Source organism: Phalangium opilio, unplaced genomic scaffold (genome assembly GCF_054372755.1).
Source record: "Phalangium opilio isolate 3A_F unplaced genomic scaffold, DU_Popi_V2 ptg000090l_1, whole genome shotgun sequence".
NCBI lineage: Eukaryota > Metazoa > Arthropoda > Arachnida > Opiliones > Phalangiidae > Phalangium > Phalangium opilio.
This window is the reverse complement of record NW_028324195.1, coordinates 3,935,879-4,057,774: the sequence shown is the minus strand read 5'-3', so window position 1 is coordinate 4,057,774 and position 121,896 is coordinate 3,935,879. Positions and strand designations below refer to the sequence as shown.

Here is a 121,896-nt window from a genome sequence, read left to right as displayed (position 1 = left end):
TTTGGCACTCTTCGCTATCAGCGCAGTAGGAGGTGTGTCCTAGGAACGGAACTATCCTCACCACTATTTCGTCCCCATCTGGTGGTATAAACACGTTTGATTTTTTGCAAAAATCTTTTCTTAATTCGCAAAGGTCCAAATGAGACTCAAAAATTTTAGTCAAAGATTTTTCATTAGCATTGGCAACTGTGTTTACGAAAGCTAGTACTTTTGCAACGGCTCGAGTTCGAACATTACAAATATCACTGCATTCCCAATATACAGTTTTGTTTTGGGTTTCAATAAACCCCCCTTCATTGATCACAAAATTTGCTTTCGGATTCTTCTCTTCAGTTTCAACAATTTTGAAAAGATTCGTAACAATTCCCGACTCATTAACTTGTAAAACTCGTTCAACGTTACTAGTTGCGTTATTGTTTTTTATGTAAACGAAATTTCCCATTTCGTCAACAAACAATTCTTTAGTCGAACTGGTAGCACGGTCTCTCAGAACTTTTCGTACACGACCATCAGAATCCAATTGAAAAATTTTGCCGTAATGTGACTTCATCGTCATTTTTCAATATTTTACCATTATTTCCAATCAGATAATAGGAAGTTTCATGAAAATAGGCCTCTTTCTTGCTACTGTGAAGCCTTTTCCCACCCACAACTTCTGCCAAATTGCCAAGATCAATGGACCCAATTTTTTTGATTTTCTCAACAAAATCCTTAAATTCACTAACAACCCCCGTTAGTTGGGCGTGGTAAGCCGAATATAATTGCCTTTTTAAATGCAATATTCTACCAGCTAGCACTTGGCATTTTAGCTTGTGAGAGATAGACTTCGTGCCTCTATTTTTGGTCTCGGTGCCAAAAGAGTTTGACGCCCCAAATGGTTGAGTTAGACGTTTGACTAGAAACCTTTTATAGCTTGATATACTATAAGTGATTTGTTATCGATTCCTTAACTAAAAATAATACTTGTTTGCATATTAAAAAAATTATGAAATAGCTGTGAAACTTTTAAAAAATAAAAAAGACGCCGAATTTGGTCGATTTTCAAAAATTTTAAACAAGGACTGCCGACCAATCAGAGAGCGCCCTCTTTCGAACCGATTAAAAGGGCAAAATCGCGCGCTTTCGCGGCGCGCTTACCCATCCTTTTCTGAGGCGCAAATTGTAGAACGGAGGCGCTTTAGAGTTTAGACACCGAGCTTTCTTAATTATATCAGATAAAAACTCAAAATACATCGGAATAGTACTTCTTTCTAAGGTTATACGCCATATTTATTAAAAATTTCGGTTTAATTTTATAAGTGAGCGGAGAAAACTACTATAAACATCTGCTAAACGCCAAGGCTTAGTGGTGAGTGACAATTTCCTTTTTATAATGCAAAACTGCAAAAGTGCAAATGTACCAAATATATATATTATCCATATAAAAATGTTAATCTAACGATATTAGGTTAATTATGGAACCAAATGTAGAAGAATTAGGGATACACCCGTACAACTTTGAGCCATTGTTGTTGGACCACCCTGAATTCCTTGAAAATTCCAGTGAAAGCGATGAAAATGATAATGATAATGGCATAAATATTCCCAATGAACGTGTAGGCAACACAACATGGTTAGTCATTTTTAATTTGCTTCTGCTTAGTGGATTTGTAAAGGAATTTTGTTATATACTAGGTGTACCTGTAACCATTGCGTTCCCATGAACACAGTTCATGAAAGTTTGTGTTGCCGTGAAATGAAGAAGGTGGTTTCAAACACCCCGGATTTGGATTGTGTTGTGAACTGGAGGCGTTTCCAGCTAAATTGTCTCGATTTAGACGTTGTCGGTCCAGCGTACTACGCGTATGCTGATGATACTAATGACCGTCACGAGGACAACGTTAACATTCACGAGTTAGTTCTGGGTGTGAATCTGAACTTCATATGAAAGAGCATTTCTCTTTTGAGACAATTTCTGATGCTTATTTATTTTTAGGCGTTATAGATACGTAGCTTACCGGCAATTTATACGCATAATTTTTAAGCGTTTGGGCCATAAACGCCGCACCCCTATCCCAAGCTGTGCCATTGCTAAGATTCGGCAGACATGGCCATCAGAAGAGTATTGTGGGTTTAAATACCCAAGTTTTGGTGATTAATTAATCTCCAGCAGGTAGTTTTTGTGATTTTATAAATAAGAAATTTGTAAAATGTATATCATAAACTTGAATTTTGATGTGTCAGGGTCAAATAAAATAATACTTTCATTACCTGTTATTTATCAGAATAAAACATGTGGGTGGAATTTAAGATAAGACATTATCAAGTACCAATGAATAGTTATTACCAGTGTTGGCACGCTGGTATCCAGTCCGGTTTTATCCACCTGGATTAAACCGGTTTAAACCACGATGAAAAATCCAGTGGATTTTTCAAAACATATAATAAAAGAGTACAGCGCAGGCACCATAAAGTGAGATGGAAGGAAACGTTTGACCCACATGTCTTTACCTCTTTATTTCATCGAAATGGTCGATTCCCATATGTTGTGGGTTAGTTTGACGCGCCCTCCTCCCACTGCCCACCCGAAACTCGTAAGACTGAGTTGAATTTTTCGCAACGCTATATTGTTGGGTCGGACCCCGCATTTAGAAAAATCTTTATCAGACCCTGTCCTATTGAAGATCACAAAAAGCCTACCCGGGCCCGACCCTAGCGGCCCTATTGAAGATCACAAAAAACCCTACCCGGGCCCAACCCTGCCCTATTGAAGATAATAAAAATGTCGACCCGGGTAGACGGAATGATAACCCTACCCGACCCGACCAGCAAAATATTTTAAGTAATTTTCTCACCCAACCCGACCTAGGATTTTCTGACCCGATATGGGTCGGGTTGGATTGACAAAACCTGATTAAATCAGAGGCCCTACTCATCTCTAAGGAAATGTCTATAGTTTTATCAATAAAAATTATTCTCAATTAGACGGCCTAGCAGAAGACAACTTGCGCGCTAAATCTAAAAAGAAGTGCTAAAATTAAGCACTAGAGAGTAGTTTAAAAAAAAGCCAGATAAATCCAATAAAATCCGGTTTAAACCAGCAAAAAACCGTACCACTGGCTTTTTCAAGAAAAATCCGGATTTTTGCCAACCCTGGTTATTACAAGCTATGTTTGCTCTATTACCAATGTAAATTTGAGTTTAATAAATGCTAGAAAGGAATCTACAAGACTAGAATCTACAATCGAAAATAGGGATAGTTATATAGTAAATTAGTCCAGACCTTCTATACATTAATAAAAAATGTCTTCGTGGACAAAGACTTGAAAAAGTAAATGATAAGAAAACAAAATGGAATGACCGAAGTAACAGATATTAAACTTTTTCTTTAAAGACATGATTATAAAATATCAATTATTTTAAAAAAAATACTTATCTTCGTTTTTTTCACCAAAATTACATTTGCATTGTTTTCGAAAGACAGATTATTCATTCTATATATCCTTTTTGGTATTAACAGTTTTCGAATGAAAAGGATTAGAATAAATATCCGAGTATGGATATGGGTTATTTTTAAAGGTTTCTCTTTTCGAACTATAAGGCAAAACGTTGTTTAAAACGACTAAATGCAACCGAAGGAAGAAATTTTATCTTTCATCATGTTTGATATTTTAAACGTCGCTTTAGGGTGCTTTGGTTTTGGGTCGATGATTTAAAATTTTTTATAAATGAATCATTAAAATCTGGATAAAAGACATTATTAACAAAAAACCTTTGGAATATTAATGAGTGCGTGAGAACTGTTTTAAAAGTTGTGATTGAATTAGTTTGGTATGACTTCAACTCGCTATGAGGAACACATTGTAGAGCAACCGTATAACAAGAAACACGTAAATGGACACCAACAAATGGTGGGGTACGTATTTATTTCATTATTGGGCTTAGTTTCCAGTATTAAAACGTATTGTAGTTCAAATGAAAAGCTGCAATCCTTTTAAATATCACTAACGAGGAACTGTTTCTATCATGGTCTACAGTTGAAATCTAGCTGTAAATATAAACGATGTCGCATGTTTCTGTTATATAGTAAATCTTTGACACGAACCATTTTGAAAAGAATGGAAAATTTGATGATACAAAATTTTTGTGCAAATGTAATTTTGGTGAAAAAAACGAAGATAAGTATTTTTTTTCAAATAATTGATGTTTTATAATCATGTCTTTAAAGAAAAAGTTTAATATCTGTTACTTCGGTCATTCCATTTTGTTTTCTTATCATTTACTTTTTGAAGTCTTTGTCCACGAAGACATTTTTTATTAATATCTGTTCCTTCAGTCTTCATTTTAATTAAGATTGTTAAGAAACTGTGGCATTATTAAAATCTGCACTAAGCACAAACATAAATATAGGGGAGGGTAAGTACAAGGGACCTAATATTGCTAGTTAGTTACTAATGCTTTCAGGTACCACTTAATCAGTTATCACCAATGTGATTAATTTATCACTGAAAACATCAAATTTTCATAATAAAATTATTTTGGCCTTTCCTTATCCCCTGGCTTTGAGTATTAAAATATTTAAAATAACTCAGAGGATTATCTAGAATCATTTCTACTGATATTTCAAATTCCGAAGAATGAGAGTCATCGTTTTGAGTCTTTCAGATGACTGGCTTGGACTTATGTTGCTGGTATTTGGTTTTCGTTGTAGCAGTGTAACCAGGGATAAGGGAGTTGAGATGGATTGCAAATGATGATGGGCGACCTACGGCACCGTATCTCTCGCAATGCACCTCGCGCACGCCCCTACCCTTCGGTAGGCGATTGCTAAGTGCTGCCGCGTAGCGCCATTTTATTTGTATCAGAGCTAGCTTCTAATTTTAAGATAGAGGGGGCGCCCTTTACAATTTCATCGGTACGAGTGTACGACCCTACCTAACCGCTGAGGATGCTGGGAGGACTACGATGCCGTACGTGGGGGTACACAGGCAACGCTATAGGTATGGGGGTTTCCACTCTATTCCTCTCTCCGTCATGGTGTAACTGAGACAAAGTTTCTTCCTGCAAGCATAGCCCACTCGATCCGCGCTCATGGACGCAAGCTGCTCGCGCTATATAATAATATTTGACCACGTCGTCTGCTAAACTTGGGAATTGGACAATTAAACTTTTTGAGTTAATGTCTGGACTCTGGTTACCCTTGCATTTTCTTAGTGGTCCCGTGGTTTTATTTTTAAACTGGTCATTTGCCCTGTGCCATCGCCTTATTTCCCACACTGGACAAGGAAGCATTTCTCATGAAGGATAATGGCCATCATTATTGTGTAAGAGACAGCCTGGCAGCCCCGTATTTGTTTATCCTGCCCATAGCCCACTAGATCACGCGTAACACTACGCAAGATGCAGAGCAGCGTCCGTGAGCATGGATCGAGTGGGCTCTGCCCTGCCTGGCCAAGTCAGCTGACTTAGGTGAAATATTTATTACTTCTATGCGACTTAATTCTAGACAAGAGCCAAATTTGCTTATTAAATTTAAAAAAAATCAAATTTCAACCGTTTTTCCTCTCTTCAGAAATTTAGTAATGATGGTGTGTTACATATTTATCCAAATTTTATATTAATAATGAACTCACTGTACATCCCTTTAATATGTAATTTCGCGCTCGGAAGAGGCTGAATTAAAAATATTGATTTGATGACAGGAATTAGTGATAGTGTGATTGAATCTATCATTTATTTTGCCAGCAAAAAACGTATCTTCGTAGCGGTAACCCTTGTCTAGAAACCAGGGAATGAACCCTTCCGCGTAGTTTGAATTAATCTACTTTACACGTCAAAAATGTATCTAATTTAAACAAAAACGTTTATTCTAAATAGCGGTTATAAATAGTAATTAAAAACGTAACTGTTACCTAATAAAAATGATTGCAAGAGCCGGGATAAAAAACTGGTTTGTCAGCAGGGTTTAGTGATCGTGTGATTTAATCTATCAATTATTTTACCACTAATTTAAACAAACAAAAATGATCTACGCAGTGGTTACCGTTGACCGCTTTCACCAGATATAATCACTGTAGCGTTTATCGTTGGTAATCTGGCCATTGTTTATTGTTTTCTTAGGTAACGTTAGAATGAGCGCAAAATAATTAATAATTCAATTGTTACCAAGTACAAATGATTGGAAGGACCTGAATTAAAAATATTGGTTGATTTGGTGACAGGGTTTAGTGATAGTGTGATTGAATCTATCATTTATTTTACCAGTAAAAAACGTATATTCGTAGCGGTAACCGTTGCCTGACGGCACCAGTCGAGAAACCAGGGAACGAACCCTTGTGCGTAGTTTGCATTGATCTACTTTAAACAACAAAAATTGATTTAATTTAAACAAATTACCTAATTAGCGGCTATCGTTGGCCAATGGCACCAGGTGAAACACCTTAAAACGAACGCAACACGGCCAATTGGTCTCTAGTCTACAATAGTACAATCAGCCTGTCTTGAACTTTTGACCGAGGCTTAGTAAAATCAGTGAATTTAAAAATTATCGGCTAAATCTTAACTTTAAATTCTTTTGTATTAAATTATAATGAAGTTTAACTTACGAGAATAAAATAAAATTGGGACTAATTAACCCCTTCATTTAGATGAAAAGTGAAAAAATTAGCCTTAAGCTCGCCCATAAACAGAGCGGACGACGCATTTAGCAAACAAAAAACTTCGCTCTATTAGCGGTAAAACAGCGTAAGTCCAACAGTACGTTTCTCTATGATTTTAGCTAGGATTATACCACGTAAGTCCACCAGAATAAAAGGTCGTAAGTTTAAGTATGTGCTTAAAAGTACAAAAAGTAGTACTTAATATTAATTGTTTTCAATAAAACTTCGAAAGGCACCAGTTTAATGTTCTAACTTTCATTTAAAACCATTTTCAGACCTATCGAATAAATAGTCTTCAAAAAATGGTCGAGTGGGTTTGGCCATAACAGCAAACATTTCCCATGTTATTCCTATGGGAAAATTTCCATTTTTTTGCCAAAATGTCTTAATTTTTTTATGGAAATGAAAACCACCCTTAGCAACTTTATTTTCTATGAAAAAACTAATGGGTGCATCTTTTTGAAATTTTAACCACATATTGAGGACCCGAATTGTAGTTCGGTGGAATTTTTCGAAACAATTAATACAATACAAAAAAAACTGCATCCAAACAAAAAACCCTCCTTATACATTAAGAGCAGTATGAGGTCTTATCTATGAGAGCTACCGCTCTCCTAGAATTCACAGGTTTCAAGCTAGATCAGATGTTCCAGGGTGTTTATAGTTGATATAGTGTTGGAGGGAGAGAGACTTGAATGGTCCATACTCTATCCTTAATTTCGGACTATCCCCATTGAACGGATTTGTTATCGTTTCCAAGTCAACGCTGAACGTGAAAGTACGTACGAAATGAATGTGTTTAGCTGTGCTGGAGGAGGAAGTTCAGCGAAACAAAAAGAGGATTGTATGTCGGCAACGGAACGGTTCTTTCGTGCATTTATAACCTTCATTGAATAAACACTATAATTGCAATTATTGTTTTATGAATACACTAGCTGTTGCCCGCGGCGTCGTTCGAGTTCCATCAAATAAAGAAGGGTTTTTAAGTTTTTGGCCGCCATTTATAAAGATGGCAACAAATAGAACCCAAAAACCTTTCACCCCGTCTATAAGTGTACTAAATATTTGTGAAATCGGTTGAAACGCACGGACTTTGTTGCATAGAGAAGATCTTTTACATTTCTGGGCGCCATTTATTAAGATGGCGGCGGATTGGAAAAATCTTTCTTAGTACTCGTCTTCTACTTATGATTAACGTTCCGGCAAATTTTCAGCCTTCTAGGGCAAGCTATTTGGGCTGGGCGTTGATTATCAGTCAGTCAAGACTTTGATTTATATAGATATATAAGAAGATAATATGTAGGAATAGTGTTTAGGAAATTTTTTCTCCCTAATTCACTTAGAAATAGCCCTCCCTAAAACCAAGAGTAATATATGAGTCATGTCTCGAGATGTATTTTCTTTTTAAAATGTTATTGTTGATCTTTACATTCAAAAACTAATTGAATCTTGATCTGAATTTTGAAATTAATTCACTTTTACTAACATCCTTTGAATACAAAGATGATAGCGTGGCTGCTTTTGATGGTGAAGTGACTAAATCCGTAGCCACGGGGTGCAGAACGGCTTGTTCATAAGCCAGTTCCATTAGTTTTTCGACATATTCTGCAAGATAATTAGAAAGGAGATAATTATTTTAGGAAACTGTTGCCCGTTACCTCTATCTAAACACGCATTGAGATAACATGTATCAGTTTAAATATGCTGATAATTTGAGGCATATGAAATTTAATTTACCATATGTGCTTTCTTCTAACACTTTCTTTACTGTAGCAATGCCACCTTTAGCTTTAGGGTAATTTATGTAATATTCTTCTACTCCTTCAGCTGTTACAGCTTGTTTTTTTTACCATTTTCATTATAGTGAAGGGCAGCAAGGCATACCGTACGTTTCAAATTTACATTTGTGATTATCATACTTAGCAACTAAGAAACTACCGATTATTTTTGAATCCAACAAACCTCGAGTACATGGAATCTTTCGTAAAATGATACATTTTTGGACAAAATGAATTGAGAACGGAGTGAAACACTTCCACCGAGTAGGTTTGATATTTGGTTGAAAGCTGGCAAATAGCCGCAAGCGTATATGGGTTATTTATGACTTTGCTAACTTCCTCAAATAGTTTAGTTCCTAACAAAGGTAAAGAAACTTAGGTTGGACAATAGGCTGCTACCAAAAGAATTATTTACCTCTTTGAAGCCATACTCTCTCATCTTTCTTTTCAATTGGCCCATGCATACATCTTGGAAATTCCTTAGAATGTCCTTCGTGAACGTCAGTAATGTGATTTAGTAGTGAGACCCACTTAGCTATTCTTTCATCTTTGGTTGACGATGATGCCGCAATCCAGTATACGTGATTAGTTATCCCGGGTATCCACCAATTTACTGCATTGTTCTTTTTAATTTTACCAATTGCAACTAATTTAATCTTTATTTCTAAACATAAAACAGAATTAATTGGGTGCGTAAAATAGTCTATAGTTGTCAAACAACTCAAATCACATCCGACTCCTACTTTTGGCAACGTGCCAATTATCAAACTCGTGAGCAATATCAGCGTGTTTGTCCCTCAGATAAGCTATCACTCCTTGATTACGATCTGTGACAATTTTCCCAATAACAATCATCCTGTTTGAGAAAAATTTCAATCCTCTTTTCAAACCCTCTAGTTCCATTTGGTTAGAGGAAGTTACTTCAGTTGACTAAAATTAGGGGTAATTTTATTTTAAATATCCAATAAAAGTAGGCAAGTATTTTAGTACTTGAACAATTTCAATATGAACAATTTTGTTAGTTTCCGCCTCCATAAAAGTATATGTTCCATACTTTGCCGAAAAACCAGGGCTATCAGCTCGGCCATCACCACAAAGGGTGTATTTCTTCAAGGGATCTGAGAGTAGTAGTTTTTCTTGTTCGGCAACCCAGAACTACATGGTTTTTATTAGAAAAGAGCGAAAACATCCAACATCTATTCAAGAGCATACCTTTTCTATTAGGGGATGAAACATCCTTTGATAAATGAAATACATTCTTGTTGAAAAAACTTTAATATTCAAGTTTTTAAAAACTCTCAAAAACTTCGCAGGTATTTCTCCTGAGAAAAACATTGATGCTGCCAGTAGGTAATTCCCCCACGTAGTTAGTCCAAATCTAGGTTGGCTTTCCCAAATGTCCTCGTGACCCGCTAAACATTCAGTCGTCACTGTCAAACATGTTCCTGAAACCTTTCTACTCAAATGGATGATTGGGTTTTGGCAGTCTGGTTTTCGGCAAAATTTAAATAGGAGGAGCAATTGGGAGAGAAAACCCAAGTATTTATCCTCTAGGTGTGGTTTGGTTTCAGGAACAAACCCCTCTGAACATCTAGCTCAACATATTTGTAAAATTAGAAAACCTGAACATAAGTGTTAAACGTTGTATACTAACTCGTCTTCTGACTCTATTTCTTCACTTTCTTGAGTACCAGAAGGACTAGGCTCGTATGACGAACTTGAATCAATACCCAATGCAAGAGTAGATCCCGAAGAACCAATGGGTTCCGGCACTGGTTCCTCATGGAAAATATCCTCATCATCAGAAAAAACAGGGTCCTGAAAGCAATCTTCTTCAATAGAACTCTTTTGGCATTTTGTCCTTTTTTTCATCTGGCATTTCGCTTTGTTTTTCATCTAATAAGTCAAAGAATATTGCAGAGGTTAGAACAATACCTGAAGAAAACCATTTCTTTATTACTTGGAAATTTTTGGTTGAATCCATTCTTGATTCAGAGCCAGCAGATGTTCCAACATTTCCAAAAGTTTATTTGCTATCCATCTTGGTGCATTTTTGAACTTTGAGAGATGAAATGGGTCCCCAAACACTTGGTACAGCCGTTCTTTTCAAATATTTCCGAATTTCACTGGAACCATATGAACTTGGTGTGAAATGCCTTGAGCACACTCTCAACTTTTCTCGGGGAACCCAGTCATCACGTTTATCCAATGCCATGCACCATAATTTTCTATTCTCAGGAATTTTTGGAAAATGATGTAATTGGATATCTTCCGCTTTGGCGTTTTCCGCGGTAATAGGGCAACCTCGTACTGCGCAAATTGCGCTTGACATGATGATATTTGTCACTGGCTTTTGTTTATCACTTCAACTGCGAACACATTCGTTAGATTAACATTTTTATATGGATAATATATATATTTGGTACATTTGCAGTTTTGCATTATAAAAAGGAAATTGTCACTCACCACTAAGCCTTGGCGTTTAGCAGATGTTTATAGTAGTTTTCTCCGCTCACTTATAAAACTAAACCGAAATTTTTAATAAATATGGCGTAAAACCTTAGAAAGAAGTACTATTCCGATGTATTTTGAGTTTTTATCTGATATAATTAAGAAAGCTGGGTCTCTAAACTCTAAAGCGCCTCTGATCCACAATTTACGCCTCAGAAAAGTATGGGTAAGCGCGCCGCGAAAGCGCGCGATTTTGCCCTTTGAATAGGTTCGAAAGAGGGCGCTCTCTGATTGGTCGGCAGTCCTTGTTTAAAATTTTTGAAAATCGACCAAATTCGTCGTCTTTTTTTATTTTTTAAAAGTTTCACAGCTATTTCATAATTTTTTTAATATGCAAAGAAGTATTATTTTTAGTTAAGGAATCGATAAAAAATCACTTGATTTTCCTCTTCACCCTCCCTTTAAAGAGGTATACAAAGCATAGCGAGTATACTCTAAATCAGACGACATTTTACATCCAATAAGGATATACTTGTACACATTAAAATCATCCGATGGGGGGAAAACGGGAAATGAAGAGATAAAACTTTGCAGGGATATTACCTTTACGTGTTTGTAAAGGCCCAATTTTCTACTCCTCAACTGTATACCCTCTATGTTCAAAGCCAGATTCACAACAGGGTTGCCGTGTAAACACTAGCCTCTCGTTTCACCTTAACGATTTTCTTAGTTTGTTACACATGACTCTTAAGGTTTCATAACACCAAAGCTTATTTGTGGCTACACGCACTGAAAGGCACCATGAAAACACGAAGCTATAATCCGATTACGATCAGACCTTTCACTGATCTGGGCTGCGTTCAGCAGAGCTCACCAAAAAAGACAGCGGATTTTGGAAAACGTTAACCGGCGAGCTCTGTCGTCATAGCTTGGCTGAACGCTTTTCTCCGGTCATCGGTGTTTTAAAAATTACGCTAGCGCAATAATGAATACAGCGTGCAAGGTACCAAGGCTTAACAAAAATTGTATGATAACATATTTATAGAGATAGATAAGAACAACTTTTAAGGCCGGTTTACAAAGGCGCGAGAAAGCCCAAAATTGGAAGCCGAAAGTATATGCCTGACGCTTAATCGGATTTTTAGTTCTCACGAGATCGTTCACACGCGCGCGATAGCTGTACAGAAACGGGCTTTTAATGACGTATTAGGCTGAATTTGTGAACGAGCTCCCGATCTGCCACGGCAGATATTCTCGCGTGATGGGTGTCAGCGTTTAGCTCTAGCGAAATGTCACGTGCCTATGACAACCAATGGGAGGCAATGTTGTATTTCGTCTGCTTAAGCGTCGTATGAACGTGGGTTCAAAGGGAAAATAGAGGACTGAAAATGTCATTAAAAGAGAAAAAAGAGCAACACAAGGCATTAAAGGCCTCAATCAGGCAAAAAGATGCTGAAAGAAAGGAAACACTTATTAATGTCATCACAAATTACCCGGAAATCTGGGATAAAACAAATGTCAACTACCGAGACCAAAATGTACAAGGTGTAAAATGGCAAGAAGTATCAGCCATAATGAAGATGTCTGGTCAGTATTAGTAAACGTATTGTAATTCGTATAGTTCAAAAATGTAATTGGACACACCTTACATTGCTTCAATAGTCAAGGACGTTAAGAATATGTGGAAGTACTTGAAGGACCAATTCCGTACAAATTTCCATGCCATAAGTCAAAAAAGGTCCGGCCAACAATACGTGGAAGAGTCTGATATAAATTTAGTTAAATGGCCCTTTTTCAGACAGCTAATGTTTTTGAAGGATGTGGTTACTCGTCGAGAGTAAGTATTTGGTCGTTTAATATAATCGTTATGGACATAACTTAAACAATATAACAACCACGCCAATTGAACACATTAGCACCGTGTCAAACATTCAAGAATGTGGTAATGAGACCAATGATGAAAATGATGGTGAAGACGCGGACAAAGTAAGTACATAGCTTAAGCAAGTACCCCACCCATACGTGTAGCTACCGCACAGTGTTTTTACCCAAGGCACTAGGGACGGTCTAGTACCACTAGATGTGGTAGTTAGGTAAACTGAACTGCAAATCACTGCAGGTACTTAAGTCAATTGGATGTGAAACACTCTGGGATGAAGACATTGACAGCAGAGAAGAACCTCTCGTTGACATTGGCCTTGAATTTGATCGGCCTTCAACCTCCAAAACGAACACATCATGTCCTGAAATCCTCGATCCAGCTGGTGACACCATCTCAAGCTCAGGCCCCAAAACAACTCCAACGGTGCGTGAAACTGTAGTAGCATCTGACAACATGCCGACCCTAGATGGTGACAATGCCTCAGGTTCAGGACACAAGGGTATGACCAGGGCATCAACCATCCAACCACCAAAAAAAAAGGAAGCGCGTTTCAGATACTGACTGTGATAAAGATGTCGAGGTCACCAATGTTGAAAAGGAATTATCAAGGGTTGACCGGTGAGTATAGATAGACATAGTTCCAAACGACAACCAGCTAGCGGCGGTCGGTCTTCTATGACCCAGGCTCTAGGATTTTGTCCTACGGCACGCTACTGTATAATGACTACCAAAACAGCATGACCCTGCAAACTGGCGATGTCATTCTTTCACGCTTTCAAAGGTCCTAACCCAATCATTATAGACTTCTAGAAGCCTCAATTACGCCCGAATGCCAAAAACACGTCGACACACGTCCTCAACGCTTTTGCAAATATTTGGCTGATCTCCTCACTTTAGTGCCTGACAATTTGCAATTGGATTGTGAAACTGAACTAATGAGAGTTGTTCGAAAATATATGACACATGAAACCCCATGACGTTCCTTTCAACATTGAACGTTGTGTAAATAAGAGATGTATAACATTATTTTGTACACTTGACACATTAAAATGTAGACTAAACTCTTTATTTCATTGTATTACATTACTGTCGAATTACACCAGGCATATCCCATTGCCAGGGAACCGCTCCTTCTTCCGACCAAAAATAGTTTGTATAATGCACACGGCACCGCTTTGCCCTTTCCGTGGAATTCCTAGCGTTGGTACTCTGAAGATCATGAAGGGCGTTATCGGGTTCGTCATTCCACGCGCCATATCGATAATTTCCTAAGCTGTCAGTGAAATCCGAATATCCAGGAGGGGAGTACACCTTTTCAGATGATGGCATACGTGCTTCTTTGGTTATCAAGTAGTTGTGCAAAACTACCGTGGCTTTGATCACTTTGTCAACATTGTCAGGTGCTAGGGTCATTGACCGGTGAAATATTCTCCAGCGCGCACCCAATATTCCAAAAGCATTCTCGCTGCAACGCCTGTAAAAGACATATCCATGGTTAAACATTAAACTAGGTAGTTGCACGTCTTCATTATTGTTTACTAATAAGCGAGGCCTTTTTACCTGGCCCTACTGAGACGATAATTGAAAACGCGAGATTTCGGGTTCAATTCTTTTGAAGAATACGGTCGCAAGAAATGTTCTTGAAGTTGAAATGCTTCGTCCCCCACTAATACATATGGTGCAAACACGTTGGTTCATGGTAATTTTGATGGGGATGGTAAACCCAGTCGTTTGCTTTCAAGTGCTGAACCGATTGCGGAAGCCTTGAATATACCTCCGTCGGAACTAGACCCAAACCCTCCAATATCAACAGCCAAGAATCTATACGCAGCATCGACTACTGCCATTAGTACCACGGAATTTGTGCCCTGCCAACACGTATGTGGTTAATAGTCAATTCATTGGAACTGTCACTATTATTTACTTTATAAATTATAATACATAGATCCACTGTTTGGAGGTTGCTGGATGATGACGTGTTTGCCATCCACAGCACCGCAGCAGTTTGGAAACTAACATTGACGGCCAAATTCGTATGCGGCATCTTTCCAGGACTCCCGTGCCGGAGCCTGTTCAATATTGTTAGTTACGTGTTACGATAATCTCAATAATTACTCACTTTAAGATATATGGGTTGTAGAACTTCCCATAAGGCATCACAAGTGTCCTTTATCACACAATGGGCCGTAGATTTTCCAATTCGGAATCCGTAAGCGATACTCATAAAGCTATCTCCAGTGGTTAAGAATCTATTTGATTTAACAAAATCATGAAACTTTACCTGCGTTGTTACGGAACGTTTGTTGGTAGACTCATTTTACCGCAGCGTGATAGCCAATCTATGACCTGGGGAAATGGGTTCTCGAGATACTGGGTACTTTTTAATTCTTGGTTCCAATAACGAAACGAGTTCATCGAATAATTGAGGTGACATACGTGTAAAATTCTTAAAATACACGTGATCGTGCAATCGCATGTTTTGAAGCTTTAAAGATTTATCATTAATTCCATATACAAGTAAGCCTTTAAGCCTTGTCTATGTAGATAGCTTACCAGTGTGTGATAATATCCTTCATGGTTTCGCTCCAACCATATAGGGTGTACCCACCAACGTCGTCTTCTTCTCCTGCGTTCCTTTAATCTTAATTGAAATAGTCGTTTCTTTTTCATTAATAACAGTTTTTTCTTGAGTAGAAGAAGTGTTGTCAACAACGTCACGGCCATTTTAGATCACGTTTCTCCAAATTTACCGACACAAATAGCAGACGATATCTTTATAGGCGACCTATTGTATCGCTTGTATGTAAACGACAGGGAACGAACCGAAGCGGAAACAGGGAACTGTTGGAGGAGCGCGTCTTCAGGCGCGAGATTTAAAAACGCTTCTTCTTCAACGTCTGCCCAGTGTTGTATCGGCTTTACGCGCCTTTGTAAACCGGCCTTTATAATTAAAATTAAAAAGACTAACATGTCTCTTAAAATTCTCGCGTGATCAACTGGTTTCACGCCAATTAAATAGGTATAGTCCCATCAGAATCAGCAAGAGCTATTTGTAATAATACCTCCATGTTTTTACAGCCAAGCTGAGAACTACGAGTTTTACGTCACGTTATCCTAATACCCGACTATTTTCTTTGGTGACCGCGCTGAGCACCGTGACGTTAAAATTCAAAAACAAAATCCCCTTCTGTACGACACTGCTAACAGCGCTGAGCTCTGCTGAACGCGGCTTAGATTTTCACCATGATGGTTTATTCAATTATAAAATCTAAGCCTGATTATTTAAAAGTGTATTTAACTTTCGGCCCACTCTGAACCGTTAATGTCTCTGCATTACAGAAACGAGAACCAAACCCAAGCCTTTACTTTTGGGTTCACTAAGCCTATTGACAAATAAAAGTTCATTTGACCGACATAGTATCGTTCTTCTTCTTATCAAAAACGCAAGGATTATGCTATAAACAGATGTAGTATAGCTTAAGTAATATATAAACATCCATTTCAAATAATAATTATAAAAAATATTCTTGGGATATCAAAATGAAACAGAGCTTTAAAGCTACAAAACTACTAAAGGCATAGAAATTACGAAAAGTATTTCCATATATTAATTTTAAATTATGAGAAAACCAAATATTAAGGTTTTGTAGAATTTCTTTCCACATCAACACAAGGCGAACTGCTAACGCGAAGCACTAGTGTAACAACGGACAGACAAACACATAGACTGCTGTTTTACCCTTTCCGTATTAATTTTGTTTTGAGAGACAAGATTACCTTAAATGCTAAAATAAATATAATAAATATAATTATTATAATATATTTTCTTCGTTAGTTATTCACCTTATTCAGCGTTACATCCTTTTTAAAAAGAACCATTAAAAATTCTTGAGAGACTTGACTAATATTGGCGTTTGAAATGAAGCATACGCCGGTTGCTTCGCCTTACTCAAATAGGTAGTATATAAGGGTGTCGAACTACAGTTAAAAGCAAGAACAACCGCAAATGCGAAAACCTTTGGTAGACGATCCTACCCTAGGGAGCGGCTAGACGTTTCTCGTAACCCTAGCTGATCGCCGCGTATATCCTAAAACCAAACGATTTCGATGGAGTAGAAGCCAGGTGAACAGACTGGTGTCCATGTGGGATGGACAAAAACAAAGACCAGAAGATGGTGGTGTTAGAAGCCAGGTGTACAGACTGGTGTCCATGTGGGATAGACAAAGACCAGATGATGGTGGTGATTAGAAGCCAGTGTGTACAGACTGGTGTCCATGTGGGATGGACAATGACCAGAAGATGGTGGTCATTAGAAGCCAGTAAGTACAGACTGGTGTCCGTGTGGGATGAACAAAGACCAGAAGATGGTGGTCATTAGAAGCCAGTAAGTACAGACTGGTGTCCGTGTGGGATGAACAAAGACCAGAAGATGGTGGTGTGAGAATTCAAGTAGAGTAGCCATTTCCGTGACTGTGAAAGCAGTTCAGAAATGGCGAACACGTTTGCTCCGATACGCAAACTGCGAACGCGGTCACGTGGGTGTAACAACGGACAGACAGACACACAGACACACAGACAGACAGACACGGCCGCCGGCCGTTACAGAACCTCTCCTGGACTACGTCACTCGGAGAGGTAAAAAGTACTATTATTTAAATTAAACCGTACATTTATAGATGTCGCTGTAAGCCTAGTTATTTTCTCACGCTCAAGGGTCTAATCAGTGATGCAATGTGGAGAGGGAAGTGGCGGGAAGCAGCCTTCAATCGGGGGTGTAGACTCAGTCGTGTCTGTGTCGGCTTTGTGATTGAATCAAAGACGGTGGCGGCTCCCGCGCCCTTAGTAGTTTAAATTTTACGTGTGTAATATAAGCCTTTGTCAATTGGATACAGTGTGGTGTTTATTATTGTACGAGCCTCTCAACCTGTTAAAAGCAAATACTACCGGACTTTATGGTAAGCTCGTGAACTTAATAACCACATAGGCTTAGCTCTACGTTTGTCCCTGGTTGACGACTTGACCTTTAACTTAGTTATGACAAAGGCTTAGACCTACGCCTCTTCCCTGGAAGATGAGCGTAAATCGTGCTACAGGGGGCTTCGGAGGTGTTTCCTTGTTTTGGCCTATTTCTATGCAAACTTTCCCAACATAGACATAATAAATATCACTAAGGTTAAGATGGAAGTTGAAATTTTTTATGATAGACTATAAATCTTGTTAGAAATTTATCTTAAAGTGTATGTACATGGAAAAACACGCCTGTACAAGAGTATGTACATATCAAAATTTATATTTTTTTAACAGTTAAAACAAGTTCATTGGCCAACTAGAAACGTGCCCTAGGCACTGGCAACAATGAAATTTGAAAATTAACGTCATGTGGTATTGTCATGTCATTAAACTACGGTTAGAATAAGGTTAAATTAAAATAAGGTGGGTTTAAAGTTCAACTAAATAAATTCTACGGTAAGGAAACTTTTTATGGCCCCTTATTGTATATTTCACCCCCCAAAATTGCCCGGGGATTAGATTATAGGGTGGTTTAGCTATTCGAGGTCATTTCTATACCTTAGACGCGCAAACACGGTTCCAATGAATTTCTCTAATACCACAGTAGAAAAATTACTAAATTATACTAAAAAACCTATGCATAGCTAATCCACCTTGAGGGTTATAAAAAAGATATAAGCACTATGAGTCATCCTTCGAAGTGTTATCCGTTATCTTGGTCTAAAAAAGGTGTTACTCACTATGAACCCTCCATCGCGGTTACTTGTTGATAAGGGGACAAATAATTAACCAAAGCCTATAGTTCCACCAATTTTTCGTAAAATGGTTTAAGTTAGACGAGTATAGAAGTCATTTTAAACTTATAGTTAATTAATTACGTCCATGTCTTCGCTCGATTAGACCTTCAAAATAATTCATAATACCCGTACACATCCGTTTATTTCTGTTTATGACGTAAGAGTAAGGCTGATTTTATATATATTATTTCATTTCTATATATTCATATTTTTCGTCTTCTATTGAATTTTTCCCTAAATATTTAGTAATTCGTAATTATTAGTTATAGGCCTACAATAATAGTTAATTCAGAAATTCCCCACGGCATTATTTATTTAAATTAGTTAATTTCTCAAATATTTAATTACCATTTATAATTATTTGGGTTTGAAGTTGTATAACTGTATTATGCTAGCGTGAAGGTTAGTTATTTTGGATGGTGTTTTAGGAAGGCGTTGATATTCTCTGATATCCTGGTTTGAAATATGTACGGGTGTTTTTTCATTTTTTATGAATTTTATATGGTTCCCTGTGATTTTTATGTATAGCTAGCTTAAACGGGCGTCCGTTTTGCCTCTGTGTTTGTTTGTCCGTAATATATATTCCTAAAATTAATGGTTAAAGTATTTTAGTTTGATCAGGGTGATCTGGTTTCTATTATATTACGTAACTATTTAGTAGAGATTTACGTCATATTAGTTATTTAAAGCAGACTATATAAAATACAAGAAAACAGAAAAAATTCTGTTCTTTTTTTTCAAATCAATTTTTCAGACTGTTATCTTTGACCCCGTTTTATGTTCAACTCGACGAACGTCAACTTGGGCGGCCCGGCATATTTAATAATCTTGTTATTATGATTCAACACCTCGTTGTAATAAAAATATACAGTATAAAGTTCTGGTTATAATTATAAAACAATTTATAGCAATTTTATTAAAAGTAAGAAATTGATGAACATTTGAGGGAATGGTCTACAGAATGTCTACTTTCTGAGGATGTTTTTACATTTTTTTCTATCTACTGTAGATCTGAAGATATAAGCCTTTATAAAATATTTATTTATTTATTTATGCATATTTTTTTAAATAAGGTTCGAACCGAAAGTGTGACTTTGTTGCTGACAACAATGCCTTCTTAAACCTTAACCTAAATCAATCATTAAGTGAAAATCCCCACAGTGGTAAGCCTTTCTTTATATTTAATTTAAAACTAGTTAAAATCATTTAATATTAAATATCCACAGACGACTATAAATAATTTAAAACACTTGGGTCTATTAAAATTTTTCGTTAAAAGTGTATTACCCCTCGAATAAATCTTACCATGTGAAAATGGTTAAGGTTAAACTTTAAAACGAAGGTCGTTATGTCATATTTATTTGTATTTAAGACCACCCTTTTTTTACCCCAATAGCCTTGAGTCATGTTGAAAATGCGACATTACCAGCAGCCGCGTTACCAAATGAGTGAGTGTTTTATTATGTTTTATAAAAATTGATTAACCTTAGGTGGAAGTTGGAACCGATACAAGGCTTCTCGTTTAACAAATCCTCGGCGCTGGCTGGCTCCTTCTTTCGAAATTTATAATTATTTAACCTTTAATTCCGATTTTTCTTTTTAGGCCTAATTCCTTAAGTGTCCATCGAGAAACTCCTCCGCCGAAGTGTAATTCCGAAGTCGGCAACGACGTCATGAGTGATCAGACACTTAACATTTATGGAGTTGAATCGACGAGTTCAAATTCCACCACCGCTAATAATAATAGGTCAGTCTTCATTTTATTTTGTTTTTAATTATTATTTTTTTTCGTTTTATTTTATAATGTTTACTTATCGGATTCAAATTTAATTAAAATTATAATTGAATACTTATTCTAAAAGAAAACATTTCGTTCTACGTTCTATTTTTAATTTTGCCAGCAATTAAACACCTTCATTAGATCAAGATTAATAACCAAAATAATTTAAGTTTTCATTTATTTAAACTATTATTTATTTCTTTCGATTTTTGCGTTTTATTTTATAATGTTTACCTATTGGATTCAAATTTAATTTAATTTATAATTAAGTATGCGTTCTAAAAGTACACATATCGCTCTCTACTCAATTAAACACCTTAATTAGAGCAGGATTAATTACAAAAATAAATAGGGTTTCGGCCGGTGATATTTTTGAAAAATATTAATTTCATATTCAGATTTGTACCTCAGTATAATTTAAATACATATTTAGAAAGTAAAATTTTTGCTCTACAAGTGCACGTTGACGACAAATTGATACCTTAATTAGAACCGGAGTAATTAGCAAAGAGAAAGTAATTACGAAGTGTTTTAGATATTGTGATATATACGAAAAACTAATATTACGTTCAGATTTATACATCAATTCAATTTAAATATATATTTAGTAAATAGCTCAACAAATTAATTAAATCTTGATTAATTAGCTATAAAATTATTGTCCTCCCAGTTGATATGAAATGATAACCTTTATCCAAGTCCAGACTCGTGGCAGACGGCAATTGTTAAGATATTTCCTTCTTCTTCTTGGTCTTGTATAGATTTATTTCGAACAACAGTCCCGCGTCGATTTTAGGAAGTTCAAACCATTTGGTTTTGAACATGCCCCGTTCGGACAGCATGCCAAGTACCTTATCCTCGGTTAACCCTGACCGGGTAGCCAAGATCAAAGAGGAACGTCGTAAATTACACCAAGCTCGTTTCAACGAAGCCAAAATAAAGTTTGAACCCGAAACGAACGCCTTGAGTACCGAGCCCCAATTTTTCAGACATTCCTTGAGACAATCGAATAAAACAACGGCTTCGGATATCGATGGAGGTATCCAACAACAACAGGAACAACAATATCAAGATACTACAACCGCCGAAAGTGCCTTTTTATCGAGTCAACAACCGCCTTCTTCTAAACGTAGAATTATCAAAAGAGAGCCGAATGAAAGCTCCGATACTGGTACAATACCGCCGACCAACAATGCGTCTATCAACCCTGGATTAGTTAGGTCAACACGGGCGTCTAGGTGAGTCCAATTTGAATTTTTGCAAATATTTAGAATGGATGCCGGGTTAAATTGAATCAGTTCATGGGTGCGAGTTTAGGCTTTAGAGGCGGAGGGCTAAATTTTTTTTGTATTATATTTTACAAAGAAACAAATTGAGGTTAATTTGGTCTCGACCCCCTGCGCTGAAGCGTGCCTGTTTTTGTTAATTCCTGTTCTGTTATTATTTCATTTTCATTTTGAAATTATTTCAAAGAAAATGAATCAGTTGAATGGAAGAAATTTCTTTTTAATCAACTTTCTTTTAAGCAAATAATACTCTTTTTTCCATTTATTTTATTTTTATTATGAGTGGGTTAGTTATTCGAGACCACAAATACTGAACTTTTTAATTTTTATTTACCAAGAAGTGATATCTAGTTTATTAGGGCGAAGGTAGAGGATACTTAAGTATTCACGCGCGCGCCATAGTTCCAGTCCCTCGTTTCAAAATACAAAAAGGGGGGGGGGGTAAAAGGAGGCCGGGTTATTTCGCCCCACCTCAGTCGGATAATAGAAGTAATTTTTTTCATTCGCATCGCGCTGACTTGAGTTTTAAAGAACCAATGAGATGCTGGTTGTTATAATTTAGAGGCGGGGATTAACTCCGGACCTACGTGCGTTTGGACTGGAGATAAAGCTGGGTTATTAATGTGGCGCGAATTTATACCTTCTCCCTAATTAACTAGATATCGCTTCTTGATTTTACTTTATAATTTAAGAAGTTATGGGCGAGTTCAAGCCGCGTCCGCTTCTAGCAACAACGTACCAAAAATCGTAAAACATAATTGTAAGTATGAATATACGTTTTAATATATTATTCGTGAGTTACCTTTAACCTCTGTCCTAAATGAATTTTTTAAAGAGAAAAAAGAATTAACGCTTTCCTTACAAATTATGTCTTGAATATATTAAATTTCAATTTGAAAGCGGTTATTGCGAGACTGTTTGATTCTGCCTTTTCTCATTCAATCCGAGTTCATCTTACAGGGCTACTTTAGGCGGACCTTGAAAACTTAATTAGATGTGAAACATTAGCTTTTATAAATGTAAAAGTATACGCATTTCTAAGTTCCACTTACTAAAGTCCTTCATTGGATGAATGGAAATATTTTTCAACCAACTTTAATTGCTTATATCTTTTGATCTAATAAAGATTTAAAAATTTGAGATTACCGCTAAAAAATGACATTCGGCTAAATATTATCCTGTAGTTTTATTAAAATCATACCTGTAGTATATTCACCGCAATCCAATCAACTTTAGGACCTACGATAATGTTTTTTCTCGAAACTATTGTATTCTTTAAATGATTATATCATTTAATCTATATTACTTAGAGTAAAATTAAAAATAGCCGATTAAAGTAGACATTTCATAGTGTAATCTACCCAAATTTGATAAATTTGCTCTTTCAAATAAACTCAGTACAATCGAGTAGACATTAAGTAGACCTTCCCTATATTTTAATTCCTAATTAAAATCCAGAAAAAATTGAAAGCCAAGCAACACAAATAAGATAATTGGCCTCAAATTTTAACAGCCAGTTTCAAAATAAGCATGTGTAATTAATAATGACTTAATTGTTTTGTGTTTAAACAGCGGATAGCTTATCTCGTGGTACAGACATCAACGCGTGCTCTCGCGAGATAACAGCATCTGATAGCGATGTCCCTCGCGTTCCCTCATCATCAGCCAATCCTAAGTCAATTACAAACGACTTGAACGATAATCTAACGGCGTCCAAAAATGTAAGTTCTTACAGTATTTCATCCCGTTTCATATCATATGAACATGTCTCGTTGGTCTGCCTCAATATACTATCTTTATCTGTTAACGCGTAATTGCTTTGTTCTCCTCAGACATGTCTTCCTTATTTTAGTATGTCAAGGCCTATTGGTGGCTTATTCTATCCTCGGTTAGGATATTAGTTAGCGAGGCTCGTTTGAAATTAATGGTTATCTATTTTTAATCGTAATAAGATCGCCGGTAGTAGTTCTCTTCCAAAAATTGGTCAAGATGACGTACCCAGTGACGCTTCGGAAGTGTCCAGTTTGGGAAAAGCCAAGGATAAAAGTGGGAAACGAAAGTTAAACTTGAACCGTGCAAATGTACTGGACGAACCTCGACCTATTCCATCTGAAGCTCACGGTAAGAAATATTTCTTATAAATTTTAACTCGTCAGCTGTGCCTTGTTTGAGTTAAAGACGCGTGGGTGTCAAAAGTTGCCTAAACTTCAAGTTGCCAATGTAGAAGTTTGTTTAGAGCCTAGATGATGACACAAGCAACCGGTTGGGGTCCGCTATTATACTCTGTGTTGGCCCTGGTTCATATGAAATAGAAAGCTCTCGTAAGCCTTGCTAGTAGTGCAAAGTGTAATTCGCAACATAAGTTAATAATTTCTTCCAATAAGTTAAACGAGATCAGCTACAAGTTTCTCTCTTATTATCTGCTATTACGAACCTTTTTCAGACGTCACACCATTCTATCTCTTACCTCAGCTCTTGCCATGCAATTTAGAATACCAATATTGACGTCACGTCCCGTAGCTCCTCCCATCTTAATACCACTCTATTGTATTGTTGTTTTTTCAAAATTCAACCTCATTATGTTGTAAAATATAACAGCAGGTTTGATAGACAGTAAACATAAGGATTGACAACGCCAAATGAAATTACATTTAAGTGTTAAAGTTATTAAGATGTTATCATTAACTTATGGTGGTACCAGTTGGCTATTATCCAAGGAACAAAATTAGATTTGGCATCCTCAAAATATAAACTTTCTTTAGAAAAAAACAAAACTGGGAATATCTTTAACACTTCAGTTTAAAAATTGAGAAATTCGGTGGAGCTGCTAACAAGTACGGATGACTCGTCCTAAGTTTAGTTTCAAATACGCTAAGTAATTAACATTAATTATAAAGGTTTAAATGATATTCGAATTGAGGTAAATCTCGTTTCGTTTTATATTATATCATATTGGCAAATTAGCATTTGGAGAAAGTTTTGAAGTAGGGTTGGTACCGGTAATTGGGAACGATTCTAATTGTGAACACTTTTTCTTTAAAATTTTGTAACTAATTTTTGGGCGGCTCAAACTCCTTTTAAAAGAGCTCAATTTGTAGATTGAATATCGAGGATTACGATAAAAATGGTTAGAATATTGTAAGAATACGTGGATGAAAGATACGGACCAATATACGCACCAACTCGGACTGATCAACTTAAGTTGATGCCAATTTTAGGTGTTTCTTAATACAATACCATCGGGGAATAAGCTTTAGCGAGAGTTACAATAATCCCACGATAACAAACCTTTAACCATTAGATAGATCACGTTTTTAGCTATAAAATTGATATTAAAATCTGTGGTTTCGATTCTGAATTCGATTCAAATATAGAGTTGGAAAAAACCAAGTAAAAATTGCAAATGTGAACACTACGTTTCAAGGTTAATTAGAATCCTTTTTAAGCTATTTTACTAAAAGATTAAACGTAATAGTGGTGTAAACAAGCTACTTTCGGATACTATTAACTTTAAAATACATCATTGACCCAAAAAATACTCAAATTTCGCGCCTTTAGCAAAGTTATCAATTTAGCCGTAAGAGGGCCGTAGCTACCACTACTTATTGGGCGGGAAAACGGCAAACCGAGTCAGCTGTTACGCTAGGGACTGAATAAAATGTGACTTCTCAACAAATTATTGAGCATTTTGACTCAGGTATTGTTTTTAATTATATTATCCTATTATCACTTATCAAATCTGCGTAAACTTTAATCCAGGTGCATGAATTTAGGCCCTACGTATTGGTAGCTTTTTTTCCTAGGGCCTTTTTTATTCCTCCCATTTGATTAGCATTGGTGTTCACATTTGGGTCCCGCGTTCACTATTTAGAGTCAGGGTGTTTACATTTACCGGCGATTGTTCACATTTGGGTTCCTCTAAGGGGTTTAGGAAATAGGATATTGTGCAAAATTTAAAAGGGTTAAAAAGCTGAAAACATAGCGAATTGTGTCTAAAGAATCAAATTTCATGTTCTGAAAGTTTCAGGTGTCTAACGTTAGCGCCACGGAAGTTATTCAAAGATTTGTAAAAAGTGTTCCCAATTACCAGTACCAACCCTACTTAAGATATAATAAATCTTTATCGTTGGATCAACGTTTTTAGATTAGTTTTATCCTTTTAGCAGTTTTATCCTCTTATCAGTTAGTAAACTTCCTGATCTCGCTGATCTTAGCTAAGGTAACATTTTCCCTAAACCAGCCCGCAATTAATAATACATCAAATAGCTAAACCATGCACATTGTGTAAGTAATGTCGTTCTAGGCTATCCTTGAAAAATCGTATCCCATTTCACCAATCTTTAATAATATAGTAAACCTCGGGCCAAATTTTTGAAAATCACTTAAACATTGACCCAGATTAAAGTTGATTTTATTTTAGAAATTCGGCGTTCAAAATTTCGTTGCAAAGTTTCAACGCCTTTAAAATATCGTATTAGTAAACTGCAATATTATTAAGACCTCGGGGTGCAACCAAAACTGATTTATTTCAATACGGCTAAATTGTTTCGGTTCTTTCTCTCTACCTTATGCCGTTCCTAAGTTTGTCCGTCTTTCTGACCCCTCTTAAACTTAATATGAAATATTCTAATTACAAATTTTGATGATAGTATTCTTTTTAAAAAAAACAACAAAAAAAGGTTGTGTTTTTTCGTGGAACTCGAAATTTTAAACGCTGTAAATGTAGGCCAACAACTTCCAAGCTGTAGATGCCGCAGCTAGGTTTGCGGTTTATTTTTTTCAAAACCCGAAGAAGTTTGGTCGGATCTAAAATTAGCGGCGCCAAAAGGGGGACAATTTCCCCTGAAAGACTTAAGTTACTTAAGACTTGTAAGCTGACTTTGTAACTTAAATATGGATTATTAAAGCAGGAAACAAACGAAATTAATTAAAATTATCTTGTCTAAGAATTATGGGGACTTTAATTGTTACTTGATTCTTGTCGTGTGTCAATTTTTAATGGAGATATGGCAAGGGAAAGGTTATAGGGTGGGGTGACGTCGCATAGTTCAAACATAAGTAAATACCCGTTTCAAGTTAAGCAGACTTTAACAAAGGAAATATATAATTTGAAAATAAACACTCTAAATTTTCCTTTTTTCGAATGATGTTTTTAATAAAGTCTGGTACATCCCGTGACTTTGTTGACTTTAATAATAATAATAATTTAATTATTTCTATACTTGTACCTTAACTTCCGGTTTGAAAGATAATATATAATTTAATTTACAGATTGGGTTAGCTATTAACTTAAATTATATTATTGATAAAGTAGAATTCGTGTCCCACGTTAAGTTAATTATTTTAAATTAGTTAAGTATGAGTTCTTAAATTACTTTTCAGAAGCTGCTAGAGTACGCAGTCGCAAAATTCGACGGACAAGTGAATCTTTAAAAACTTCCGGTTCGGATAAGTTAGATAAGCGTGACAATCCATTCGCCAGGTCGGCTTCCTTGAGAGTAAATGACGTTACAAAAACAAACATCACCGAAAGTTTGTCCTTGTTGACAACGCGCGTCGCGTTACAACCAATAAATCGCAAAGGATCCTTCTCAGATTCACCAGTAAGTACTGTTATAATTATTTTCATTTGTATATTGTAGAGACCGACAAATCTTGGCACCAACACCATTTCTTATCTGGTATGTATTTCATTAAAATAGCGCGAAACTTGCGGGAGTTTAACCAAGAAACGAGAGTCCCCGGATAAAACCTTGGGTAGTTTATCGACGAGTAAGAAATCGGCGGACTTAAACAGTTCAAGACGCGTGAAACCGGGGGCCTTGAAGAAACCAGATATACCAGAAGTACTTAAAGTCCAACAACGTCACACTCCCGTTCCCTCACCGACCTCCTTTTTCTCATCGCTCAAAAAAGTGCCAAAGTCAACCCCAAACAAAATAATTGCCCCTAAAGAACCGAAACCCGTCCTAGTAGAATCAATCGTCAAACACGTCCACCAGGGTTCGACGACTTCAACTTCCGTTGAAAGCCAGGGTTCTTTGATAAACTCCACGGATGTACAAGTACTTGAAGATAAAAATAAAGCCATCGAACAAGCCAATTCCTCGAACGACGATATCTTCCCGACGCCACCGGATAGGAGTCGGGATAATACCGTCTCACCTACCCCAACTTCTGGAGTTTTACCAGAAGTCGACAGTTTTGTGCGCTTCACTTCAGTACTTAAAGGTATTTGTAATTAAAGACTTGGTGCTAGTTAGCTAGTAATTTTCTTGACTTCGTTCAATGTAGGAAGCTCGAAAGAGGCTTCGTGTTCGTCAAATTCCGTGGTCGAGAAGCTCTCTGAGAATGTTTTAAAGACCCCAATTCTAAAACGACGTAGCATCGATGACGAACCTCGTGATGTTATCTGCAGTAGCATTTTGCGTCCTTTGAGATCTCCACTGGAAGAATCTATACCGGTAGTTGCCCAATCGGAACTGGATAACAAACCCTCGATCATAAAGAGACGAGGAAGTTCCGAAGAGAAGGAATCATCTGACCAGGCCATCGTCCATCCAATATTGAAGAAACACTCGTTTGAAGAAACAGGAAATTCCGTTAATTCGATACTTGAAAGATACTTAGAAGATTTGGATGTCGTGTCGGGCGCCCAAGTTGACCAAGTACCGAAACCGATACTTGAAAAGAGATATAGCCAAGAGGAATTGGTCGACCTTCCAGGGTTAAGGAACGAACCCAAGAAACCCATTCTAAAGAAGAAAGGCGACGAGGACAATTGGGACGAAAAACCCAAATCAATTTTAAAACCGCGTCGCCGTTTGGACGAACCTTCAACCGCCTTAGATGTCTTAGGACTTAACCGTAAATACGAAAGTTGCCTTCAAGAATCGGCCATCCGCTCCATTTTCAAGAAGTCATTGGGATGTGAAGCCGAAGAGAGTGACGTGGACAACCAATCAAAACCATCCATCTTGAAAAGCAAGAGTTTACTTCCAAGTTCTTCCTCGTACCCAAATCAACGCAATTCCGAAGACGCCGTCGTATCGGATTCGTGTATGGTGACCTCGAATCGACCTTCCAATTTAGCCTTTCAAGGTCGAAGAGGTTCCGTCGATACTGATAATAGATATCAAAACCAGTTCCGAACAAATCACAACCAGTCTCCAGTTCAATTTCAACCATTGCCTACCATACTGAAGAGAAAAAACTCAGTCGAAGTTGAACTTGCCTCCAAGGTAGAACCTGATACTTCACTTGGACTGGAAAAGAATCAATCAGCTAAAGGGTAAGTATTCATTGTTGAAGGTGCACTATTACGTCATCTTACAGGATAAGGAATTGTAGGCTAATTTAAAGGCTTGGGTCTCTTTGCTCTCTTAGGGTCTTCCCTCGCCGCGGTGGTTTAAAAGTGACCGACGGTGTCGGACCAGTTCACGTACTTATAGAGCGCTTTAATCGTCGCAGTGCCCAACGCTATCGAACCCAACCCGTAACCCAAGTAGACGTCGAGGAAACTGACAGTTTAGAATCTGTCCAAGCCTTTAGGGCTTTGATTATGAAAAATTCCTCTTTGGACGTCTTCGAGCAAGGTCAAATCATACCCAAAATAACCCCAGTTGTTCCCACCAGACCCTTGGAACCGGAAGTACTCGGTCTCGTTAAACCCGAGTACCCTAAGCCTTACCGTTTTGAACGCAAGAAAAGGTTCGATAAACGTCAAGACAGACGAAATAACGCCAGGTACAGAACTCTACCAATCACGGTGGAGGAATTGGCGGAAGCTGAGAAGTGCGAGGAGGGAAGAACCAATCATTCCTCGGAGTCTTCCGATAACCATCAAGAAGGTCAATCTGAAGGGACACAAAGTTCAAGTAGCGACGAATTAAACAAATTGAGCGTAGCAGCCATGGCCTCCTTGTTTCAACAAAAAGCCGAGAAAGTCAAAGCGTCCGCCGAGCCACGAAGACTAAGCGGAAGTGATTCCTCCGTCAGAAATCGATTTCTGAAGAGGCGAAGCTTAACCAGGTCACAAACGCAACCCGTCACCGAAGATGAAGTTTACGAAGCTGCCAAAATCGGCAAGGTTGTGGCGAACATTGATGAAAAGGTAAGATCATTGATCCCCCATTTTACTTATTGCGAGATGCGTTCGGCTTTAGAACACTGTGACGATATTTTGGTTCATGATTTAGATTTTTGATTCCAAATATATAATTTTGACGCAGACTACTTCGAAGGGTGAATTAGCTTCCCCTACTGAAGAACCGTCCAAACTTAGTCTGGTCGAAAAAATGAAGTTATTCACTCAGAAATCGAAGGCGGAAATTGAAGCCGAGAAACCGGAACTAAATCGGGGTCCTTCGATCCGTCGATACAGGGGAAATTCCTCTCGATTCAGGACGCAACCCATAACGACTGAAGAAGTTCAGAAAGCCAGCTGTTTATCCAAAAGTGGTAGCAAAGGCGGTTTGGCCGCCTGCATTTTAAAATCTGCCAAGGAATTATTTTCCAAAAACGATTCGTCCATACCATCGACTCGCGATGTCCAACAAGACCTTAAAAGTAAGCGCCGACCACTTTCCCCCAAGTGAAGTAAGTATATCTGACGTAGTATCTTGTTTTTTTTATGGACTTATTAGGTTTGTTTTCAACGCCGACGTCGCAAAACGGGGCCAACGTTGTGGCTTTATCACCGCAGTCGGGCTCTTATCGTTCAAGCGTCGCGAACGAGAAAATTGGCGGGAACTCTCCTAAGACTGTCACCAAAGTAGTCGCGAAACAAGAGGCTAAGATGTCCACTAGCGAGTCTTCTTCCTGTTCGGAAGAGTCCGAAAGCGGCGATGAGAATGAATTGGACGAATCCAAGACGGTCTGGGCTGGAGGACAGAGTCATATCGTCATCAATCAGATGACCGGAAGTAATTCACCGGCCATGCCTAAGAAGATAACGAATTTGGCTGTCCAGAGGAAGTACAATTCTTCAATGCGTCAAAAGGAAGAAAGGTCTGAATTTTACCTTATTGGTTTTATTAAAATATATAAGTTGAAAATGACGTAGTGACGCGCGAAACCAGTACCCCCTTATAAATTTATATCGCGGCCTAGTTAAGTTCAGAGTGACTGCGTCACTTACCCTTAACAGTACTGTTAAGTATATGTATAACACGCGCGTTGTCATCCCCATAAAGCCGCGTATCTCCATGCAGCGTGAGATATCTCGTGACTCTGACTAGGTAGCCCTAGTAGTACAGCGCCGCGTCACTATATGTCAAGTATTGTTGGGGGGAAATTATTATCTCAACGTAGGCCTAGCTGTGTACTCGTTCATATGATATAATTTATCACTAAATTAACACCTGTATGAAAATATAAGTCCGCGATATCTTATCGTCTGCTTCACTACAAGAATAACTCTTCGATATTCAAATAAAACATCTAATATTGTTCTAAGGTGACAATATGGTTGGTTAAGCTAAGAAAACTCGTTTAAATATATTTCAATAAAGATGTGATTCTAAATGAAACATGATTTCGGGTGACCCAATCAAAACGAACCCGCCCGGAACTTATTTTTAAATACCCATTTCTTTTAAATTGATATCACAAACTTTCCTAAATAAATTAATTATTTCAGTGTCTTACTTATTGTTTAATATATCACTTATGTTTGGTAACTTTTTGGGGGACCAGTTATCCATTTATGGTGATGTAGCTCAAGGTTTCTGGATTTCAGTAGCGCTTTATTGTATATAGGCCTAGAGTCCCAGTTTTTTACACGATACATATATGGACCTATCTATAATAATATTAATAATAAATAATAATTAATAAATTTTATACATCGGGTCAGTAATACTTCAAGCGCGTCTAACACCGCACCGAATCGCCTCGCGACGAGTGTTGTTAGTGTTGCTTAACGCGTAACTTAATTTTAAATTTCACAAATTTGCGCAATTAAATCTGATCTAATCAAGGAAAATTGAGTAAGACTTTGGTTTTTATTTTTACCTTTATTTTAAGTAAGAATTTTAGGGTAAATTTTTTTGTAGGGAAAAATTGGCTTGTTTTTACGCATTTGAAAACGATTACAACTTTGGGAATTTTGAAATGTTCGTTCGATATAATCGGACTTGTTATTTACGCTTCAATGAATTTAATGACTGGGCATCTAGACGTTAGACGTTCTCGTTCCAACATAGTTGCAAAATATTATTATTACGAACTTGTATATTGAAATGGCTGGCGTAGGTGTCTCGTTTCTTTTTTATTTAAAACTAAGTGTGGAACCACCAAAAGGGGCAGTGTCTTTATAAACGGTGTAAAGCGGCCCACGTGCCGTTAATGCCACGTACTTGAAGGACAACCCTTTAGTTTAAATCGTAGACACGGTTGATTTTTTTACCATGCTGCATTCAACATCAGTTGTCTTTAAAAGCTTCAGGAAATCGCTGGAAAATCAAAATACGGAAAGAGAGGAAGTTGAGGTCACCAAAGGGAGGTCGTTTAGTTCCTCGGATACCCTTAAGTCCAAGTACAGTTCGAAGGATGAAAAGAAACAAGGACGCCAACGGAGTCTGACTCAACCCGTGCTGATGGCCGCTGACCTTGAAAAGGATGCCAAGAAAGGAATCATCGCGGATAGGTAGGAACACTGAAACCCCCCTTGAACCTGTTGACCTTTTCACCAACTTTTCGCCGAAACTTTCTTCTGTTATTTCGGCTTATCAATTTGTAATGTTCCATTGCGAATGTATCTTTTTTATTTAAAAAATTTCCCCTCTTTATTATTATTTGTTAAAAAAACAAAACCAAAACAAAGCCGTTTTCTATTGTTTTTTGCGGCAATGCTTTTTCCTTTTAACGTAAATGTGCTGTTGCCTAATTAATTTGCAACAATTCAGTCTTGAAGTATGGGTCACCGTTTTTTCGCGCCATTTCTTTACAGATTAGCGGCTTTGCAGCGCAGTGGAACCGAAGATTGGCAGAAACGAATTTGCGAGGTTAAACCCGAAACGCCAAAGGCCGTGGCGCCAATTCCTAATCCACTTCGAGATGAACAAACGCCAAGTACTCCAACTACGGTAAGTTTTATATATTTTTATATATACTCTGGCTTTCTTTTGTGTCCCGTGACAATTTCTACCGACATATCGTGACAGATTGAGAAGTCGGCTAGTATCTTAGCTTTGAAAAGTAAATTAGAGGAATCTGACACTCAATGGAAACAAAGGGTTGAAGAGAAAGACGCGGTCAAGTTCACAGTGGCCGGGAAAATGGGGCATCCTTTAGCTACCGTCCAAACGCCGGGTATCGAAGGTAGTACACCCGGAAGTCGAGTGCAAACTCCTCACACCACTACGGTGCTTGACCGCAAGAAAAAGATGCCAACGCCAATGGCCTTCTCTAGTTCCAAAGGTAAGGATTTCATATTAAAACCCACCAACAAAGTGGTTAGGTAAATACGCGTCCTTTACTTCCCCGGCTCGTCTCGCTTTAAATGGTGTTTTGAAATTTCGAATGGCCTTCACGTAGACTCGTCTCTCCCTCCCTCGTGAAATTTCGAATGACCTTGACGTAGGCTTCTCTCCCCCTCACGAAATTTCGAATGGCCTTGATTCGTGAATACCGTGGTTTTTATATCGACAAAGCGCTTTCTGTTTTCTCATCCCCAATAATGTTTACGAGATTCAGATTAGAGTCTGTCTTTCTTCTTAAATAATTTAGCGAAAAACACCAATGATTTCGATGGTATTAGCAGCTCTGTTAAAGGTCTTCCTCAGGGGATATCGCCTCTAGTTAAAAGCAAGTCCATGCCCGTTGCCTTAAAAGGTAATGTCAACCTCAAATGTGGTTTCCCAACCATTTCTTAATAATTATGTCATCTCAATTCTCGAATGTGGTTGACAGATTTATCATCGGACGACGATAGTTTCTCGGACGAAACTGATTCTCCTAGTTCGCGTGTCTTAGTGCCAAAAGCGGATAACGAGACGTTTAGCTCTTTTTTCGATTCCCGGCTGGTCCAGAGAATCCAAGTGGACAGGAGCGCGACCACGTCGCAAACACTCGTCATTAGCGAAGACGTCTTTAAAGAAGTCGCTTCGCAATCCCATCAAATGTAAGCGTACTTATTTAATTAGCGCATTTAGCGAGGAATGCCGACGCTCAGAACTACGAATGGCTTATATAGGCTGGTCCAGAAAAGGACGGTCCAAAAGCAACGCAGAAAACACGCGGCCACTACGCGTAATCCAATCAAAGCTTTGGCTTCCAGAGCCGATCTACAGCAAGAGTACACGGAAGTTAAAAGCGGAATTGCCGAGAAGGAAGTGAAAAGACTTCAAATTGAGCAACGTAAGTAATTATTAAAATGTTATTTCCGGTAATTGAACGAATACTAGGTCAATTTTAAAGTTAAAACGTGGCTAACTTTGAAGGTATATCAATTAAGATTTTTTCAAATTTAAGTCTTATTAAAACGCTACCAGGGACCGTTAACATTTTTAATCAAGTGTGATAAATGGTACTTATTAGTGGCCAAGTCTTCCAGCAAGTGCCTCTCGGCTTTAGCCGGTTTAGCCAGTACGGAAGACTTCAAGTCCATCTCCTTACGCAAAGGAACGATAGAAGCGAGCCCATTACTACCTCACAGCGACGTCATGTTGGTTCAAGTCAAAGGTCGACGTCACGTTCAAACGAGACTAGTGGAAGCCACGTCCGCTTCGGTCAATTCCGGCGATAGCTACGTTTTAATCACGCCCGAGAAAATCATCTGTTACGTCGGCGAATTCACGAACGTGATCGAACGTGCCAAAGTAACGGAAGTGGCCTCCGTTATTCAACAAAAGAAAGATCTGTGCTTCAAAGGAAACGCGGAAGTAATTTTAATTGATAACGAAAAAAATGCCGATCAAAAACAAGTCGCAGAATTTTTTGAATTACTCGGAACTGATTCCAAAATACCATCCAATGCTGGTCCACCTCACGAAGACGAGGTAAGACAAATAGGTTTTATCAAAGGATAGCTTATACAAATAACCGATTAAAATCCGGAAACGATAGATTTACGAAACGGAAGTAATCAGTACGAACAAGGTATACACTTTAAAAGACGACGCCTTAGTTCCTCTCGAAGGCGTTTGGGGTCGCTTGCCTAAAATTGAAATTCTGGACTCACAGGAGGTAAGAGCCAAAGGAAATTGAAGCATTTAGGCTTAATTACAATTAATTTTATTTTTATTATCAGATCGCGGTATTTGATTTTGGCAGCGAGTTCTACGTTTGGAATGGCAAACAAGCTCCATTTGACAAACGAAAGAGCGTGGGGCGATTGGCCAAAGAATTATTTGATCAAGGATACGATTATTCAGAGTGTGATATAAACCCTTTGTGCCCCAGAATACCAAGTGGTAAGCCCCCATTCATATTCTTGTTCAAATTAATAGTTAGAATATTTAAGCCTAACGCGGCACTAATTTTAACAGAGGATTTCACGCCAACGTTAGCCGATAAGTCGTCAAGTCGGCCATCTTGGGTTGTTTTCGCCAAAATTAACCAACACATGGAACCCGTTCTCTTCAGGGAAAAGTTCTCGGATTGGCCAGATTTGACCCGGATTATCAAGGTTAAAGGTCAAGACGAAGAATGTAACAAGGTAATTAACGAATGTAATCATGATAAGGTGGTGGTGGAGGTTAATTCCGAGAAAGGCTCTTCTGATGAAGATAATCTCGCGGTCAAGTTACGTAATAACAGAATACAATTAAGTCAATTACTTAAAAGTAATGATGAAATGGCCAGAATTAAAAGCGAAAAACTTGAGGCTCGGTTAGATGAAATTAAGAATAAACACGCTAAACCTAAATCGGAGGAGGTTAAGCCTAAAGATGAAGGGATTAGGGCAAAACTCGGGGATGTTCTCGCGAAAGATGAAGCTAAGCCTAAAATTCAGAAAGGCGTTAAGCCTAAGGTACATGACGCGGCGAAATATAAATGCGTTGAAACTTCTAAGCCTAATTCTTATGAAGAAATTAGGGCTTAATTAGAAGATGTTCTTACGAAAGATAAAGCTAAGCCTAATGATAGAATTAGGAGTAAATTAGAAGATGTTCTTAAAGATAAAGTTAAGCCTAGAGATAAAGGTATTAGGTCTAAATTAGATAATCTTCTTACGAAAGATAAAGCTAAGCATAATGATGAAGGAATTAGGTCTAAATTAGATAATCTTCTTACAAAAGATAGAGCTAAGCCTAAAGAACATGACGCGGCAAAATCTAAAAGCGATCATAATACTAAGCCTTAATATGAGGATGTTAAACCTAAAAATTAAGAAATTAAGGCTAAACTTGAGGATATTCTTACGAAAGATAAGGCTAAGCCTAAAGTGGATGACGCAACAAAATCTAAAGGTGATGAGAATACTAAGCCAAAATCTAAAATTGAAAAGGAAGTCAGTAAAAGTAGCGAAAGCGATAACTCTTCGGAAACTAGCGAATCTAGTGATAGTGAAGAAAGTAGTTCATAATTTTACAACCAAGGCTTAACGCTTAATTTATTCTTTCACCAAATATCATAGCGTTTTTACTGCTTTGTAAAAATACTTCAAAATAATTAAATTGGATAACCTCTTTGGTATATATTCCAAAATAAAACGTGATATTTATATTGCAGTAGTTTTAACCCAAAGTATTTGGCTATAAACCCCTCTAAAGTCCTTATACTTTTGCTTTATTATATACTTTTGGTATCTTTGTTTTCTATCTCTGTATGTCTATACTATTTCTGCTTTTTTCACTTTCTTTTAAGTTTTCTTAAACTTGAAATGTATTTCTTTCTTTCTATGAGAGGGGGGCGGGCAGAAAACACTTTTTGTTTTTAAAGTTATATAAATCTCAATTTGAAATACACGAGATTAAGGATGGACTTCATTTTAATTAGTCTATTTAAAAAATAAGGCACGCTGTAGTTCTAATTTAATTTAATTAACTTTATTTAATATACTAATTAATTAATGTCGCTTTTTGTATTTGTTATGTCTAAAGCCTTTCTTGTTTTTAAAGCTTACGTCTTCGCGGCCATGTTGTTTGCAAACGCAATTTTAGACTTTTTAAAAAGTAGGCTTAACAAAAATGAAATCAAGTAGCTAGCCAAGGCTTAACGAACGTATCTCTATTCTAACCATAAACTAGCTTTATTAACATTTTCATTAACCAAACCTTTTGGCCGCCCATAAAAGACGGAATCCATCGCGGACTTGAAAGCTTTTGACGCCCGCGAAATGTTCAATTGGCAACCGGAAGAACCGGACTTGTGTTTGGAAGCGAGTCATCTAGGCCGAGGCTTAGAGTATTACGACGAGGAGGAACGGAGAAACTTTGAAATTGTCACGAAATCTGTCGACGTTTGGCACATATTGGAATACGAACGCCAGCGACTGGTCCCCGAGAGCCACGGACAGTTCCATTGCGGTGACACTTACGTCGTACGATGGAATTACACCTTGATGCATATTGGTCGCGATTTTCACGGGAACGTTTCTAAACATTCTTTCACGGGTCGAAGTCGTTGTGCCTATTTCTTTTGGCAAGGAAAGAATTCTAGTATCACCGAGAAAGGCGCCTCTGCTCTCATGACCGTTGAGCTTGACGAAGAACGAGGTCCTCAAGTAAGTACTCGCGAGTTCCTACTCTATTCATTTTGCCACCGCGTGTATTCATCCGCGTTTTGTTTGCCTTTAACAAATAAGGTTCGAGTGGTCCAAGGGAAAGAATCGCCGTGTTTTTTAAACGTGTTTGAAGGTCGAATGGTGGTGTACTTGGGCGAACGGGAATGCGCCGAAACTAACACTCCAGGTAAATATCGGGTCATTGCGTGTTGAAGTTCGTTACGTAAGTATACGTATTGAGGGACGATCTATTTTGTTCAGGACCTTGGAAATTGTTTATGGTTCGTGGTGAATTTCCGTCCGAGGCTACGCTAGTCGAGGTCAACAATGGCTGTCAATCGCTGAGAAGTCGAGGCAGTTTCGTATTGGTCAATGTCCAAACTGGAATTATATTTCAATGGCACGGTTCCAAGTGTCACGGGAAAACCAAGACAGTTGCCGATAAGGCCGTGGAAAACATTTTGGAGAAGTAAGTTGATATTTTAATAATAAAAGTCATCTTCTTCCTCCGACCGATCTTATTCTCTTATCAGGCCACGTTGCTATATTATTTGTTAAATTGCGCGTAATTAAACAAGGGCTAATTAATTAATGTGTTCACGAAGCACTTATCTGACGTTAGTGTAAATTTTAAAAGATTTCACCGTGAGGGAGACGAGGTATACCTAATTTTGTATTTCCCCGTCATTAACTCGTTTTTGCAATCAAATGTCAAACCCTAAATACGCTCTAAATCTAAAATTTGGAGTGCCGACTTACAGGGGTAAAACTGATAATGTATTTCCTAAGGGCCCCTGTAGAACGTTTACCCGCAATACACCGGTGTACGATGTTTATAATTTGTTATAAAATCTTATTTTACGAACTTCTGTACTAATTGAATCGGTTTTAGGATTAAATTTGAAACCCTATTTACGCTTCAAGATAGGAAATGGAGGGTTTAGGAATTAGTGGAAATTATAACACACTAGCGAGTCGTTTAGTATAGATGAACGCATTTTACTAGACCGGAAGAAATGATGTTCTCGCAGCACTTGGAAAAGTTTGTCATCAAGGTGACAGAGGAGGGACAAGAAACGAAGGAATACTGGTCGGCCATTGGTGGAAAGAAAAGGAGGAACTATTTTTCACTGTCTAAAAGTAACTATACGTGCGCCTTAGCTTAGTCCTGTAGGTTAATGTCCACCCCAATTAGGCATTCTGTCTTACGACTACACTCCGCGACTCTTTCGAATGACGAGTATCAACGGAGTGTTCGAAGCCAGCGAGATATTTTGTTCTTACGGGACGACGAAGCACGCGTGCGCTTATCCCTTTTTACAGAGTGACATTTACGGAGTACCCCAGCCTGGTACGTAGCCGATTGAAGAAGCTCTCATGGGCCAGGGGCAAAATTGATTTTTTCGTTTTGTTTCAGCATTGTTCCTACTGGACAACAATTCCGAGATATTTTTATGGCAAGGTTGGTGGCCCGAGGGTGAAGAGACTATGAATGTCGCCACCGGATCAGCCAATCACAGGTTTAATATGGATAGAAGATGCGCCATGGAGACGACGCTCGAATATTGTCGAGGTAGCTAAAAAAATAATTTAAGACGACTTAACGAATGCGCGAGACTCTTAATGTTAATTTTTAATTGCAGTCGCGAATGAGTTGAAGCCGCCGAAAGCCTACGTCATTCACGCTGGTCGCGAACCGTTAGTTTTCACAAACTTATTTCCCGAATGGGAAACTGTCCAAGAAGTTGTTCGGGTCAGTTCCCAGAATGAAGCCCTTTCGAAGCAAAGGCATCCGTGTCTCGTTAAAGACGTTCTTGGGAAGCTGGATCGCAAATATTACAAGTTGGACGAACTGAGAGCGCAACCTTTACCGGAAGGCGTCAATCCATCCAACTTGGAAGTTTATTTGGACGATAATGACTTTTTCGTAATTAGGGTATTTTTTTATTTTTTGGAATAGGGTTAATTTCGAATTGGTGTTTTTCAGAATGTGTTTCAAATGTCAAAAGACGAGTTTAATAACTTGGCGTCCTGGAAACGAACCAACTTGAAGAAAGAGGCTCAATTGTTTTAAGTTGAACCAGCTACTTTTATAATAATAATAATAAAAATATAAATATAATAATAATATTACGCGTGGGTTTTTGTTAAAGTTCGCACGTGCTAGTCAAATTAATTTAAACATTAACTTTTAATATTTTTTACATTTTAGTGAAAAGAAATTTATGAGAAATCATTTCGATGTTGTTGCGTAATTATTCAAATACTTCTTAAGCCTAATTAATTAGCTAAACGAGTGAGAGAGTGGGTTAGCTAAACGAGTGACGAGGTGGGTGAGCTAAACGAGTTAGAGGTGAGAGAGTGGGTTAGCTAAACGAGTTAGAGGTGAGAGTGTGGGTTAGCTAAACGAGTTAGAGGTGGATAGTGGGTTAGCTAAATGAGTTAGAGGTGGAGAGTGGGTTAGCTAAACGAGTTAGAGGTGACAGAGTGGGTTAGCTAAACGAGTGGGAAGGTGAGTTAGCTAAACGAATGAGATAGTGGGTTAGCTAAACGAGTGACAACTTGACAAGGTGCGTTAGATAAACGAGTGAGAAGTTTGTTATCTAAACGAGTCAGAAAATGGGCTAGCTCAACTGGTAAAAGAGTAATTTATTGCGTTTAATGCTATTTTATTGTTTTTCATGCTGTTTTATTGTGTTTTGATGCTGATTTTTTGGGTTTAATGCTGCTTTGTCGTGATTTTATGCTATTTTATGGTGTTTCATGCTGTTTTATTGTGTTTTTATGCTGTTTTATTGCGTTCTATTTTGTTTTAATGTTATTTTATGGTTTTTCATACTGTTTTATAGTTTTCCGCAATTTTATTGTGTTTTTATGCTATTTTAGTGTGTTTAATGCAGTTTTATTGTGTTTAATGCTGTTCTGTCGTGTTTCATGCTGTTTTATTGTGTTTATATTGTGTTTTATGCTATTAAATTGTGTTTTATGCTGTTTTAAAGTGTTTCATGCTGTTTTATTGTGTTTTTTGTGATTAATGCTATTTTAATGTTTTTCATTGACAGAAATGGCGTGTTTTCTTCCATTTATTTATCTCTGAAGGGGCGGGAATGAGAGAGAGCCCTATTTATTTGTGGGGTCGGATACTTTTGGTCTTTATATTTCTTTTTTATTTCTGTGCTAATTATCGTAAAAAGTCAAAGTTTTTCCACAATACCTGACGATCATTTAAATTTTAAGCTTCCTTGGCGCAAAGTTTAGGGCGTTCGGCTGTTATCCGAAAGGTTGGAGGTTCAAGGCCACCCGGGAGCATTGGTGTGAAGTTTTATAAGTAACGTAAAAAATCAAGGTTTTTCCATGATACCTGACGATAATTTAATATCTAAGCTTTCGTGGCGCAAAGGTTAGCGTGTTAGGCTGTTAAAGGAAAGGTAGGTGGTTCGAGCTCACCCGTTAGCGTTGGTTTGATCTTTTATAAGTAACGTAAGAAGTCCAAGTTTTCCCAAGGTACCTGATGACCATTTATTATCGAAGCTTCCGTGTAGCAATGATTAGCGCATTCGGCTGTTACGCAAAAGTCTGGTGGATCGAGCCCACCCGGGAACTGTTGTGAAATCTCAGATGTAACGTAAAAAGTAAAAGTTTTTCCACAATACCTGACGATAATTTAATTTCTAAGCTTTCGTGGCGCTAAGTTTAGCGCGTTCGGCTGTTAACCGAAAGGCTGGCGGTTCAAGCCTACCCGTTAGAGTTGTAGTGAAGTCTTGAAAGTAACGTAAAAAGTGAGTTTTTCCACATTACCTGACGACCATGCAATTTCAAAGCTTCCGTGGCGCAATGGTTAGCGCTTTCGGCTGTTAACCAAAAGGTTGGTGGTTAGAGCCCACCTGAGAGCGGTGTTGTGACATCTCAGATGTAACGTAAAACTTCAAGTTTTTTTCACAATACCTGACGATCATTTAATTTCTAAGCTTCCGTGGAGCAAAGGTTTGCGCGTTCGGCTTTTAACCGAAAGGTTGAAGGTTGGATGCCACCCGGGAACGTTGTTGTGATGCCTCAGATTTAGCTTAAAAATTCAAAGGTTTTTCCACGATACCTGACGATAATTTAATTTCTAAGCTCTCGTGGAGCAAAGGTCAGCGTGTTAGGCTGTTAAAGGAAAAGTTGGTCGTTGGAGCTCACCCGTTAGCGTTGGTTTGATCTTTTATAAGTAACGTAAGAAGTCCAAGTTTTCCCAAGGTACCTGATGACCATTTATTTTCGAAGCTTCCTTGTAGCAATGATTAGCGCGTTCGGCTGTTACCCAAAAGTTTGGTGGATCGAGCTTGGAAGAGGGAAGTACTGGAATGGAAAATACGATACCTCTAACATAAGCCGTACGTACCCAGGCGCGGGACAGGAGGGGGGCGAATTTGGCTGAACGTCAGTCTGTAGCGGCACCTAGTGTTGAAATTTATTCTTATTTTGTGAAATTCGTCTGCTTTTTTCAGTTTCGACAAAAATAAAGTCAGTGACGGGCGGGCCGCGGGAGGCACGGTTTAGGCTAACTTTTCTCTTCCAATGTTTAGCAACGCGCAATTCGCAACGGTTTTTATTATTTTGACTCTGTTTAGTTATGGGGAAGTACTGCTGTTACATTAATTGTAAAAGTGACTTCCGATATAATAAAAATATAAATAAAGAGTACTTCCCTCGGGGTTTCTTTAGTAACTGGGGCAACTAGAAAATTATGCAGCTAAAATGGTTACGTAGATAATAGTATGGACTGTGTTCAGATCTATGCAACATTGTACTAACAATAGTATTTGGACAAAGTTAATTTTGTCTGTTTTCCATCGAATTAAATGAAAATGTGGGGAATATCTTTTTATAATTCGAGGCAGAGTGTAATTCTGTAGCCAGTAAAGACAATTTTAACTCAATATTACGATAATTTTGGTTAATTTTTGCATTCCAAAATGTGTTTTGATCCTAACTTAGCTAGACCAAAATGGATATATATATACTAAGCCAAATCATCTCCACGGCACCGAGCTCAGTATCCTAAGCTTGGAGCAGGTAAATCCTGTTGCCTCGAAATCGAGGCTTTAACGGTCTGGAGTGGACCGAATGTTAATTACAAACTTAAATTATGCCTACATTTAAGATTAATGGAATAGTCAGATTTCATTACATGACCTCTTTCATTTCAGGGTTATTAGGGTCATACACATTTTTAACACATTTAAAAATGTTTCGGAAAAGGTGGCAGCTAATTAATAGGAGAATATTTTGGAAAAGGTGGCAGCTAATTAAAAGGAGAATATTTTGGAAAAGGTGGCAGCTAATTAAAAGGAGAATATTTTGGAAAAGGTGGCAGCTAATTAATAGGAGAATATTTTAGAAAAGGTGGCAGCTAATTAATAGCAGAATATTTTGGAAAAGGTGGCAACGAATTATTGGAACCATTGTTTTGGAAAAGGTGGCAGCTAATTAATGGCAGAATATTTTGGAAAAGGTGGCAACGAATTATTGGAACCATAATTTTGGAAAAGGTGGCAACGAATTATTGGAACCATTGTTTTGGAAAAGGTGGCAACGAATTATTGGAACCATTGTTTTGGAAAAGGTGGCAACGAATTATTGGAACCATTGTTTTGGAAAAGGTGGCAGCTAACTATTAGGAGAATATTTTGGAAAAGGTGGCAGCTAACTATTAGGAGAATATTTAGGAAAAGGTGGCAACTAATTAATAGGAGAATATTTTGGAAAGGTGGCAGCTAACTATTAGGAGAATATTTTGGAAAAGGTGGCAGCTAACTATTAGGACAATAGATAAGATTATGGTGGAGGAATACCAAATTGAGGGTGTGGGTTAGGTGGTAGAGATAGACGAAACCAAAATTGGCAAAATGAAGTATCATTGAGACCGTAAAGTTGACGGACAATGGATGGGATGATAGACTGGAAGCGAACGCCGTGGAGGGAGGTTCCGCATCGAATTATGTCTGGATAATTGCCGCGATAGTACTACATTATTGACTATTAATTTATTTTGAAATGAAGTATTTGTCGAGGAGGTGTTCAAACCAAGGACTTGGACATGCACCCATGCGAGTATTTGTGGCGCCGTGAAGCTTTACGATGTGGAGATGTGGTGTTTTTTCACTTTGTTTAATGTGTTCAAAATGTGTATGACCCTAACAACCCTGTAAAAGAGGCCATGTAATGAAATCTGACTATCCCATTAATCTTAAATGTAGGCATTATCTGAGTGTGTAATTCACTTTCGGTCCACTCCAGACCGTTAAAGCCTCGATTTCGAGGCAGCAGGATTTACCTGCTCCAAGCTTAGGATACTGAGCTCGGTGCCGTGGAGATGATTTGGCTTAGTATATATATCCATTTTGGTCTAGCTAAGTTAGGATCAAATTCATTTTGAAATGCAATAATTAACCAAAATTATGGTAATATTGAGTTAAAATTGTCTTTACTAGCTACAGAACTACACTTTGCCTCGAAATATCAAAAACTATTCCCCACATTTTCATTTTGTTCGATGAAAAACAGACAAAATTAACTTTGTTAACGTTATGTCCAAATACTATTGTTAGTACAATGTTGCATAGATCTGAACACAGTCCATACTATTATCTACGTTAGTATATTGGCTTCATAATTTTCTAGTTGCCCCAGTTATTAAAGAACAGCCCTTCCCTCTTCCAAGCCTGAACGTTCGCCATAAAAATAAAAGTACTTTTACTTCAAAATTACTCTTAAAGGTGGCAGCACTATATGACGTTCAACCAATTGCGCAATTCCGTGTCCCGAGCTTGGGTACCGCAAGATTTCCTTTCCAGTTACTTCCCTCTTCCAAGGATCGAGCCCACCCGGGAACTGTTGTGAAGTCTAAGATGTAACGTAAAAAGTAAATGTTTTTCCACAATACCTGACGATCATTTAAATATTAAGCTTCCTTGGCGCAAAGTTTAGGGCGTTCGGCTGTTATCCGAAAGGTTGGAAGTTCAAGGCCACCCGGGAATCGAGCTTTGGAGTGAAGTTTTATAAGTAACGTAAAAAGTCAAAGTTTTTCCACAATACGTGACGATCAATCTTTTGCAAAGCTTCCGAGGAGCAATAGTTAGCGCTTTCGGCTGTTAAACGAAAGGCTGGTGGTTAGAGCCCACCCGAGAGCGGTGTTGTGACGTCTCACATGTAACGTAAAAAGTCAAAGTTTTACCGCAGTACCTGACAATCATGTAATTTCTAAGCTTCTTTGGCGTGATGATTAGCGCGTTCGGCTGTTAACTGAAAGGTTGGTGGTTCAAGCCCACCCGGGTGCAATGTTGTGAAGTTTTATAAGTAACGTAAAAAGTCCAAGTTTTCCCGCAGTACGTGATGACCATTTAATTTCAAAGCTTCTATGTAGCGCGTTCGGCTGTTACCCAAAAGTTTGGTGGTTCGAGCAAACCCAAGAACATTGTTGAGCAGTCTCAGATGTAACGTAAAAAGTCAAAGTTTTTACACAGTACCTGACGACCATGTAATTTCTAAGCTTCCTTCGCGTGATGATTAGCGCTTTCGGCTGTTATCCGAAAGGTTGGAGGTTCGAGCCCACCCGGGAGCTTTGGAGTGAAGTTTTACAAGTAACGTAAAAAGTCAATTTTTCCACAATATCTAACGATCATTTAATTTTTAAGCTTCCTTGGCGTAATGGTAAGCGCATTCGGCTGTTACTGAATGGTTGGCGGTTCGAGCCCACCCGGGAGCGTTGGTGTGAAGTTTTATAAGTAACGTAAAAATTTACAGTTTTTCTACAATAACTGACGATCATTTAATTTCTAAGCTTCCGTGGCACAAAGGTTAGCACGTTCGGCTTTTAACCGAAAGTTTGGTGGATCGAGCCCACCCGGGAACGTTGTAGGGAAGATTTATAAGAGACGTAAAAAGTCAAAGTTTTTCCACAGTACCTGACAATCATGTAATTTCTAAGCTTGGCGTGATGATTAGCTCGTTCGGCTGTTAACTGAAAGGTTGGTGGTTCAAGCCCACGCGGGAGCGTTGTTGTAAAGTTTTATAAGTAACGTAAAAAGTCCAAGTTTTCCCGCAGAACGTGATGACCTTTTAATTTCAAAGCTTCTGTGTAGCAATAATTAGCGCGTTCGGCTGTTACCCAAATGTTTGGTGGTTCGAGCCCACCCAAGAACGTTGTTGAGAAGTCTCATATGTAACGTAAAAAGTCAAAGTTTTTCCACAATACGTGAGGACAATTTAATTTCAAAGCTTCCGTGGCGCAATGGTTTGCGCCTTCGGCAGTTAACCGAAAGTTTGGTGGTTTCGAGCCCACCCGGGAACGTAGTTTTGAAGTCTCAGATGTAACGTAAAAAGTCAAAGTTTTTCCACAGTACCTGACGACCATGTAATGTCTAAGCTTCCTCACCGTGATGATTAGCGCGTTCGGATGTTACCCAAAAGTTTGGTGAAACGAGCCCACCCGGGAACTTTGTTGTGAAGTCTCAGATGTAACGTAAAAAGTAAAAGTTTTTCCACAATACCTGACGATAATTTAATTTCTAAGCTTTCGTGGCGCAAAGTTTAGCGCGTTCGGCTGTTAACCGAAAGGCTGGCGGTTGGATGCCACCCGGGATCATTGTTGTGATGTCTCAGATTTAACATAAAAAGTCAAAGTTTTTCCACAATACCTGACGATTATTTAATGTCTAAGCTTCCGTGGCGCAATGGTCAGCGGGTTTGGCTTGTAACCAAAAGGTTGGTGGTTCGAGGCCACCCGGGAGCGATATTGTGAAGTCTTGAAAGTAACGTAAAAAGTCACAATTTTTCGACAATACTTAACGACCATTTAATTTTTAAGCTTCCTTGGCTTAATGGTAAGCGCCTACGGCTGTTAACCGAAAGGCTGGCGGTTCGAGCCTACCCGTGAGAGTTGTTGTGAAGTCTTGAAAGTAACGTAAAAAATCACAATTTTTCGACAATTCCTGACGACCATTTAATTCTTAAGCTTCCTTGGCTTAATGGTAAGCGCGTTCGGCTGTTACCCGAAAGGTTGGCGGTTCGAGCCCACCCGGGAGCGTTGTAGAGAAGTTTTGTAAGTAAGGTAAAAAGTCAAAATTTTTCCACAATACCTGAGGACCATTTAATTTCAAAGCTTCCGTGGCGCAATGGTTAGCGCTTTCGGCTGGTAACCGAAAGGCTGGTGGTTAGAGCCCACCCGAGAGCGGTGTTTTGACGTCTCAGATGTAACGTAAAAAGTCAAAGTTTTTCCACAGTACCTGATGACCATGTAATTTCAAAGCTTCCGTGGCGCAATGGTTAGCGTCTTCGGCAGTTAACCGAAAGTTTGGTGGTTTGAGCCCACCAGTGGTCACATAATACAGTGAATTTTTCGACAGCTAGGAATATTGTTTTAGCCTCCTCTTTGTCAAATTGTAATAAAATACAATTCAAGATGGTCTTGGAACAGTTTGTAGGTCAAAAAGTACCTTCAAAAGCAATGAGTGGTTTTTATATTGATCAGAAGAGAATTAGTGTTTTTAACATATACTTTGGTGGTGATTGTAATATATCTTTCCGCAAAACCCAAAATGACTGTTTTCCTTGGACTTTTTTGAATTAAGTTGACTTCGGTGTCAGTCAGATTTAGTAGAACTTATTTTTTCTTTAGAAATGCCTTTCTGTAATTTCTAGATTTAAAGTTCGAATTAAAGCCTTTACTCATAGCATTTTTCGAATTCAAAACGTCAAACAATCAGTGGAAGTCCAAGAGAGGAAGGATATGTCGAAGGTATCGAGACATAAATAATAAAGGTAAAAAATTCTATCTACCTATCCATGAATGTTTTAAACTTCAATTTTGGGCCACTTTCTTGGAATACTGGATACAGCCTTCTCCATAAAAGTCCATACCCTTCGATACAGAGCTTATAATAGTTTGCGCTGCCAAGTTTACTTTCAATTTTTGGCTTTTAAAATATATGTGAAATTTTAAAAGCTTATTTTAAGCTTATTTACCATGGTTAAACCCTCGTAATCCTGTAGCTATGTAAGATGGAGACATATACCAAGCCAATACGCTAAATAAATACGCAATGTTTATTATATAAAGAAAAGAGTTGATTTTTTCTTCTTCGCCCGTGCGTTGGTTAGAAAAACACCATAGTGCTCCCATAAATTTCTCAAAAGTTTCTGCATGTGGCATGCGTCTAGAGCAATTTATACCTTCTCACTAGTATCTGCTGAATGGTGTAAAATAACTTAGAAACAGTGTACACATAGAGTAAAGGCTAAAGAAAAAAGACAAAATAATATAGTACCAGGGTTCGGGAAATGCTCTGTATGACATCTTTTGAGATTATTACTCCAAGTAATTGAACCGTTGTGAGGTTACTTTTCAGCCCATCACAACCAAGAGCGATACATTTAGCCCCAATTTAGTGTATATTGAAAACACACTCTGTTACCAGAGTTTTCAACATGGAGCTGGGGGTTCCATGAACCAGGAAATAGCCAACTGGCATTTTCCAATGTGCATTTATAGCAACAGCTATAAAAACTAGGACTGATGTTGCGATCTCGTCAGAGTCTTGAGCTCAATGGCCTAACCCAAAGTTAACATAGCCGGAAAATTCTTTTTCTGTCCATTCCGTATGTTTTTTAAAAGACATTTCATCCAAAGAGAGCGTTTTCAATATTGGATGTTTTGATTTTTCCACCTCAGATTTGATAAACCCGAAGCTTACAGTAGAGAGCCCGGGTTGGCCATCAATTTTATTTGTCCATTCACGCAAAGTTTTGGATGGGGCAAACAGAACGGTTTCCTTAAAAATGCATACACTTTAGGCGAATAGAAGTGGACAGTCATGGCAAAGCTTCGAATTTCTTGAGTATACTTTTGCTTGGTTTTTACCTCTCCGAGTGACGTATGTCACGGAGAGGTTTTAAATTCGACGTGTCTGTGTGTCTGTCTGAATGTTCTTACACCCACGTGACCGCGTTCGCAGTTTGCAAATCGGAGCAAAGGTGTTTTCAATTCCCGGACCGCATTTACAGCTCCCGGATATTGTGTTCCACTTACAGGGTATTACTTCATTGCCTATCTAACACCACAAGCCTCTGATCTTTGTCCATCCCACATCGACACCAGTCTGTAGACACTGGCTTCTAAACACAACCATCTTCCGGTCTTTTGTCCATCCCACATGAACACCAGTCTGTACACACTGGCTTCTAAACACCACCATCTTCTGGTCATTGTCCATCCCACATGGACACAATTCTGTACATACTGGCTTCTATCTCCATCATCATCGTTAAGGTTAAGACGTAGGCGGCGATCGGCTAGGGTTATGAGAAGCGTCTAGCCTTCCAATGCCGGGGTCTTCCTCCAAAGGTTCACGCAAGTGCAATGTTCTTATCTACAGCTGTGATTCGAATCCTTTATATACTACCTATTTGAGTAAGGCGAAGCAACAGGTGTATGCTTCATGTCAAACGTATATATTAGTCAAGTCTCTCAACAATGTTTAATTGTTCTTTTTTAAAACGATGTAACGCTCAATAAGCGAACAAATAACGAAGAAAATATTAAATATTAATTATATTTATTTTAATATTTAAGATAATCTTTTTTCTCAATGTAAAATTAATACGGAAAAGTTTCATTTGGAATACCAAATTAAACTTTATACAATCATTATGTATACTTTTAAGCCAGAATCATTAAATCTTAAGTAAAACAATAAAGGTATTGCGTCTTCCTTAAGTAATTTCCGTTTGTTACCGTCTTCACGTACGCCATAGTCACTTTCCCAAAAGTGATCACCGCAAACGAAATTAATTATTATTACCGGTGGCTAAGTCCGACCGTTTGATGGCTGCAAGCCATTTATGGCATAGCAATTTGTTTGAAAGTGGGAATCTTAATAACCGTAAAACAGCGAGTATTAATTATGAAATAAAACATAAAAAAATGAAAACATGCCTGTGTGAAATGATGTTTTCTTTGATGTTGAAATGCTTCAACATTCGGGAACCAAGCAAATTTTAACCATTTTTTAATTTGTAAACTACGTTTTAGATATGTGCCAAAATCCAGGTATTAATTTAATTAAAATGAACAAATAAATCCTAAATATCTAAAAAACAAAATTTTCTCGAAGAAAATACAGTAAATCGTCCATTTTTACCTCTCCGAGTGACGTATGTCACGTGAGAGGTATTACACCGGCCGTGTCTGTCTGTGTGTGTGTGTGTGTCTGTGTGTCTGTGTGTCTGTCTGTCAGACCCCACGTGACCGCGTTCGCAGTTCGGAGCAAACGTGTTCCCAATTTCCGGACTGCATTGACAGTTCACGGAAATTTGGGTTTGTCTCCTCTGGCTATTCTACTTGAGTTCCAACACCACCAGCTTTGGTTTTCGTCCACTCCACATGGACACTAGTCTGTACGTGCTTGCTTCCAAGCACCACCAACTTCTGTTCTTCGTCAATTTTACCTTGACTCCAGCTTCTATGCACCACCATCTTCTGTTCTTCGTCAATTTTACCTTGACTCCAGCTTCTATGCACCACCATCTTCTGTTCTTCGTCAATTCCACATTGACACCAGCTTCTATGCACTAGCATCTTCTGTTCTTCGTCAATTCCACATTGACACCAGCTTCTATGCACCACTATCTTCCATTCTTCGTCAATTCCACATTGACACCAGCTTCTATGCACCACCATTTTCAGGTCTTTGTCCATTCCACATGGACGCCAGTCAGTCCATTCTGGCTTCTCTTCCTTCGTCATCGTTTGGTTTCAAGATATACGCGGCGAGCGGCTAGGGTTACGAGAAACGTCTAGCCTCCCAATGGCAGGGCTTCCACCATCGGTTCACGCGAATGCGTTTTTACCTCTCCGAGTGACGATGACGTCACGGAGAGGTTTTACACTGAACGTGTCTGTGTGTCTGTCTGTGTGTCTGTCTGTGTGTCTGTCTGTCAGACCCCACGTGACCGCGTTCGCAGTTTACAAATCGGAGCAAACGTGTTCGCCATTTCCGAACTGCTTTCACAGTCACGGAAATGGCTCCTCTACTTGAGCTCTCACACCACCATCTTCTGGTCTTTGTCCATCCCACACGGACACCAGTCTGTACTTACTGGCTTCTAATCACCACCATCTTTTGATCTTCATCCATCCCACATGGACACCAGTCTGTACATACTGGCTTCTAATCACCACCATCTTCTGGTCTTTGTCCATCCCACTTGGACACCAGTCTGTACATTCTGGCTTCTAACACCACCATCTACTGGTCTTCCGTCTATTCCACATAGACACCAATCTGTCTCATTGGCTTCTACTCCATTATCATCGTTTGGTTTTAGGATATACGCGGCGATCAGCTAGGGTTACGAGAAACGTCTAGCCTCCCTAAGGTGGGATCGCCACCAAAGGTTTTCGCAATTGCGCTTTTTCCTTACTATTATAATGGAAACGAATCGTATATATACCCCAAAATTTGAAGAAAGCGGGCAAGAGGGGTACCCTTCACTTTAAACGTCAATATTAGCAAAGTTTGAGATGATAATAGGTATAACTTTATTTTAAACGATTTAACTATTATTAATGTTAATTATTGAAGATTAAAATAATTAAAAATAATTATATTTATTTTAATATTAATGATAATCTTGTTTCTCAACTCAAAATTAATACGGAAAGAGTTAAAAAGCAGTCTATGTTTTTGTCTGTGTGTGTCCGTCCATTGTTACACTAGTGCGTCGCGTTAGCAGTTAGCCTTGTGTTGATGTGTTAAGAAATCATACAGAACCTTAATATTCCCTTTTCCATAATATAAAGTGAATATTTGGAAGTATTTTTCGTAATTATGTTGCATTTAGTACTGTTGTAGCTTTAAAGCTCTGTTTCATTTTGATATTCCAAAGATTTTTTTTAATATTGTTATTTGAAATGGCTTGTTTATATATTACTTAAGCTATACTACATCTGTATATAGAATAATCCCTGGTTTAGTGATTTCATGAAGAAAACTAAGACCTAGACTCCGGCGGGTATATTAAGTATCATCCGCAATAGGCTTAGTGAATCAAAGAGTAAATAATTGAGGCCTGAGGTGAAGTAAACTTGTGGCTTTGATTTTCGTGTCTGAAATGAAGAAACATCAACGGTTCAGAGTGAGCCGAAAGTTAAATACACTATTAAATAATCAGGTTAAGAGTTTATAATAGAAGAAAAGATCATGGTGGCAATTAGAATAGTAAAAGGGCTAAGGGTAAACGGGTAGTAGCTACAGACTTTTTTCTCTTTATGGTGCGCATTGATTATTAGTGCGTCTAGCTACAATTTAGCTTTGGTGTTACTTAACATTAACATTCATGTTGGCAAACTAAGAATATTGTTGAGGTGAGACGAGACGATAGTGTTTACACTGCAAACCAGTTGTGAATGTAGCTATCAGAATATACGGTAAACAGCTGAAGCGTAGACTTCATTTCCTGATCTTTTCCCCATTGACTGATTTCCATGTGTCCAAGATTTATCCTTATTGGATGTAAAATGTTGTCTGCTTTACTGTATTATTCGCTATGCTTGGAATACTGCTTCAATATTTCGTAAATTTTTACTTCAAAAAATAGAAATAATTCCATATCTAGATAAATAAGTTTGTAGTAGTAGACCTCTTGACTCGGAGAGGTAATATTTTGGTTTTCCCAACTTGTTATCTATTATTTGGTTTTAAGATATACGCGGCGATCAGCTAGGGTTACGAGAAACGTCTAGCCTCCCAATGGCAGGGCTTCCACCAAAGGTTCACGCGAATGCGTTTTTACCTCTCCGTGTGACGTAGTCCAGGAGAGGTTCTGTAACGGCCGTGTCTGTCTGTGTGTCTGTGTGTGTGTCTGTCTGTCTGTCCGTTGTTACACCCACGTGACCGCGTTCGCAGTTTGCGTATCGGAGCAAACGTGTTCGCCATTTCCGAACTGCTTTCACAGTCACGGAAATGGCTCCTCTACTTGAGTTCTCACACCACCAATCTTCTGGTCTTTGTCCACACCACACGGACACTAGTCTGTTCTTACTGGCTGCTAATCACCACCATCTTCTGGTCTTCGTCCATTCCACGTGGACACCAGTCTGTACATACTGGCTTCTAATCACCACCATCTTCTGTTCTTTGTCAATCCCACATTGACACCCGTCTGCACTTACACTGCCTTCTAACACCACCATCCACTGGTCTTCCGTCTATTCCACATAGACACCAATCTGTATCATTGGCTTCTACTCCATTATCATCGTTTGGTTTTAGGATATACGCGGCGATCAGCTAGGGTTACGAGAAACGTCTAGCCTCCCTAAGGTAGGATCGCTACCAAAGGTTTTCGCATTTGCGGTTTTTTCCTTACTATTATAATGGAAACAAATCGTATATATACCCCAAAATTTGAAGAAAGCGGGAAGAGGGGTACCCTTCACTTTAAACGTCAATATTAGCAAAGTTTGAGAAGATAATAAGTATAACTTTATTTCAAACGATTTAACTATTATTAATGTTAATTATTGAAGATTAAAATAATTAAAAATAATTATATTTATTTAAATATTAAAGATAAACCTATCGTGCAAAGAGAGAGATTATCATTGCCTCCTATATCTACCAAGGCCCGTGCATGCGATATATTTCCTTCATTGCCTCCTATATCTATCAAGGCCCGTGCATTGTGATATATTTCATTCATTGCATAAACATAAGCGAGATTGTTTTGGGAAAAAAATACTGCTTCCACTAATGGGTTTATACTCCTTGTTACTGTTGTATAGAGTAATCATGATAAAAGCTTAAAAAATTACGAGAGGACAGACCTTTTTTATCCTCATTCAAAAATATTTTTTGGTGCTAAGACTGCTTTAAAAAATCCAAACGGTTAGGCATTGGTAAAAAAGACAAATGATATTTTTCAAATCTTATGAGATAACGCCCACCTAGTTGAAAATTGCCGTTTTTTATCCGCGGGAGCCATTCTTAATGAGAATTTCGATGCTAGTAGGTTGTCAATTAAACTACCGGTATATTATTGTTGTTGGAAATTGGATATTAAGTCAAATTAAGTGGTTGTAAAGAGCCAGCAGGTTTTTGCCGCTTCTTTTTGTGAGTATTTGATTTTTATATGTAAAATGGAGGAAGATAATGTTGAGAGTAAGGATGAAATGCGGAAGCGCAAAGCGCGGGAAAGGATGAGGGCAAAAAGGTTGACGTTTTCATTGGATACTTAAGGTTATATAATCTTCTCGACACGGAGAGGTAATATTTTGGTTTTCCCGACTTGTTATCTATTATTATAATGGAAACGGATCGTATATATACCCCAAAATTTGAAGAAAGCGGGCAAGAAGGGTACCCTTCACTTTAAACGTCAATATTAGCAAAGTTTCGAAAGATATTATGAACAACTTTATTTTAAACGATTTAACTATTTTTAAAGTTGTTTACTGGCGATTAAAATAATCAAAAATAATTATATTTATTTAAATATTAAAGATAAACCCAAGTACCAAAGTCGTTAAATCATTGCCTCCTATATCTATCAAGGCCCGTGCATTGCGTTATGTTTCCTACATTGCCTCCTCTATCTATCAAGGCCCGTGCATTGCGATATATTTTATTCATTGCCTGCTATATGTATCTAGGCCCGTGCATTGCGTTATATTTTAAACAACAACCAAAATGAGAAGCTCCTCTCAAAACCATAATAATTTCTTTTTCTCTGTATAGAGCTATTTCAGAGGGGGTAATGGCTACGTCACCAAAGCTATTTGCCCATAGAGAAAACCCTCACAAAATGTCCGCCCTACACTCAAAGGCAGGCCCAATTTTCGTAGCAGACGAAATTCCCCCACACTGAAATAGCTGTATTAAAATGAAAATACGGATAATATTTTCGGCAATAGATAGAGGGAGCGCCCTTTACAATTTTGTCCAGTACGACCCTACCTAACCGCTGAGGATGCTGGGAGGACTACGGTGCCGTAGGTGGGGGTACACAGGCAACGCTATAGGTATGGGGGTAATGGCTACGTCACCAATGCTATTTGCCCATAGAGAAAACCCTCACAAAATGTCCGCCCTACACTCAAAGGCAGGCCCAATTTTCGTAGCAGACGAAATTTTTCTCCCACTGAAATAGCTCTATTAAAATGAAAATACGGATAATATTTTCGGCAATGGATAGAGGGAGCGCCCTTTACAATTTTGTCCAGTACGACCCTACCTAACCGCTGAGAATGCTGGGAGGACTACGGTGCCGTAGGTGGGGGTACATAGGCAACGCTATAGGTATGGGGGTTTCCACTCCATTCCTCTCTCCTTCAAGATGGAAAACCCATACGCCGATTCGCGGGACAAGTGACAGTGTTGCCAAGCTATGCATTTTCAAAACCACAAAATAGTGAAACGTTGCTTGTCCACTTAAGGTAAATACAATTAGTCTTTGTCAACTTTTACCGTTTTCCTACCCCCATATATGGAAATTATTCTATGAATAATGTTAAACTGTTTTTTCATACGCCCCCCCCCACCCCTAGTTTGAAAGAGACCTTTTTTACAAGCTGGTGTTTAAAAAATTAAACGGCGAAAAAATTATTTGACAATCTAAGAATATTTTTTAAATATAAACAAATTCTGTTTAGTTTATACGCCCTCGATTTGTGAAAGACCTTTTTTACGCACTTTTATCATTCCCTAGTTTGAAAGAGACCTTTTTTACAAGCTGGTGTTAAACAAATTCAACGGCGAAAAAGTATTTGACAATCTAAGAATATTTTTTAAATATAAACAAATTCTGTTTAGTTTATACGCTCCCTATTTGTGAAAGACCTTTTTTACGCACTTTTATCATTCTTTATTTGAATTTCAAAGGTAGTGCTTCATAATTCAATCTTCTGTAATAACTTTCTTCGGAAAATTATATTTCAAACGTTACAGAGTCTTGCAAGGGGATTGCTTTTGCGGATTTTTGTGAGTATTTAACTGGATAATAAAATGGAGGAAGATAATAGTGTAAGTAAAGAGGAAATCAGAAAACGAAAGGCAAGGGAAAGAATGAGGGCAAAAAGGTCAGATCCCGAATTTAGGAAACGCGAAAATGAAAGGAGAAGAGCTTTAGCCGCGGAAAAAAAGTCTCTTTCGGGAGCAGGTTCTAGCACACAAAATGTTGGTCCTACCACGAGGCCAGTTGGCCATGATCGTACGAAAGATAATGCTTTAAATAAATGTTCTATTGAAAGTACTGTAGGCGTAGGCATATCTATTAATAAGGAACCCAATAATGTACAAAATGTTAATGCTAATATTAGTGAAATCATCGAAAGCGATGAACAAGTACCTTGTACGTCCAATGGTAATGTCTATCCGTTAGAAAGATTAAGAATCTTGAGACAAAATGAAGAATGCAGTAAGAGGGAGTCGCTAGGTAAGGGGAAAAAGCGAGAGAATGAGTCAAATTGTGAAATTGAAAATCAGGGTGGAATATTTACCAAGAAAGTAAAAAGGGTTGATGAATGGTATAGATCAAGCGAACGTGTAAGAAATCAGTTAAGTAAGGCTACTGAACGCCAAGATCCAAAGTATAGGGAAAGTGAACTTGATAGAAACCAAGCGGCTAAGGCGGCTAAACGCCAAGATCCCGAATTTAAAGATAAAGAACGTGATAGAAACCAGGCGGGTATGGCGGCTAAACGCCAAGATCCCGAGTATAGAGACACTGAACGTGATAGAAACCAGGCGGCTAAGGCGGCTAAACGCCAAGATCCCGAATTTAGAGATAAAGAACGTGATAGAAACCAGGCGGGTATGGCAGCTAAACGCCAAGATCCCGAGTATAGAGACACTGAACGTGATAGAAAACAGGCGGCTAAGGCGGCTAAACGCCAAGATCCCGAGTATAGAGACACTGAACGTGATAGAAACCAAGCAGGTATGGCGGCTAGACGCCAAGATCCCGAGTATAGAGACACTGAACGTGATAGAAACCAAGCAGGTATGGCGGCTAGACGCCAAGATCCCGAGTATAGAGACACTGAACGTGATAGAAACCAGACGGCTAAGGCTGCCAGGCGTGAAGATATAGGTTTTAGAACGTCTGAACGTTCTAGAAATAGATCTTCAGCCGCAGATAGGCGAGCAAACCCCTCGGTTATAGAGCAGACCTATTTTGATAGCATTAAAGACGGCCCAACGTGGCCGTGTGAAGGATGTTCAAATCTTTTTTTAAGTCATCTGGCACCATTGTAAAGTCCATAGATTTTTTGTCAGTCCCTGGTATTGAACAAAGAGAGTTGAATGATGAAATATTTTTGTGTAGTACTTGTAATAAAAGCGTTAAGAGAAAGCAAATTCCAAAATTTTCAAGGGAAAATGGATTTGTGTTTCCTGAAATACCTGCGCAATTAAGAAACATAAGTAATTTAGAAGAAAGAATGATATCACGACGAATACCATTCATGCAAATACGAAGGTTAGGGTGTGACCAACAACGTGGTATTAAAGAAAATGTGGTTAACGTCCCTATAAATGTAGAGTCCACCGCCTCGGTTTTACCCAGGTTACCTCGAGACACGGATACTATTCAAATTGAGTTTATGAGAAGAATGCAGTATAACACACCCTATTTGTACGAAACTGTGAGACCCAAAGTCATTTTAGAGGCCCTTAACGTTCTGGTAAAAACGCCTTTGTATGTTAAACATGGAATTACCGTTAAGAGTGACATATTAGACCCCATTCCTGAAGAACTTGAATTTATTGTTGACGAAAATGACCGTCAGGTAAATCAAGTTGATGTTTCAGGAGATAATCCAGTAGCGCCAATAAACGCAGAGAATGATAGCGATGATATGTGGAATGAACCTAACGAAAGTAGTTCGTTAACAGTTGGGAATCAAGATACATTATTAGTTTCTTTAAGTAATTTTTTGCCAAGTAATACCATGCATGTTAAGTTTGCTCCCGGTGAAGGTCAAACCCCAATGTCTTCACTCTTTGACAAGGATGCGGAAGAATTGTCATTCCCGAGCATTTACGTAGGTCAAAAAATGAACCTTAAGGTTAAGGGAAGTTTTGGTGATATTTTTAAATGGGAGCTTCGTAATATTGATAGGCGCTGTGCTAAAAATCCTTCGAAATTGTTTTACTCTTTTGTCAAATTAGAAACCTTGAAAGCTAGTCAATCTATACAGGTTTGCATGATTAAAACTAAAAGAACAGATGGGTCGAATTATACTGCTGGACTTTTAGCTTCTGCAGGTTCTCTTGATGCTGTAATTAAGCAGGATGATGGTTTTAGGGTTTTAGAAAGACTACAGAGCTCGCCTTCTTATTGGCAACACAGACAAAAGGAATTGATGGGTATGATTAGACAGCTTGGTACGGCTACCTTTTTCATTACGTTTTCGGCTGCCGAAAGTAAATGGCCTGAGCTACTGAATATTTTGAGACTAACCTCTGGGCAGGAGAGTTTACCTAACGATGATATTAGCAATTTAAGTTTTTCTGAAACGGCAAAACTGATTCAGGATGATCCTGTTACTTGGGCTAGATATTTTGACCACCGTTTTCGGGCTTTGCTTAAGGCTCTACAGAAATTAGGTCCTCTTGGCGTTATAGAAGACTATTATTTTAGAGTTGAAATACAGCAAAGAGGTTCGCCCCACCAACATGGTTTGATTTGGATAAAAGATGCTCCAAAACTTAAAACTGATCTCTCAAATGTTAAGGAAGTAGAGGAATTTATTGATAATGTTATTTCTTGTGCTGCTGAGCACAATGACGAACATTTAGATTTGTTAACACGATTACAAATTCACAAACACACAACGACTTGTAGAAAGAAGGTCGATAATAATTCCGTTTGTCGTTTTGGAATCCCGTTTCCACCTATGCCCAGAACCATAATTTTCGACCCTGGTTTAAGAGAGCCTGGTAGCGTACAGGAAGAACTCAGATGTAAGGAAAGGTCAAAGAAATTGTATGAGATGTTGCAATCGAAAGAAAAAGAGTTTTGGGTAGATAGTTTTGAGGAGTTGCTAGCTAAGTTGCGTATAACTGAAGACGAGTATATTTCTGCCGTTACTTATGACCTCAAAAGGAAAACAGTTTTGTTGAAAAGACACCCCAAAGATACTAGAGTTAATCCTTACAATCCGTGCGCTTTGCGTCTTTGGCAGGCGAATATGGACATTCAATTCGTTCTTCATGCTTACGCACTGGTTATGTATATTGTATCATATATAGGAAAGTCTCAAAGAGGGATGTCTTTGCTTCTGCGCGAAGCTTCTAAACAGGCAAAAAATGATAAATGTACAGTAAAACAGAAGTTGAAACTAATTGCTAATCAGTTCTTGAATGTCCACGAGGTAAGCGCAAATTCCTGTGTCCAGGTGCAGTCGCGCCTGTGTTTTTATAAACACCAATGCCCCTGAAAATCGTGTACACATTCTTAAGAGTCAATCTGAACTTGAAGAACTACCAGCAGACAGTAATGACGTTTTTGCCTCTGGTATGCTAGAACATTATGTTCAAAGGCCAGAGGAACTAGAGGCAATAACGTTAGCTCAATTTGGTGCCTGGTACGAATATTCCAAAGCCCGTAGAGTGACTAAAGCCGCCCACGATCAGGTTGATGAGGGAGAGAGCAATGAAGTTGAAGCTTGTGGTAAATGGATGAAACTTAAAGATGAATCAGGGTTTATTAGGAAACGTGGCCGTGCTAAAATTATTAGGTACAGAAGATTCAATTTAGAAAAAGATCCCGATAACTTTTATCGTGAACAATTAATGTTATTTAAGGCTTGGCGCGATGAAAGTAATGATATTTTGACAAAGGATATGAAATCAGAATATGAGCTTTGTCGCGAAACTATTAATGAAGTTAGGAAAGAATTTCACAATGAAATTGACGAAGAAGCCGTAGAACAAGCTGTAGCTGATTTTGAAAATGGAGAAATTCAAGTGGATGTTACTAATATCCAGCCTGAATTAGAACATAGAAATGAAGTTGATAGATCTTTAGCTATGGATGATTCCGATTTTTTAATTAATACGGTTCAAGAACCTGTAGGAAATATTAATAGAGAAATTATTGATGGCAATGCCGAAAATACTGTTGCTCCGTCAATTACCTTAATTAATGACTCTGAGTACAACGCCCTTCTTAGAAAATTGAATTCAAAACAAAGAGAGATATATTACCATGTTTTGTATCATGTAAAAAGCAAAGAAACTCCGTTGCGCCTCTTTGTTACAGGGGGCGCTGGTGTGGGGAAAAGTCTTTTGATTAGTGCTATATTTGAATCTGTGTCAAGGTTTTACAACAAACAACCTGGGAGTAATCCATCGGAAGCGAAAGTAATCCGTTGCGCACCTACTGGCAAGGCTGCCTTTAACATAGGTGGGGCAACTTTGCACAGTACTTTTAGTTTACCCGTTAGCCAATTTGGTGGAAATATATCGAGACTGGAAAGTGAAACACTTTATAAATGCAGGTTACTCTATGGTCAAGTAAAATTAGTAATAATTGACGAAATTTCTATGGTTGGAGCGAAAGTGTTTAATCGGGTAAACGCTAGGTTACAAGAGATTATGGGTTGTCCTGATTATTTTGGTGGTGTGTCTGTCGTTCTAGTTGGAGACTTTAATCAATTGAGACCAGTTTGCGATAATTTCGCATTTCAAGGTCAAAATGAGAAAGATAATCCTTACGCGTCGTTAATTGGTAACCCAATATGGGAGCAATTTGAATTTGCCGAACTTGAGGAAATTATGAGACAGAGAGATGATAAAATATTTGCTGAAGCTTTAAATAGAATGGCTGTGGGAAGTATGACTCAAAATGATATTGATTTCTTTAGTAGTCTGGAGGTAACGCCTGAGCGTGTACCCCCAAAAGAAGCGATTCATCTTTTCGCCACTAACGCGGAAGTAAACCAATTCAATCAAAATAAGCTTTTAAACATGAATACGGAAAAGGCTGTTTCGGTTTCAGTAGATGTTGTCAATGGTGATCATAGTATTGAAGATAAAAATAACATACTTTCCCAAGTTGAAAAGTTAGCAACGTCTGATACGTATGGTCTGCCCAAACAATTGACTCTTGCGTGTGGCGCGAGATATATGATGACCAACAATGTTGACACCTCTGACGGACTAACTAATGGCGCGACCGGTTGGTTAAGAAAGATAGAGTACGGCACAAATAGGATCGGGGATAAAATCCCGTTCAGGGTATGGATGGAGTTTGACGATCTCAAAGTTGGGAAAATGTTGAGGCAAAAATGTCATGGTTTATATTTGAATAGTAATATTAACGCTTCGTGGACGCCTGTTGATAAGGTCATCAAGTCGTTTAATAGAAAATGGAGACAAAATAATGCCTCAGTTTCTAGGAAACAATTGCCTTTGGTTGTTTCTGAGGCCATTACGATACATAAAAGTCAGGGTGATACTTACTCGTCGGTAGTGGTTCATTGTAAGGCTACAAAAAAATTTGAAAGAGCGCATTTATATGTGGCTTGTAGTAGAGCAAAACCCGCTTCCGGTTTATATATTGATGGAAAATTTAAAGTTCCTAATTCGCCCAAAAACAACCTAGTAGAATTGGAACTTAAGAGGTTGCGATACACAAAAAGCATCGAACTACCTTTCTTGCATGATCCCCTTTACATTTATGTACATAACGTGCAGTCTTTAAATGCTCATTTACAAGATGTTTTAGCAGACAATGTAATAATGAAAAGTCAAATGTTATGTTTTGTTGAAACGTGGAAAAAAGAGACGGACGATTTTAGAGTGCCATCTTTTAAGGAAGTAGGTGGTATTTACTTGCCAAGTACGGCACGCAGAGTTCCTTTTGGTTCGTCCATATATTTAAGAGAGACGCCTGAAAACGAAGTTAAAGAGATAGATACTAGAGTTTTACGTAGCGACATTCCTGTTAGAAATTCTCACGTGGAACGTTGCTGGTTAGATGTTTACATAGAAGGAGAACTTATATCTGTGGTATTGTTGTACAAATCTCCCTTAGGAAGTTTGAGAACTGTGATTGAGGACTTTAACCCTTTGTTTGACATGAAATATGATTCGTCTATTCCAACAGTTGTGGTTGGAGATTTCAATATTAACTTTTTAAAGAGCCAAACGGCACAGAGAATGTTCCTTGATTCATTTGGAATATCTCTTTTGCCGGGTCTAGAACAAAAGTATTCGACTGACTATCATTGTCAATTGGATTTGGCGTTTGGTAACCAACTTTTTCGAGACCGATACGAAGCATGTTATAGAGAGTCTTATTATTCTTACCACAAGGGTATTTGTATTTTTAAAAGAACATAGTTTGAAATAGAAAAATTTATTTAAAGCAAGGTGGAGCTCCAGTGCGCCCCTTATTGACGAACTTTCTATTGTACATTGGGTTAAGCTTGTTAGGGTAAGCTTCAGGTCCTTCCTTATGCATTAAGTCTCATTGTTACCTACCTACGGCAAGGTAAAATGCTTATGTATATACAAGGTTAGGCATCATGGTAGGGGCGCCTATGGAGCCGCCTGTTGCTTTAAGGGTCTAAACTACGAGAAATAGGCTTGGGACCCTTGGCTAAGAAACCCACATATGGCTTGGGACCCTTGGCTAAGAAACCCACATATGGCTTGGGACCCTTGGCTAAGAAACCCACATATGGCTTGGGACCCTTGGCTAAGAAACCCACATATGGCTTGGGACCCTTGGCTAAGAAACCCACATATGGCTTGGGATCCTGTACTAAGAAACCCACATATGGCTTGGGATCCTGTACTAAGAAACCTACTTTAGGCTTGGGATCCTGTACTAAGAAACCCACTTTAGGCTTGGGATCCTGTACTAAGAAACCCACTTTAGGCTTGGGATCCTTGACTAAGAGACCCACTTAAGGCTTGGGATCCTTGACTAAGAGACCCACTTAAGGCTTGGGATCCTTGACTAAGAGACCCACACAAGGCTTGGGATCCTTGACTAAGAGACCCACTTAAGGCTTGGGATCCTTGACTAAGAGACCCACACAAGGCTTGGGATCCTTGACTAAAGAACCCACACAAGGCTTGGGATCCTTGACTAAAGAACCCACATCTGACTTCAAGATTTGAAAAAAAAATGGTGAGTATCATTATTGTAATTGACGGTCATATAAGTTTGGTATTAATCCATTTAAAAATATGGTATATTTTATGAGTAACCTGGAGGATTGGCGTAGTTCATGAGTAGCCTAGAGGATTTGTGTAGTTAATGAATACCCTAGAGGTTATGCGTAGTTAATGAATACCCTAGAGGTTATGCGTAGTTCATGAATACCCTAGAGGATATGCGTAGTTCATGAATGCCCTAGAGGATTGGAGTGATTCATGAGTAACCCTACAGCATTGGTTTAGTTCATGGGTAACCATGGAGGACAAGGTCAACGAAATTGTAAACAAGGTATGTAATAGTGATAATTAGTTAATGGGGATAATCGTTGAGGTGATTTATTGTGGTTCTTCAGAAAATACGTCGGCAAAATATATCTCAAGGCTTATCCTTAGGCTTAATAAAGGTGAAATACAACTCTGAAAACGTTAAAATGGTTGCGTCAGTTGACTGAGATCTGGAGCGGCAACTGTGGGTTCATGTAAAGGCGAACCACTGAACAAAGTGTAAGTGTTGCACCAAGTTTCATAGGTTTGGTGAAGAATGGAGCAATTTTGTATAGCGTACTTTAAAAATGTTTTAGGTATGGCGAAGCGGAAATGGCTGAATAATCGGCGACAATTCAATAGTCCTAGTCGAAAATCCCCTTTTTTCGGCAAAACGCGGCCGAGGTGATTTTGAAAATGTTCCTGGCGGCGTTATCTGCCGTTGGTAACACTGCAGCGTCCTCAAAAGTTGGCCAACGCTCAAAGCGGAAGTTGGACTTCGCCGCAATTTATCGACTAGAACTATAGTTCTAGCACGTTCAATGTTATGGGAGCAGCAAGTAGAGCAATACAAGGGCGGGCTGCATAGCGGTCTAGCAGTGGAAATACAGAAAGGAGAAAAACTTAACGCCAAGAGGCAGAGTTTTCCTATTATGTGGAACTGGAGTCGTCTTGGTCTTTGTTATCTGAAACGTACAGCGCCAATACACTTATGTAATAGTTTCGAAAAAACGAAACTTTATGAACTACGCCTCATCTACTAGGTTATTGCTTTCTTTCGGACGCTATCCACCAAACATTCATCCTTAAACAGTCTGAAGAAGTTTTTAATATTAATAGTCTTAATTTGATTGTGGTTTTTTCCCAAATGGGTTTTCCCAGAGCCTTTTTTCCCACATGCGCTGTGGGTTTTTATGGCTCGAATTAGCTTGTATTATGACATGAATATTTGACATCCATTGCATCGTTCGATAATGCTATTAATAAATTTATTCGTGGATAGCTCAGACGTCAGAGTGGAAAATCAATAATTTAAATATAAGTGTTTTAATATTAATAATTCAACTGTGATTATGGTTTTTTCCCCAATGGGTTTTCCCAGAACGTTTTTTCCCATATGCGCTGTGGGTTTTTATGGTTCGAATTAGCTTGTATTATGGCATGAATATTTGACATCCATTGCATCGTTCGATAATGCTATTAATAAATTTATTCGTGGATAGCTCAGACGTCAGAGTGGAAAATCAATAATTTAAAAATAAGTGTTTTAAAATTAATAATTCAACTGTGATTATGGTTTTTTCCCAAATGGGTTTTCCCAGAACCTTTTTTCCCCTATGCGCTGTGGGTTTTTATGGTTCGAATTAGCTTGTATTATGGCATGAATATTTGACATCCATTGCATCGTTTGTTAATGCTATTAATAAATTTATTCGTGGATAGCTCAAACGTCCGAGTCAAAATCAACTAATAATTTAAAAATACGTGTTTTAATATTAATAATTCAACTGTGATTATGGTTTTTTCCCCAAACGGGTTTTCCCAGAGCCTTTTTTCCCACATGCGCTGTGGGTTTTTATGGTTCGAATTAGCTTGTATTATGACATGAATATTTGACATCCATTGCATCGTTTGTTAATGCTATTAATCAATTTATTCGTGGATAGCTCAGACGTCAGAGTGGAAAATCAATAATTTAAATATAAGTGTTTTAATATTAATAATTCAACTGTGATTATGCACTGTTAAAAATAATGGTTCATAAATGGTATAAAAAGGGTATATCCTCTCCCGCTGCACCATTAATGGTTTAAATTTAGCTAAACAATGGTGTGATTATGGTTTGCTTTGATTGGCAAACCATTGATGGTGTATGAATGGTTTATCTTAAATGTTTGACTGTTCCACATAGGGTTTGATAATGGCATATTAGGATAAGTGGTTAAAATATGGTTAAGAAATGGTTTATGTTAAAAACTTTTGACCATTCCATATATGGTTTGATAATGGAAAGTTGGATATATGGTTCGAATTTGGTTTAAAAATAATTAACCATTTTTTCTCTATTCCATATATGGTTTGGTAATGGAAAGTCAGGATATCTGGTTAAAATATGGTATAGACATAGTCATACATTGTTCTATATTCCACATTAGGTTTGATAATGGAAAATTAGGGTATATGGTTAAAATATGGTTTAAAAATAGTTAACAATTTTTACTCTATTCCATAACATGCAAGCATAAAATTTAAACGTTGGCACATTAGTTTAAATTTAAACTGTTGACACAGCCATAGTTTTTTCTTCTCAGAGTGACAATGACGTCACGGAGAGGTATTACACTGGACGAGTCTGTGTGTGTCTGTCTGTCACCGCGTTCGCAGTTGGCAAATCTGAGCTAACGTGTTCCCAATTTCCGGACCGAGTTCGCAGTATACAGAAATTCAGAAAATTTTACTTCCTTGCTTTATCCATCTTATTTAACGCTAATCATTAACTCTCCATTACACCTTCATCTGCTGTCTAACCGCCATTGTTTCACCCAATGCCAACCGCTATTTAATGGCTTCTAACAACAACACACCGCAAGCACAATAATCTGTTCTTAATGTCTTCTAACACACTTTCGTCTATACCACATAGACACCAATCTGCAACATTGGCTTCTACTCCATCATCGTCGTTAGGCGTAAAATGTACGCGGGGAGGGGCTAGGGTTAAGATAAACGTCTAGCCACCCAATGGCAGGGCTTCCACCAAAGGTTCACGCAATTGCGCATTTTATTTTCCCATAGTGTGAATCAATCGCCTTATATACCCTAAATTTACAAAAGTTCTGATATAGGTGTTCCCTAGAAGTAAAACGTTAAAGATATCTGTGTTTAAAATTATTTTAGGAATTAAGATTCATAAACCGACTTAACTAAAATTAACATAAATTACTGACGATTAAAATATTTAATATCAGTTTTATTTATTTAATTATTTAAGATAAACCTCTTTCTTTGGAATGACACAAGAGAGTTTATATAGAACGAGTAATGATGATTGCATCTGAATCGAAACACTACACGCATACCAAAGTTAATATCATGTTAATATAAAGCGAGTAGGATGAAAAGATCTGTTACAAAACGGTAACATTTTCTTTTTGCAGAATATTGAAAGGAAATATTTTAAATATTTTTCGGCATTACGATTCTTTTAGTAGTTGTGTAGGTATAAAACTATGTTTCATGTCAATATTTAAGAACATCTTTTGATATTAACATTTCAAATTTGGTGTTTAATTTTTAATTCAGCTTTACTACATTTATATATAGTGTAAACGTAAATTGTAACTTCAATAGATGATATGTATATTAATACTTCATTTTCCCAGTGTTGAAACGATCGGTTCTATGAAATAATATATCTTAGATGAAACAATTTATTTTTTATTACCTATCCGAGTGAATTATGTCACGGAGAGTCCTAATTTCGACGTGTGTGTCTGTTGCTACACCCCAGGGGACCGCGTTCTCAGTTTGCAAATCGGAGCAAAAGTGTGCTCAATTTCCGAACCGCATATACAGTTCCCGGAAATTTCTATTTGTATTCCTCTTACGCTGTCTAACACTACCAACTTCTTGTTTTTGTCCATCCCACATGGACACCAGTCTGTACTTACTGGCTTCAATACACGACCATCATCCGGTCTTTTGTCCTTACCACATGGACACCAGTCTGTGCTTACTGGCTTCTATCTCTATCATCATCGTTAAGGTTAACACAGACGCAGTGATCAGCTAGGGTTACGAGAAACGTCTATAGTCTGTCAAACGAAAGAAGAGCCCTGAGAAATTCGTCCAAATTGGTGTAGCCACCATCGACCCCATAGTACTTTATCAACTTGTTTTGATTTGTCAATAGTCGTCTGTAACATTATGGGCATGAGAATGATATTGGTGCTGTACCGATCCATTACATATGCCCATAATGGTTTAAATAACATCCATGATGGGAATGATATTGGTGCTGTACCGATCCATTACATATGACCATAAGGGTTCAAAACCAAACCGGATAGGGTTTGTTTTTCTGACAAAAGTGATATATCCATTAATGGAATAGAAGTAAACCATTATTTTTTACAGTGTGGTTTTTTCCCCAATGGGTTTTCCCAGAACCTTTTTTCCCATATGCGCTGTGGGTTTTTATGGTTCGAATTTGCTTAATGTTAAATTATACTGAAGGTTCCAATATATAATGTTAAATAACTATTCAATGTTGTATATAGATAGAAACGATGAAGTATTATAAATACTGTTCTGTTAATGGTTTTTCAAGAACCTTTTGTTCCCATATGTATTGTGGGTTTTATGGTTTTAATTAGGTTATATTTAACTTTTACTGTACAGTATTATGTTATTTATTTCTTAGTATATAATGAAGTATTGTTGAAGTGTTATAAATACTGTCTTCTGAGCCTAATGTAATATTATAAATACTGTCTTCTGAGCCTAATGTACTTTCAGAATGTTATGGTCTTGAATTTAATGAAAAGTAAATAAAGTGAACGTTGAAATATATGACATCGTCCCTATATTATGTAAGATGAACCCCGTTCGGCTGTCGAAGGTAATTTAAAACAAGTAATGATGATAATATACATGTATGAAGTCGATAAGTTTAATAATATAGGGGTAATTAAGTGATTATTTTAAAATTCAATTCCTGCTCTTGCAAAGATTTAATAAAAGCGATAGATGCATATATTTAGGTTGTTTAAGGGGTAGTGATAGTCATCTCCACTCGGAGAGGTAATATTTTGGCTTTCCCAACTTGTAATTTATTAAGATATAGAACATGCATGATTAGTCCAAAACCAGATCGGATAGTTTATTGCTATTCAATTTACCAAAATAAATTTGATGATCTGAAATGGGAAATCCCTGAAATAGAATAGGGTTACCTCCGAATAACGAAGAATTTTGGAATAGAAATCAAAATAACCTCCTGGTGTTGGATGATTTAGCTTCAGAATGTGGTAATAGTAAAGAAATAGCTGATATGTTTATTAAGGGCAGTCACCACTATAATACCAGCATAATTTTAATTACACAGAGCTTATTTAGTAAAAATAAAGAGTTCAGATTGATTAGCCTAAATTGCGTTTATATTTTAATATTCAAATGTCCCAGGCATTCAGCGTCAATACAATTTTTAAGTAGGTTAGTTTTTCCTAGAAAAAGTCAGTTTCTAGTGAAGGCCTACGCCATTGCTACTGAAAAGCCGCACTCGTACATTTTGATTGACTGTCATCAAGCCACGGATGAATGTCTACGAGTTAGAACAAATGTCCTCCCTCCAGATGGAAATATGTACGTATTTATCGACGAATAAGAAAGAGTGACGGCGCATTTTAATCTGTTTAATACAATGATGCTGCCTGTCTCACTTCGTAAGAAATACCCCTACCTAACTTTGCTTAAACGAAGCAATAAAATTCAAAGAAAACACATTCTAAAAAACCGTAACAAAGATCAATTAAAGACGTTTTGTAATATTTGTTTTAACATTACACACGGCGGGATACCTTTGACCTCCAAACTAAAAAATCATTTAAAACGTCACAGAAGAGTTATAAGGCTATTGGCTTAAAAGTCTTTGCCATTAAGTAAGAAGCGTCAGTTGATGATTAATCAATCAGGCGGAGCCTTTTGGCCAATGTTACTGGCTAGTATTATCCCTAGTGCTGTCTCAGCTATAAAAAGTTTAACATGAAGAAAATGGTTTTGGTGCCTGCCAATACCATTTTGGATCCGGTGGATAAAGAATTATCTGCGCTAGATCAAGAGATGCATAACATTCTTCGAAAGTCCGGGTCTACAGAAACTAAACTTAGAGAATACTTGGAAACCCTGCAAAAATATTTAAATATGAAGAAACTAGTACAACCAATTACCGTAAAAACTGTATCGGCACCTCCTACAACTACTGGCTTCTATTCACCACAATCTTCTGGTCTTCGTCCATTCCGCTTGGACACCAGTCTGTGCATACTGGCTTCCATTCACCACCATCTTCTGTTCTTTGTTAATCCCACATTGACACCAGTCTGCACTTACACTGGTTTCTAACACCACCATCCACTGGTCTTCCGTCTATTCCACATAGACACCAATCTGTATCATTGCCTTCTACTCCATTATCATCGTTTGATTTTAGGATATACGCGGCTATCAGCTAGGCTTACGAGAAACGTCTAGCCTCCCTAAGGTGGGATCGGCTCCAAAGGTTTCCGCAATTGCGCTTTTTCCTTACTATTATAATGTAAACGAATCGTATATATACCCCAAATTATGAAGAAAGCGGGCAAGAGGGGTACCCTTCACTTTAAACGTCAATATAAGCAAAGTTTGAGATGATAATAGGTATAACTTTATTTTAAACGATTTAACTATTATTAATGTTAATTATTGAAGATTAAAATAATTAAAAATAATTATATTTATTTAAATATTAAAGATAAACCTCTCGTGCAAAGAGAGATTATCATCGCCTTCTATGTCTACCAAGGCCAGTGCATGCGATATATTTCCTTCATTGCCTCCTATATCTATCAAGGCGCGTGCATTGTGATATATTTCAATAATTGCCTCCTATATCTATCAAGGCGCGTGCATTGTGATATATTTCATTCATTGCCTCCTATATCTATCAAGACCCATGTATTGCGATATATTTTTCAAAACAACAACAAAAATGGGAAGCTCCTCTCAGAAATATAATAATTTCTTTTCTCTGTATATGAAATGAAAATATGGATAATATTGCGCTCCTTCTTTAATGGTATGAATCCTTGCCTGTCTATTAATATTTTACGTAGGAGTAATACGTTTTTAGCGAAGTCTAGATAGGATAAACATAAGCGAGATTGTTTCGGAAAAAAATACTGCTTCCACTAATGGGTTTATACTCCTTGTTACTGTTGTATAGAGTGATCATGATAAAAGCTTAAAAAATACGAGAGGACAGACCTTTTTTATCCTCTTGTTTTATTCTTAATAAGAATATAAAACATCTATTTTTTTATGCTAAGATTGCTTTTAAAAAAATCCAAACGGTTAGGCATTGGTAAAAAAGACAAATGATATTTTTCAAATCTAATGAGATAACGACCACCTAGTTGAAAATTGCCGTTTTTTATCCGCGGGAGCCATTCTTAATGAGAATTTCGATGCTAGTAGGTTGTCAATTAAACTACCGGTATATTATTGTTGTTGGAAATTGGATATTAAGTCAAATTAAGTGGTTGTAAAGAGCCAGCAGGTTTTTGCCGCTTCTTTTTGTGAGTATTTGATTTTTGTATGTAAAATGGAGGAAGATAATGTTGAGAGTAAGGATGAAATGCGGAAGCGCAAAGCGCGGGAAAGGATGAGGGCAAAAAGGTCGACGTTTTCATTGGATACTTAAGTTTATATAATCTTCTCGACACGGAGAGGTAATATTTTGGTTTTCCCAACTTGTTGCTTATTGTTTTTTTAATCATTAGTCTTTTTTAAAAGTAAATCTGAATGTGTCTTCTGTGTGAGCCCTTGAGTATTTGATTAGATCAAGATGTGATATAACGCACTTAAAGGAATCTTACATTCTCACTAAATAAAATTATCCGCACTATGGGTCTTATGATTTAAGAGTCCTATATAATCCTCTAGTTTTATGAATCCGGTCCTATAAAATCCGATATTTTGAGAAGGGAATCCTATTTTTCGTATTTAAAAATTCTCTAAAAGAGTTGGTGCCCTGATATACGGGAAAAAAATTACTCAAAAAGATTAAATCATTTAGTGATTATCTAAACCATGAACGAAATAGTGAACAATCCAGGACATGCCTTTAATGAAAAAACCCGTCCACTATGTGTAACAAGCGACTACTATTTCCCCCTGTTGAGACCAATTCGCGCGAGCGGAACTACGTCATTTTAGGGACAAAATTAAAGGTCACGTGAGAGGGTAGCGTATCGAAAGCGGCATACACGAAATAGAGAATGCGGTTTATGTAAACAGGGAGAAATGAGGTAGGCTGTAAAAGCCGGCTCTCACTGATACAGTTTGGAAACACACAGTCCTTATTCTTCACAATTTACGACCAAATTCCAATAACTTGAAGAAAATTGAACCGTTACGCCATTAGATTTAAAAATTTCAAGTATAATACTTTATTTTTTCACCCGCAGATGGCGTTAGCAAAACCGGAAATTACAGCTTAATTTGTCCCCAATTTATTTGTCTCTCTCAAATTTACATCCCCTCTGCCTATCTTTCCACCCCCTTCTTGTTACAACTAGTGGATGTCTCGGTTTGTACGTGCGAAGGTACGGCTGTTAAGTCCTGGATTGTTCACTATTTCGTTCATGTCTAAACATATCCAGAGAGGATTGATAAAAATTTCTTGTGCCGAAAATTATCCACAACCAACAACTATCGGCCACCAGTTTCTGGAAAATCATAATAATTCACCATTTCACATTTCACATTTCACATTTCACTGTAACTAAAGTACCTTAATTGTTAAATGTATTTTTCGACATTTTTGTTTTCTTGGGGAGGGGGGGGTGCCGAAATCCACATTTAGGCTGTACCCCCCTAAATTCGAAACGTTCCTACGCGCCTGGAAACTGAGCACTGAACACTGTAAACTCAAAAAAATTATTAATAATGATTAATAACAAAATAATCCTGAGCTAGAAATCATTGTTACGAATATATCTCCACCTTTTCAATGAGAAAAATATTATTCTAAACTGTTGTTGTAATTTTAAAGCGTAATATGTAATCCCTCAACTTCTATCTTATCGAGCCTTTAAGACCAATAATCTTCTTCACCAAAAAAGCCAGCACACCATAGAAAATTAGTAAAAAACAAATCACGAAAATTCTTTCGTATTAGATTGGTGTCGTTAGAGTGGCATATTTGTATCGGAGCCTCCGAAATGAACTAGGCCCAGGTTTTTCGCGAAGCGACAATATTTTTTTAACCAATTTAGTTCGCCGTGGTTTTACGCTTTGGGACTCTTTTAGTACCCCGTGACCCTGTCGACTGCTTAAGTATTTGGGCCAAGGTAGCGGATTGTAAGTAGACGTTTTTATTACTCTTACTGAATTATTTTAATTTAAATAATTTAACATCTAATTTTACTTAAATAATCATGGTTTCATACAATCTAACCAAAAGATTTAATAAAAAGTGAATAGCCCCAAAAATATTTACGTTAATTTTAGGATTAAAACTTTTCTCTATCAAAAAAATTTTATGATTGACCCATAAAATATCAACGATAATTTAAGGAAGACCCCTGTCCCAACCGAGTAAAAGCGCCATCTCGTAAACATATATGATGAAAATATTTTCCTTAACAAACTGGATATTTCCCCACATAAAATTTGATATGCATGGGCCTAGTTCATTTCGGGGGCTCCGGTTTGTATCGTATTATTAAAGGAATGGGCACCCATAAACCTTTTTGCTGTAATCCCTTTAATTACACCCAAAACCAAGATTTCGAGAGTTGAAAAACTTTTACATAAAGTATATTTTAAATTAAATCAGAAAAACTAATTGTATTGAGGACCTTATCGCGCCTGTATGGTGCTTTTCCGCAAAGCCAGAGAGAGTGCGATACGTCACTCTCATATATTAATTCAGTCCTCCATCTTATTGGCCGACGTATCTATAGGACAATCTTCTACTAAAAAGTAAACTCGACAATTACGCGGTTGAGCGCTAGACCGGCGACAAGGTACGTTGGCAGCGCCCGTAAAGATACTAATGTAGCGCCATAGAGTGCCGTAGAAAAGGCCTAGCTACTACTCTAGCGAATCGTGGCATATCGTAACCATTTTCATGCACTGTAAGGGTACTTACAGTGATCGGGAACAGAATAAAAACTAACCACACACCTAGAGTTAACACTCTGACAGTCTTTTATAATACAACTTGCCATTTCGGCAATTAATTTTGATTCAAATTGATCAACGAAACGCCGAACGAGAGCTAAACATACTTGCAGACGAATTTGTCAGTAAAAAAAAAACCCGCCCTAAATTTTTCTGCTTGGAGTGCTAAAATCTCATTGGCTAAACGTCTATTTAAACCAGCCAGTCATCTGGCAGGTCTGGCCACGCACGACTGTAAAGTTCAAAGATAGGGGTTAATGGTGATGTCCGTATAAAATTCTATTTTAATTATAAAATGAAAACTATCGCTAATAATTTAATTTCAGTAGTACCACTATCTTTATTGAAGTACTGTTGAGCAAAGAGACAAAAAAGTTTATGGTTGAACCATTCCTTTAACAATTATTTGCTGAAGGTTTCATAAATCATTGAGGTGATATATGAGATAGCCCACCGATATACCTTAAGTTCTTATTAGTACGTGATTACAATCAGATGTCCATACCCCTCTCAGTATAACATTTAAAAACTAACAAATTTTAGACATCGCTAATGAAACTAATTAAACTAGAAAACAAACACATCGGTTCATCGTTTCCGACAATAAGAGGGCAGAGAAAGATGCGCGCACTCCACGCATGCACTCTGTTCACACTAATAAAATTTCCAAGCGTATTAGGAGTTTGACAGGCATAATTCGCCGTAACTTAAACTTCAGCTCCATACCCTTTACTAAAACGCTCTACAATTCAATGGTCCTGCCTCTCATTGGGTATTGCTCACCAATATGGTCCCCTCACTTATTAACCGATATCCAAGAGGTGATTTCGTCAATTCTCTCAACACCCTCCAGCTTGTTTTACTGTTTTTGCGACGTCACTACTACGTCATAGGTTTATTACAGAGAAAACATCATTCAGGGTGAAAAATCTATATTTTCAAGCTGTCTACTTGTTCAAATGTTACAGACTTTGGTTGTGTGAATATGGCCTTAACAGCTAAAATGGTTTGTTTCTGTTAAACAATAATAATAATAATAAGTAGTAAAAAATTGACATTTATTTCGTAACCAAAGTAATGAAGCAGTAAACAGACTAAACACGTTTGTAAGCCTTTAACTTGCAGCATAGCCTGTCTTATTGTAGCAGACGACATGTAACAATCGCCCTCTAGAAATACGGCCGACCAAACCTATTTTCTTAACAGTAGTAGGACTTTGTGTGAAATCTCGAAAAACAACTTTGCGAAATCACCTATTATTACGAAAGGCCCAAAATGCTTACTCCAAGCTCCCGCATAAAAGTAGTATTTTTTCATTTATTAGTGAGTAGGGGGGCTCGCGCCCTAGCACCGATGCCATAGGCATATTGTGCACCCTCGTATTCAGGCCTTGAATAGACCCGTGGCCACAGCGTAGCGAAGAATTCGCTCTACTGTAATAGAAGGGACCCGCTAATGTTCCAAAGTGTGTGAATCAAAATATTCTAGTCTAAGCGAGGCGAAGCAGGCGCACTCGCAAATTACGTGAGCGGATGTTTCTTCCTTATCCTGACACGACCTAAAGAGAGGGTCGTCGGCAAAACCCATCAGATGGAGGTGCCTATTAAGCCGACAGTGCCCGGTCAGAAGACCGGTGGCCAGCCTAATATCCAATCTGCTGAGCGAAATTAGGTCTCTAGCACGAGACCTGCAGAGACCATTGACTAACAGTTTTGTCTGTCTCTGGCCCTCCATGTTATGCCAGATCTGGTTTTGTATGACAGTCAACCTGTCATGCAGACACCGTTTGACGTGCCTGTAGGGGATGGGGACGGCCGGCTCCGGCCCCAAGAGCTTGGCCTCCGCACCCCTTTTCGCAAATCTATCGGCTTGCTCATTGCCATGATATCCGCTATGCCCTGGCACCCAGTACAACAGAACCCTGTTGCAGGATGCCAGTCGCGCTAGCAGATCAAGGCAGCTGCGCACCAGTTGAGAGGTAATCTGACACTGGTTCAGCGCGTTCAGGGCGGCCTGACTGTCAGAATAAATTCTCACAGTCCATCTGGTATACCCAATGTTAATACAGTAATCTGCGCAATAACAGATCGCGGCAATTTCCGCCTGGAACACACTAGCGAAGGTGCCCAGGCAAGCATAAAAGCCGACCCTTGTGGTTTGGCAGTAATAGCCGGCGCCAGCGCCGGAATCAGTCTTGGAACCATCGGTGAACCAAATAGTTTCAAACCCAGTGCCAAGAGGCAGCAGGTTAGTCCACTCTGCCCGACTGGGGAAGTGAAATCAAAACTGGTAACGGTTTTGTCAGAGCACATCGTTAGCGACGGCTCAAGTGCGGCGTACTCCCGAAAGAGCTTCGTATGGCTGTAATCCCAAAGTCTTGGAACCCAGCAGCCACTAATGTTGAGCCTGTAGGCCCCCATGACAGCCTCCTCCTCAATGAAGAGATGAAGAGGAAGAATGTCAAGGAGTACCTCCAAGGAAGCAGTTGGGGTCGATCTCATGGCCCCCGTAACACCAATGCAGGCAAGCCTTTGAAGCTTGCGCAGGGCAGCCTGCACCGTCTTGAGCCGGACCCTTGTCCACCAGAAGAGTGCCCCGTAGGCTAGTATGGGTCTGATGATCCCAGTATAGAGTCAGTGTACAGCCTTGGGGTTGAGGCCCCTAGTCTGGCCCAGAGAGCTCCTGGTCCTTCAGAAAAGCATCTTGGCCTTCTTGATGCACCGATCAAGATGCGGCTTCATGTGAGTCTGCAATCAAAGGTCACCCCCAGGTGTTTCACCTCGGAGGACTTTGTCAGGACCTGGCCAAAGAAAGAGATATCATTGAACAGATCCTTAGTATTCTTCCTCGTAAAAGGAACAAGGTCAGTTTTATCAGGATTAACAGTGAGGTTAACCGCCTAACACCATTGCTCCACGCTAGAGAGAGCAGATCTCATAAGTGCGGTAACAGTATCCGGAAACTTCCCGGTAAAAACTATCGTTACATCATCCGCATACCCGAAGCAGCTAAAGCCCCCAGCACCCCCGAGCCTCCCAAAGAGTTCGTCCACCACCAGGCACCACAACAGGGGGAGAGCACTCCACCCTGAGGGCAGCCCCTGCTGGTAGTCACCCCTAGAGAGTCCCCAAGGAGGGACGCCGACACCTCGCGGTCGGTAAGCATGGACTTGATCCAGCGGCCAAGAGTGTCGCTGATGCCAAATCTCTTAACTGCTTCAATTATAACCGAGCTAGAGACCTTATCAAAGGCCCCCTCAATATCGAGGAAGACGGCCTGTGAAGTTTCCTGAAACTCGAATGCCCTATCCAGGCAATTCGTAAGACCGTGAAGGGCCGTCTCAGTGGATTTGCCTTTTTGGTAAGCGAATTGTGAAGAAGAGAGAAGAGTTACCGAAAGTACTTCGTCTCTAATGTACCTGTCCACCAGCTTCTCCAGAATTTTGAGGAAGGAGGTCAGGCATATGGGCCTAAATGCCTTCGCCTCGAGATAGGAAGCCTTCCCGGGCTTGGGAATAAAGATGACCCTAGAGCGCTTCCAGTCACGAGGTATGTGACCGAGAGCAATGCAAAGTCTATAGATCTTGCATAGCCGAGAGGCGATGTGGTCTAAGCCCTCCTGCAAAACCAGAGGGAAGACCTCATCGGGTCCCGGAGACTTGTAGGGCTCAAAACAGATGACAGCCCACCGAAGCTTGGGAATAGTGACAACCTGCCTGGCTACAAGCCAGTTTTCTCTCTTAGCCCTGTGTAGGACAGGGTAGAGAGAGTCAGGATTTGTTGGATTGATTAAAGTAGAGTCAGGAAAATGGACCTCCAGCACGTGCTTGAGAGTCTCAGCCCCAGACTTAGTGTACACACCCTCCCGCAGCTTAATAGTATTAAGTCGATTTGTGCTGACGTGCGCTAGAATATTCATGACCCTAGCCGATCCAGTCCAGTCACCCGTGCGCTTGGCTTTGTTAAAAAGCCTGCGCGTGTATTTCCGAAGCCGGCGTTCCACCAAGGGACAAGCCTCGAGCTGTTGACAATCTTGAGTGGGCAGTTCCGGTGAAACGACTCCATGATGGAGCACTGTAAATCACCAGCAGCCCTACCAAGATCCTTAGGTGAAGTAAGTTTAGGAGTGTGACCCTTCGTAGCGTAGGATTAGGTCTTCCCTATAGCCGGCCCAATTGGTCCGTTTTGGCAAGTAGAGTATAGGGGAGGAGTGGTAAGAGGTGAAAATCTTGTTCCTCTTTTTAACGCGCACTTTCAATGCGCAGTACCGAGAAGCTTCCGGTTATTAGGTCGCGAACTTTGGGAGTATAGTCTGCCAAAGAGTCTGCTTGGCTAGGGAATAGGGTTAGGGTTCACTTCGAAGCTTGAGAACGGAAAAATGGAATCTTTGCTTAAAGGTAAGCATTACATACGAATTATTTTTTCTAATTAAGCGTTATTAAAACCGTGTTAATTTAGGTGATGTTTACTATTGCATAAATATTGCGGTTAAAGAATTATACGAAAAGCGAACAATGTTTAAAATAGATGGTAGTGCTGTTGAAAAACTTCTCGCAGAATTTATGGAAAATAAAGATCTCAAAGAAGCTGTGTCCTTACACATTTTGAACCTTTTCTCAAATGTTAAATTAAAACTCTCAACGAGAGATTCGTTTTATGTAGAAACCAACAAAATTTGCGTTGACGAAAGCAAGAATGGACTCTTGAAAAACATTTTAAGCTCCAGCGAGTTATTTAAGGGGTTCTTTTATTCAGAAGAATATAGTTTCTAAATTTCTTGGAATTTTCATAAGCCATTTCATGGTTAAACGAGAGGTTGGGGTTGATTTTTCTGCCCTTAAACATGAAGGAAAAACAGAAGGATTTAAAGCAATTAGAAAATGTTGACTCGGCTAGTCAAGCTACAACCTATCGAAGTCCATTTGCTGATTTAACAAATTCGAAAATTAAAAAGAACCTTGATGTTTTGAGGCATGTTGCTGGTTTTACTGTGCGATCGTTGATGAGAAAAAAATGTCCGGAAGCAACCCTAAACAACATAATTAAAAACCGGAGTGATATATGTATAGATGTTGATTTAGAAGAAGATGAATCTGAGGAGGGCTCATTAAAGTCACAGATGATTATTTTCAACTTATAATCTAAATAAAGAAAGTGTCAGACCTTTTTTATTCAACAGAAGTAGAAAAAAACAGGAAAAGGGATCTTAAAACTGTAACTATCAACCATATTTTGCAAATAAGTGATATTCGTGAACGGTGAAGGGTTATTTGCCATGATAATGAAGAAAAATGTTTAGTTCTTCTTTTGGACACGTTTTTAAACACAAGGGGGAAATGTTTGGTTAGAGATTTGCTGGAACATTACCAACATGATACCCAAGAGACTCTGAAAGCCGAAAAAGCTCTTAGAAAAGCCCTTAAAGAAAAATCAAAGAAAACCAATGATGAAAACTCCAAACAGCAGTCTTAACATTTAAAAGTTAAAGATGGTGTAACAGTTCCCCCCCCCCGCTGCAATGGAAATACTGAAAATGCACAACCTCCTGTGCCAAGTCAAATTATTCCAAAAGAAAACAAAAAACCAAGAGAGTCCAAAAAACGTGCAACTGAAAGACCAATTCCAAAAAAGGAAAATTTATTGAAAATTATCAAAGGCATTCCAGCGGAAATTCTTTCGAAGGTGAAAAAAACGTGCTTAATGTACCAAAGAAATCAGACGAAACTGATATGGGCTCAGTGATTTCCACTACAAATGTTATTCCAGTCGCAACTGAAGATGTTCCTATTTTATTCCATATACCTGAAAGTAGTGATATTAGTTTCTTAAATGATATTATTGATCTTAATGCAATATTACCTTACATTTGAGGGTGGCAAATGTGATATTTCCATGCAACTCTTGGGATAAAAATTTGTTTTTTAAATGCTATTACAGTATTTATCTAGACGCAATATTACCTCACATTTAAGGTTGGCAAATGTGATATTTTTATGGAATCATTTTGCAATTCTTGCGATAAAAACTACTACTCTAATAAATAATGACTCCAATTTTATTTCCAATATCAAAATTTATTTCTTACTTTAATTTTTCCAAAATTTTACTTGATAATTTGTTCAACTATTTCTATTTTTCTAATATTTTTGTGTTTCCATTAACAGCATGTAATGCGACATCCATTAAAGACTTCAGCTTATCAATATTAGATTGAAAGACTGACGGGTTAGTACTTTTTCTCCAGCAACACGGTGTTTTCCAAAATGCTGCTCAAGTGGGTCTTAATTTAAGTGTTGCGTGAAGACAAAAGCAGCACCTTTGTTTATGAGAAATCTCACAATAGCTACAGTTGAAAGAGCTAAAAAGAACGTTCAATTTATTAAGGTTTAACATCTTCAGCCCTTGAATCTCACCTGTCATTTTTAAACCCACTATAGTTTCTCTACTGAGAAGCATGCGATCTCTCTCAGATTTGGTAAATTTTCCATGCCGAAAAGTTACTTCTTCCAATCATCCAAATACTTTATGAAATCACCTTCTAGCCACTAAAGATATGTGATTTAGCAACGTAAACCTTTGGGCCAAGAATTGATCTTCATTATTCAGTGCAGTTTTTAACGTTGCAGAGATCCAAAAATTTGTCAAATTTTCGAATGAATTTCAAGGTTTCTTCGTATTTATTAATATCATCATTAATATTATTTTTCCACAAGTTACGAGATTTCGAGTTAGCACCACTGTTGCTAAAACAGTTACGAACAGTTTTTATAAGGTGGGGTGTATCCGATATGAAGTATAATTTTCTTTCCTCATCGGCTGCATGGATATTTGTGGTATAAAACGGTATCTCATCCTTTTGATCTGCTGTGGCACACATGCGAAAAACTTTTCCATTCGAGGAAGCTCCATCTCCAACCACAGCTATTATTCGGAATCCAGAGTTCTCAAGCCAGCTGATTGCTTCCCATATAATACAATACAAGTCACTGCTTGTAGCATTAGTTTGTTGGAAAGTGAGCGAATGGGACTTTCATATTGTTAGTAACGCCTCGAATCATTAATTTTTAAAAGAAACTTCTAAATATCGGTGTTGGTTTCCATGGGATAATGCTCAAACAATTTTTCAAGTTTTCAACAGCTACTTCTACACCAAATGCTCGTATTTCCACAACCAGTTTTTCATTAAACGTAAAATTACCCTGCAAAACAAAAAGGCCATTCTTGTGTTGACTGAAGGTTACACCGCTGGCTTGCAATTCCATACACCAACCATGGATGAAAAAAAAACTAACAGGGATAAATCAAACTCGTAGACTTTACATTACTAAGAGTGAAACACGTTTGTTACCAACAAGGCTGCCAGATTTGATTTCGAATTAATTTTTTTAGCTCATTTACCAATTCAAATTCGGAAGTAGATTTATAGAAATTTTGCCATCTCGTGGTAACTTCGGGAACTTTAATTTAAAAATGTCGATTCAATTAACTTTAGACGTTGGAGAATTTTCGTATGATTTGGTAGGGTTTGAATTTGCATAAATTGTTTTTAAGATATTTAATATGTTCCTCCTTAATTGATATTTAAATTTCAGGTATTTAGTATTCTAAAGTACGTTTTCAACAGTTTTTGAAAGAAAATAGACGAAATCAATTAAGCCTTGGCACACCATTTTCGCGATGCCGCGTACCAAAATTTGTGTTTATAAAGGTTGCAATAGTGATTCGCGGTGCAATGATAAAAATTATATGAAGGGCGTTCAATTTTATCCATTTCCAAAGCCAAAGAGGTCTTTTAACCTATGTACGCGGTGGTTGAAATGGTTGGGAAGAGATGACTACCCAATCGAACGTGTGAATTGTAATACTTATCTTTGTTCCAAACATTTTGTTAGTGGTAATGGGCCAAGCCCAAAGTTTCCTGATCCAGTACATTCCAAAGTAAGTCAGTATTCTCTTCAACATAACCTATACATGGTCTAACTAAAATCTATTCTGAACCAGGATTATGTGTCAATTTTGAAAACTAAACCCAAAGAAGATTCCAGTGCTACGTTTATAACGCATTCCTTGAAAGAAATTCAAGAGGTTGTAGTTGCCTTACCAGAACAAAATTCCCAATCTGAACAGCACAATACAGAACAAAACCGCCAGAACGTAAAGGAGGTGGATACAGGATGTTTTACGTTAAAGCCAGCTCTAGTTGACTTGACTCCAGTAGAAAATGCACTGGAAGAGCAACCTCAAAATAAGAAACAGAAATTGTAAATGACACTAACCAGATGATGTCTGCAAAATGTATCGCATCAGTGTTCGGAAACTACTTGGCACCACTCAATTGGTCAATTACCCGCAAAACGGATGAATTCAAAGCTCAGAAACTCAAGGAATCGTGTGGTGTAATTGTGGGTTTAGCAGTTGACAAAGAATTTGCCGTTACGTACGAAGCTTTAGGAAAACCCTCAACCAATTTGACTCTTCTTCAATCCCTCCCCAACGAAATAAAGAACACTACTGACTTAATGATTGCTAAAAACTGCTTGGATAAAATGAAAATGTGCAATGGCAATACTGAGGTTGAGTTTGTGAAAATGTTTAATGATCGTAACAGCTCTACTGCATTCTTGAGCCTGATAACAGGTGGAGTTAACAGTGAAAGGTGCTGCCTTATCGAAATTAATGAAGAAAGATCTAGATGTTTTTATTGCGTTAAACAAAGAGCATGTCTCAAAACTATTTTAAGACGAAACCAAAATAAGAATCACCGAAAGCTAACGCATTTCAAAAACATGGACAAAGATTGCCTTGTGGCTAATTTGAAATCAACTAAAGGTCTTGTTCATAACTTAAAAGCAAAAATTGTACGTCTGAAGAGAAGATTAACTAAAGTAATTTCTATTCAGGGTGATGAAATAGAAGAAGATACGCACAACGTTTTGAAAGATGTTTTAGACAAAAACCTGGCTAGCAACAATTACACCAATGAAGATTTTGCTAAAATATTCTTGCAAACCCAACAAACGATGCTTAATGGCAAAAATTCCAAAAGCCGACGATGGCATCGTTTAATCCTACAATGGTGTCTGTATATGTATGCAAAATCTCCATTTCTTTATCGTATACTCAATGAATCTGGCATCCTCAAATTACCATCCAAGAGCACATTAAATAGAAGAGCACCAAAAATTGGTTTAAATCCTGGGTTTCATAAAGAAGTGATTCAAAAAGTCCATAAAGATTTAGAGAAACTTGGTCTTCACCCACATCAGGAATTTTTTGGTCTAGTTATTGATAAAATTAAAGTCAGGGAAGATCTCGTATACAGAGTTGAAACTGGGGATATTGTTGGGTACACTTCCCTAAATGATGTTCATAACAGAATATCTGATGCTAAAGCGGTACTTTATAAAGACCGACCCATCGCTACACATTTCCTCCAATTTATGTTGAGAGGAATAACTTCAGGATACAAGTATCCCATTGCGTATTTTGCTACCAATAGCTTTACTGCGGACAAGCTTGATTCCCTCATCATGGAAGCCATTCACAAGTTTGAATTTTGTGGATTGAAAATATTATGCGTCACTGGTGATGGTGCTCGACAAATAGGAAGTGCTTTGGATATAACACCACCTCGAATGAACCGCACAAATGCAAGAACCCAGCTTCCGGAGAAGACGATAGGTTTTTGTTCTTCGTATTCGACCCACCGCATCTCATAAAAACCGTTAGAAATGGTGTGGCCAATAGCACAATGTCTTGCAAATACCGTTTACTCAAAATTAATGGAGAGTACATTACGTGGGATACCATCCGAGCCGTGTACAACAGAGATAATGAAAATGGGGGAAATTTAAGAATGCTTCATAATCTTACTTCGGACCATATTATTTTGCAAAACCGCATGAAAGTTCGCTTTGCCACACAAGTTATCAGTCAGTCTGTTGCGAACGCCATTAGAATTGAATTTCCTGGTCAATATCCAGAAACGGTTACATTCCTAGAAATCTTCAACAAATAGTTTGATCTTATGAATGTTGGACACCTTTATGAGGGCAGAAACAAATCAAATGAGAATCTTCATCCGTATACTAGAGCTGATGATTGCAGGCTTCGCGTAGTTTGCCTTTTAATTTTGAACAGCGATAGAGTACTATTAATTATTATCCGTTTTAGTGGTTAAAAGAAGTTTTTTTGCCGTACCTCGACGAATGGGAAACATACGTTCACAATGAGCCTGTTGACAAATAAAACAAAAAAGAAAATGCTACTTCCCCAAGAGACATTTTTAGGACTTCGTCAAACAAGTCAGTTATAAATCTAACTTCATATAACCAAATAAATATATTAAATTGTACGTTATTTCATAGCGCTGGCAGTTATGGAAATGATCCCTTTTTGTTGGCCCTAGGGGCACCATTTGTGTTGTCAACGCATTTTAACCAGGATCTTCTGGAACAGCTATTTAGCAGACATAGGCAAGCATTGATGGCTGGGTTTTGTCCGTCAATTTTGGATTATTCAAGAAACGGGACAAAGCTCCAAAGATTAGACGAGGGAAATTTAAAACTAAAACAGAGCAAATTTGGTAATACCGAGTAAACTGGTTTATTTAACCACGTTATTGTCAAAATATCAAACTAAAATATCACGTAATACACTTTTGACCCGTAATAAATAATAACTTTTAAAATCTCATCACAATAAGATATTGTATTTTTTTTTACAATTTCTTTTAAGTTGTTTTCAATCTTGGTTTTTGATTTTTCTTTGGTGTTTCTTTTTGTGGTTAGCGCCTTGCTCCTTGTCTTAGCTTTTAATTCATTGCGTCGATTTTTATTGTGTCCGTTTCCACAAGTGTTGATTGAGGTGTTAATGATCACGGAAAATGTTTTGTTACCACTTATTTTAGCCTTTTCTGCAACTGTATTGTATTTGGTTTTTAAAACGAAGTCATCATTTAGGTCACAGAGAACTTTCTTCTTTCGGTTTGTAATGTATGTTTCATTATAATATTTTCCAACGTGTTTCATAATCCGGACAAATATTTCCATTGACTCTAAAGTAGGATACTTGAGATTCTTTCTATTTTGAGCATCTATCCATTCTCTCAATTTCTCTGGCACTTTTGATACATCTTTTTCTCTCATAACATCACCAATAGCCCGGCTGTCTTTAGATGTTTTAGATTTCAAAAGCTTATGGACAATGAAACCAGCTACGTAATACAAAATACGTGTGTCTTCCTTAATTTCTTTCACAGTTACTGACGTTTGCTTATTTTCATGCATATAAATCTGTCCAATGTTAAATACCTCAGTCAAGAAAAAATGAAGAGCTGAGTATTTTTCTTCATCAGTGACGTTCAAACCAGTCTGTAAAACAATGTTTTTTGTTTACTAACTTTCATGCCTATTTACAAACACACATAAGATATTAGTACACACCTTTGGAATATCACAGATGCTGATGAGAGATTCAATCGCTTCCCTCTTTGAATGGCTCTTAAATTGTCCGTATTGTTTATCCTCTGGGGTTTTTGTAAAAAGAATCTCCCAACCACGTTTCACTGCTTCAAAAACCCGAGACGATTGATCCAACAAATTTACATAACAAATTAAAGCTGCCCGTCGTGGCAATATTGGCAGATCCTCCATTTTTTTAAACTTTTCCTGAGCTCCCATCCAAGTGTTTTTAAACATTTCATCATAATCAGATCCTACAAATAGTTTAGTTTTGGTTAATTATTAATTTTCGGCAATCAGAATATTTCCCATGATCTGAATGTCTACATACTTGTAACTATTTCCTTGGCGAGGCTATTAATCAGACTTGGTTTCTTTGTCGACTTTTTGACACAAATTTTCTTTTTCCAAGAAAATTGTAAACATAGACAAATTTGTTCATTGAAAGGAACACGAATTTTGTCTATTGTTTAAGGAAAGTCGAAAATATTCTTTTTCCTGTATTCTCTATTGATTTTATTGGTGAAAACGCTACAGTTGTCTTGTCAAATTCCCCTTCATCATCTTTAGAATTACATTAGTAAAAGCATTAGTACATCTAAGCCTTGGCTTCAATATTACAAATTTAAGAATGTATAAAGTTAATATTCTTGTAATACCTAACACTTCAGAGGTATTTGCAGAAAACATTTTATTAACTTTTATTGTGATTTTCATTTAACATTTCAATTTTTCAAAGCTTCGAAGCGGTTACGATTACGTAGGTAAAAAAGCAGACAAAACACCAACCGACTTGACCCCGTGAATCAGTAAATTGAATGTTTCCGGTTATAATAATTTCGGCCGCGGGGGTGCGTTTCGAACAAACATTTTACCCCGGTGATTTATATCTGTTAGTTTTTTTTCATCCATGCACCAACCAATTGGTGGTGAAAGTGACCAAAAATCAAGCGTATCTAACTCTGTTTGTTTTCCTCCTTCATCTAAACGTAACTGCTTACGATGCATGTATTTTCGTTTCTTTGATTTGGGTGTTTCATCCTAGGATTCAGTTTGCATTATAGGTATAAATTCTAATTGATAAAAATAACAATTTTAATAATCACCAATGCTTGTAATTTAGTGTTTTCCACAGAGTCGCAACGAGGTCTTTTTTGGGGGGGGCTTTTGTATTTCATTCCCGCTTGTAGGTGTTTCACGAATTAAATTGTTAGACTAAAACACAAATACTGGTATAAGCGTAATCCATTTAAAGGTTATTAAAAGTACATTACCGTTTTCTCCGACGAAGTAATCCAACATCGCGTTTTGAAATTAATGTTGGGTTTAAAACCTCTGATAGTGAAATAGGATCTGGGTTATCTTCGGTAGGCCCAGTAAAGTTCTTGAAATGTTTGCTACATATGTAAGTTGAGCCTGTTACATTTGTCACTGTCTTGTTCTTACGTCCACAAGCTTGTACCCATCTTTCACATTTTTCACGCGATCCGGTGGCCCAGTGGTTACGGCGGTAGTATTGTGGAGCCAATGATTGTGGGTTCGAACCAGTCGAGATTAAGTCAAAATGTTATTTCGTTATCATAACGAAATTATACTTATTTGGTGAATTTATATGCGTTTCAGTTAAAATATAGTGAAATTGTTGGAGTATTTGTAGAAATAAAAAAATTTAAGTGAAATTTATTTCGTTTTTTGTTTATTTTTAATGGTTTTCTTGGAAAGGGAAATAACAAATACATGTGAAAATGGTTTAAAACAAAGAAAATCTTATGCTACCTCCTTTTCCAGAAATTTTCAGGTGTTTTTAGTTTCTCTTTTTCTTTAGCCTTATCTTTTTGACTGATTCCCGTCTTTTTTTCACACATTGGTGTGAAAATGGTTAGGAAACAAAAACCATATGCTACCCTCCTTTTCCAGAAATTTTCAGGTGTTTTTAGTTCTCTTTTTGCCTGTTTCCTGTCTTTTTTTTGACACATTGGTGTAATTTTACTTCTCTAAAATGTTAAGAAAATTTCTGAAACATTTATTTCTCCTCAAAATTTCGTTCCAAAAATTTCCAAAAATATTTCAATTTAAAAATAAAAATGTCGAGTTCTTCGGAGAGATCTTCATCTTCGGAGGAAGAAGTTTTAGTATCCGAAGCTGAGCTAATAACCTCTTTCGAAATACACGATATGTGTAAAAAAAAACTTGATGTTATTGAGTGGTTAATAGAAAAGAAATTAATCGCCACTTCAAGAATTTGCAGCGTTTGCAATGAACCGATGGTATTATCCGTATAACTCGTGGGTTTCTTATGGAATCTAAACACTTACCTAAAACTAAATCTAACAAACCTACGGTGCAGGGGTCTGCTCAGGGCAGAACCCTCACTGATACCACTTTACAAGGGCTTGTATCCAGCGATACTCGTGCCGATTCATTGGTGCGTGTGTCTGGCAAGCCCTCGAAACGTACCGTGCGTCGTCGTCTCAAACGACAGATTGCTCGGCAAAAGGTCAAATCGGGGTCTGAAACGGTCTCCACCCCCGCTGGGGGTGCGGCGGCTCGTGACACACCAATGAAGAGGCCCAGAGCGGAGGATTCGACTCCCTCACCCAGTATCTCGCAGGCGGCGTTGAAAAAGGCTAAGTCCTATAGTGACGCCGCCAGCTCAGAAAAGATGGCCATTGTTAAAAAAGGCTATCCGACGGCGGTCATCACGGAGGAAGACGTGGGCCCAATTCAGAAGGCGATTCTAGGGGCGCTGGATGGGATACCTTCGGGTAGCCCTCTACCGCGCCTTGCGAACTTTAGCCTGACGACCGGGGCCCTAGTATACTCCTGTGAGGATTCGTTCACTGGGCAATGGCTGAAGGAAATCTTAGCCTACTCGGTGGTGGGGGATGCGGTGCTCTCAGTAATGAGAGCTAGCGAACTCCCTAAGCCGTTTAAGGTAATGTTTCGCACCAAGGACCAGATCACCAAAGAGCCGGCGGTGCTGTTTCGGCGCCTAAAGGATCTTAATGCAGGTTTTGCCACTGAACGTTGGAAATATATCCGGACGTACGTGGACAGGGCCGTACGGTACTGGGTACTGCTCATTGATGGCTCCTCACTGGAAGCCATTAAGAATGCTGGTTTCGTGGGCTTTACTGGAGTGGACAAGGGTTCCTTCAAACTCCTTCAGAACACGGAAGCCACTAAAACCACTGTAGCCGGGTCTGCGGCAGGGGGTGGGACTAGCGAGATGGGGGATCTCGCTGTGGAGCTCTCTGGCGTCGCTCTAGGCACAGAGGGGGAGGGAGGGGCTCATTCGGAAGTCTGTTTTTCCATGGATGAGTCCACCCTACTGGAAGAATCGGATGGGACCCTTCGGGGTTCAGCCGATGAGCGTACTAGTGGTCCTGGTGAGGGGGAGGATCTTGGGACTGGGAGCTTGCCTGTCAGGGGGGGAGGTGCCACTAGCCCTCTCGGGACTGATGAGGTGTAGCTAGGTCCCTTCTGAAGCCCTCTCTTAAGGACCATGGGGACGCTACGTGCGATTCAAATCAATCTGCACCATAGTAAGGCGGCCTCTGCGGTACTCTGCAGGAGGTTTGCTATAGAGGGTCTTGATCTGGCCCTCATACAAGAACCGTGGATTTGCCATGGCAAAATCCTAGGTCTTGACGCGGCAGGGTCACTATTTTATGACCATACTGCTGCTAGACCTAGGGCGTGTATTCTGGTTCGGAGGGATCTTTGCTGTATCTCTCTACCGCTGTACACGTCCCAGGACACGGCGGCCGTGAAGCTAGTCCTGGCCACTGGGCGTGCCAAGTTGACTATCACGGCTGCCTCTGCATACTTTTCCCACGACGCGGACTCTCTCCCGACAATTGAGGTGATCAATTTGGTCGATCAATGTGAAAAGAGAGGGTACAAACTAATCATTGGCTGCGACGCCAATGCTCATCACATCACATGGGGCAGTTCTGACTGCAACAGGAGAGGTGATGATTTACTAGAATATTTAGTTGCTTGTAAACTCCATATTCTTAATCAAAACAATGAACCTACTTTTGTTACTTCTAATAGAAGGGAGGTCATTGACCTCACGCTAGCCACGGAAAACCTCGTGTCTTCCGTGTCTAACTGGCATGTGTCTAATGAGCCGTCTCTGTCGGATCATAGGCACATCTGCTTTACTGTCGCGACTACCTCTGTCCCGGCGGGGAGGAGATACGCAATCCAAAACGGACCAATTGGCCGGCTATAGGGAAGACCTAATCCTACGCTACGGAAGGGGTCACACTCCTAAACTTACTTCACCTAAGGATCTTGATAGGGCTGCTGGTGACTTACAGTGCTCCATTATGGAGTCATTCCACCGGAACTGCCCACTCAAGACCGTTAACCGCTCGAGGCTTGTCCCTTGGTGGAATGCGGATCTCAGCCGGCTTCGGAAATACACGCGCAGGCTCTTTAACAAAGCCAAGCGCACGGGTGATTGGACTGGATACAGGCAGTCCCTTAATACCTACAACAGGGCCATTAGAGCTGCTAAGAAGGACTCTTGGCGGACCTTCTGTGAGCAAGTCTCCAATGTCCCTGCCACGGCTAGGGTCATGAAGATCCTAGCGCACGACAACACACATCGACTTAATACTATTAAGTTGCAGGAGGGTGTGTACACTAAGTCTGGGGCTGAGACTCTCAAGCATATGCTGGAGGTCCATTTTCCTGACTCCACTTTAACCAATCCAACAAACCCTGACTCTCTATACCCTGTTCTGCACAGGGCGAAGAGGGAGGACTGGCTTGTAGCCAGGCAGGTTGTTACGATTCCCAAGCTTCGTTGGGCTGTCAACTGTTTTGAGCCCTACAAGTCTCCGGGACCCGATGGGGTCTTCCCTCTGCTTTTGCAGGAGGGCTTAGACCACATCGCCTCTCCGTTATGCAAAATCTATAGACTTTGCATTGCTCTCGGTCACATACCTCGTGACTGGAAACGCTCCAGGGTCATCTTTATTCCCAAGCCCGGGAAGGTTTCCTATCTCGAGGCGAAGGCATTTAGGCCCATATGCCTGACCTCCTTCCTCAAAATCCTGGAGAAGCTCGTGGACAGGTACATTAGAGACGAGGTACTTTCGGTAACTCCTCTCTCTTCTTCACAATTTGCTTACCAAAAAGGTAAATCAACTGAGACGGCCCTTCACGGCCTTACGAATTGCCTGGATAGGGCATTCGAGTTTCAGGAAACTTCACAGGCCGTCTTCCTCGATATCGAGGGGGCCTTTGATAAGGTCTCTAGCTCGGTTATTACTGAAGCTGTCAAGAGATTTGGCATCAGCGACACTCTTGGCCGCTGGATCAAGTCCATGCTGACCGACCGAGAGGTGACGGCGTCTCTCCTTGGGGACTCTCTAGGGGTGACTACCAGTAGGGGCTGCCCTCAGGGTGGAGTGCTCTCCCCCCTGTTGTGGTGCCTGGTGGTGGACGAACTCTTGGAGAGGCTCGGGGGTTCTGGGGGCTGTCACTGCTTCGGGTATGCGGACGATGTGGCGATAGTCTTTACCGGGAAGTTCCCGGCTACTGTCACCGCACTTATGAGATCTGCTCTCTCTAACGTGGAGCAATGGTGTCAGGCGGTCAACCTCACTGTTAATCCTAACAAAAGTGTCCTTGTTCCATTTACGAGTAAGAACACTAAGGATCTGTTCAATGATATCTCTTTCTTTGGCCAGGTCCTGACAAAGTCCACCGAGGTGAAATACCTGGGGGTGACTTTTGATTGCAGACTCACATGGCATCTTGATCGGTGCATCAAGAAGGCCAAAATGCTTTTCTGGAGGACCAGGAGCTCTGTCGGCCAGACTTGGGGCCTTAACCCCAAGGCTGTACACTGGCTCTATACTGGGATCATCAGACCCATATTGTCCTACGGGGCACTTGTCTGGTGGACAAGGGTCCGGCTTAAAACGGTGCAGGCTGCCCTGCGCAAGCATCAAAGGCTTGCCTGCATCGGTGTCACGGGGGCCATGAGATCAACCCCAACTGCTTCCCTGGAGGTGCTCCTCGACATGCTTCCTCTTCATCTTTTTATTGAGGAGGAGGCTGTCATGGGGGCCTACAGGCTCCACATTAATGGCTGTTGGGTCCCAAGACTCTGGGATTACAGTCATACGAAGCTCTTCCGGGAGTACGCCGCACTCGAGCCGTCGCTTACGATGTGCTCTGACAAAACTGTTTCCAGTTTTGACTTCACTAAGCCATTCAGCATCCACTTTCCCAGTCGGGCCGAGTGGACTAACCTGCTGCCTCTTGGCACTGGAGGTGAAGCTATTTGGTTCACCGATGGTTCCAAGACTGACTCCGGCGCTGGCGCCGGCTATTACTGCCAAACCACAAGGGTTGGTTTTTCTGCTTGCCTGGGTACCTTTGCTAGTGTGTTCCAGGCGGAAATTGCCGCGATCTGTTATTGTGCAGATTACTGTATTAACAAAGGGTATACCGGACGGACTGTGAGAATTTACTCTGACAGTCAGGCCGCCTTGAATGCGCTGAACCAGTGTGAGATTACCTCTCAACTGGTGCGCAGCTGCCTTGATCTGCTAGCGCGACTGGCGTCCTGCAACAGGGTTCTGTTGTACTGGGTGCCAGGGCATAGCAATGGCAATGAGCAAGCCGATAGTTTTGCGAAAAGGGGCGCGGAGGCCAAGCTCTTGGGGCCGGAGCCGGCCGTCCCCATCCCCTACGGGCTCGTCAAACGGAGTCTGCATGACAGGTTGACTGTCATACAAAACCAGCTCTGGCATAACATGGAAGGCTAGAGACAGACAAAACAGTTAGTCAATGGTCCCTGCAGGTCTCGCGCTAGAGACCTAATTTCGCTCAGCAGATGGGATATTAGGCTGGCCACCGGTCTTCTAACCGGACACTGCCGGCTTAATAGACACCTCCATCTGATGGGTTTTGCTGACGACCCTCTCTGCAGGTCGTGCCGGGAGCAGGATGAAACTTCCGCTCACGTACTTTGCGAGTGCGACTGCTTCGCCTCGCTTAGACTAGAACATTTTGATTCACACACTGTGGAGCCCTCAAGGATCTCCTCTATCACGGTGGAGCGAATTCTTCGCTACGCTGCAGCTACGGGCCTATTCAAGGCCTGAATATGAGGATGCACAATATGCCTTAGGCATCAGTGCTAGGGCGCGTACCCTCCTCAACAACAATAATAATAATAGGGAAAATACTATTGATGAGCATGTTTGCCGATGCCAAAGAAATAGAAAAGTGCCCAAAAAGACGGAGAGAAAGGTGTGTTCCACCGAAATTTCAATAAGGAAAAACTCTTTCTTTGAAAGATCGAAATTAAGTTTAAGAGAAATTCTTCTCATTGTCCATTATTATGTCTACAATGTCAACCCGCAGACGTATTTCTCGCGAGAACTTTACGTCTCGGCAACGACTCTTGTCGACTGACAAAATTTTTGTCCAGAAGTTGCTTATGACGCGGTCTTTCGCCGAAATGAAGTGATTGGTGGCGTAGGAAAAACAGTGGAGGTGGATGAATCCAAATTTGGGAAGAGAAAATACAATCGAGGAAAAAGAGTGGAGGGACAGTGGGTCCTAGGAGGAGTAGAGAGGGAGTCGGGTAGATTTTTTATGGTGCCAGTAGAAAAAGAGACGCCGCGACACTGGATCCTTCCTGATACTACAATCCACACAGACTGTTGGAAATCTTATGATAAATTAGACCAGGAAGGATTCCAGCACTACACAGTGAACCACTGAATAAACTTTAAAGATCCAGTGCCCGGCGTTCACACCAATAAAATTGAAGGCGCTTGGGCACACGCTAAAGCCGCAATGCCAAGAGGAGGGCGAAGGAAGCATTTTTACTTTGGATACTTCGCCATGTACATGTTCCGGATGTGGGCCCTTAGAGAAAACAAAAATAAATAATTGGCTTTTTTGGAGGCAGCCGCCCTTCTGTATGATCCCTCAAAGCCATCCGAAGAAGATCTACAAGCTGCAGGGCCAGCTCCAAAGGACTAACTTTTAAACATTTTCTTTTAAATTAAATTTCAAAAAAAAAAAGATTTTTCCTGACAATTCTTTCGTTTTTCTAAATAAATTTTATTAAAATTGCCTTAAATCTCATTTATTTCGTTGTCTACGTTCGATAAGGTTAGGTTTGGTTCGGTTCAAACTGCCACCCTTAAAATCAACTTTTTTTAAACTTCTCTTTATTTGCTCCGAAAAATTTTAGCACCATATTTTTTCTCATACGAGCAGGGGCTATTCTTAAAAATTGCCAAAATTTCCGGTAATACATTATAAACTCAAAGTTTAAAACAAATTATCTATCCCCCTTTGAAACCGGGAAAAAATTACGATCCTCTCCATTTGGGGGGAGATGCCTACGAAGGGGCATGCACGACGATGGACCAATCACAATTGAGCAAACCGGAAACTGACTCGTACCAATTTTTGAAACTTTGTTATTTAGGAGCTACCAAGTCTTTTACGCTTGTGGAGCGGGGGAGCTTCCACTCCTCCCCTATACTCTCTTTGCTGCCCCTCGGTCCTCCGAAAAATGAAAATGAAGACCTTATTGCTGAGTAACGTAGAGACTAGAGAGAGAGGCTAGAATTGGGGAAGTGCGATTTTGTCAGTGCTTGCCAAAGCAGGGGTATTATAGAAGGAATAACACACATTACTTAGAAAAGCATTACACTTCTTGTGCCTTTGGGATAATGGTTTTAAAAAAATTTCTAATTGCTACTGACACATTTTAGCGGTTTTCGATGCAGATTTCTAAAATGATAGTTGCTATGCAATTTAGAGTCTCAGATCTTTGTTTCTTTAACAATAAATTATTATGAAACCGCTAGGGAAGGAAAAGTAACCGACTACACACTAGTAGTATCCCCGAGCACCGGCCGAGAGTCCGTTATCGCACATACAAATAGAAAGGTTCACAAGGTTTAAAAACCCACCTACTCCCAGTCCCCCAAAAAAATCAGGTTTCAAAACGCAGATACTCCCAGTACCCTCAAAAGAGCAGGTTTCGAAACGCACATAATCCCAGTACCCCGCTAAAAACCTTTAAATCGGTGGAAACTCAGTGCTGAATTAGGGCTGCATTAAAAATGTTCTAGCATGATGAAGGTTATTTTAAACATTTGAATTCATATTAATTTCCTTTTCAACACAAGCGTTTAACAATTAAGGGAAATACCTATATTATTTTTTAAAATCGGAAAAATAAAGTGGACTTCTACTATTATATTCACAACCCAACACTATATATGGAGCAACTTGTTTCCTTCCGCGCTCTTCTCTCTCAAACCTTTCCTCATTGGGTACCACTTACTTCCGTTTGCTTGCCCCCTTATTAAAAATTTCTTTCGTGCCAAAATCATTGCTCTGGTTTAGTTCAGAAATTCGCCGCTGCGTTTCCCCTCTTCCCTTCAGTGCTGGGAGACAATGCTGATGCACAGCGATGTTATATCGTCCAGTACTTCAAGGGAGCTGAAATATGATCTACTTCTGTTCACACTCATAGCATCTCATAGCATGAAGACAAATTTCCTCTTTATGCATGCTCTTACTATTTTGAGCGCCAGCGTCATTTCTGAGGACTAGAAACGTCACTCGTGACGATTTTTTATGTTTTTCAAATACGCCATTCTACTTCATATATTTACCTATTCAAAACTGTGATTGGACTAGAAAAGTCTGTTATTAATTTTAAAAATGCCAGGAAACTTAATTTGGACCAGAAAATTCTATTATTTAAGTTAACGTCCTACGAAACTGAATTTGGAGTAGAAATATTTAGCCGCGTTGTTCTGTTCAATCATATTATTTAAGCCAGAACATTTTATTATTTAAGTTAGCATCCTTATTTTAACCAAACTTATTTTTAAAGTTAAAGTTATTAGTAGTTTACCACGCATTGTTAAATTTATGGCAAATTTATGGCTAATTAAAAATTATTTGACAAATTTTGATCTAGTTTACAATTTAAATCTGTAATAAGACAAGAAAATTCTATTATTAATTTTAACGAAAAATCTTTTTTTTCAAGTTTTATTAAATAGTTATTTTAACGATTTTAGTAGCGGGTTTTAAGACACTTTCAATGTGTTTTAAACAATTCAAAACTGAATTTTCAGCACGTATCCCGCCTTACTCTTATTCCATGCGTTTTATCTAATAATGACTTCAGTACAAAGTAGTGGGTTTTTAAGCGTATACTTTCAATGTTTTTAAACAATAAAAAACCGAATTAAGATTAGAAAATAGTTTTATTTAAGTTAACGTCCTTATTTTAACCAAACTTATTCTCAAAGTTCAAGTTAGTAGTAATTTTTATTTACCACGCATTATAAAATTTAAGGTTAATTAAAAAAATATTTGACAAATTTTGACCGAGTTTACAATTTAAATATATGTAAATAGACTAGAAATTTCTCTTAATATTTTAACGTAAATTTAAGTTCAATTAAAAAGTGATTTTAAGGAACTTCAATAAAAATGCTAGGAAGCTGAATTTGGACTAGAAACTTTTTGCCACGTTGTTGAGGTTTTAAGCAAAATCTACAAAATTACTTCATTACAAAGTAGCGGGTTTGTAGCGTGTTCTTGGGTACCCTGGGTATTTTTGGGGTGCGTTAGCTTTTAAGCTTAGCTACACTTAGCAACCGCGAAGTAAAATTCTTAGAACCCGAAGGATTTCGACATATCAGTCTTTTAAATCAGTTTGTACCTGTGTTTGTAAAATAATGGTCGCGCTTCTACTTAATCTCGAAAACCTTAAGAAAGAAAAGCTTGGAAGACGCTCCAGGGGGTCGCTAGGTCGACCCGCGACTCCAAGCTTCTATTTTAAGAAAAGAAACACTTCTCGGTGTGCTCCGGACGAAGAAGGGTGAAAAAAAGAGTTCTCCGCGTGTTCTACTGACCATGTCGGAGATAATCGCGCCAATTCAAGATGTCCGCGAATGGAGCCCTAACGTAGAACCCTCGGCGAACAAGGGCCGCGTAATCCACTAAGTACCGGGCCTTATTCTCATAAGAAAATGCATACCGCGCATCTCAGTGAAGTCGCCGACTACAGTTTACACTAAGAGAAGTCGTCTTACCAAGACTACCGTCTACTATGAGATAAGTTAGAAATTTAAGACAACAACACTACTCAAGTAACGACAAACCCAAGTGGTCTCTAAGGTCGCGCCAACAATTCGTGTGTGGTGTTGTTGATTTGATATTAGAAATCAATAATTACTTTTAGTACGTAGTGCAATAAGAAAAGTAGAAGCTATTAACTAGCTCTACTAATCTGATGTACAGTCCCGGACAAAGGTTTCTGGACATTTTCATTTGGCTGCCATTTTGTTCCTATTTGAGCTAGAGTAACAAAATAGGACTTTCTAGATAGGTAGCCTTCTCTAAATTATTTTAAAATTAAAAATGACACGGTAACACTAATAGGGCGTAAGCCATAGCGCAAATAGTAAAGCACCTGGATAATGACGTCACGAAATAATGCTTCAACTGGATCAGCAATGCTATCGTTGCACGCGTCTTGTCATGTAGAATCCAAAACTGTTTTCAAATTGTCAATCGGTTCAGACAATCAAAACTTATGACAAAAACGTGACGTTAAAAACATTGGCAAATAAGCCTAACGAATATTTATTTCATCTATATCAACTTAGCTCAGTAGTAAAACATCAGAAAAACAGGATGTTCAAGCCATAGCATAGTTTTACTCTGAAATTATAGAAATGAGGTTTTAAGAATTACGTTCAGTAATGTGGCGATTTATTAGTTAATTGCCAATAGGGTCTCGATTTTGAAAGGACAATAGGGTTCCAACTTAGAAATAACGGTTTTGGATGGCGCTTTGGAAAGTAGCAATTTTGGATTTGTGTGCAGGGTAGTGTTAAGTCTGTGAATTTGGAATAATAAGCAAGTTGTGATTCCTAAAGTGGAAGGATTTTCGACATTAAAAATTTTGCAAATATTCCATAATGTGCGAAGTTTGCGTTTTGGGTTGAATTCTTTCTGAAGTAAATGTTTTAAGCTCTTTAAGAAAAAATATTTTGTGTAGCTTCCGGGTGGGTGGATTTTCGATGATTAATGTTTTTGTGTCTTTTCGGTAAATAATGTTTGGGTGTCTTTTCGGTATAAAAATGTTTGGTTGGATTTTGTTAGGAAATGTTTTGAGTGCTTGGAGAATAAATATCGTGGCAGAACTCCAGTTTGCAGAATAGGTGAGGTGTCTACCATGGAAATGTAGCGGAGAATCGGGAATGAAGATTCACGATGACATGAATTAGAGAAGAATGTAACAACGACAAATTCTTGAAGAAGGATGCCAATATTAATCCTCATTGTGAAATGGATGGTAATCTCCGAAGATAATGGTTCGAATTATTATATTATTTAAATTAAAAAGACTCACTTGTCCTAATGACATGAAAATATTGATATTCGAATACTTCTCCTTTTGTCTGGAAGTTTAATTTTTCCACCACTTTTGAAATTAGACAACTATCTCTTTAAATTTTAGAATGCCATATATTTTTTGTTAAATCTAAGGTTAATTAGAGAACGTTGTATTTAAAAAAGTAGTCTTCAAACAATGAATGAAATGGATTTTTAATGTGTATATAAAAAACTATATAAGTAGTTCACTGGAAATTACACAGTCATCAACATCATAATAATAATAATAATAATAATAGGGGCTGGGCTCCATGAAACGAGAAATAAATACCTTTTGTATTTTATTTCCGAGTAGGTAGGCTGCCTTGTTTTTTAAGCTTGCAGCATGGCAATCACTTAATTCATCAGCCACGCCAAAGTGTATAATCACGGTAAACAAGTGCCTGCCTACGTTGGAGATGATGTTACGATTTACGTTTATTCACTAATGAAAATATCCAGGAATTTTATCATGAATGTTTGCAAAAATTTAATCATGAATATTTTTGAAAATTTGATCATGAACATTTTTAAGAATCTCATCATGAATATTTTCAAGAATTTAATCATGAAAAATTAGAAAAATTAATCATGAAAATTTAGAAAAATCAATCATGATAACTAAGAAAAAATCCATCTTGAATATTTGAAAAACAGTTCTTCATGAATATATAGAGAAAAAATGCATCATGAATACTTGGAAAAAAATACATCTTGAATATTTTCAAAATATAACGAATGGTTTTATAGATGTTAAGCCTAAAAGTGTCTGACTTTTACTAGACGTCCTTAAGATTTAAATTGAAAGTCCCAATGTAAAAAAAAACTCGATGTCTTAGATTAGTGGTGTCTTAGAAATTTGAGTAACAAATAGGGCATTGTAGAACATGGGTTTGATTTACTGGTCTTCCAGTACTAATTTCTGTATTTGTATACTTACGACGGTTTATTAACTTATGCAAAAAACGCGATACAGGATTGATTGACGTATAAACAGCTGGTAGTGTGTTCAAAACCTGTTCAATATCTCGATTTACATATTAGAACTGAAAAATTGCTTTTAGGTTATATCGATTCACACGGGTATACGGACTAAACACTTCCAAGACAAAAAACCCCAGGCATAGTCTCCCATTACTGAAATTGTAAAAAATCCCCCATCCCCAGACAAAATCCTCGGTTGTTAACCCTATCCGAGAAAAGTGATAATTATTCCCATCATAGAAAAAATACATTATCAATATAATCCGAAACACTTCAGCAATCCGGTAGTGCAATAGATCAGGCGTTGGACAATTTCTAATTAATTCGTTGACTTTTATTCATTTCAAGGGAGAAATAAGTTCAACCACTGAAAGAACACTTGTGGGAGTTTTAGAATTACTCATACCATTCACGGGGTCTCAGGAAACTCTTTGCCAAATTTCAACCTTCTGTTTTGGATAAAGAATGCGCGCGAGGAAATTTGTTTTCACGCTATAGGATAGGCAACTCCCCTATCTCCGACAGCAGCTTATTCTGTATATACTCTATTTTCAGCTTCGGTTGTTAGCACTCGCAAAGCTAGGTCTCTATGTTATGTAGCTTTGTGCGTGCTGACAAGAGAGGAAGAAAAAAAAAGGATTATAAATATCCGCGAGATTTTTATCTCAAATGCACGGACCTGTAGGCTTTAGTTTCAAATACGTGCATAGTCGTATGTATTCAATTGGTGGGTCCTTCAAACATTATCTAGGAACGTTGTGATATTAAAAATAGCGAAAATTATTTCTTGAGATTCCCAAAAGATTTAGAAACGTAATAAATATTTATAATACTAACTCTAACATCCTTCTTAATAGTCTAAATTAGTATTACTTGAAATTTTAAAAGTCATTGGCTCGACTATGAAGTCGACACTCGACAGTCGAGGCACTTCAACTTTTTTCGAAGCCTACTAGAATTTCCGCCCATACATTTTAGCTAAAACTCGCGGATATTTTAAATCCAGAGAATCATTATTTTATTCGTCTCTTGTCATCACGCACAAGGCTACGTTACATAGAGACCCAGCTTTGCGCGTGCTGACAACCCAAGCTGAATCAGATTATACAGAATAAGCTGTCGTCAGAAATAGGGGAGTTGCCTATCCTATAGCGTGAAAACAAATTTCCTCACGCGAATTCTTTATCCATGCTCCTATGACACCCGGAAGTAGGATAAAAAACCTTGGAAAGAAAAAGAGACTGAGATCCGCCTTTTTACATAAATAGAAATTGATTTTTAACATTTTTAGCGGTAGAACTTTTGGTAAACATTATATTTTACAATATTATTACAACATTTACATACGAAAAGGTTTCCTCTAAAATAGCAATAATAGCGCTTAATAAAAATTATAATATTTGAAAAATGCTAAAACCATTCATAATTTGATATCGCAGCTTTTTGAAGATCATTTCATCACCTAATAGAGAAATTATGAAAGGCAACATATAAATTCTATTATTTGAGTGTTAAAAAATGGCATTCTTTAACTTCCGTTTTAAGACTTTTACCCTACTAAACCACATTAAGCCTTTCGAGTGGATGGGCATAAATTGGTGCACATCCATCCTCTAAAAAATTATCTGGCCATCGTGTCCGACGATGAAACGTTTATCATTCGTAAAGTCTACACTAACTGCTCGAGTGTCTAATTTGTGTTCTCTGTTCCAGGGTTGTTTGATTTAAATCAAGCGATTTTTTTTAAAAAAATCATTTGATTAAAATCAAGAATATATTTTTATTTTTAAAAAATGTTTTCTAAGATTCCAAGAAGTAGGTTAAGAAACTCGAGAAGAAACTTAACTAGAAAAGACCTATAATTAAAAACAATCATAGTGTTGTTATATTTCAGTTTAAGTTTTTCCCAGAACTTCAGTTTGTCTTGCTGGATAGGCTAAGAAATGAAATAGCGGTCAAGCTAGTTTTTTTATACAAGCATTTGAATAGCAACAATATCCAATAGCTGCTTAAATGTCATGATTATTTTCCTTTTGGTTAGTTTTGACTCAAGACTTTTCATGTTGGTAATTTACTATCTAGTAGTTCAATAAAAAGACAATAAATCAATTAAAATTAAAAAAATCCGATTTAAATAAAAACATCAATTATTTTGTTTTTTTGAAAAAATCAAAAAAATCAACAACCCTGCTCTGTTCCAAATTGAAGCCTCTTTAGACTTTTAGAGAAAATAAACTTCACGTTTCTTAAGTGCCACGCGAAGCGTTCAAGAAGACCCTGTCTCACCAAAGTTCATCTTACGTTTTTAAACTTATTTGAAGTTGCTCACAAGTATCACGCTTAAAAAACTTCTCGGACGTCAAATCTTTGGTCGTCCAATTCTTTGCCTATCACCTCCATCGTTAAATTAAGTTTTTAAGAATGTCTATTTTCAACCAAAAACTAATTTTTATCTTCCACTCGACGAAAAAATATTTTCACCTATTCCAAGTTTACTATATAAAAGAGACCGCAAACCACTCTTTTTATCAGTTAATTTTCATATTCTCCGAACAATTAAAATGGCATATAGAGTATTAATTCGTCGTCAAATTGTTGAACTTCATGAGCAAGGTCTTTGCAATAGAGCAATAGCGCGGCAATTAAATGTTTCACCGACCACAGTGGCTACATGGATTGATCGTCAAAGAAATAATGAATTTAACGGTGGAGCTGATAGGGAGAGAGCCGGACGACCAAGGGCCCTAACGGACAGAGACCTCCGTCTGATAGGTCGGACGAGTAGGGCACAACCTTTTTTAACCGCGAGGCTCGTTAGAGCTGAACTGGAGCTGCAAGCCAGTGTAAGAACTGTGGGAAGAGCCTTGGCAAGCCAAGGGCTGCACGGAAGGGTCGCTTGCCAAAAAGATAAGTTGACTGCGGCAAACCGACAAGCGAGGTTCGAATTTGCTCAAGAGCATTTAAATTGGACACTGGAGCAGTGGGAAACCGTGGTCTTTACGGATGAGAAGAGTTTCGTCGTTGGACATAATGGCCAGGTAATTTTAATTAGTTCGGAAGTGTGTTGAATGAGGAGATAGACATAGAGTAACAAAGCCTATCGTTAGAGTATTTATTACTTTACACTCGCTCACCATTAATCAAGTATGTTTGACGTTTTAAAGATATGGGCTAGAAGACCTGTTGGCATGCGCTACAGAGAGCCCTACATCATCGAGGTTCAACGCAGTGGTCGATTTTCCGTAAACGTTTGGGGTTGGCTATCGGCGGTGAATTCCGGATGTTTGGTTCATATCGAAGGACGAAACAATGCCCAACGATATGTCCAACTCTTGGAAAACGACGCTTTGCCCAGCATATTGGAAAGGTTTCCCGACGGAAACTTTACCTTCATGCACGACCGCGCTCCAATACATACGGCAAGATTGGCCACAGAAGCGCTGGAGAGGCTTAGTGCGACTCACGGTTTTAGGGTAAGTGTCTTATCACCGATGTTAAATGTTCTATCACAGCTTAATTAACAATAGCATTACATTATTTCTGTTAATGTATCGTAAAGGTTATGAACTGGCCTTCAAAAGGGTGCGACATGAACCCGTTAGAAAATCTCTGGGCGGAAATGGTCCGAAACGTTGACCATGTCAACGTTAGAAATGCAGAACAATTACTGGAAGCTGTGCAAAATGCTTGGCGAGATCTAAAATTAAACGTGGAGTTATTCCAGTCCTACCACAACTCGATGCCTAATAGGATTCGAGATGTCTACGAAAACCAAGGATATTGGTCGCGTTATTGAAACGTCGTTTTGTGCAATAAGCCCATTTATTTTTTTGTTTTTTCTTTATTCCAAGTATGCCAAGTTAAATAACCCCGATTTATAAAATATATGCAGCTATGTTTCTATAATGTCCAATGCTAAGTAACATTATTTGGTTTTGGTTCGAATGCGGTCATCATACTTAGAAAATACAGCGGCCACACATTTTCGATTTATGTTAAAACTATTTCCAATAAAATGAAACTAGATCCTTAAATTATGAACTTTGAGTTGACACATGATCTTTACTTCTTTCTTTGGGGGAAAACAACAATTGTCCTAAGTAGGCATATAATAAAGTTACAACTTTATATGGTCTCCGATAACGTTTAGGAAAATACTTTGCGAGATTATACACAATGCTTAATTCATCTTGAATTGTTTCACCGTAAATATTAACTTCATTAGATTTACTTCTGTGTGTTTTTACACATTTCTGCGCCACAATCTGCCTAAAATTCACATATATAAATTCAAATACTATTTGAAACAAACCATTAAGGTTGCAGTTGTAAAGTAGTACTACGATTATTTGGTCCGATTCTTGGTATACCCTACGGTTACAATGTTAAAAAACATAATAACCTACCTTCTTGAAAACACAATACGAAAGAGACATTTTCTGTAAATTTCACGAATACCAACCGTTCTACTATTACGTAGGTCTTTTTATTTTTGTCAAATATTACGTTCCAAAATTCAATCTTAGGTATCATTGCAAAAAAGGCAACGAAAGTTTAAAGAGGTAGTTGTTAATTTTCAAATGTGCAGGATTTAAGCAAATTCAACACTAAACCGATAAAGCTCGAAAGCAGGGTTGGCGATTTTTTTGATTTTTTCAAAAAAATCAAAAAAATCGATTTTTTTGATTTAAATCGGATTTTTTTGATTTTAATTGATTTATTTGATTTTTTTGATTTTTATTGAACTAATAGATAGTAAATTACCAACATGAAAACTTTTGAGTCAAAATTAAGCAAAAGCAAAATAATCATGACATTTAAGCAGCTATTTGATATTATTACTATTCAAATGCTTGTATAAAAAGACTAGCTTGACCTCTATTTCATTTCCTAGCCTTTCCAGCAAGACAAACTGGAGTTCTGGGAAAAACATAGATTGAAATATACCAAAACCACGATTATTTTTAATTTTAGGTCTTTTCTAATTAAGTTTCTTCTCGAGTTACTTAAAATACTCCTTGGAATCTTAGAAATCATTTTTTAAAAATAAAAATATATTCTTGATTTTAATCAAATGATTTTTTTAAAAAAATCGCTTGATTTAAATCATGATTTAAATCAGTGATTTAAATCAAACTGATTTAAATCAGACAACCCTGCTCGAAAGTATAGAAAACTTTAGCACATAAATATATTTCTGTCATAAGAATAATTGTAGTCATAACCGTAAACATACTTCAATAATTTGAATTACATCAGGGATTCTACATGTAAGAGGTATCGGAAGCGGACATATAACCAAAGTTAAACATCTGGCTCGGGCAGAGGGGTCTTTTAACTAGTAGAGGCGAAGGCTAGTGGTCCCTTTCAAGGACAAATTGAAAACAAATCCAAAGCTGGTGAAACACGGCTCAACTGCGCATGGCACAACGCTGCCGGAGCCACTCGTTTCTGATCCCTCTTACATCTAGAATCCCTGAGATTGAAAAACATACGCGTAGTATTAAATGAAGGGCCCTTGTAACCATTCCCCATAATTTGTAACACTTTTTCTATATTCTTCATTTTCGATTTTCATCTATTTCAGATATTATGTCACTGGAATTCGATCAAACATTATTATAGACCAATTTGAAATTTCCTTGGCATAAGCCAACACTCAAGGGGTAAGCCCGCCATCGGGGTAAACTCGTGATTCTAAGAAGCTCCGCTAGAGGCAGTGCGAGTTGGCAATAGCCTCCTGCATGGCGTGAGCTCGGGACCCAATATAGGCGTGCTTCTTGGCGTGAAGCAGTTTACCCCGATGGCAGCCTCGCCCCTGCGTGTTATTTTATCTGTGTGTAATTTCCGAATTGGTCTATTAAAGTCCATTCTAACATCTATTCCTTAAGAGTTTCACAACCTTCAATACACGTTGCTCCGCATTCGAAACATTTATTCTCTAAACGCTTCAAATGTATAATTAAACTTAAGTCCAACTCCTAGCCCAGTATACGTGATTTACGAGAAGCTTCCTCTAGGGCGCTGCCATAGCGAGTGACAGCCGGGCGTGCCTTTGTTAGTGGCTGACATGGAGAGTGAGTAAACGTGCCTCTGTAGCCTTGACTGAAGAATTCTCTGAAAAGGGGGAGGTAACCTCGTAAGTCCTGTATAGAGCCCCTCCCTTCAACACATAATGAAACGTTTAAATTATCTTAATGGCCTACTTAAACTATGTTTTGCCAACGCTGCTGACGGAGACGGCAAAAAATACCAATGGGCCTTAGTTGCTAACTCGCTATAAGGAAAATAAGACTCGCCTCTTTTTCATCCCCCCCCCCGTCGCGGGGAAGGGGGGTCGTGGACAATGACGTGCGCCAAAATAACCCTGTTCTCCATTCCTTCTTAGAAAATTAAATGTGTTAATAATAAAACGAAAAGCCACCCAAATAGTATCGATCAAACATTTATTTTCCCAGGCGCCAAATACCATCATGCAAAATTCTGGAAACGTTTTCTTCTCGAAAATCCTCTCACTTTTAACCTATCACAAAACTCGTGTATTATATTTAATTCACTGAATACCATTTATGCAAACTCTAATTGTAATTCAAACATTTCTCAATTTCCAAACCGCCCTGAACATTCATTCCCATGTTAGTCTCTTCCCTTATTGCGTAACACCCGGTTTTCACTGGGCGAATTTTATGCGTTTTTTGCATTATTTTGCGGAAAAGGAAAAACCTTTCCTCTTTTTTTTTGGCGAATTTCGCGATTTTGCGTTGTGGGTGCTATTTCTATTTTTGCGAATTTTCCCGAGGCGCGTTTTTCTTTTCCGTTGGCACGAACCAATTATTGAGGGTTTGCTGGTCACGTGGTTAAGTCATCGCTTTTAATATTTCTGAATTTCAGGGTGAAATTACATTTAGTAGGGTTTGACCATCTTGTTTATCTCCGCTTTTCCTTTACTACAGAGTTAAGTTGATTCTGATACAACAAAATAATCATTAGGCTTATTTTTCATCATTTTGGACGTCGCGTTTTGGGTCATAACTTTTGACTTTCTAAACCGATTTTCAATATGAAAATAGTTTTGGATTCTGTGTGGCAAGACGCGTGCAATGCCCCATTGTCGACCCATTTGGTGCATTATTTCGTCATGTCATTATCGGGGGTCTTTACCATTTCCGGTATTACTATCACCTAAATTATGCAACTGTGCAATATTTCTGAGCAAAATAATTTCGTGAAGCAGATCTATCTAGAAAGTCCTATTTTATTGCTCTAGTGCAAATAGAAATTAAATGGCAGCCAAATGAAAATGTCCAGAAACTTTTGTCGGGGACTGAATACAATATTCTTGGCGCGATCTCAAGTTGAACGTGGAACTGTTCCAGGCGTATCATCATTCAATGCCTAGTAGAGTTCGGGAGGTTTACGAAAACCAGGGATATTGGTCACATTATGACACCGTAAACTTCGCATTTACGTCATGTAAAAACTTTAATTTGTTTTGTGTAATTTGTTAGAGTATGTTTAGATCTATTATTAGATTTCATTAAAATTTTCTTAAAATCTTGTATTATAAATATCGTAAGAATTACTTCTAACTGGTATTTATTGGTTTTAGTGGAAAAGTGTCCACACATGTAAATACTGAAATAATAACTGGCGAAGTCCACTGGTTTTTCATTGCTCAAGTTTTAATAAAGAAAGAATTAAATATGATCGTATAGTTCTTTTAAAGTTCATTGCACAAGTTGTCCTGTGATCTTATTTAAAACCTAATTACTTCCAATAACGGAAATGTCGACATTGAACTACACGCAAACCTCTATCGCGTTTTTCGCAAAAGTAAATAACCATCAAAAGTATACTACAACCGGAAACAATAAAAAATAAACCAACAAATCGAACCCGTGTCCTTAAGTGTTCTCTAAACCATTAATTACTCAAACTTCGAAGACACCACTAATCTAAGACAACAAGTTTAATTTAAACTCGAAATTTTAATTTAATTCACAAGGACACCTACGTAAAGCTCAGTAGCTTGTATGCTTAACATCTATAGTTACAATTTGACTGATAATCTACTCCGAGTCCAAACTCCTTTATCAGAGGTATGAAATTTTGCAGGGACGGTACTCAAATGCAGTAGGCGAGCTCTTAGGTTTCTTCTATTCCTCATCATCTTGAAAAATGGTGGCGTCTACGTGTTTCAACCAAAGCTATAACATTTAAAACACTGGTTCCCAACATCCGTAAGACTGACTTCATGTCTTTTGAAGCTCAATTTTCCACCTTCGTTAAAAATGGCGGCCTGAAATGCAATAATATATCTCGATGGGCAACACCGGTAGTTTTTTTTGCTACTCTGTAAATACTAAAGGTTATTGTTTTGAAAACATTGAAGATGGATTTTATTATTCTAAATATTCAAGATGAATTCTTTTCTAAATATTCATGATATAATTTCAGTAAAACATCATCTGCGAATAAAATACTTAAATAAAATAAAATTTCTAACCGAACAACCTTGGAGAAGCTTCAACCTTTGACAGGGCAAGAAAATGGTATTTAACTCTATACATGGGCGCCCGTTAAATTTCTCATTTCAAGTAAAAAATCCATGGCGTCTTAGAGTATTGTGTAAATCATGGCGTCTTAGATTATTGTGTAAATCTAAGTGTCCCTCTATCCATATAGATTATGAAACGTAAACTTTAAACTACAAAAGAATAATATCAAATTATTTTAGGGGAAATAGTCAAGGTTAATAGTGGAAGCAGACTCAATTTAGTTTTTTGCCAAATTAACGATAGTAAAATTGAGATATTAAATTCTCAATGTCACAAACCAAGGCGATTACCGACTATATTATAGCAGGAAAAGTACGGGCTATTGAGTCTGATTGTTTTCCGATGATCATTGAAACTGCTCTACTCTAAGCTAAAAAATATATAGAGCAACCTTCATACGCTGAAACACGACACAATTGCAAACGCTGTGTTTTGTATCGTTTGTAGGGCCTCTCTCTCTTTTTTGCTCTATGTTCCAAAAACAGCCATAATTTTCAAAAAAACAAATTCTTAAGTAAAGTTTAAAGGGATAGTTATCACGTTTAAAATGTGCTGGGAATAAGAAAACTTGCAGAGTAAAGCCGAGAAAGCGGGAATTACGTTAAAATTATCCACGTCGTAAAATATTTTCATGTCATAAGAACTTGCGAATAATTTAACTTGTATACATATATTATTATAATTCAAACCATTCTTATCCCCTTTGAATTGAACAATATGTCTTCTCAACCATCCTCATGAATTTGCCGTTGAAATGTTATTCCCACAATATTACTTTCAGAGCATTTCTCAACATCCAATTCTCAAGCGTCCAAACATTAATTACCGAACGTCAAATAAGTTCTGTTACCCCTGTATTTTAGTCATGCCACCTATATTGCTCCATAAACTATCTCTGTTACAACTGTATTTTAGTCATGCTACCTATTTTGCTCCTTAAACTTTCTCAAAGTATATTCTTGAAACACTGTCCATCATTCAATACCGCGGCTCGTCCAACTTTTAATAGCGATTCAACAGATAACGCCGTCTGCCGTAAAATATCCGTCGAAGGAATTATCCCCAATTATCCACCCACTGTATTAGCAACTAGGAAATTATAAAAAATCATTAAACATATCCAAATCTCTAAATATTTAGACGTTTACAAACCGCCACCAACAATCCTCCATTTCCGAAGACTGAGTCTAATTCATAAGTTCTCATTTCTCAGATGTCAGTGTGGAACTAAAAATTCTTGGGTTGGAACATCTTGTTTTTCTAATCGTAATGTTTTACTACTGAGCTAAGTTGATATAGAACAAATAAATAATCGTTAGGCTTATTTGCTATTGTTTTGAACGTCACGTTTTTTGTCATAACTTTTGATTTTCTGAACCGATTTACAATTTGAAAACAGTTTCGGATTCTACGTGACAAGACGCGTGCAACGATAGAATTATTGATCCATTTGAAGCATTATTTCGTAACGTCATTATCGGGGGGCTTTACTATTTCCGCTATGGCTAACGCCCTATTAGCGCCACAGTGTCATTTGTAATTTTAAAATAATTTTGAGAAGTAAACCTATTTAGAAAGTCCTATTTTGTTATTCTAGCTCAAATAGGAACAAAATGGCAGCCAAATGAAAATGTCCAGAAACTTTTGACAGGGACTGTACATGGCGGACAAAGTGCAGTACCAAGTAGACTGGCCTCCTGGTGTAAATAGTATCAATCGTCCTAGTCTAAAAACTATGTATATGAATAGTATAAGTTGAGTTACCAGTTCTATTGGGTACATGACACTCCATCGTATCATAATCCGCGATGACTCTTTTCTTTGTCAAAGAGCGACAAATGTACAAGATATCGCAAAATACTATTATTTAGTAAAACACTATTACGAAAAAATTCTAGATCCACACATTTCGAAAGGTAAATTGTGTAAAGATTCGTCGTACATCATCAAAGCCCAAGAAAAACTGAAACTAAAGAGCAGACGCCTCCAAAAATCAAAAAATGGCGTGAAATAAGGACAATGAGAAGCCAACATGCGGCTCGAATAATGCATATTGAATTATATTAATTACATTACTGAATTTTGCTCAGATTCAATTTACGGTCTACCATCTATAACAATATTTCTAGCATTACCGTTTAGAATATCAATTAGTTGTTTACTTTTATTTTTTTATTTTTTTAATTTATTTCTAAAGAGGTTTAAATTGCTCTTTTTCAATCTCTAAACATGTTCACTCAGACATTAGGGTGTCCCACCATAATTTAGCTTCTCGTTTATTATAGTTAAAAAACTATAACTTTTCTTGAAACTTTGAGGGAGTACAGATACTGATTCTACTGATGGTTCCGGGACAATAGGTCGCGGCGCTTTGAAAGCTCCCTTTTTATTATTTTTCACTTCTTCGAAAACGTGAAGTGCGAGGGCTCCCCAATAAAGAGAAGATAGCTTCTTTACCCACAATTCGTTCCCGAACTTGCATATGTCAGTGAGAAGTTTTTCCAAGGGGCTGTCATTCAGCGTATTTGGTGTATAAGGCTGTACACTACTAATTTTTAAAACCGCTGCCCTTTGTAGTGATGAAATGATCGTGAACCGTACAAAGAATCAGAGAGTGATTAGCACCTCATAGGGGCAAAAAACACGAGCGAGTATAGCACGAGCCATAGAAAAAGTTCGAGATGGACATTTTCTACACATCCTGCCTGTTCTTTTTGAATTTGCAATGCGCCTGAAGTATATGAGGCGCCGAACGTGCCATAATTATTATTCTAAACAATTTATAAATTTTTTCAAACAATTTATAAATTTTCCTCAAACAATTTATAAATTTTTTTCAAACAATTTATAATGTTTTCAAAAATAATTTATAAATTGTTTGAATTGATTTAAATAATTATAACTTTTTTTAAACATTTAAAAGTCTTTCACCAAATATTTTTTGGAACTTAGGCCTAGGCCTATCGTTCTTCACCTAGCTGCTTCTCTAGGTAAAAGGTGTTTAAAGGCCGAGTACCAAGAGACGTGTTCTGGCTAAACTTTAAAGTGTTGCAACGGTTTCACCAGAAGCCGTTGCAGACGACGGCTGGCTTAGCGGGGCTTTCTTTTTGGCACTAAAACGCGAAAGTTAAAAGCTATTGATATTGCTAATAAATCAAAGGAGCACAAATGGAAGAGAACTCAATGACTATAAAGTGATCGAAAGAGTTGCCAATTTACTTAAACGTATATGAACCTGACGTAATATGAAAATATTCGTCTAAATGTAATCAAAAGTACAGAATAAAGTGGATAAAAATGTTGTAAAATTACAATCCCGCCAAAGCTGGAAAAGTCACTAATTATGTAGAAAAATAACAGAACCCCCGAGACTTAAAACCTAAGAGGGAGCCACGCCACCGTACGCTCAAGCGCGCGATTTATTAGGTACGGTGAATTCCCTTAATTACTGAATGAATTCCTTCATTTCCGTGATTACGATTATTTTGGGTGATTTCATAATCTTTACACTGATTTCATTTTATTGCCGTTATTCTGTTCGAATTCCAATGAATTCCATTCTTTTTTATGAATGCCGTGATTACCATTGGATTCTTTGAGAATTACAATGAATGCACTGATTATTTCAATTTCAACTGATAAAGATTTTTATTTTGGATTTTTGAATTCCTCGATAGATATGTGTGGTAACTGAGGTGATTACAAAATATTACTCGTAAGCATGTAATTATTTCTGATTTTCTCAAGATTTGATTCCTAATGATTATCGGAAATTTCTGATTACCCACAAAAATGATTGTGATTACTGATGAATTTCCAAAAAATTCTAAGAATCAAGTAATTGATTTCTGTGATTTATACACTAGATTATTTAAGTGACTAACTACTCGGTCTATTACCAGCACTTTCAACGACATTTTAGTCTTTTGACGAAACGTTTAATTGGAATTAAGTAAATTAATTAAACTTAAAACTACTTTTAGATCCTTAACATCAATATGTATAACATTTTTATTCATTTAACATTGGAATTAAGTAAATTAATTAAACTTAAAACTACTTTTAGATCCTTAACATCAATATGTATAACATTTTTATTCATTTAACATCGCTTTCACTTGCATTTCAGGAGAAAAGGTCGACTTTCATTTGAATTTTTGTCATTTCGAATAACTTGTTTTGCCATTTATCGAGACTCTAATTCAGTTTTTAATCTTTTGTCGATAGATAAAAACCGAAATTAAATATTTTCAACTCTAGCGGAGAAAGATTAGCTTCTTCGCCCCTGATTGCTTGCTTTTTGGAGATTGTTCCTTCCACACATTTAAGACATATTATATTAGTAAGAAAGCCCCGCTTTTAATCACTTTCTAGTCAACATCGTGCCTTGAACCAACGTTTTATAACAAATTCATATTGTATAGTCTTATGTTCTAAAAATGAACAGCAATAAATAGACTTTGAACAAAAATTGACAACGTTTGATTTATGGAAAAGATTTGACATTAACATGAAAAGATCGAACAATAATATGAAACGGTTGAATAATAATATAAAACGTTTGATTAATAATTCGAAACGTTTGAACAATAACATGAAAAGTTTTAACAGTGACATAAAACGTTAGAACGGTAATATGAAAAGTTCAGAAATAACAAAAGTTTGAACAGAAATTAAAGTTTCAACATCAGTGTGAAAAGTCTAGAAATTACAATAGTTTGATCAGAAATAAGAAAAATTTGAGAAAAAAATGAGAACAGAGAGTAATTAAGAAAGGATTCAAATAGTGAAAGTTCAAGCAATAATAATAAGATTTTGAGCTGTCACAAGGAAAAGATTAAACAGAAATAAGAAAAGTTTTGATAATAATAGACTTCGAACAGAAATTCTTTACCGCTCTCATAGATAAGACTTCATAGTGCTCTTAATGTGTAAGGAGGGTTTTTTATTTGGATGTGCCTTTTTTGTATTGTTTCAACTGTTTTAAAAACATTCCACAGAACTACAATTCGGGCCCTCAATTTGCGGTTAAAATTTCAAAGAGATCCATAAATTAGTTTATTTTTTATAAAATAAAGTTGCTAAGGGTGGTTTTCATTTAAATAAATTTAATCAGCCCTTTTGACGAAAAACTGGAAATTTCCCATAGAAATAACATGGGATTTTTTTCGCAAACAGCCATTTTTGGTCCAGGCACTTATAGACATAACTAGAGAAGGCCGATACCAGGCTTAACCCGACACCGATCGATACCGGTACAAAAATGAACCGATACCGATATGGTATCGGTTCATCCCTACAGGCGCGTACTAAGAAAGATTTTCGCTTATTAGTTGTTAGATAAACTGAATTCAGGTACTTTTTATATAAATGAGAACTCGTCACGATTGTAATTCATAGAAATGAGATATTATCACCACCATTACGTTACGAAAAGACCTAAAAATGTCATGTAGCGTCATATAACGCATTTTAAACGAGTATCGGTTTAGTATCGGTATCGAACCAACCGATTTGATACTATCGGGAAACCTTGAGTATCGGTGCCGATACTGATATGGTATCGGTACCGGTTCATCCCTAGACATAACTATACAATTGTTAGACTTGAAAACGGTTTTAAATGAAAGATACAACATCTTACTTGGCGCTAAGCGATTTTCATTAACTATGATTAAGTCTAAGTGTGTTTAGTTAAAAATTTTTATAACCATTCCAATCTGCGATATTTTAGTAAGGATAAAGAGTCTAAGCTAGAAAATTCGAAAACGCTCACACTTCGCGAGTTTGAATACGCGCGGGAACGTACTTTTTTCGAACGTTTCCGCTTTCACTCGAAATTTTTCGCGCCTATGAAAACGAGCCCTTACGGAATTGAGAGGGCAGATAAATTTTCACCGGGCGAGCCCCTACAGGTTTTCGGTAGAGTATATCGTTTCTTAAGGCTTGTCCAGACTACATAATTTTCTTCGCTTTGCTCGTTACGTAACGCTCGCATTAATATTAACATTAAGGTAAAATAACTACATAAATGAAATAGGCATTATTTAAGCCGCTAATTTACACATTTGGAATTGTAGATATTTAGCGACTGGTGATAATTATCGATCTCTCTCTCTTTGGCGTTTCGTATGGGAAAGTCAACTGTCGCCGAAATCATTCCAGAAACTTGCCGGGTGATATGGGATGTCCTCCAGCCAATATATTTACCACTAATGACGAAAGAATCAATGCTAAACACAGCCCTAGATTTTTTTAAAAAGTGGAACTTTCCCAATTGTGTTGGTGCCATTGATGGCAAACACGTGCAATTAGTAGCTCCTCGTAATGCCGGATCACAGTACTTTAACTATAAAGGGCACCACAGTATTGTTTTAATGGCTTGATGTGATGCAAATTATAAATTCAATTACGTTGGTATTGGAAATTTCTGACGGATAAGTGATGGTGGACTATTTGCTGCTTGTGATTTGGGAAAAGCTATTCTGGACGATGAGTTTTTCCCGAGCCCAAGGAAAGTGGAAAAAGATGGCCTTGATCTTCCTTTCTGTTTTGTGGGGTAATGTGATATAATGGACTCGCAGATATGTTTAAGACTCGTTACTTAATTGACTTCATTCCACAAGATCCAAACGACAACTAATTTTATTTACATTACTAGACTAAAGGAAAGCTGCCCTTTGTCCCCGCGTGATCTTATCTTATCTCTCGACTACTATGTTTTGTCTATTGTTGTTATGTCTATTAACGGTTTAAAACGGTTTCAAAGTGTCTCGTGTAAACGCGGCTTATATCTCCCACGTTGGTTTCTATCACCAATTTGGGTTCGACTTCAGTCGACTTGCCATTTTCACATACTTGTACGCTATTTTTTGGAATAGTCATTCTACTTGTTGTTCTAAAACAAAACAGAGTTCATTTAAATCAAACGGCAAACGTAGAAACAATCAGTTTTACATACTTTCTAGGTTTGATGGTATCCTTAAGAAACTCCATTAACTCAAACAGTTCCCATTTGTCCCTTGTTGATATTCCACTTAACTGTGAAGCGGTTATAGACTTTTTCTCTCTAACATATTTATCTCTAAGCTGCTTCCATTTTGCCTTCAATTCCTCAACTAAAAAGCCGAAAATAATACTTTGATTATAAGTTTAAACAACAAATTTGTATCTAAGCCTTGGTCATACTTACTAGGATATTTCATCCTCTCCGAAATTCTAATCCATACTGCGTCTTTATTTTTAGTATTTTTGTAGATCTGCAGTTTAGTATCCCACAACTCGGGAAAACTTCTCACTTCATTAATTATTTCTTCCTCGTTGATTGCTAAATTATCACGGCAACTCATTTTCCCGCCCGGTACTTACCAAGAGTTCTACGATTTTTTTAGCATAGAGATCGCAGACCGGAAGCCGGATATAGTAAGGTGCGCGAATGCTGCGCAGAAGCTCTTCAAATGGTCGCGCGGGCGCGATCTGTGCGAAAATCTTTGACACGCCAAAGATTTATGCTTCGTTCGCAGAGATCTACGCTTTCAGGTTAGAGGCTTATTTTTGATGTGTGAATGAAGTTCGCCAAAGGCGTACCACGCGCGCGAGCGTTACGTAACGAGCAAAGCGAAGAAAATCATGTAGTCTGGACAAGCCTTATGTTCCACTATATGATGTGTGGCTCGGGTTTTTTACCTCTCCGTGTGACGTTTTCCAGGAGAGGTTCTGTAACGGCCGTGTCTGTGTGTGTGTGTCTGTCCGTTGTCACACCCACGTGACCGCGTTCGCAGTTTGCGTATCGGAGCAAACGTGTTCGCCATTTCCGAAGTGCTTTCACAGACACGGAAATAACTCCTCTACTTGAGTTCTCACACCACCATCTTCTGGTCTTTGTCCATCCCACACGGACACCAGTCTGTACTTACTGGCTTCTAATCACCACCATCTTTTGGTCTTCGTCCATTCCACATGGACACCAGTCTGTACATACTGGCTTCTAATCACCACCATCTTCTGGTCTTCGTCCATTCCACTTGGACACCAGTCTGTACATACTGGCTTCTAATTACCACCATCTTCTGGTCTTTGTCCATCCCACTTGGACACCAGTCTGTACATACTGGCTTCTAAACACCACCAACTACTGGTCTTCTGTCTATTCCACATAGACACCAATCTGTCTCATTGGCTTCTAACTCCATCGTCATCGTTTGGTTTAAGGATATACGCGGCGATCAGCTAGGGTTACGAGAAACGTCTAGCCTCCCTAAGGTGGGATCGCCACCAAAGGTTTTCGCAATTGCGCTTTTTCCTTACTATTATAATGGAAACGAATCGAATAATTACCCCAAAATTTGAAGAAAGCGGGCAAGATGGGTACCCTTCACTTTAACCGTCAATATTAGCAAAGTTTGAGATGATAATAGGTATAACTTTATTTTAAACGATCTAACTATTATTAATGTTAAGTATTGAAGATTAAAATAATTAAAAATAATTATATTTATTTAAACATTAAAGATAAACCTCTCGTGCAAAGAGAGAGATTATCATCGCCTCCTATATCTACCAAGGCCCTGCATGCGATATATTTCCTTCATTGCCTCCTATATCTATCAAGGCCCGTGCGCTGTGATATATTTCATTCATTGCCTCCTATATCTATCAAGGCGCGTGCATTGTGATATATTTCATTCATTGCCCCCTATATCTATCAAGGCCCGTGCATTGCGATATATTTTTCAAAACAACAACAAAAATGGGAAGCTCCTCTCAGAAACATAATAATTTCTTTTCTCTGTATATGAAATGAAAATATGGATAATATTGCGCTCCTTCTTTAATGGTATGAATCCTTGCCTGTCTATTAATATTTTCAGGAATACATAGATTTACTACTTGGAATCTTTAAGAAGCCATTTTATGGGCCTGGGTGTCTGACTGAAAGGGTAGGAGGTGTGGAAACCATCACCGTTGACGTCATGCATAATTTATTTGACGTATTTTGCGTCCTGCGCCGCGACTCCCGCGACCTATGCGCGGTGAACCCGAATGTAAACATGATACGTCGTCTGAACAAGTAGACCTAGGATCACATCTCTAAAAAAGGCGAAAATACTTGCTTTCAGTTAAGAACTCGATATTACTATTCTGACTGGGTGGAGTAACAATTTAATTCCTTCCACTCTCCACCAAAGTTATACAAAAACCAAACATCAGTATCCCTATGCAAAGGGTTAGGGTTTAAGGGGAGGTAAACGTCATCTTTTCTCGAAATTATTATAGCATTTGTTTTCAATACTGAATTGTGAGCTACACTAACTTCTAAATCGTCGACTTTAGATACATTAGAGAAATTTCCGCCTCAAAAACGTCGTTAACGTCAAACTATTCCAAGTTCTCGCACTTCCCGACCATTTCGGAGCCGAAACTGATGCAGACGACAGCTTAAAAGGTCATGATCTCGATCTGTCTCTCACATTCGCATAAGCAATGAGACGCGAGGAAGAAGGAGCAGGTGGTTTAAAAGTTTTTAGCGCTTCCCCTCACAGTCAATCAGTTAGTTGAAAATTGCCCTTTTTTATCCGCGGGAGCCATTCTTAATGAGAATTTCGATGCTAGTAGGTTGTCAATTAAACTACCGGTATATTATTGTTGTTAGAAATTGGATATTAAGTCAAATTAAGTGGTTGTAAAGAGCCAGCAGGTTTTTGCCGCTTCTTTTTGTGAGTATTTGATTTTTGTATGTAAAATGGAGGAAGATAATGTTGAGAGTAAGGATGAAATGCTGAAGCGCAAAGCGCGGGAAAGGATGAGGGCAAAAAGGTCGACGTTTTCATTGGATACTTAAGGTTATATAATATTCTCGACACGGAGAGGTAATATTTTGGTTTTCCCAACTTGTTTTAAGGTCTATTAGAGACTTGAGGGCCAGTTCGTCTCTTTGGGCTCTCCTGATATCCTCAAGGGTAATGGTACATAGCATGAGGGGGAAATGTAATTCTTTGGGGGTCCTCACTGGAAGATTCCGCGGTTGAGGCGCTAGCTTCCTCGCTCCCTGAAAGATCCGGAGACTCCAAAGTCTCCCCTGTATCCCGATATGATGTTATACTGCCTACGCCCATAACCAAGAGACTCATGGGGCCCTCGATAGTGCATCCGCCACTACATTTTCCACACTTTTTTTAATGAACAACTTTAAAATCTAATTAAGGACTGGAGATTACTAGCCCACCGAACTAATCTGGAGTTGGGTTCCATAAGGTTAAATAGCCATTGTAAAGCGTTGTGGGTCCGTGATCACCGTAAAGGGATGGTTCTCTAAATACGGCATAAACCTTTTTATTCCCCACCAAATGGCCATACATTCCTTCTTGGTGGTAGAATAATGTATTTCCACGCCTTCCAAGAGGGTACTGGTGTAGGCGCGTTCCTGCTTCTGGGACAGAAAAGACCATAATCCTTCCCCACTCGCATCTGTGGTCAAAATGCATGGTAGTTGGGGGTTATAAGCCCCAAGTTGGAAGCCTTGCATATAGCTTCCTTTAGTTTAGAAAAGGACTCCTCCTCTTCGGGTCCCCATACAAAGGGAATATTCATTCGTTTTAATTTATTCAAGGGGGCCGCAATTTGCGAAAAATGGGAGATAGACCGGTAATGCCACCCGGCCATGCCCAGAAAGCGTTGAACGCCTTTCACATTGGAAGTTCTAGGGAAATTCGCAATGACCTCAAGTTTTGTCGGATCTATATGGATACCGGACTCAATAATAATATGTCCCAAGACTACAGCCTCCGATTGACCGAATTTACACTTTCTCAACTGTAAGGTTAACCCGGCATCTTCGAGGCGATGAAAAACGTATTTAAAGGCCTCCAGATGTTCTTCCCAGGTCGAAGAGGGTATTATGGTATCGTCTAAATACACAAAGACGGAGTTATGATCTCCCTCCTTGAATATCTCATCCACCACGCGTTGAAAACTTGAGGGGACATTACAGAGGCCAAAGGGCATCACGATTAACTCATATTTCCCGGCATGAGTATTGAAGGAAGTTTTGCATTTGCTGTCTGGATGCAATTCCATTTGCCAATACCCGGATTTTAAGTCTAGAGCAGAGATACCTTAGGGCAACCTATTTTTTCTAGTGTCTCGTCAATCCGGGGTATAGGATAAGGATCTTTGACGGTGACCCGATTTAGCTTCCTAAAATCTATACAAAACCGGATTTTTGTTCCTTTTTCCTCAACTAATACTACTGGCAAGGCCCATGGGCTAAGGGAAGGTCGAATTATCCCATCCCGGACCATTTTTCTGATATGTTCCTCGATGATCTTTTTCTTAGACTCACTTGCCCGATATGCTCTAATTGCTATCGGGGAAGCATCCTCAGTTCTAATTTCATGGTAAGCTAGATGACACCTTCCTACTTCATCCGAAAACAACCAAGGGATTTTAGTAAGAACTCAACTCGGCTCTTTCCTTTGTCTTCCATTTAAAGTGGTCGAGTCTATATCCTTGTCAATATTGTCTATAATAACTGGGGGAGTTTGCCTCTGATTTTCATCGGAGGGCAGTATGAAGGGAATCTTCACCCCCGCGATTCTACAGAGCAGACGACCAAAATCTAAAAGAACCTTATATTTAAATAGAAAATCCTTTCCTATGATAAAATCACAAAATAAAAAGGGTACGACAAAAAAGTCATGGGTAAAGTTTATAGATCCTATTTGGAAGGATAACTCCACATTTCCCCGCGTAAACATATAATGTCCGTCACTTAGATGACCGTTCGCGATTCATAGGGAATATCCGGATCATCAATCCCTCGAGCCTTACAGATATCCCTCCACTGACCCATAAGAATAAAAGTGGCCTGGGCACACGAATCTAAGTAAGGAATGACGCATGCTCATATTCAACAGTGATAGCTATCTGTGGGTTCTCTTGGGCTGGATTGGACATTCAGACAAGGGCTAAGGGGGATTTCTTTACTGTGCGGAAGGCTTTTCCCCTTCTCCAGCCTCCGCGTTTCATTTCCCGACTGGGAAGTCTGGCTGGTTTTTTCCGGACAATCTTGGGTGTGATGTCCCCGTACCTTACAGAGATAACACCAATAACCTGGGGAAGGGGGAGAAGGTGATGGAGGCTGCGTCTTCCTCGAGCCCCTCTGTCCCTTCCGGGCTTTTGAGGTGACCTGAGCCACAATCTTTCGGGGCCCCGAAACTGTTGTCCCTTATATCAAGGGGCTCCCTTTTGATTCTTCCTTCCGGGAAACCTGTCCTCTATCCCTAGGGATCCGTTTCACCACATCCTCTTATTCATGACAATATTCCCAGAACTGTCTCATGGTGGGCTGGTTCTTAAGAAGTAGTTGGGTATAGATTTGAGGATCTAAATTGCGTTTCATTATTTCAATTAGATCTCCCTCCCCATAAGGACTAGTTAGGAAGTGGTTAAGTTGTATGATTGTGCTAATGTAAGAATCAACCGATTCACCGGAGAGTTGCTTGCGTTGGTTGATCTCCCTTTTGGTATTATGCTCCGTGGTGCTAGTGTAGAAAGTACTCCGAAATTGTCTTTTTACTTCTGTCCACGTGAGACAGGGGGCTAGATCTTTTAGCTGACCAAACCAGATGAGGGCCCTTTCCTGTAGTACCAGGGGAATAAGTTCTAGTGATAGCTATCTGTGGGTTCTCTTGGGCTGGATTGGACATTCAGACAAGGGCTAAGGGGGATTTCTTTACTGTGCGGAAGGCTTTTCCCCTTCTCCAGCCTCCGCGTTTCATTTCCCGACTGGGAAGTCTGGCTGGTTTTTTCCGGACAATCTTGGGTGTGATGTCCCCGTACCTTACAGAGATAACACCAATAACCTGGGGAAGGGGGAGAAGGTGATGGAGGCTGCGTCTTCCTCGAGCCTATCTGTCCCTTCCGGGCTTTTGAGGTGACCTGAGCCACAATCTTTCGGGGCCCCGAAACTGTTGTCCCTTATATCAAGGGGCTCCCTTTTGATTCTTCCTTCCGGGAAACCTGTCCTCTATCCCTAGGGATCCGTTTCACCACATCCTCTTATTCATGACAATATTCCCAGAACTGTCTCATGGTGGGCTGGTTCTTAAGAAGTAGTTGGGTATAGATTTGAGGATCTAAATTGCGTTTCATTATTTCAATTAGATCTCCCTCCCCATAAGGACTAGTTAGGAAGTGGTTAAGTTGTATGATTGTGCTAATGTAAGAATCAACCGATTCACCGGAGAGTTGCTTGCGTTGGTTGATCTCCCTTTTGGTATTATGCTCCGTGGTGCTAGTGTAGAAAGTACTCCGAAATTGTCTTTTTACTTCTGTCCACGTGAGACAGGGGGCTAGATCTTTTAGCTGACCAAACCAGATGAGGGCCCTTTCCTGTAGTACCAGGGGAATAAGTTCTAGGATATAACCATCCCCTATAGAATAATAAGACACGTACTCAGTGAAGGACCGGAGGAATTTCGGGGCATTCTCTCCCTTCCTCCCACTTAAAACCCAATGGAGGGGCGGCTTTGGTCTACTTGATCTAGCCTGGGTCACCGGAGGAGGTTGTGGATGCTGGGGGGATTACCTAAGGGGTCCGGATTATCCCGAAGTTCCCCCTTACTTCATACCGTAAATTCCTTCTATTCTCATTATGATGACGAACTACTTGAAGTAACTTATGAAGGATCCGAGTTAACCCTATCGTCTCAGAAGAAGAAAGTTCTTCTCCCTCTTTATCTCCCTACCAATCCCAGTCATCCCCACCCCAGGGGATATTTGTACTCTCCTCACGACCTTTCGCCATTGGGCCACTCGTTTGTCCTAATTACCGACTAGGGTCCTGGCAAACTCGCCAAATTCTGTAACCGTTCTGTTAAACCCCGGTCAGAATTACCCAGATTAAAATAAGTAAGATCCGATCTTAGTTTAAGTCTTTAAGAAGACACGTATTTAAATTGGAACAAAGTAGCCTTTCATAATTACCAGAAAAGTCCTTGCTTATTGAAAAAAGATACAACTGAGTTAATTAATACCGGCTTAACGACTCGTACAATCACTACTCGTGAACTCTCCCCTTTAAGCTTCGACCATGTCTTTTTATACTGTTGGTAAAAATAGAGCTATGCCTTTCTTGTCTAGGAAGGGCTATACATATTCCCGGGAAGGAAGTTTTTTAAGAATTTTATTTCATTGAACTGTGAACAAACAGTTTTCATTGAATTGTGCACAAACAGTTTTCATTGAATTGTGCACAAACAGTTTTTATTGAATTGTGCACAAACAGTTTTCATTGAATTGTGCACAAACAGTTTTCATTGAATTGTGCACAGACAGTTTTCATTGAATTGTGCACAGACAGTTTTCATTGAATTGCGCACATACAGTTTTCATTGAATTGTGCACAAACAGGAGTCAAAGACATGGGCACAAAATGAAATCTTTACATAGATTTATTCAACAACATATGTCATAGACCGGTGCCCTAAAAACTTCCGTATACCTGTGCAGTGGGCACATAGATTCCGTAGACCTGTGCAGTGGGCGCATAAAGATTCCGTAGACCTGTGCAGTGGGCACATAAAGATTCCATAGACCTATGCACAAAAAGACTCCATAGACTTGAGCACGAATGATTCCATTGACCGGTGCTCAAATTTCGTCAATAGACCGGTGCTCAAATTTCGTCAATAGACCGGTGCTCAAATTTCGTCAATAGACCGGTGCTCAAATTGATTCAATAGACCGGTGCTCAAATTGATTCAATAGACCGGTGCTCAAATTGATTCAATAGACCGGTGCTCAAATTGATTCAATAGACTGGTGCTCAAATTGATTCAATAGACTGGTGCTCAAATTGATTCAATAGACTGGTGCTCAAATTGATTCAATAGACTGGTGCTCAAATTGATTCAATAGACTGGTGCTCAAATTGATTCAATAGACTGGTGCTCAAATTGATTCAATAGACTGGTGCTCAAATTGATTCAATAGACTGGTGCTCAAATTGATTCAATAGACTGGTGCTCAAATTGATTCAATAGACTGGTGCTCAAATTGATTCAATAGACTGGTGCTCAAATTGATTCAATAGACTGGTGCTCAAATTGATTCAATAGACTGGTGCTCAAATTGATCTTAAGCTCTAAAAGTCTTATTATTGATTTAGATAGTGAGATTTAAAACCGTTTTGTATTTTTGTCTGTAATTCTTACTATACTTTATTTAGTGATGAAATTCTCAGTGGCTGCAACGTTCTTTTATTACACCTATTTTACCACTTTTGTTAATGGTCCTAGTGCCAGGAGTAAAGAAAAGCAGCAACAAACGTTCTCTCCGTTTTCACTGAGAACAAAGTTTTTCGTTATACTCCAGTGAACTCGGGCTACAGTATGAACCTGGCATAGCGATAATTATCCGCGTTCGTTTTAAGTTTGAAAGTAAATTGCCAAGTATATCCGGATTTGAACCAGGGTTGTCTGATTTAAATCAGTTTGATTTAAATCACTGATTTAAATCATGATTTAAATCAAGCGATTTTTTTAAAAAAATCATTTGATTAAAATCAAGAATATATTTTTATTTTTAAAAAATGATTTCTAAGATTCCAAGGAGTATTTTAAGTAACTCGAGAAGAAACTTAATTAGAAAAGACCTAAAATTAAAAATAATCGTGGTTTTGGTATATTTCAATCTATGTTTTTCCCAGAACTCCAGT

General features: G+C 38.3%; 3 protein-coding genes, 2 long non-coding RNA genes and 2 other non-coding genes across 9 annotated transcripts; 5 read left to right on the top strand and 2 right to left on the bottom strand.

The window, feature by feature from the left end:
• Nucleotides 1–1,442: 1,442 nt before the first annotated feature.
• LOC149645065 (uncharacterized) lies at nucleotides 1,443–2,202 on the top strand. 2 transcript variants are annotated; one of them, XM_089850366.1, is made up of 3 exons: nucleotides 1,443–1,612; nucleotides 1,675–1,893; nucleotides 1,976–2,202. In XM_089850366.1, exons 1-3 carry the CDS (start codon nucleotides 1,455–1,457, stop codon nucleotides 2,136–2,138), a joined length of 540 nt encoding a protein of 179 aa, XP_089706492.1. In that variant the 5' UTR covers nucleotides 1,443–1,454; the 3' UTR covers nucleotides 2,139–2,202. The 2 variants fall into 2 exon arrangements, with proteins under 2 accessions (XP_089706492.1, XP_089706493.1); XM_089850367.1 differs by having other exon boundaries at nucleotides 1,675–1,904.
• Nucleotides 2,203–6,079: 3,877 nt separating this feature from the next.
• LOC149645064 (uncharacterized) lies at nucleotides 6,080–6,644 on the bottom strand. The gene is made up of 3 exons (XR_016371989.1): nucleotides 6,585–6,644; nucleotides 6,241–6,497; nucleotides 6,080–6,167 (listed from the first exon to the last, which is right to left on the bottom strand). It is a non-coding gene; the product is annotated as an uncharacterized LOC149645064 (long non-coding RNA).
• A 1,928-nt stretch (nucleotides 6,645–8,572) lies between these two features.
• On the bottom strand, nucleotides 8,573–10,200 carry LOC149645063 (uncharacterized). The gene is made up of 5 exons (XM_089850418.1): nucleotides 10,071–10,200; nucleotides 9,407–10,007; nucleotides 9,160–9,346; nucleotides 8,832–9,080; nucleotides 8,573–8,772 (listed from the first exon to the last, which is right to left on the bottom strand). The coding sequence occupies exons 2-5, from the start codon at nucleotides 9,449–9,451 to the stop codon at nucleotides 8,573–8,575; spliced, it is 681 nt and encodes a 226-aa protein (XP_089706544.1). The 5' UTR covers nucleotides 9,452–10,007; nucleotides 10,071–10,200.
• Nucleotides 10,201–20,001: 9,801 nt separating this feature from the next.
• On the top strand, nucleotides 20,002–38,781 carry LOC149645062 (uncharacterized; the record flags this gene model as incomplete). Its single annotated transcript, XM_089850417.1, has 27 exons — nucleotides 20,002–20,005; nucleotides 20,048–20,099; nucleotides 20,161–20,304; nucleotides 21,099–21,575; nucleotides 22,283–22,383; nucleotides 23,196–23,344; nucleotides 23,576–23,744; nucleotides 27,006–27,226; nucleotides 27,326–27,854; nucleotides 27,918–28,914; nucleotides 29,010–29,736; nucleotides 29,855–30,191; nucleotides 30,269–30,632; nucleotides 32,071–32,271; nucleotides 32,575–32,710; nucleotides 32,789–33,044; nucleotides 33,354–33,458; nucleotides 33,537–33,747; nucleotides 33,820–33,983; nucleotides 34,164–34,624; nucleotides 34,692–34,811; nucleotides 34,876–35,283; nucleotides 36,865–37,480; nucleotides 37,555–37,762; nucleotides 38,300–38,433; nucleotides 38,489–38,644; nucleotides 38,711–38,781. Coding segments are annotated over exons 1-27 (7,518 nt in total), but the record flags the coding sequence as incomplete, so codon positions are not given.
• Nucleotides 38,782–45,993: 7,212 nt separating this feature from the next.
• TRNAT-UGU (transfer RNA threonine (anticodon UGU)) lies at nucleotides 45,994–46,066 on the top strand. The gene has a single exon. It is a non-coding gene; the product is annotated as a tRNA-Thr (tRNA).
• A 368-nt stretch (nucleotides 46,067–46,434) lies between these two features.
• Nucleotides 46,435–46,507, top strand: TRNAT-GGU (transfer RNA threonine (anticodon GGU)). Its single transcript has one exon. It is a non-coding gene; the product is annotated as a tRNA-Thr (tRNA).
• Nucleotides 46,508–62,408: 15,901 nt separating this feature from the next.
• LOC149645059 (uncharacterized) lies at nucleotides 62,409–63,805 on the top strand. Of its 2 annotated transcripts, XR_016371988.1 has the most exons (4): nucleotides 62,409–62,475; nucleotides 62,552–62,793; nucleotides 62,858–63,008; nucleotides 63,086–63,805. It is a non-coding gene; the product is annotated as an uncharacterized LOC149645059 (long non-coding RNA). The 2 variants fall into 2 exon arrangements; XR_016371987.1 differs by lacking the exon at nucleotides 62,409–62,475 and having other exon boundaries at nucleotides 62,497–62,793.
• The last annotated feature ends 58,091 nt before the right edge of the window (nucleotides 63,806–121,896 follow it).

Coding starts and splice junctions, on each gene's coding strand:
- LOC149645063 (XM_089850418.1), bottom strand. CDS start 9,451: ATGGAGGCGGAAACTAACAAAATTGTTCATATTGAAATTGTTCAA. Junction 9,347..9,406: donor TTCATATTGAAATTGTTCAA/GTACTAAAATAC, acceptor CCCTAATTTTAG/TCAACTGAAGTAACTTCCTC. Junction 8,773..8,831: donor GAGAGTATGGCTTCAAAGAG/GTAAATAATTCT, acceptor TACCTTTGTTAG/GAACTAAACTATTTGAGGAA.
- LOC149645065 (XM_089850366.1), top strand. CDS start 1,455: ATGGAACCAAATGTAGAAGAATTAGGGATACACCCGTACAACTTTGAG. Junction 1,613..1,674: donor CGTGTAGGCAACACAACATG/GTTAGTCATTTT, acceptor GTTATATACTAG/GTGTACCTGTAACCATTGCG. Junction 1,894..1,975: donor GACAACGTTAACATTCACGA/GTTAGTTCTGGG, acceptor ATTTATTTTTAG/GCGTTATAGATACGTAGCTT.